At 49.5% G+C, this 144179-nt stretch overlaps 2 long non-coding RNA genes across 2 annotated transcripts; both read left to right on the plus strand.

The window, feature by feature from the left end:
- The first annotated feature begins 32826 nt into the window (after positions 1-32826).
- Positions 32827-118399, plus strand: LOC144486890 (uncharacterized). Its single transcript, XR_013496349.1, has 3 exons — positions 32827-32905; positions 93642-93705; positions 118229-118399. It is a non-coding gene; the product is annotated as an uncharacterized LOC144486890 (long non-coding RNA).
- A 3919-nt stretch (positions 118400-122318) lies between these two features.
- LOC144486891 (uncharacterized) lies at positions 122319-136220 on the plus strand. The gene is made up of 3 exons (XR_013496350.1): positions 122319-122528; positions 130482-130589; positions 134063-136220. It is a non-coding gene; the product is annotated as an uncharacterized LOC144486891 (long non-coding RNA).
- The last annotated feature ends 7959 nt before the right edge of the window (positions 136221-144179 follow it).

Genomic DNA, 144179 nt, shown 5'->3' on the forward strand with positions numbered 1-144179 from the left:
AGGATAAGGGAAAGCAAATTTAAGAGAACAAAGAACAATACAGCACAGGAACAGGCCCTTCGGCCCTCCAAGCCCGTGCCGCTCCCTGGTCCAAACTAGACCATTCTTTTTTATCCCTCCATTCCTACTCCATTCATGTGGCTGTCTAAATAAGTCTTAAACGTTCCCAGTGTGTCCGCCTCCACCACCTTGCCTGGCAGCGCATTCCAGGCCCCCACCACCCTCTGTGTAAAATATGTCCTTCTGATATCTGTGTTAAACCTCCCCCCCTTCACCTTGAACCTATGACCCCTCGTGAACGTCACCACCGACCTGGGAAAAAGCTTCCCACCGTTCACCCTAACTATGCCTTTCATAATTTTATACACTTCTCTTAAGTCTCCCCTCATCCTCCATCTTTCCAGGGTTGAGGAGAAACTACTTCTCCCAAAGGGTTGTGAATCTGTGGAATTCGCTCCCCCAAAGTGCGGTGGATGCTGGGACAGTGAGTAAATTGAAGGAGGAGTTAGACAGATTTTTAATGGGTTGAAGGGTTACGGGGAGAAGGCAGGAAAATGGGGATGAGGAGCATATCAGCCCTGATCGAATGGCAGAGCGGACTCGATGGACCGAATGGACTAATTCTGCTCCTATATCTTATGAATTTATGAAATGATTTATTATTGTCACATGTATTGGGATACAGTGAGAAGTATTGTTTTTTGCATGCTACACAGACAAAGCATACTGTTCATAGAGTACATAGGGGAGAAGGAAAGGGGAGGGTGCAGAATGTAGTGTTACAGTCGTAGCTAGGGTGTAGAGAAAAATCAAATTAATACAAGGTAAGGTCCATTCAAAAGTCTGACAGCAGCAGGGAAGAAGCTGTTCTTGAGTCGGTCGGTATGTGACCTCAGACTTTTGTATCTTTTTCCCGACGGAAGAAGGTGGAAGAGAGAATGTCCGGGGTGCGTGGGGTCCTTGGTTGTGCTGGCTGCTTTTCCGAGGCAGCAGGAAGTGTAGACGGAGTCAATGGATGGGAGGCTGGTTTGCGTGATGGACTGGGCTACGTTCATGACCTTTTGTAGTTCCTTGCGGTCTTGGGCAGAGCAGGAGCCCCAGACCAAGCTGTGATACAACCAGAAAGAATGCTTTCTATGGTGCATCTGTGAAATTGGTGAGAGTTTTAGTGGACATGCCAAATCTCCTTAGCCTCATGAGAAAGTAGAGGTGTTGGTGGGCTTTCTTACCTATAGCATTTGCGTGTCTGGAGACACACTATTATCATTCCACTTTGCCCATTTCCTTCAGTTAAAGCGGGAACAAAACTGTTCTTTCAAAGAACCATCAGAGGCCGAATGGCCTCTCTCTTCGCTGCGTTTCTATGGTTACAGTCATTGTGAATGTTGACAGAATTGCAGGGTTTCTCACATGTGACAAGAATAAATCAAATCAACAATCCCCGTAACCCCCACACATTTACCCTGCTAATCCCCCTGACACTAGGGGCAATTTAGCATGGCCAATCAAACTAAACCGCACATCTTTGGACTGTGGGAGGAAACCAGAGCACCCGGAGGAAACCCACGCAGACACGGGGAGAACGCGCAGACTCCACACAAACACCCGAGGCCGGAATCGAACCCGGGTCCCTGGCGCTGTGAGGCAGTGGTGCTAACCACTGTGCCACCGTGGTCTTTTATTGTTAGACATGAGTTTCTCCACTGTCACCAGGTAGGGATAGAGAAATGTTAAGGGATGACCTCCCCCCCCCCCACTCCTCTGAGGCTACTGCAGATGGAATAAATAATAAATAACGGTGACATTACATACATTATAATTAAATTATCACGGTGCAGTATTACCCATGTTTTATCCCTCTTGGTGCCCACTGGTTCGAAGGCATTGAGTATGCCAGTGGTTAACACATCCTCATCCCTCTCCAGGCCCCCCCCCCCCCGGGCACAGTGACAACAGGGAAAAAGGAATGGGTAGTCAGAGCTGTGATGTCCTAACCAGGTTAGGGGTTGTGGGTTTCACACCAGAAGAAAAGACTTGGCTTTGCACGCGTAGATTCAAAGTAACACGTAACAAGGTTTATTGAAGAGCTGCTCTCTGCTCCGCACAGGTGCAAAACTGAAAGCAAAACAGCAGCCTGCAAACACCCTAATGACATCGCCGTCAAATCATGTGATCAGCTCTTAAAGCAACCTGCAACCCTTTAAAATACATATAAAACAGGAGAATACTCCACCCCTCAGCACCCTGACAAGCCGTCCTAAATCTGTAACTTTCTGTTTAAGTACATTCTTACCGATTGGCTCAGTGGATGGCACTCATCTTCCTGAGTCAGAAGGTTGTGGGTTGAAGTCTCTGGAGTTCGGACTGAGGGAGGTAAGGGATTATCTAGGCATGATGGTGTCACCTTGACCAGCCTTTCCTGAACATTTGTGAATTTGTTTGATGTTTGTCACTTAAAATGCAGCAGATGCAGTGTGAAATGCAGTAGATGCAGTGTGAAATGCAGTAGATGCAGTGTGAAATGCAGTAGATGCAGTGTGAAATGCAGTAGGTGCAGTGTGAAATGCAGTAGATGCAGTGTGAAATGCAGTAGATGCAGTGTGAAATGCAGTAAATGCAGCGTGAAATGCAGTAGATGCAGTGTGAAATGCAGTAAATGCAGTGTGAGATGCAGTAGATGCAGTGTGAAATGCAGTAGATGCAGTGTGAAATGCAGCAGATGCAGTGTGAAATGCAGTAGATGCAGTGTGAAATGCAGTAGATGCAGTGTGAAATGCAGTAGGTGCAGTGTGAAATGCAGTGATTGCAGTGTGAAATGCAGTAGATGCAGTGTGAAATGCAGTAGATGCAGTGTGAAATGCAGTAAATGCAGTGTGAGATGCAGTAGAGGCAGTGTGAAATGCAGTAGATGCAGTGTGAAATGCAGTAGATGCAGTGTGAAATGCAGTAAATGCAGCGTGAAATGCAGTAGATGCAGTGTGAGATGCAGTAGATGCAGTGTGAAATGCAGTAGATGCAGTGTGAAATGCAGTAGATGCAGTGTGAAATGCAGTGTGAAATGCAGTAGATGCAGTGTGAAATGCAGTGATTGCAGTGTGAAATGCAGTAGATGCAGTGTGAAATGCAGTGATTGCAGTGTGAAATGCAGTGATTGCAGTGTGAAATGCAGCAGATGCAGTGTGAAATGCAGTAGATGCAGTGTGAAATGCAGTAGGTGCAGTGTGAAATGCAGTGATTGCAGTGTGAAATGCAGTAGATGCAGTGTGAAATGCAGTAGATGCAGTGTGAAATGCAGTGTGAAATGCAGTAGATGCAGTGTGAAATGCAGTGATTGCAGTGTGAAATGCAGTAGATGTAGTGTGAAATGCAGTGATTGCAGTGTGAAATGCAGTAGATGCAGTGTGAAATGCAGTACATGCAGTGTGAAATGCAGTAGATGCAGTGTGAAATGCAGTAGATGCAGTGTGAAATGCAGTAGATGCAGTGTGAAATGCAGTAGGTGCAGTGTGAAATGCAGTGATTGCAGTGTGAAATGCAGTAGATGCAGTGTGAAATGCAGTGATTGCAGTGTGAAATGCAGTAGATGCAGTGTGAAATGCAGTAGATGCAGTGTGAAATGCAGTAAATGCAGTGTGAAATGCAGTGATTGCAGTGTGAAATGCAGCAGATGCAGTGTGAAATGCAGTAGATGCAGTGTGAAATGCAGTAGGTGCAGTGTGAAATGCAGTGATTGCAGTGTGAAATGCAGTGATTGCAGTGTGAAATGCAGTAAATGCAGCGTGAAATGCAGTGATTGCAGTGTGAAATGCAGTAGATGCAGTGTGAAATGCAGTAGATGCAGTGTGAAATGCAGTAGGTGCAGTGTGAAATGCAGTGATTGCAGTGTGAAATGCAGTAGATGCAGTGTGAAATGCAGTAAATGCAGCGTGAAATGCAGTGATTGCAGTGTGAAATGCAGCAGATGCAGTGTGAAATGCAGCAGATGCAGTGTGAAATGCAGCAGGTGCAGTGTGAAATGCAGTGGATGCAGTGTGAAATGCAGCAGATGCAGTGTGAAAACACTCTACACGTGTGGTGTCAGCACAATTTCTTGGCTCCAATCGCATTTGAAACTGTTGGGGGCGCAATTCTCACAAAAGCATTTTAAATGCCGAATTTGTGTAGAAACTGGGGAAACCCTGCTGCCTTTTTCAGTGGGATTTTCAGAATGAATCTCCCACTCTCAGAGCAACGCAGAGACTGCCTCAGCGAGATTCACTCTGAAAATCAGTGGGTGTTGCCAAGTCCCGTTGGAGAGGCCGGCAGCATAGCGCTGAGCGAACCATTGCGCACGCGCCACTCTGTCAGAGCGGAGATCGGCACACGCGCAGTGGCCCCACACAGCCGGCTTCCTGATCGTTGGCCAGCACAGCAACCCCCCATTGCTGGCCTTGCGAACCCCCTCCCTCCCCGCCACGCCCCAATCGCTGGCCTCCCTTCCTCTGCCGCTGATCCCTATGCAGAGTGGCAGCAGGACCCCCCCCCCCCCCCTCACCACCACCACCCCTGCCGATTGCCCTCCCAGAGTCCCCGTCACCTATAGGCCCCAACCCCTTGGCACTGCCCAGTGGGCATTGGCATTTTGCCTATTGGGCAGTGCCAGGGGGGCCAGACTGGCACTGCCGAGCTGGCAATGCTCAGCGGGCATACTCCCGATCTCCTGGGGGGCCTCAATGGCCCCCCCCCTTCACTCCAGCGGGGTCAGGCCACCAGCTCCCAGCTGGTGGGGAGCTATACTAAACCCTGCTGGAGTGAAGCACTCCTGGCGGGGAGAGGGGAAGGGGGGCAGAGGTGGGGAGGAGAACGCAGCAGCCCCGGAGACTTCACTCCCGGCCCCGCTGGTTATATTAAAATCGCCATTTAAATATTTTCATCAGTTTTGCACCGATTTCGGTTGCGGAGCTGACAAAGTCAGAAATGTGGGGCTTGGAGACACGTGGAGGCCACGGGAATTTCACTAAACATCTTCCGCTTGAATCTCCCGGTCCATCGCGCTGCTCTTACAGTGGAGCAGGCTGGGAGAATCGCCCTCCCCCAATACTTCATTTTGGCTGCAAGATACAAACCATTTGAAATTTTGGCTAATAAATTGAGTATCTGCTTGCAAATTGATCTTGTCCCTTAACTATGACCTTGCCTGTTAACTGTGACCCTGTCTGTGAACTCTGACCCCATCTGTGAACTCTGACCCTGTCTGTTAACCGTGACGTTGTTTGTTAACTTGACCCTGTCTGTTAACCGTGACCCTGTCTGTTAACTCTGACCCAGTTAGTTAACTCTGACCCTGTCTATGAACTCTGACCCTGTCTGTGAACTCTGACCTTTTTTGTTAACTCAGACCCTGTCTGTGAACTCTGACCCTGGCTGTTCCACGGTCTCCTGTTGGAATGTTCGATCAGTGGTGTCTGATGTTGGCCAAGTCCCTGTTACAGCAAATCCAAAAGTAAAGACCTTCCGGGTGCTCCGGTTTCCTCCCACAGGAGGAATGTGCGGGTTAGGTGGATTGGCCAGGCTAAATTGCCCCTTAGTGTCAGGGGGATTAGCCGGGTAAATGAAGGTTACAGGATTAGGGCCTGGGTGGGATTGTGGTCGTAATGGACTCGATGGGCTGAATGGCCTCCTTCTGCAATGTTGGGATTCTATGATTTAATATAGACACACTCACACACACACTCAGACACTCACACACACTCATACACACACACACTCATACACACTCACACACTCACACTCATACACACTCACACTCAGACTCACACACACTCACACACACATACATACACACACACACACTCACAAACACTCACACACACATACACACACACACACACGCATACACACACACACACACACAGACACACACACTCACACATACTTCACACTCACACACTCACACACAGACACATACACACACTCACACAAACTCACAATCACACACACACTCACACACTCACTCACACATACACTCACACGGACACACACATACATATACACACACACACGCACAGACACACTCACACATGGACACACACACACTCACACACACCTCACTCACAGACACACACACATACACACAGTCCCCGCCCTGCACTGGCGTCACTGACAGTCTGAATGAGAATGGCAGTAATCTGAACTATACAAAGAGGCTGCAGGGCCTGAGGGAGGGATTTCCAGGGAAAACAAACACAAACAACAGGGGATCCGGAAGTGGGAGTGGATGCCACTATTGTGGGCAGTGAATGTGCTATCTTGGAGAAGTTCTGAAGTGTTGCCCGTGGCAACGCAGCATTGATTGAGTCAATATTGCACAGAGAGGAATTGCCAGCACAAACCTGCTGTGTGGGGAACTCACTTTGAGTCAGCCTTCTGTCAGTTCAGGGGGAGAGGGTCTGGGGCAGCGGATGGGAAACCTGCAGCCTGGGGGGGGCCGCAGCCTGGGGGGGGCCACATGCGGCCCACCTAGGTTCCGAGTGCGGCCCCCACGAGACATTGTGTTGACCGTTTCCCGCATGCGGGGTTGCCACATTCCGCTGATTCCTGTCCGTGTAGTTTTTTTTCCTACCGGTGTGACTGAAGCGATTCGCCCGTAAAGCGAGGGTGGGTGAAGCGAGGTGTGGGCTGATTGCTCACAACACTGACTGTGAGAGCCGAGCGCTCCCTCTGTGTCCAAAGCATCAAGATTCCTTCTGTTTTTACCGTTTAGAGTTGAAGAGAGTTCTATTAATATATAAATGATGAAGCATTGTCCACAACTCGTTATGAAATATTCAGCGTGTATTAAATGTATTTAATCTTATTCACGGGGTCACGGTTAGTGAACAAGCCCCATTTCTATCTTGCGGTCCACTGAGATGAAGGAGGGCCGCTCATTAGCCTAAGTTGCCCATCACTGCTCAAGATGGAGGGGCCTTCTGGGAGGTGATGGCCCAGTGGTATTATCACTAGACTCTTCATCCAGAAACTCAGTTAATGTTCTGGGGACCAGGGTTCGAATCCTGGAATTTGATGGGGGAATTTGAATTCATTAAAAAATAATCTGGATTTAAGAACTTACTGATGACCATGAAACCATTGTCAATTGTCGGAAAAAACCCATCTGGTTCACTAATGTCCTTTAGGGAAGAAAATCTGCCGTCCTTACCTGGTCTGGCCTACATGTGACTCCAGAGCCACAGCAATGTGGTTGATTCTCAACTGCCCTCAGGCAACTAGGGATGGGCAATAAATGCTGGCCCAGCCAGCGACGCCCATGTCCCACGAAGGAATAAATAAAACATACACACATGAATACAGACTATAGAGCGATGCAGAACACAGCGGCACAGTGGTTAGCACTGCTGCCTCACAGCGCCAGGGACCCGGGTTCAATTCCCAGCTTGGGTCACTGTCTGTGCAGGGTCTGCACATTCTCCCCGTGTCTGCGTGGGTTTCCTCCGGATGCTCCGGTTTCCTCCCTCCGAAAGATATAAGAACATAAGAAATAGGAGCAGGAGTAGGCCATCTAGCCCCTCAAGCCTGCTCCGCCATTCAATAAGATCATGGCTGATCTGATAGTGGGTTCAGTTCCACTTACCCACCCACTCCCCATAACCCTTAATTCCCTCAATGGTTAAAAATCTATCTATCTGTGACTTAAACACAGTTAACGAGGTAGCCTCTATTGCTTCATTGGGCAGAGAATTCCAAAGATTCACTACCCTCTGGGAGAAGAAGTTCCTCCTCGACTCTGTTCTAAATTGACTCCCCCGTATTTTGAGGCTATGCCCCCTAGTTCTTGTTTCCATTGTAAGTGGAAATAACCTCGCTGCTTCTACCCTGTCTAGTCCCTTCATTATCTTATATGTCTCTATAAGATCTCCCCTCAACCTTCTAAACTCCAATGAGTACAGGCCCAGTCTACTCAATCTCTCCTCATAAGCTAACCCCCTCATCTCCAGAATCAACCTGGTGAACCTTCTCTGTACCCCCTCCAAAGCTAATATATCCTTTCTTAAATAAGGAACCAAAATTGTACACAGTACTCTAGGTGCGGCCTCACCAGTACCCTGTACAGTTGCAGCAAGACCTCCCTGCTTTTATACTCCAGCCCCTTCGTGATAAAGGCCAACATTCCATTTGCCTTCTTGATCACCTGCTGCACCTGCAGACTGAGTTTTTGCGATTCATGCACAAGGACCCCCAGGTCCCTCTGCACAGTAGCATGTTGTAATTTTTCACCGTTTATAAATAATAGTCCATTTTACTATTATTCCTTCCACAGTGGATAACCTCACACTTACCAACGTTATACTCCATCTGCCAGATCCTTGCCCACTCACTTAGCCTATCCAAATCTCTCTGCAGACTCTCTGTGTCCTCCACGCAGTTTGCTTTCCCACTCATCTTTGTGACGTGCTGGTTAGGGTGCATTGGCCGTGCTAAATTCTCCCTCAGTGTACCCGAACAGGCGCCGGAGTGTGGCGACTAGGGGATTTTCACAGTAACTTCATTGCAGTGTTAATGTAAGCCTACTTGTGACTAATAAATAAACTTGAACTTGAATAAGTTAATCAATTTGGAGTCCATGAGTAGCAGGAACATGTGGTCAGTGGTGCTTCTACTGGTTAGACACTCCCTCAGTGGCCCCGTTGTTGCAGTTTAATGTTGGGGCTGTTAAATTGGTTGCTCCACTGGTCACGATCCCAGTCGACGTGACTACTGGACTATTCCCGGAGTGAAACCCGGGCTTGATAGACCCTAACCTCAGGGGTCAGTTACTGAACACATTCACAAGAGTCTGCCAGTGTACCTGGGACACAAAGGCCGGCAACTTTCCTGCCGTTCCCGCCAGCTGGATCTTCTGGTCCCACCGATGATGAACCCCCCCCTTCTCCTCCCCGCCCCCCCCCCCCCCCCCCCCCCCCCGCAACCCCTGCTGTGGTTCCCCCAACGTCAGAGAGTGTGCGAACATCAGGAAAACCCCGTTGACAGCGGCGGGACTGGAGGATCCCACCACCGGCCAATGGCAGGCCACTTCCACCGCTGCTAAACACGCCTGCTGACAGAAGTGGCCACAAATTGAAGGAGAACGAAGAACGGGACAGCGCTGGAACGGACCCTTCGGCCCACTAAACCTGCACTGACACATGATTCCTTTCTAAACTAAAGATCTTTCGCCTCTACGTGGTCCGTATCCCTCTATTCCCTGCATGTATCTGTCAAGATGCCTCTTAAACGTTGCTCATAAATCATAAATCATAGAAACCCTACAGTGCAGAAAGAGGCCATTCGGCCCATCGAGTCTGCACCGACCACAATCCCACCCAGGTCCTACCCCCATATCCCTACATATTTACCCGCTAATCCCTCTACCCTATGCATCCCAGGGCTCGAAGGGGCAATTTTGCTATTGTATCTGCTTCCACCACCACCTCTGGCAACGCATTTCCAGGCACCTCCCACCCTCTGTGTAAAGAACCTGCCTCTCACATCTCCTTTAAACTTTCCCCCTTTTACCTTAAACCCTATCTCTCCCAGTAATTAACATTTCCACCCTGGGGAAAAAGACTCTGAATAACCATTCTATCCGTGCCTCCCATCATCTTGGAAACTTCCATTAGGTCGCCCCCCTCAGCCTCCGACGTTCAAATGAAAACAAACCAAGTTTGTCCAATCTCACCTCGTAACTCGAACCCTCCAAACCAGGCACGCTGGCACAGTGGGTTAGCACTGCTGCCTCACAGCGCCAGGGACCCGGGTTCAATTCCCGGCTTGGGTCACTGTCTGTGCGGAGTCTGCACGTTCTCCCCGTGTCTGCATGGGTTTCCTCCGGGTGCTCCGGTTTCCTCCCACAGTCCAAAGATGTGCAGGTTAGGTGGATTGGCTGTGCTAAATTAACCCTAGTGTCGGGGGGTTAGCTAGGGTAAATGTGTGGGATTACGGGGATGGGACCTGGGTGGGATTGCGGTTGGTGCAGACTCGATGGGCCGAAAGGCCTCTTGCAACTCCATGTATTCACCCTGCTACTCCCTCGGGCAGTCAGGGCAATTTAGCATGGCCAGTCGGGTGGCACAGTGGTTGGCACTGCTGCCTCACAGCGCCAGGGGCCCGGATTTGATTCCTGGCTTGGGTCACTGTCTGTGCGGAGTCTGCACTTTCTCCCCGTGTCTGCGTGGGTTTCCTCCGGGTGCCCTGGTTTCCTCCCACAGTCCAAAAGACGTGCTGGTTAGGGTGCTAAATTCTCCCTCAGTGTATCAGACCAGGCGCCAGAGTGTGGCAACTAGGGGATTGTCACAGTGACTTCACTGCAGTGTTAATGTAAGCCGACTTGTGATGCTAATAAATAAACTTTAAACTTAAACATCCTGGTAAACCTTTTCTGTACCCTCTCCAAAGCCTCCACATCCTTCTAGTAGTGTGGTGACCGGAACTGTCCGCAATATTCCAAATGTGGCCTAATTAAAGTTCTACACAGCTGCAACATGACTTGTCCAAGACACGAGCAACATTTGGATCCTGGCAGCAGTGTGGGCACTAAGTGCCCTCGAAGGGCAAGGTGGCACAGTGGTTGGCACTGCTGCCTCACAGCGCCAGGGACCCAGGTTCGATTCCCGGCTTGGGTCACTGTCTGTGCGGAGTCTGCACGTTCTCCCCGTGCCTGTGTGGGTTTCCTCCGGGCACTCCGGTTTCCCCCTACAGATGTGCGGGTTAGGCGAATTGGCCATGCTAAATTGCCCCTTAGTGTCAGGGGGATTAGCAGGGTAAATATGAGGGGTTACGGGAATAGGGCCTGGATGGGATTGTGGTCGGTGCAGGCTCGATGGGTCGAATGGCCTCCTTCTGCACTGTAGGGATTCTAAGATTCTTTGAAAGCAGAGGCAAAGGACTTGCGAATTGGTCACTCGATGTTGTTTTTGGATGGGGAAAGGTACTCTGGAAATAAGCAGCAAACAGAACTGGGCAGTAAAAATTATTTTAACGCCAGCTGAGAATGGTTTGAAATGAAACTAGCCAATCTGGAATCGCATGAACTATTTTAGGCATAAATTCAGATGCTTCTCCACTTTGGGACTCGAGTCAAGAATTAATCAACTGAGTCCATCTCAGTCAAACCAGGTCCCCGGGGCGTTAGCCCAAAGGGTTGAGGAGGACAAGGGGGAATATCGGGAGGCTATTGACTTCCCAGCTCACCTCACCTGCATCCCCTCTGGAATGAAACCAAAGTGAATTGCGGCATGGTGGCTAAATGGTTAGCGCTGCTGCCTCACAGCACCAGGGACCCAGGTTCGATTCCAGGATTGGGTCACTGTCTGTGTAGAGTTTGCACATTCTCCCCGTGTTTCCTCCCACAGCCCAAAGATGTGCGGGTTAGGTGGATTGGCCATGTTAGGTTGCCCCTTAGTGTCCAAGGATGTGTAGATTAGTTGGATTGGCCATGTTAATTGCCCCTTAGTGTTCAAAGATGTGCAGGTTAGGTGAATTGGCCATGCTAGGTTGCCCCTTAGTGTCCAAGGATGTGTTGATTAGTTGGATTGGCCATGCTAAATTGCCCATTAGTGTCCAAAAATGTACAGGTTAGGTGGATTGGCCATGCTAAATTGCCCCTTAGTGTCCAAAGATGTATAGGTTAGGTGGATTGTCCATGCTAAATTGCCCCTTAGAGTCCAAAGATGTGCAGGTTATGTGGATAGGCCATGCTAAATTGCCCCTTAGTGTCCAAAGATGTGTAGGTTAGGTGGATTGGCCATGCTCAATTGCTCCTTCGTGTTCAAAGATGTGTAGGTTAGGTGGATTGGCCATGCTCAATTGCCCCTTAGAGTCCAAAGATGTGTAGGTTAGGTGGATTGGCCATGCTAAATTGTCCCACAGTCCAAAAATCCATAGAATCCTGACAGCGCGGAAGGAGGCCATTCAGCCCATCGAACCTGCACCGACAACAGCCCCACCCAGGCCCGATCCCCATTACCCCTCACATTTACCCTGCTAATCCCCCTGACACTAAAGGGCAATTTTAGCATGGCCAATCCACCTAACCTGCACATCTTCGGAGTGTGGGAGGAAACCGGAGCACCCGGAGGAAACCCATGCAGACACGGGGAGAATGTGCCGACTCCACACAGACAGACAGTGACCCAAGCCGGCAATCAAACCCGGGTCCCTGGCGCTGTGAGGCAGCAGTGCTAAACCACTGTGCTAAGTTCCCCCTCAGTGTACCCGAACAGGCACCAGGGGATTTTCACAGTAACTTCATTACAGTGTTAATGTAAGCTGACTTGTGTCACTAATAAATTAAAATATAATAAGATGGTTCTTAAGAGGGTGAGAGGCGGGGTTTTTTTTGCAGTAATATTGAGAGTGAGCTGCCCTGCTGAGTCGCGTCAGTGTGAGGTTGGGTGACGCAGGATGTTACTCACAGCCCTTTCAGCAGTTTGCAGGATAGTCACGCCAGCCCCCACCGCAGGATTCGGGGTAGGGCCCTGGCGGCAGCACCACACATAGCTGATAGAACCACGTGCTCTCGCTGGCGAGCAGGCGGTCCGATCACGCCACCGGACATCGAGCAGGATTCTGTTGATGTGGTTAAGTGTCGGTATGAATTGGCACCTTGCCCTGAGATACATTCGCGATTGAGATTAACCTCAGACACGCAGGGGAAAGCAGGAAGGCTTTTCAAAACCTCTACGCCCAACCCATCCTCTCCACCTGATGCTAAGAAGCCAGTATTAAAATACTGGAGCGCTGAGATAGAAACACAGAAGCAGGAGGAGGCCATTCAGCCCTTCGATCCTGCTCCCCCATTCATTTTGATCATGGCTGATCATCAGATTCAATAATCTGACTTCCCCCCCCGTATCATACAATCCCTACAGTGCAGAAGGAGGCCATTCAGCCCATCGAGTCTGCACCGACCACAATCCCACCCAGGCCCTATACCGTAACCCCACATATTTACCCCGCTAATTCCTCGAGCCTATGCATTCCAGGACACGAAGGGAAGATTTGCCATGCCCAATGCACCTAAACCGCACATCTTTGGACTGTGGGAGGAAACCGGAGCACCCGGAGGAAACCCACACAGACACGGGGAGAATGTGCAGACTCCGCACAGACAGTGACCCAAGCCGGGAATCGAACCCGGGTCCCTGGCACTGTGAGGCAGCAGTGCTAACCCACTGTGCCTCCCCTGAGCTATTCCTTGATTCCCCTGTTATATGTAACTTCATGTAGGGCGGCACGGTGGCACTGTGGTTAGCACTGCTGCCTCACAGGGACCCGGCTTGGGTCACTGTCTGTGTGGAGTTTGCCCGTGTCTGCGTGGGTTTCCTCCGGGTGCTCCGGTTTCCTCCCACAGTCCGAAAGACATACTGGTTAGGTGCATTGGCCGTGCTAAATTCTCCCTCAGTGTACCCGAACAGGCGCCGAAGTGTGGCAACTAGGGGATTTTCACAGTAACTTCAATGCGGTGTTAATATAAGCCTTACTTGTGACTAATAAATAAACTTTAACTTTAAACTTTTAAGAAAACATATTTGGCCTCAACTACTTTCTGTGGTTCCAAACATTCACCACCCTCTGGGTGAAGAAATTTCTCCTCACGTCAGTCCTAAAATGAAGGAAGCTCCTTCAATTCCTGCCCTGGTGACCACCCCCCACCCCATGGCAAGGTTGGGGAGAGCTGCGCAGATGGCACACTCATCTCGGACGCACAGGGATTGTTGAAGACACACACCGTGGCCGGAATTCTCCGACCTCACCCGCGGCTGGGGTTATCCAGCCCCGCTGCTGTGAATGGAGATTCGACTGAGCGTCTAATGAGACTCGAGAATTCCAGCCCAGATGAGGAAAGATTAAACTGATTTGATGTCGATGTTGATTTGATTTATTATTGTCACATGTATTAATGTACAGTGAAAAGTGTAGTTTCTTGCGCGCTGTACAGACAAAGCATACCGTTCATAGAGAAGGAAAGGGGAGGGTGCAGAATGTAGTGTTACAGTCATAGCTCGGGTGCAGAGAAAGATCAACTTAATGCGAGGTAGGTCCATTCAAAAGTCTGACAGCAGCAGGGAAGAAGCTGTTCTTGAGTCGGTTGGTACGTGACCTCAGACTTTTGTATCTTTTTCCCGACGGAAGAAGGTGGAAGAGAGAATGTCCGGGGTGCGTGGAGTCCTTGATTATACTGGCTGCTTTGCCGAGGCAGCGGGAAGTGTAGACAGAGTCAATGGATGGGAGGCTGGTTTGCGTGATGGGCTGGGCTACATTCACAACCCTTTGTAGTTTCTTGTAAGACCATAAAAACATAAGACATAGGAGCAGAATTAGGCCACTCGGCCCATCGAGTCTGCTCTGCCATTCAATCATGGCTGATATTTTTCTCATCCCCATTCTCCTGCCTTTTCCCCATAACCCCTGATCCCCTTATTAATCAAGAACCTATCTATCTCTGCCTTAAAGACACTCAATGACCCGGCCTCCACAGCCTTCTGCGGCAAAGAGTTCCACAGATTCACCACTCTCTGGCTGAAGAAATACTTCATCATCTCTGTTTTAAAGGATCGTTCTTTTAACCTGAGGTTGTGCCCTCTGGTTCTAGTGTGGTCTTGGGCAGAGCAGGAGCCATACCAAGCTTTGATACAACCAGAAAGAATGCTTTCTATGGTGCATCTATAAACTGGTTGGGTCTGTACTCATAGGAACATAGGAACTAGAAGCAGGAGGAGGCCATTCGGCCCTTCAGCCTGCTCCACCATTGATTATGGATCTTGGCTGATCATCAAATTCAATATCCTGATCCCCCTTCCCCCATATTCCCAGATCCCTTTAGCCCCATGAGCTAAATGGGAATATCCCTGGAGTTCAAAAGAATGAGCGGCGATATGTTTGGGACATAGACGATTCTTAGGGGCTGAATGGTCTGCTCCTGTTCCTATTTCTTCTGGTCTTATTCATCATGAGATGATGGTGATGGTGCTGTGGTATTGTACTACTAGTCCAGTGACCCAGAGAAATGCTCTGGGGACCCGGGTTCGAATCCCACCACAGGCTGATGGCGAAATGTGAATTCAATAAAAGTCTGGAATTAAATGGTGCCTGATTATTGTTAAAAAAATAAATCATATCTGGCTTGTTAGAATGTAGCAAGAGTTTTAACAACACCAGGTTAAAGTCCAACAGGTTTATTTGGTAGCAAATGCCATTCGCTTTCGGAACGCTGCTCCTTCGTGAGATGGAGTGGAAATCTGCTCTCAAACAGGGCACAGAGACACAAAATCAAGTTACAGAATACTGATTAGAATGTGAATCTCTACAGCCAACCAGGTCTTAAAGATACAGACAATGTGAGCGGAGGGAGCATTAAGCACAGGTTAAAGAGATGTGTATTGTCTCCAGACAGGACAGCCAGTGAGATTCTGCAAGTCCAGGGGGCAAGCTGTGGGGGTTACTGATAGTGTGACATAAATCCAACATCCCGGTTTAGGCCGTCCTCATGTGTGCGGAACTTGGCTATCAGTTTCTGCTCAGCGACTCTGCGCTGTCGTGTGTCGTGAAGGCCGCCTTGGAGAACGCTTACCTGAAGATCAGAGGCTGTTAGAATGTAACCAATGATAACATTGGATCTGCTGTAGTGTGACCAGTGGTAACATACTGGAAGGGTGAGCTGACCCAATAAACTATGTAACCAATGATGTGATGGTCAGCTGACTCAGTAGAAATAAGAAGCTGCTGGGGTTTGTGGGAGTTTGGAATGGCCCAGGGTGAGGCCTCGATTGTTGGAGTAACGAAGTTTCTTTATTAAACCTTTTTCTTCAATCTATAAATTGGAGTAAGTCTTCTTTTATTTTATTGCCTACAATTAAAGAGTTCCTTCTGTTGGATCAACGTAGGTCACTAATCTCCTATAGCAGGGAAATCTGCTGTCCTTACCTGGTCTGGCCAACCAGATCCACAGAGATGTGGTTCACTCTAAATCATAGAATCCCTACAGTGCAGAAAGAGGCCATTCAGCCCATCAGGTCTGCACTGACTTTCTGACAGAGCATCCTAACTAGGCACATCCCTCATATTTCTCCACTAACCCCCCCTAACCTGAACGTGTTTGGACACTAAGGGGTAATTTAGCACGGCCAATCCACCTAACCCACACATATTTGGGCTGTGGAAGGAAACTAGAGCATCCGGAGGAAACCCACGCAGACACGGGGAGAACGTGCAGACTCTGCACAGACAGTCACCCAAGGCTGGGATCGAATCCGGGTCCCTGGCGCTGTGAGGCAGCAGTGCTAACCACTGTGCCACCGTGCCACCACAAGTCGCTCAGTTCAAGGGCAGTTCAAGATGGGCAGTAAATGCTGGTCCATGTCCAATTAATATAATATAGATAGGTTATGTAAGTGGGCAAAATTTTAGCAGATTGAGTATCATATTATTTAAATGGAGAGAGATTGCAGAATGCTGTAGTGCAGAAGGATCTGGGTATCCTTGCACATGAATCACAAAAAGGTATCTTGCAGGGACAGCAGGCGAGGAAGGTAAGTTGGTCTTTATTTCAAGAAAGATGGAGTATAGGAGTAGTCATAGAACCCCTACAGTGCAGAAAGAGGCCATTCAGTCCATCAGGTCTGCATCAATTTTTGACAGAGCATCTTACCCAGGCCCACCTCCTTCGCCCCACAACCCCACACATTTACTCCGCGAATCCACCTAACCTGTACATCTTTGGATATTAAGGGGCAATTTAGCATGGCCAATCCCCCTAACCCACACATCTTTGGACACTAAGGGGCAATTTAGCATGGCCAATCCAACTAACCTACACATCTTTGGACACTAAAGGACAATTTAGCATGGCCAATCCACCTAACCTGTACATCTTTGGATATTAAGGGGCAATTTAGCATGGCCAATCCCCCTAATACACACATCTTTGGACACTAAGGGGCAATTTACCATGGCCAATCCACCTAACCTACACATCTTTGGACACTAAAGGGCAATTTAGCATGGCCAATCCACCTAACCTGCACATCTTTGGACAGTAAGGGGCAATTTAGCATGGCCAATCCACCTAACCTGCACATCTTTGGACACTAAAGGGCAATTTAGCATGGCCAATCCACCTAACCTGCTCATCTTTGGACACTAAAGGACAATTTAGCATGGCCAATCCACCTAACCTGCACATCTTTGGACACTAAGGGGCAATTTAGCATGGCCAATCCACCTAACCTACACATCTTTGGACACTAAGGGGCAATTTAGCATGGCCAATCCACCTAACTCACACATTTTTGGACACTAAGGGGCAACTTAGCATGGCCAATCCACCTAACATACACATCTTTCAGACTGTGGGAGGAAACCGGAGCACCCGGAGGAAACCCACACAGACACGGGGAGAATGTGCAGACTCCACACAGACAGTGACCCAAGCCGGGAATTAAACCCGGGTGCCTGGTGCTGTGAGGCAGCAGTGTTAACCACTGTGCCACCTTGCTGCCCACGGTATCCAAAGCGACCTTGTTGCGAGGCCAAGCTCCCGAGATGCTGTGGGAGTTTCCACAAGTGCAGGTGGCTGTGATTCATTGTCCAACATTCTAAACAGCTTTGGACGAGTGGCCAGTGTGGAAAACAAAATATCACAAAAACCTCATCACAGGACCCAGGAATGGGGTGCCATCCCAGCGATGGGTCCCAGGACAGGGGGGAGAGAGAGAGGAGGGACAGGGAGAGAGGTCCCAGAGACAGATAGAGAAAGAGAGAGAGAGGAGCAGGGAGAGAGAGAGAGGGGGCGGAGCAGGGAGAGAGAGAGAAAGAGAGGAGCAGGGAGAGAGGTCCCAGAGACAGAGAGAGAAAGAAAGAGAGAGGAGTGGGGAGAGAGAGACAGGGGAGCAGGGAGAGAGAGAGGGGACAGAGAGAGAGAGAGAGGAGCAGGGAGAGAGAGAGAGGGGGGAGCAGAGAGAGAGAGAGAGAGAGGAGCAGGGAGAGAGAGAGGGGACGGGGAGAGAAGTCCCAGACAGGGTGTCAAGTGGGGCAACCCAAGGATTGATCCCAGAGACAGAGAGAGAGAGGGAGAGAGCACAGGGGAAGGAGTCACTGGGCGAAGCAGATGACTGGTGTATGGACCACTGGTACATGGTGAAGAGAACAAAGTTGGAGACAGTAAAAGGGCTGCAGCTGACAGGCTCCGATAGTGAGATCCGGAAGGCTCCCTGGAATGTGAAAAGGCAGCGGAAGATCAGTGATTCTGTCCTACGGGCCGCTGGGACAAAGAGAAAGCCTTTGGATCACCGGATGGGGCTCAAAAGCTTAAGTTATGCCCGTGAGTTGGAGAGCAGACTGGCGAGACAAGATTGAAGTGTTCGGAGGCGAGTAATTGTCAAGGCAGCCGGATTGAGAACAGCTTCGAGAGTGAAAATCCCTGCTGCATCTTACACTGGATCCTGACGTCAGGGTGGGATTTGCTGAAAATCCATGGCATCCGGCTTGGTCACAATTGCCATTCGTGGTGCAGTGTGGTGCGTTCAACAACAGTTTGCCTGTAAATTCACGCGTGCCTTATGTTGATTCCAAAAAGTTAGCGTATCAGATAACTATTGTCAGTGGTTACGCTTTTCTGACTTTGTATGAAAACGTTTATTTTGTTTGTCCAGGAACCGTGGAATCTTCTAGATTTATCCACTTAACAAGTACCGGAGTTCTCAAACCTCATCTACTTTCAGCCTAAAGGTTACCTGGTTTCTAACCGGGTGACGCCAAAACTTTGGGGATCTGGAGCAGGATTATAACACTCAGTTATAAATGACCAAGCGACACTGAGACAGAGGAGCAGGGAGAGAGGTCCCAGAGACAGAGAGAGAGAGGGGAGAGAGAGGGTTTCCTCCCACAGTCTGAAAGATGTGCGGGTTAGGTGCATTGGCCGTGCTAAGTTGTCCCTTAGTGTCTTCTCTCAGGGAGCTAACAAAGCGAAGATATCTTCACCAAGGGCCAATGATCCAGGGGCAAGAGGGGAGAAGTTTAATGAGAAGGAAATGCTTTCAATTGGATAAAGGCAGGTGAAAGGGATAGAATCTTGCAGCAATGAAGGAAGCCATTCGGCCCATCGCTCCTATGCCAGTTCTTTGAGAGAGCTCCACTCCCCTGCTCTATCTGGTAGCCCTGAATGTTTTGGCTTCTTTTTCAAGCACTTGTCCAGTTCCCTTCTGGCTATTAGTTAGTGTTGAATCTGCTTCCAGCACCCTCTCAGGCAGCACCTTCCTGAATGTAAAGATATTTCTCCTCATCCTGCCTCTGCACCCCCTCGTTTCTGAGCCGCTGGACACCGCATTTATTCAACCAAAACGCTTCGTACGCCACGATTAAATCTCCCCCTAGCCTCCCCCACTCTAGAACCCCAGCATCTCGAGTGAGTCCGCATCACTGACAGATTGCGTGAGGATGAATCCAGATCGTTTCTCTGCTTGCTTCCCCTCAATGCTGAGACATTGACACGCTCAGGGGGGTGCAGGCCAGCATGAAGCTACTTTAGGAAGGTTTTGTGGGCAGTCACTTCCCTTCTCTCCACACTTGAATCACGCACCATACATACCAGATGCTGCAAGGATGGTGGGTGAGGAGGGATGTGAGGGGGGAGGAATGGGGGAGAGGGGGGGGGGGGGAGGGCGGGGAGGGGGGGGGAGTGGGGGGATGTGGGGTGGGGTGAGGGGGAATGTGTGTGTGTGTGTGAGAGTCCGTGTGTGCACGCGTGTGTGTGTGTGAGTGAGTGAGTGAGTGAGTGAGTGTGTGTGAGTGTGCGTGTGTGTTAGTGTGGGTGTGTGTGAGTGTGGGTGTGTGTGAGTGTGGGTGTGTGTGAGTGTGTGTGTGTGCGTGTGTGTGTGTGTGAGTGTATGAGTGTGTGTGTGTTAGTGTGGGTGTGTGTGAGTGTGGGTGTGTGTGAGTGTGTGTGTGTGGGTGTGTGTGAGTGTGTGTGTGTGTGTATGAGTGTGTGTGTGTAGTGTGAGTGTGTGTGTGTGTGAGTGTGGGTGTGTGTGAGTGTGTGAGTGTGTGTGTGTGAGTGTGTGTGTGCGTGTGGGGTGTGTGAGTGTGTGAGTGTGTGTGTGTGAGTGTGTGTGTGCGTGTGTGTGTGTGAGTGTGTGAGTGTGTGTGTGTGAGTGTGTGTGTGCGTGTGTGTGTGCGTGTGTGTTAGTGTGAGTGTGTGTGTGTGAGTGTATGAGTGTGTGTGTGTTAGTGTGAGTGTGTGTGTGTGTGGTGTGTGTGTGAGTGTGTGTGTGTGAGTGTGTGTGTGTGTGTGTGTGTGTGTGTGTGAGTGTGTGTGTGCGGTGTGTGTAGTGTGAGTGTGTGTGTGTGTGTGTGTGGTGTGTGTGAGTGTGTGAGTGTGTGTGTGTGAGTGTGTGTGTGCGTGTGTGGTGTGTGTGTGTGTGTGTGTGTGTGTGTGTGTGTGTGGTGCGTGTGTGTGTGTGTGAGTGTGTGTGTGTGTGTGTGTGTGAGTGTGTGTGTGCGTGTGTGTGTGCGTGTGTGTTAGTGTGAGTGTGTGTGTGAGTGTATGAGAGTGTGTGTGTGTTAGTGTGAGTGTGTGTGTGTGTGTGTGTGTTAGTGTGAGTGTGTGTGTGTGGAGTGTGTGTTGTGTTAGTGTGAGTGTGTGTGTGTGAGTGTGTGTGTGCGTGTGTGTTAGTGTGTGTGTGTGTGTGTGTGAGTGTGGGTGTGTGTGAGTGTGTGTGTGTTAGTGTGAGTGTGTGTGTGTGAGTGTGTGTGTGCGTGTGTGTTATGTGAGTGTGTGTGTGTGTGAGTGTGGGTGTGTGTGAGTGTGTGAGTGTGTGTGAGTGTGTGTTTGTGTGTGTGTGTGTTTGAGAGACAAGTTATCGATTACAAGCACCTTCTGAGTCGTGAGGCTGAAGGGCGATAGGTGTGTGGGGCGTGTGGGGGATGTGGCGGGTGTGGGGGGTGTGGAGGGTGAAGGGGGGTGAGGGTGGTGTGGGGGTTTGGGGGGTGTTTGGGGTCTGTGGGTGTGTGTGGGGGGCGAGGAGGGGTGGGGGGGAGTGAGGGGGGGTGTGTGGAGGTGGGAGGGGTGGGGGTTGTGGGGCCGGTGTGGGGGGGTGTGGCGGGTGTGGGAGTTGTGGGGAGGGTGGGGGAGTGTGGGGGAGTGTGGGGGTTGTAGGGGGGGTGTGGGGGAGTGTGGGGGTGGGCGGATTGTGGGGGGTTGTGGGGGCAGTGTGGGAGGTGTGAGGGTGTGTGCAGGAATGTCGGGTGGTGTGGGGGGTGTGGGGGGTTTGTGGGGGTGTGTGGGCAGTGTGTGGGGGGTGGGGGAATGTCAGGTGGTGCGGGTGGGTGTGGGGGGGTGTGTGGGAATTGTGGTACATTTAATCTAATCCACTAGGCAGAAAATCCGCAAAGTCGGATGAAACTCTGGTTTTTAAGACCGCTGGCCTGAATTTCACCGTCCTGCCCCACCGCAGGAATCAGAGTGGGCGAGGGGGGAGGGGGGTGTGGGGGGCGGGGGGGGGGGGGGGGGGGGGGGGCGAGGGGGGGGGCAGGAGGGGGGGTGGCGGGCAATCGGAAGCCCGTTGACCTCGGGCGGGATGTTACGGTTTCGGGACGAGCGGGGCTGGTAAATCCAGGCCCAGCGCTGTCTCACATCGACTTTAACAGTGAGTGAAGCTGGGTGGGGTGAGAAATCAGCCAGGTTCCCATCCTGTCCCCTGCCAATTGGGTACTTGGGTTTATAATTCCCCCCCCAAGGCCTCTCACTGAGAGACAGCTCAAAGCCGGAGCGTTTGTTAATCTAAGCCACGTGTTATCCAGTCAGAACAGATGGGTAACCTGTCCGAGAATTCACACCTGTCCCTGTGGGGGATCTTTCATCCCCATCGCTCCTTTGTGTGGGGCGGGGGATGGAAAGACTTGCATTTAAATAGCACCTTTCACCATCTCAGGGCGACCGAGAGCGCTTCACGGAGTATTTTTTGTAGCGTAGTCACCATTGTAATGCGGAAACAGAGCAGCCAGTTTTGTGCATAGCAGATCCCACAAAGCCATAAAAGACCATGGGGTGGGATTTTATTGACCCGCTCGTCCGTCCAAGGTCAACACGCTTTTCCACTGTCTGCCCCTCACCCGCTCCGATTCCCGTGATGGGCGGGATGGCAAAATTCCAGCCCAGATATTATAGCAGAAGGAGGCCATTCGGCCCATCGAGTCTGCATCGACCACAATCCCACCCAGGCCCCATCCCCACAACCCCCATGCATTTACCCTAGCCAGTCCCCCTGACACTAAGGGGCAATTTAGCACGGCCAATCCACACATCTTTGGAGTGTGGGAGGAAACCGGAGCACCCGGAGGAAACCCACGCCGACACGGGGAGAACGTGCAGACTCACACAGACAGTGACCCAAACCAGGAATCGAACCCAGGCCCCTGGCGCTGTGAGGCAGCAGTGCCAACCACTGTGCCACCCTGCCACCCATATGCTGCTTTTGTCAGATTGATTGAGGGGTTTATATTGGATGGGGAGGACGCCCCTCCCCTCCCCCAACCCCCCCGACTTCTTCGAAAGCACGTCAGGGAACCTTTTATCTCCACCTGACAGACCAGCTGTCTCATCCAAGGGGTGGCGCCTCTGACAGTACAGCACTCCCTCAGCACTCACAGTACAGGGGCTGTGTTTCCTGATGTGAGGCATGATGGGCCAAGTGGCCTCCTTCGGGTGCTCCACCGTTCTATAATTCTATGATATACGATGGACCGAATGGTCTCCTGTCTGCTCCCCTTTTGGGTCCCGGCGTCCATGGTGGCGGGGGGGGGGGGGGGGGGGGGGGGTGATAAGCCCCTGCCATACCGCGTGCGGGGCAGGCTTGTGGGAATGGCTGACCTTGTCCTTGTGTGTCTGTGTGATTCTCTGAGTGACAATAGCTTGATTGCTCTTACAGAGAGCATCATGGATTTGACGGGCTGAATGCCGCCTTCTGCTCTCAAACTATTCAATGATTCTGTGATAGTTCTTGCTGACTCATCCCCCCCCCCCCCACACACACACACACACACTCACACACACACACAGCCACTCACAGACACACACACACACTCACACACACCCACACAGACTCTCACACTCACACACACACACACAGCCACTCACAGACACACACACACACTCACACACACACTCACACACACACAGACTCTCACACACACACACACACACTCACACAGCCACTCACAGACACACACACAGACACACACACTCACACATACACTCACACACACACAGCCACTCACAGACACACACACACTCACTCACAAATACACTCACACTCACTCATACACTCACACAGACACACTCGCAGTCACACACTCACACACATACACTCACTCACTCACACACAGACACACTCGCAGTCACACACTCACACACTCACACTCATACACTCACTCACACAGACACAAACGCACTCACACAGACACACACTCAGACACACACACAGACACATACACACACACACACTCACACGCACACACACACAAACACACAGAGACACATACACACACACATACACACACACTCACACACACACACACGCACTCACACACACACACTCACACACACACTCACACACACATACACACACACACTCACACTCACACACACACACACTCACACACATACACTCACACACACGCACACACTCACACGCACTTACAGACACACACACACACACAGACACCCACACACAGACATACATATACACAAACACACACAGACACATACAGACACACACACACGTCCACAAATACACTCGCACAGACACACACAGACACAAACACTCACACACACACTCACACACACACTCACACACACTCTCACACAGACGGACACTCACACTCACACACACAGACACAATAATGTAGAAATCTTGTCTTGTTTCAGAGTTCAGACAGTCTCTGTGGTGAGGTTCGAGCAGTCAGCGAATTTCCAGTTTGCTCTCGATGGGGTTAATGGTTGAAACTGTGGAGTTTTTATTGTGGCTGGCCGTTGCCTCGGCAACATGTACACATTTTGGATGGCGGTGTGCTAACACTGGGACGTTGTCAATGCAACAGCCTTCAGTGAGGGGTGGGGCAGTAACTGAGCTGCCGTGGGATACCGTAATGTTTCATTGATAAAAAGCTGAGGCTGCTTGGGCGTCTTGTTCGGAAAGGCGCCATTCCCATTGCCGCCTTGTAAGAAATGGGAACATAAACTTTTACCGTCTGATTCCTTTCCCCAAAGGATTCCCCTCCCCCTCGCTCCCCCACACCCACCCCCCCCCCAATCCCCCCTCCCCCAACACGTAATGACATAGGGCAGTACTCTGGAACCAGTCTAATAGAAACATAGAAACTAGAAGCAGGAGGAGGCCATTCAGCCCTTCGAACTGCTCCGCCATTCACTATGATCATGGCTGATCATCGAATTCAATATCCTGATTCCCCCCTTCCACCCCATATCCCTCGATCCCTTTTGCCCCAAGAGCGATATCTAATTTCTTCTTGAAATCACACAATGTTTTGGCCTCAACAACACTCTGTGGGAGTGAATTCCACACAAGAATGATCCCTGGAATGAAGAGCTTGTTGTATGAGGAACGGTTGAGGACTCTGGGTCTGTACTCGTTGGAGTTTAGAAGGATGAGGGGGAACCTTATTGAAACTTACAGGATACTGCGAGGCCTGGATAGAGTGGACGTGGAGAGGATGTTTCCACTAGTAGGAAAAACTAGAACCAGAGGGCACAACCTCAGGCTAAACGGTTGATCCTTTAAAACAGAGATGAGGAGGAATTTCTTCAGCCAGAGAGTGGTGAATCTGTGGAACTCTTTGCCACAGAAGGCTGTGGAGGCCAGGTCATTGAGTATCCTTAAGGCAGAGATAGATAGGTTCTTCATTAATAAGGGGGTCAAGGGTTATGGGGAGAAGACCAGAGAATGGGGATGAGAAAAGTATCAGCCATGATTGAATGGCCGAAAAGACTCGATGGGCCGAGTGGCCTAATTCTGTTCCTATGTCTTATGATCTTACATTGGGTGGATTGGCCGTGCTAAAATTGCTGCTTAGTGTCAGGGAGACGAGCTAGGGTAAATGCATGGGGTTATGGGGATAGGGCCTGTGTGGGATTGTGGTCAGTGTAGATTCGATGGGCCGGATGGCCTCCTTCTGCACTGTAGGATTCTATGATTCTATGACATTCACCACCCTCTGGGTGAAGAAATTTCTCCTCACCTCAGTTCTAAAAGGTTTACCCCTTATCCTCAAACTATGACCCCTAGTTCTGGACTCCCCCACCATCGGGAACATTCTTACTGAATCTACCCTGTCTAACCCTGTTAGAATTTTATAAGTTTCTATGAGATCCCCTCTCATTCTTCTAAACACTAATGAATACATTCCTAACCGACTTAGTCTCTCCTCATATGACAGACCATCTTTTGCCAATATCCTCATAAGCCTTGATATCTTTCTTATCTAGAAACTATCTAAAGTACAGCATAAATCATTAGACGGACGCCTGAATGAAGACTTACTGCTTATCAGGGTAGGATATGAATTGGGTTGGGTACTTGGTAGTGGATTGACTTTCCGATTATGCCTCCTTCCCCCCACTCAAAAATCAGAAACCCCTCATCTATTAAAAAGAGATAGGGAACCTGGTGAGCTGGTGCGATGACAATAATCTCTCCCTCAATGTCAACAAAACGAAGGAGATAGTCATTGACTTCAGGAAGTGTAGTGGAGGACATGCCCCTGTCTACGTCAATGGGGATGAAGTGGAAATGGTCGAGAGCTTCAGGTATCTAGGTGTCTAGATCACCAACAACCTGTCCTGGTCCCTCCACGCCGGCGCTATAGTTAAGAAAGCCCACCAACACCGCTACTTTCTCAGGAGGCTAAGGAAATTTGGCATGTCAGCTCCAACTCTTACCAATTTTTATAGATGCGCCATAGAAAGCATCCTTTCTGGTTGTATCACAGCTTGGTCTGGGTTCCTGCTCTGCCCAAGACCGCAAGAAACTACAAAGGGTTGTGAACGTAGCCCAATCCATCACGCAAACCAGCCTCCCATCCATTGACTCTGTTTACACTTCCAATTGCCTCAGAAAAGCAGCCAGCATAATCAAGGACCCCACGCACCCCGGACATTCTCTCTTCCACCTTCTTCCATCAGGAAAAAGATACAAAAGTCTGAGGTCATGTACCAACCAGAAAGGATATTTTCTATGGTGCAGTTGGAAAGGTTGGTGAGAGTCGTAGCGGACATGCCGAATTTCCTTAGCCTCCTGAGAAAGTAGCGGCGTTGGTGGGCTTTCTTAACTATAGCACTGGGAATAGGTGGCTTAATCGGAGCTAATTTCCAATGGGTCAACACATCCATTGAACAGATTAATTTCACATCCCTGTGTTAATGAGATTTTTTAAACCTGGTAAATCGGAACCTCATTTGGCTACGTGACATTTTATCTACCATACAGGAAGTGAGTTTGCGTCATATTCTTGTATGATTTGGCTGATATTCTCTGTGGTTTTGTTGGATGTTATCTCAGTATTAACACAGGTCTGTGCGTTTGGCCACTAGAACTGTACTCGTCTCACACACTCACACACTCACACGCACACACTCACATACTCACACCCACTCACACACTCACACGCACACACTCACACACTCACACACACTCCCACACTTACACACACTCACACACTCACATGCACACACACACTCACACACTCACACACACTCCCACACTCACACACACTCACACACTCACATGCACACACACACACACACTCACACGCACACACTCACATGCACACACACACTCACACACTCACACACACTCCCACACTCACACACACTCACACACTCACATGCACACACACACTCACACACTCACACACACTCCCACACTCACACACACTCACACACTCACATGCACACACACACACACACTCACACGCACACACTCACATGCACACACTCACACACTCACACACACTCACACACTCACATGCACACACACACACTCACACACACACATACATACACATACACATATGTACACACACTCATACACTCACACACACACTCACACACACACACACGCTCACATACACATATGTACACACACTCATACACATACATACACACACACATACGCGCACATGCATGCACACACACGCACACACATGTGCACACACACATGTGCACATGCATGCACAAACATGCACACACATGAGCACACACACAGGCACACACGCACGCATACACGTCCACACACACATGCACTCATACACACACACACACACGTGCACACACACATGCACTCATACACACACACACACACACACGTGTGGACCTGCACATACAATGTTCAAACACTATGAGTGGGATTTTCCAGCCGCGCTTGCCCCAAGACTGGAAAATCCCACCTGAGGTCAACGGACCTTCACATGGTCCGTGCCCCGCCCGCTACGATTCCCGTGGCGCCTGGGCGGGAAAGTTCTGCCCTAAATCAGCAAATCACAAACTACAAGAAGAAGATGGCTCCCCCAAATCCTATTCTATTCTGGGGGAGGCGATGGCCTAGTGGTATTATCGCTAGGTTATCAATCCAGAAACTGAGCTAATGCTCTGGGGACCCGGGTTCGAATCCCGCCACGGCAGATGGTGAAATTTGAATTCAATAAAAATATCTGGAATTAAGAGTCTAATGAATGGATTGTCGGAAAAACTCATTTGGTTCACTGATGCCCCTTTAGGGAAGGAAATCTGCCGTCCTTACCCGGTCTGGCCTACGTGTGACTCCAAAGCCACAGCAATGTGGTTGACTCTTCAGTGTTTGTGCACAATGTGTCTTCCTGCACCGGCCACATCAAACACTTCATAGAATCCTTACAGTGCAAAAGAGGCCATTCAGCCCATCGAGTCTGCCCCAACTCTCTGACAAGTATTACCCAGGCACTCTCTCCCACTCTATCCTGTAAACCCACACATTTACCAAGCAAATCCCCCTAACCTATAGATCTTGGGACACTAAGGGGAAAGATAGCACAGTGGTTGGTACTGCTGCCTCATAGCACCAGGGACCCGGGTTTGATTTCAGCCTTGTGTCACTTTCTGTCTGCAGTTTGCACGTTCTCCCCGTGTCTGCATGGGTTTCCTCCGGGTGCTCCGGTTTCCTCCCACATTCCAAAGATGTGCGGGTTAGGTGGACTGGCCATGGTAAATTGCCCTTTATGGTCCAAAGGTGTGCAGGTTAGGTGAATTGGCCATGCTAAATTGCTCCTTAGTGTCCAAAGATGTGCAGGTTAGGTGGATTGGCCATGCTAAATTGTCCCTTAGAGTCCCAAGATATGCAGGTTAGGTGGATTGGCCGTGCTAAATTGTCTCTTTGTGTCCCACGATGTGTAGGTTAGGTGGATTGGCTATGCTAAATTGTCCCTTAGAGTCCCAAGATATGCAGGTTAGGTGGATTGGCCATGATAAATTGCTCCTTAGAGTCCCAGGATGTGCAGGTTAGGTGGATTGGCCATGCTAAATTGTCCCTTAGAGTCCCAAGATATGCAGGTTAGGTGGATTGGCCATGATAAATTGCTCCTTAGAGTCCCAGGATGTTCAGGTTAGGTGGATTGGCCATGCTAAATTGTCCCTTAGAGTCCCAAGATATGCAGGTTAGGTGGATTGGCTATGCTAAATTGCCCTTTCGAGTCCTAAGATGTGCAGGTTAGTTGGATTGGCCATGCTAAATTGCCCCTTAGAATCCCAAGATGTGCAGGTTAAGTGGATTGGCCATGCTAAATTATCCCTTAGTGTCCCAAAATGTGCAGGTTAGGTGGATTGGCCATGCTAATTTGATCCTTAGTGTTGCAAAATGTGTAGGTTAGGGAGATTAGTGGGGCAAGTATGTGGGGTTTCGGTGAAGGGGCCTGGGTAAGATGCTCTGTCGAAGAGTCGGTGCAGATGGTGGGCCGAATGGCCTCCTTCTGCACTGTAGGGATTGTATGATTCTATGAAGCCACCTAGGGACGATGAGGATAGGATCACCATTGATCGTGATGCCCTTCCTGGCCAAACAGCCCTGAAAGGCACGGGCAAGAAGGACGGATGCTTGTTTTGTGGAATTGAGTTTAGGGCCTTGGATCATTTGTCAACGCGAGGGATGTTGGGCAAACTACAAATGAAGGAATGTGCACTCACTGTGTGAATGATGCTTCTCTGCCCTTATGTAAATTATATGAGAAATAATTACATCATGGGTCAAATTAGGCAGCATTTCCACACACTGACAGGAGCTTACAACCCTTTGGAAACTAAGGGAGGACTTTTTTCTTTGCCAGAAGTGGACTAATTTAATCTCAGGCCTCAGACACAGACAGGGCGTGAAGTAGATTTATTTTCCCGAAAAATAAACTTCATTCCCGAAATTTGTACCAGGACATTGACACTTTTCAACTTTAAAAAATGACAGAAAGCACCATAAAATTCAACTCGTCCCCACACGGAGTACCTGCCACTCTGAGTTACCTCGGTCCAATTTATCCTCTGGCTAATGGGAATGGAGGCGGAGGGGTAGACTGGAACAATGGGTCTCAGGGTAGACCATTTAGGACTGACAAGAGGAAGAAAGGTCTTCATTCAGAGGGTGGTGAACCTGTGGAAGTCTCCACCACAGATGGCTGGGGAGGCCAGGTCACTGAACGTGCTTAAGAAGGGAATAGGTAGATTTAACCAGAGGCAAATAGAATCCCTATAGTGCAGAAAGAGGCCATCCGGCCCACTGAGTCTGCACTGACTCTCTGACAGAGCATCGCACTCAGGCCCTTCCTCCCTCCACCTTACCCCATAACCCCGCACATTTCCCATGGTCAATCTACCTAACCTGCACATCTTTGGCCACCAAGGAGCAATTTAGCATGGCCAATCCACGTAACCTGCACATCATTGGACACTAAGGGGCAATTTAGCATGGCCAATACACCTAACCTGCACATCTTTGGACACTAAGGGGCAATTTAGCATGGCCAATACACCTAACCTGCACATCTTTGGACACTAAGGGGCAATTTAGCATGGCCAATACACCTAACCTGCACATCATTGGACACTAAGGGGCAATTTAGCATGGCCAATACACCTAACCTGCACATCTTTGGACACTAAGGGGCAATTTAGCATGGCCAATACACCTAACCTGCACATCTTTGGACACTAAGGGGCAATTTAGCATGGCCAATACACCTAACCTGCACATCATTGGACACTAAGGGGCAATTTAGCATGGCCAATACACCTAACCTGCACATCTTTGGACACTAAGGGGCAATTTAGCATGGCCAATACACCTAACCTGCACATCTTTGGACACTAAGGGGCAATTTAGCATGGCCAATCCACCTAACCTGCACATCTTTGGACACTAAGGGGCAATTTAGCATGGCCAATCCACCTAACCCGCACATCTTTGGACACTAAGGGGCAATTTAGCATGGCCAATCCACCTAACCTGCTCATCTTTGGACACTAAGGGTGGAATTTTCCCATCCAGCTTGCCACAGGAATTGTAATGGGCGGGGGCAGACCATGCAAAGGTCCGTTGACCTCGGGAAGGATTTTCTGGCCTTGGGGCGAGTGCGGCTGCGAAACACTGGCCTAAGGCAAAATTCAGCATGGCCAATCCACCTCACCTGCACCTTTTTGGACTGTGGGAGGAAATCAGGGCATTCAGAGGAAACCCACGCAGACACGGGGAGAACGTGCAAACACCACACAGACACCAGAGGCTGGAATCGAACCCAGATCCCTGGTCCCTGATGCAGAATGTCGTGCTACAGTCATAATTAGGATGTAGAGAAAGATCAACTTAATGCGACGTACGTCCATTCAAAAGCCTGACAGCAGCAGGGAAGAAGCTGTTCTTGAGTCGGTTGGTACGTGACCTCAGACTTTTGTATCTTTTTCCTGACGGGAGAAGGTGGAAGAGAGAATGTCCGGGGTGCGTGGGGTCCTTGATTATGCTGGCTGCTTTTCCCAAGACAGTGGGAAGTGTAGACAGAGTCAATGGATGGGAGGCTGGTTTGTGTGATGGACTCGGCTACATTCACAACCTTTTGTAGTTCCTTGCGGTCTTGGGCAGAGCAGGAGCCCCAGACCAAGCTGTGATACAACCGGAAAGAAAGCTTTCTATGGTGCATCTGTAAAAGTTGGTGAGAGTCACAGTGGAATTTCCTTCTGAGAAAGTAGAGGCATTGGTGGGCTTTCTTAACTATAGAGCCTCTATATAATTCTCTTGATTGTGGCAAGTGTACATTCCCTGTCAGGCAAACAGCCTGAGAGGATGACTGAATATCTATTAAGACCATAAGACATAGGAACAGATATAGGCCACTCGGCCCATCGAGTCTGCTCTGCCATTCAATCATGGCTGATATTTTTCTCATCCCCATTCTCCTGCCTTTTCCCCATAACCCCTGATCCCCTTATTAATCAAGAACCTATCTATCTCTGTCTTAAAGACACTCAATGACCTCGGGAGTCTCCTTCCTATTGTTCCCAGAGACTATTTCCCCCAATGCTAACTGTTAAACTTTATGCACTTTGGGAGGAGGAATGGAGGCATAGACTATTTTCTAAATGGGGAAATGCTTAGGAAATCAGAAACACAAAGAGATTTGGGAGTCCTTGTTCAAGATTCTCTTAAGGTTAACGTGCAGGTTCAGTCGGCAGTTAGGAAGGCAAATGCAATGTTCGCATTCATATCGAGAGGACTAGCATACAAGAGCAGGGATGTACTTCTGAGGCTGTATAAGGCTCTGGTCAGACCTCATTTGGAGTATTGTGAGCAGTTTTGGGCCACATATCTAAGGAAGGATGTGCTGGCTTTGGAAAGGGTCCAGAGGAGGTTCACAAGAATGATCCTTGGAATGAAGTGCTTGTCGTATGAGGAACAGTTGAGGACTCTGGGTCTGTACTCGTTGGAGTTTAGAAGGATGAGGGGGGGGAATCTTAATTGAAACTTACAGGATACTGCGAGGCCTGGATAGAGTGGACGTGGAGAAGATGTTTCCACTAGTAGGAGAAACTAGAACCAGAGGGCACAACCTCAGGCTAAAGGGACGATCCTTTAAAACAGAGATAAAAGAACAAAGAAAATTACAGCACAGGAACAGGCCCTTCGGCCCTCCAAGCCTGCGCCGACCATGCTGCCCGACTTAATGAGGAGGAATTTCTTCAATCAGAGAGTGGTGAATCTGTGGGACTCTTTGCCGCAGAAGGCTGTGGAGGCCGGGTCATTGGGTGTCTTTAAGACAGGGATGGATAGGTTCTTGATTGATAAGGGGATCAGGGGTTATGGGGAAAAGGCAGGAGAATGGGGAAAAAAAATCAACCATGGCGGAGCAAACTCGATGGGCCGAGTGGCCTAATTCTGCTCCTATGTCTTATGGTCCCTTTTCCTCCTCTGTCACTCCTAGTTTCGCTCTTCTTATCCCCTGTGAAGTTAAAGTTTATTCATTGGTGTCACAAGTAAGGCTTACATTTAACACTGCAATGAAGTTACTGTGAAATTCCCCAGATTCGTTCTATTTACGTCTCTCTCATTAGAAGTCTGCGTGTGTGTGTGTGTGGGATCTGCGAGTTAGAGTTCGACTTATACACCGGATAATACAGTAATCTGAACTGTAGCCCAGCCCCCGCATGTGTCTGATCTGGTCCTATTGAAAACAGTGGGAGGTGACTCGCGTTTTAAAAGGGAATCTCTTTTAAGATTAGCAGAAGTTCGAATCTGGCTATATAAGGCTTACTTGTCCTGCAGTGTGGAGGTGGCTGGTGTGTGTGTGTGTCAGGAATGCGAGCACGGCAGGGGTAAGCAAGTTTGTTTCCGAAATGTTTGTGATTAAAAAAATTATCATATTCAGGTGGAATTACAGAAGTTAGCTCTGCAACTTTTGGAAGGGGAGAGACTTGGTTTGTGTTGGACAGAAGTTTGAACGCAAGTTAGAAGTTCCAATGCAAGTTAAGCACTGGTCTTGTGTGGGTGGGAGAGTGGGGCAGAGACTGCTAGACGTGGGTATCTGATGGGGTGGCACTGCCCCACCAGTGGAAACTTACCCCCCCCCCCCCCCCACTCCAGCCTTTCAAATGGGGAGGGGGGGGGGGGAGTAAAAATGGGGGGAACAGGACTTCCTACGATCTGAAGTGGCAAACGGGATAAGAGTATCTCTCTCCAAACGATCGAAAAAAATTGAAAGAGGGCGAAACTAGGAGTGACAGAGAAGGAGAAGGGGGTTTGAATGTTAGCATTGGAGTAAACAGTCTCTAAGAACAATTTGCTCTTCATAGGAAGGAGACTACCTAGTTTATTTTTAAATTGTTCCCTTTCTGGGTCAGAGAGGACCCAGTGTGGCTTTTCAGGGGCATTTTTGTTTTGACACAAAGCGTCCTTAAGTATGGACTTGAACTTGGGTGTTCCGGGCTGGTTAATTTCCCAGCGGCGACACGGATGGAAATTGGCAAGAGTCAGCAGCCTGTCTGGGCTTTAAAACCAGCAGACACACCAACCTGTAATTCGGGGGAGGTAAATTCTTCCTCATTGCCCTCATTAGTTAGTGTCTGGGTTCACCCAGCACTAACTAATCCCCAGTAAATCCTAGCTCACAAACTCCCTCCCACTGGGATCTGTCTTGCTGTCTCCTTGTTAACCAAATCCCAGCTGAATTTCTCGAATTCCTCCCTTCTCTCTGTTTGATCCCTTGAACTTGATGTCCAGGAGTTTCTTCAGTGAGTGGATGAAATGAAACCCACCTGTCTCTCTCTCTCTCTCTCTGTCTGTTTGCCAGTCTCTCTCTCTCACCCTCTTTCTCTCTATCCTATAACTCTCTGTCTGTCAGTCTCTCTCCCACCCTCTCTATCTGTCGCTCTCTTTCTCTCTCTCTCACCCTCTGTCTGCCTATCTCTCTCTCTCCCACCCTGTCTGCCTCTCTCTCTCTCCCACCCTGTCTGCCTCTCTCTCTCTCCCTGTCTGCCTGCCTCTCTCTCTCTCTCACCCTCTCCGCCTCTCTCTCACACCCTGTCTGCCTGTCTCTCTCTCTCTCTCACCCTCTCTGCTTCTCTCTCACATCTTGTCTGCCTGCCTCTCTCTCCCACCCTGTCTGCCTGTCTCCCTCTCTCTCACCTTCCCTGTCTTTTTCTCTCTCAACCTCTCTGCCTATCTGTCTCACTCTCTCCCACCCTCCCTGTCTCTCGCTCTCTCTTTCTCCCTCCCTCTCTCTCCCACCCTCCCTGTCTCTCGCTCTCTCTTTCTCCCTCCCTCTCTCTCCCACCCTCTTTGTCTGTTTCTGTTTCACTCTCTCTCTCTGGAGCTGATTTACCCTCAGTTTTGCTGCTATATTAGGACATTGCTACAAATGCGAGGAGCTACTTCAGAGAAGATTTCGCCCCTTCGGACTTTGATCTGTTATTTTCAGACCAGCTCTAGAGCAGAAAATCCCCAAGGAAAACTAACCCCCCTCCCTCCCCACCCCCCCCATCCACATCCCACATCACTGCCCCCCCCCCCCACTCCCCACCCCCATCCCCGCCCCCGCCCCCTTCCTAGAAGACCAATTTTGGACCTGGGCATCCTTGGAGGTTTGTTGTTGAAAATTCCAATGACTTTCCCAAAAGGGGGATTGGCTGTGTTTGGTGTCGATCGCATTCCAGGCTGCAATGCACATTCCTCAGTCGCCAGTCTGCCCTTCAGCCCGATGCTGTGATACTAGCCAGCTGGCCCCCTTGGCGGGCGGTGTCCCGGATAACAAATGATGGCCACGCGACTCAAAAGGAGCGAATGGGCTTTGCACCTTCTCCCGGGCGTCCCGACAGACACGGCGAACGTCATTTTTAAGGTGGGAGATGTGGGGGGGGGGGGGGGAGGGGGAGGACTTCTGCCTCTCCGGGGTGGTGTGAGGGGGTGGGGTGAGAGATTTTGGAACTGTCTCCCTCCCGGGGATCGAGCGCACCATTGAATATATTCAAGGCTGAGTGAGGTGATCGACAAAGGGAGTCGACAGTTGTGGGAGCGGCTGGGCAGGAAAATATGATTCGGGCCACTATCAAGTCAGTCATGACCTTATGGGAATGGCAGAGCAGGTTCGATGGGCCAATTGGCCCACTCTTGCGCCCAATTTGTGCGTTCCAAATCAGACTTAAAAGACCTGGTAGAGTTTTAAATGTCTCTCTCTCTCTCTCTCTGTCTGTCTCTCTGGGTTGTAACGTCACCCATCTCTGATAAGGATTGGAACGCAGTCCCCTGATCTCCAGAATAAAGGAGTGGCTTTGAAGAGTTGACCTTTCTGGGCAGAGTTTTGTCTGCCCTTGAGAAAACGTTCGAGGCAAGTTTTAAACAGGATTTTGGGAGTTTTGATTTGATTGATTATTGTCACATGTATTGGGAAAAGTATTGTTTCTTGGGCGCTATACAGACAAAACATACCATTCATAGAGTACATAGGGGAGAAGGATAGGAGAGGGTGCAGAATATAGTGTTACAGTCTGATTTTATTTATTGTTGTCACGTGTATTAGTATACAGTGAAAAGTATTGTTTCTTGCGCGCTATACAGACAAAGCATACCGTTCATAGAGAAGGAAAGGAGAGGTTGCAGAATGTGGTGTTGCAGTCATAGCTAGGGTGTAGAGAAAGATCAACTTAGTGTGAGATAGGTCCATTCAAAAGTCTGATGGCCGCAGGGAAGAAGCTGTTCTTGAGTCGGTTGGTACGTGACCTCAGACTTTTGCACCTTTTTCCCGACAGAAGAAGGTGGAAGAGAGAATGTCCGGGGTGTGTGGGGTCCGTAATTATGCTGGCTGCTTTTCCGAGGCAGCGGGAAGTGTAGCCAGAGTCAATGGATGGGAGGCTGGTTTGCGTGATGGACTGGGCTACCTTCACAACCTTTTGTAGTTCCTTGCGGTCTTGGGCAGAGCAGGAACCATACCAAGCTGTGATACAACCAGAAAGAATGCTTTCTATGGTGCATCTGTAAAAGTTGGTGAGAGTCGTAGCTGACATGCCAAATTTCCTTAGCCTCCTGAGAAAGTAGAGGCGTTGGTGGGGCTTTCTTAAGTATAGTGATGGTGTGGAGGGACCAGGACAGGTTGTTGGTGATCTGATCACCTAAAAAGCTGAAGCTCTCGACCATTTCTACTTCGTCCCCATTGATGGAGACAGGGGCGTGGAGAGTGAGAGGATATTGACAGGACAAGGGACAGTGTGACAGGCCTAATGGCCGCCTTCTGTGCTGTAAAGGTTCCATGGTTTTATGGAACCAACCTGCCCCCGGATTGCACTCACCAAGCTGCGGCAGAAGTTAGGCAACTTAAAACCACGGAGTGCCTGATTTCCTCTGGGTGAAATGTGTCATCGACGGGGCGGGTGAGAGCGACCCCAGTCCCCTGGGTCGGTGCTACTCAAGAAATGAGCATCCAAGTCAAGAATGGTCCACTGCTGATGTGGAAACTCGGGAAGAGTCCGGGGAATACGGGCTGATCTCAGCGGATATTACCACCACTCCTGCACCATCAGAGTGGCACCATGTAATCACATCGTCACAGCCTGCTTCAGGCCGAGCGTGAGTTACTCAGCGGGAAAAGGGGACAGAGAGAGAAAAAGAGAGAAGCAGTTGTTAAGCGGGTAAAGGGGGAGAGAGAGAGAGAAGCTGTTTTTAAGTGGGAAAAGGGAAGAGCGAGAGAGAAGCAGTCACTCAACGGGGGGAGAGAGAGAGAAAAACAGTTATTAAGTCGGAAAAGTAGGGGGGGAGGAAAGAGAGAGAGAAGCCATTTTTAAGGGGAAAAGGAGGGGGGAGAGAGAGAAGCAGTTATTGTGAGCGATAAAAGGAGAGGAAACAGTAAGACATGTTAAATGGAAGGGTAAGATTCGGAGAAAGAGAAGGGAGAATGAGTGAAAAGGAAAATAAATAGGGGTACAAAGGAAAAGAAATTTAAAAAGTATCAGAGATTCAAACAAGGGAGAGAGCCGGAGAAAGAGAGGAAGGATGAAATGGAGAGGGAAGTGAATGAGTAAATTAAGAAAGAGAGGAAAGATTTGGAGAGCCAGGAAAAAGATACAAAAGTCTGAGGTCACGTACCAACCGACTCAAGAACAGCTTCTTCCCTGCTGCCGTCAGACTTTTGAATGGACTTACCTGGCATTAAGTTGATCTTTCTCTACACCCTAGCTATGACTGTAACACTACATTCTGCACCCTCTCCTTTCCTTCTCCCCTGTGTACTCTATGAACGGTATGCTTTGTATAGCGCGCAAGAAACAATACTTTTCACTGTACACACGTGACAATAATAAATCAAATCTAAGAAAGAGAATTTTAAAATGGGGGGGAGGTGGGTGATTTTTTTTTGTAAATAGGAGCTGCGGGAAGAAAGAATAAGGTGAGAGAAAACGGATGCAAAATTAAAGAGAATTTCTGAAGTTAAATACAGCAGAAATTCTGCTGATGTGAAGTTTTCAGTTTATTTATTAGTAAGGCTTGCATCAACACTGCAATGAAGTTACTGCGAGAATCCCCTCGTCGCCACCTTGGGTTACACTGAGGGAGAATTTGAGCAATGCCGAATGCACCCTAACCGTGAGGAAACCGGAGCACCCGGAGGGAACCCACGCAGACACGGGGAGCACAGACAGTGACCCAAGCCGGGGGTCGAACCCGGCTCCCTCGCGCTGTGAGGCAGCAGCGCTAACCCACTGTGCCACCCACTAATGTAAGCGTTGATCTTAGCATCCAACCAGATTTAAAATGATCTTTTAAGTCCTGGCACATGAACAAGAGTCTGTGGGAGCTATAAGCACAATGTAATGTCGGTGATGTGTTTTATACTCCATTTCTGAGCGACAGCCAGCAAGGATTAAAGCTACTGAGCTCCCTCCATCCATCTAGTTTTCACAGAAATTCCGATGTCAAATAATTTGTAAATGTCTTTCAATTGACTTGTCTTTCGATTCTTGGGGAGGAGCGGAGTTGCAGTTTGGATAGACCCACTCCAAGACTCCCTTGTTAGGGGCGTGTTGCGTGTTGGTGTCTCTGGGTTCATGATGAATGCTCCTCCTTCTTCTATCTTTCCATCTCTCCAGCCAGCTCTCGGACGCTAGTGCCCGGGGTCAGATCCACTTGATAGGGTCAAGTGTGAGGACAGGGACACACAAACTGTTCCCCGACCCCCCACCCCAACCAAAAAAAAGGAAAAACAGCAGTCTTGTAATCTATTTGTAAAGAGGATGACTGGGCTTGACTGATCTCCACAACCCTCTGCAGTAAATTTACAGAAAAGGTCCGATGTTATTTGTAGTGAGGTCGCTCATAAACCTCATAGAAATCTGGGGTACCGAAGGAGGCCCTAGGGCCCGATGCCTCGTTCTAGCCAGAAAATAAACTATCCAACCTAATCCCACTTTTGTGTCTCAGTCTGTAGTCTTTTAGGATGCAGAGTCAAATATTTTTCATTGCAATGCCGCTATAAGAAAGTTTATTTATTAGAGTCACAAATAGGCTTACATTAACACTGCAATGAAGTTACTGTGAAAATCCCCTAATCTGAAATTATTGGTGTTGCGCAGTTATGATTCAGGGTACAGTTAGTGACAGTACGCCCACAGTGGTTAACACTGCTGCCTCACAGCACCAGGGACCCGGGTTCGATTCCGGCCTCGGGTGACTGTCTGTCTATGTGGAGTTTGCACATTCTCCCAGTGTCTGCGTGGGTTTCCTCCGGCTGCTCCGGTTTCCTCCCGCAGTCCAAAGATGTTCAGGTTAGGCAGATTGGCCGTGCTAAATTGTCCCTTAGTTTCCCAAGATAAATAAAGTAAAGTTTATTTATTAGTCACAAGTAAAGCTTACATTAACACTGCAATGAAGTTACTGTGAAATTTCCTTAGTCACCACGCTCCGGCACCTGTTTGGACCAATGCACCTAACCAGCATTTCTTTAAGACTGTGGGAGGAAACCGGAGAACCTGGAGGAAACCCACGCAGACACGGGGAGAATGTGCAAACTCCACACACAGTGACTCAAGCCGGGAATTGAACCCTGGTCTCTGTGAGGCAGCAGCACTAACCACTGTGCCATAGGTTAGGTGAATTAGCCTTGTTAAGTTGTCCCTTAAGTGTCCAAAGATGTATGGGTTTGGTGAATTGGCCATGATAAATATGTGGGGTTACAGGGATAGGGTGGGGTGGTGGGTCTGGATATGATGCTCTGTCAGAGAGTCAGTGCAGGCTCGATGGGCCAAATGGCCTCCTTCTGCATTGTATGAGCTTCTATTTTTATCCGTGAATATCCGACTTTATTTAGAATATGGAATATGCAAAAAACCATAAATCCTGGAATGGAACGAGTCCGGAATGCAAATATTAAAATTTGACTAAATTGAAAGAACGAATTATGGTGAAACTGGACTTTTGCAAATTACGATTATTAAGATAATGATTTATGGAGAGGGGGGCAGAGATGGTAAATGATTAATGCAGGAGGTTGTGTTTAAGGTTAATTGGTTAATCCTCGATTTTAATCGTTGAAACAGAACAGAAAGAGGGTGGCACAGTGGTTAGCACTGCTGCCTCACAGCGCCAAGGACTCAGGTTCCATTCCCAGCTTGGGTCACTGTCTGTGCGGAGTCTGCACATTCTCCCCGTGTCTGCGTGGGTTTCCTCCGGGTGCTCCGGTTTCCTCCCACATTGCGAAAGACGTGCTGGTTCGGGTGCACTGGCCGTGCTAAATTGTCCCTCAGTGTTACCCGAACAGGCGCCGGAGTGTGGCGACCAGGGGATTTTCCCAGTAACTTCATTGCGGTGTTAATGTAAGCTTACTTGTGACACTAATAAAAAAATAATCTTTATTATAAATAATAAAGATGGTTCAAGAATGTTGTTTTAAAAAAGAAATTTAATTGGGAATGAAAAATTCCTTTTAGTAATCTTCAGATCGTAACATTAAATAATTTTTTCAGTGGAGGCCAATTTTACACAATTTGTGTTAAATTGTTTGCAGTCATGCACCCACTTTCCCTGAGCCCTCAACAGCACGAGACTTGTTAGGAAGAGTCAGCCAGAGCTAGGGTTTCCTCCGGGTGCTCTGGTTTCTTCCCACAGCCCAAAGATGTACAGGTTAGATGGATTGGCCATGCTAAATTGTCCCTTAGTGTCCAAAGATGTGCAGGTTATGTGGATTGGCCATGCTAAATTGTCCCTCAGTGTCCAAAGATGTGCAGGTTAGGTGGATTGGCCATGCTAAATTGTCCCTTAGTGTCCAAAGATGTGCAGGTTATGTGGATTGGCCATGCTAAATTGTCCCTCAGTGTCCAAAGATGTGCAGGTTAGGTGGATTGGCCATGCTAAATTGTCCCTTAGTGTCCAAAGATGTGCAGGTTAGGTGGATTGGCCATGCTAAATTGTCCCTTAGTGTCCAAAGATGTGCAGGTTAGGTGTATTGGCCATGCTAAATTGTCCCTTAGTGTCCAAAGATGTGCAGGTTAGGTGGATTGGCCATGTTAAATTGCCCCTTTAGTGTCAGGTGGATTAGCAGGGTAAATATATGGAGTTACGGGGATAGGGCCTGGGTAGGATTGTTGTCAGTACAGACTCGATGGGCCGAATTCTGCACTGTAGGATTCTATAATTCTAGTGTGGTGTCGAGACAGGGAAAAGGAAGCCAGCCACATAATTCAGAATTAGTCTGTTTGAACGCTTTAGAAAGCTGGGGACAACATTACGACGCAAGGGATCACGAGATTTCAAGGCGAGATTGTTACATAAATATCTCCCTTTGCAAGGGCTGCGACTAAAATTGTACTATTGCTTTGGCCTCGTGGTCGGTTGGCTTACGTGCGGGCGAATTCTGTCGCTGAGTAATCCTCTCGTTTATAAAGCCCACAGAGAAATAAGACCTTTCACTTTATCTATCCGTATTCCCTCCACCCCTTTTGCTCTCTGATTACGATGACTTATTTGTTTCTTCCTTGCTAAGTCTGTCGGTGTGTGATTCACCAATGCGCGCAGTGTCAGAACAATCCCAAAAGTGGGCCAGCGAATCGGCCTTGATCGCCTGCCCTCCTGAGGGCAGATTCCTCCGGCCTCGTGTGATGTCTCATGACCCTCTCGAGGTCCGGGCAGAGACCCCCCCCCCCCCCCCCCCCCCCTGCCCCCCATGGTCAGTCGCTGGCGGTGTGTTCTTTTTGCCTGCGAGGGAATGTTAAAAGGTTCAAGACGGTTTGCAAAGTTGGCAGAAGCCCTGTCGGAGAGAAGCCCTGGCTTTGGTAGGAAGGGTGCGATGTCCTTGGGCATGGACGCAAAAACCTGGCGTAATTTTTGGATTGACACTGCTAATGTTTAAAAAATCGACAACAGAAATCTGGTTTAATTTTTGGATTGACGTTGTTAATTTTTAAAAAATCGACAAAAATTAAACCAGATTTCTGTGGTGGATTTTTAAAAAATTAACAATCTCAATCCAAAAATTAAGACAGATTTCTGTTGGATTGAAATTGTTAAATTTTTAAAAATCCACAACAGAAATCTGGCTTAGTTTTTGGATTAATGTTGTTAATTTTAAAACAATCGACAACCAAGGAAAGTTGAGAATAGTGGGCAAGCTTTTTGAATTCCACTCTTGACGCTTGTAAAAAGGTTACAACTGTCGAGTTTCAAAATGGTGGCCGAAGCAGTGAAGATTTCCCCACCTATGGGAGACTGGAGATGATAACTGATGTCCTATGGCTCTGCACTCCTCTCAAATTGTGTGGGGTTTAGCATCGGTGCATTGGGAATCTTGCCTTTGTGATGAGAAGGCTTGACTCTTCCAGGAGTAATGATGCTTTCATATTCCACCCCCTCCCCCCTTCAATATTTGCATAGCCTGCAGTGTTTGACTTGTGATAAATAAAAATGACAGCCATTTTGGGAATCTGCATTCCTAGGTCATAGAATCCCTACAGTTCAGGAGGAGGCCATTTGGCCCATCGAGTCTGCACCAACCACAATCCCACCCAGGTCCTATCCCTGTAACCCCATGCATTTACCCTAGCTAATCCCCCTGACACTAAGGGGCAATTTAGCACGGCCAATCCACCTAACCCGCACATCTTTCGGACTGTGGGAGGAAACTGGAGCACCCAGAGGAAACCCACGCAGACACGGGGAGAATGTGCAAACTCCACACAGACAGTGACCCGTGGCCGGAATTGAACCGGGGCCCCTGGCGCTGTGAGGCAGTCGTGCTAACCACTGTGCCACCGTGCCACCCACCCCACACAAGGCATTCAGTGAATTTGTTAGTTCCCTTATCTAGTTATTACCTGGTATTTACAGCACAAGAGCAGGCCATTTGGCCCAGCTCTATCAATGCTGGTTCCACAGTGACCTCTCCCGCCCCACACCATCTCGCTCTATCACCCCTTAGAATATTATTCTTCCCGCAGGTGTCTATCAAGGTTTCCCCTTGAATGCGTATGTTATGCACTCTTTTATTGCAGCAGGTTTCACGTTCTAACCACTCCAGACTCTTCTGAATTCCTTCCTTATTGATTTTATTTATTGCTAAATCAGGCCACCATTTGGCCTGGGTTTGGAAAATCCTAAAAACTGTCCTGGCTTGAGACAATTCACCTCTTTAACCTGTGCTTAACCTTCTCTCCACTCACACTATCTGTACCTAAAAGACTTGACGACCTGTAAAAGACTTGCATTCCAAAAATTATCTTGCAAGTGTGTCTGTCTATATATGCCGTGTTTGTGAACCCAACTCCCCACTCACTTGATGAAGGAGCAGCACTCCGAAAGTTCGTGATACCAAATAAACCAGTTGGACTTTAACCTGGTGTTGTCAGACTTTTTAGCGGGGTAAATACATGGGGTTACGGGGATAATATCTGGGTACGATTCGGCGCCCCCTTCTGTACTGTAGGGATTCTAAGATACAGTCAGATGAGGTGATGGAAGAAGTTTTTGGGACAGCACAGTGGTTAGCACTGCTGCCTCACAGCGCCAGGGACCCGGGCTCGATTTCCGGATTGGGTCACTGTCTGTGTGGAGTTTGCACATTCTCCCCGTGTCTGGTGGGTTTCCTCCGCGTGCTCCGGTTTCCTCCCACAGTCCAAAGCATTCTTTCCGGATGTATCGGAGCTTGGTATGGGCTCCTGCTCTGCCCAAGACCACAAGAAACTAAAGGGTCGTGAACGTAGCCCAGTACATCACACAAACCAGCCTCCCATCCATTGACTCCGTCTACACTTCCCGCTGCCTCGGAAAAGCAGCTGGCATAACCAACACCGGCATCTCCACATCATGACTCATTATTGTCACATGGATCAGTGAAAAGTATTGTTTCTTGCGCACTATACAGACAAAGCATACCGTACATAGAGTACCTAGGGGAAAAGGAAAGGAGAGGGTGCAGCATGTAGTGTTACCATAAGACCATAAGACATAGGAGCGGAAGTAAGGCCATTCGGCCCATCGAGTCCACTCCACCATTCAATCATGGTTGATTTCAACTCCATTTACCCGCTCTCTCCCCATAGCCCTTAATTCCTCGAGAAATCAAGAATTTATCAATTTCTGTCTTGAAGACGCTCAACGTCTCGGCCTCCACAGCCCTCTGTGGCAATGAATTCCACAGACCCACCACTCTCTGGCTGAAGAAATTTCTCCTCATCTCTGTTCTAAAGTGACTCCCTTTTATTCTAAGGCTGTGCCCCCGCGTCCTAGTCTCCCCTGTTAATGGAAACAACTTCCCTACGTCCATCCTATCTAAGCCGTTCATTATCTTGTAAGTTTCTATCAGATCTCCCCTCAACCTCCTAAACTCCAATGAATATAATCCCACGATCCTCAGACGTTCATCGTATGTCAGGCCTACCATTCCTGGGATCATCCGTGTGAATCTCCGCTGGACCCGCTCCAGTGCTAGTATGTCCTTCCTGAGGTGTGGGGCCCAAAATTGCTCACAGTACTCCAAATGGGGCCTAACCAGTGCTTTATAAAGCCTCAGAAGTACATCCCTGCTTTTGTATTCCAAGCCTCTTGAGATAAATGACAACATTACATTTGCTTTCTTAATTACGGACTCAACCTGCAAGTTTACCTTTAGAGAATCCTGGACTAGGACTCCCAAGTCCCTTTGCACTTTAGCATTATGAATTTTGTCACCGTTTAGAAAATAGTCCATGCCTCTATTCTTTTTTCCAAAGTGTACGACCTCGCACTTGCCCACGTTGAATTTCATCAGCCACTTCTTGGACCACTCTCCTAAACTGTCTAAATCTTTCTGCAGCCTCCCCACCTCCTCAATACTACCTGCCCCTCCACCTATCTTTGTATCATCGGCAAACTTGGCCAGAATGCTCCCAGTCCCGTCATCTAGATCGTTAATATATAAAGAGAACAGCTGTGGCCCCAACACTGAACCCTGCGGGACACCACTTGTCACCGGTTGCCATTCTGAGAAAGAACCTTTTATCCCAACTCTCTGCCTTCTGTCTGACAGCCAATCGTCAATCCATGTTAGTACCTTGCCTCGAATACCATGGGCCCTTATTTTACTCAGCAGTCTCCCGTGAGGCACCTTGTCAAAGGCCTTTTGGAAGTCAAGATAGATAACATCCATTGGCTCTCCTTGGTCTAACCTATTTGTTATCTCTTCAAAGAACTCTAACAGGTTTGTCAGGCACGACCTCCCCTTACTAAATCCATGCTGACTTGTCTTAATCCGACCCTGCACTTCCAAGAATTTAGAAATCTCATCCTTAACGATGGATTCTAGAATTTTGCCAACAACTGAGGTTAGGCTAATTGGCCTATAATTTTCCATCTTTTTTCTTGTTCCCTTCTTGAACAGTGGGGTTACAACAGCGATTTTCCAATCCTCTGGGACTTTCCCTGACTCCAGTGACTTTTGAAAGATCATAACTAACGCCTCCACTATTTCTTCAGCTATCTCCTTTAGAACTCTAGGATGTAGCCCATCTGGGCCCGGAGATTTATCAATTTTCAGACCTTTTAGTTTCTCTAGCACTTTCTCCTTTGTGATGGCAACCATATTCAACTCTGCCCCCTGACTTTCCTGAATTGTTGGGATATTACTCATGTCTTCTACTGTGAAGACTGACGCAAAGTACTTATTAAGTTCCTCAGCTATTTCCTTGTCTCCCATCACTAGATTACCAGCGTCATTTTGGAGCGGCCCAATGTCTACTTTTGCCTCCCATTTGTTTTTAATGTATTTAAAGAAACTTTTACTATCATTCCTAATGTTACTGGCTAGCCTACCTTCATATTTGATCCTCTCCTTCCTTATTTCTCTCTTTGTTATCCTCTGTTTGTTTTTATAGCCTTCCCAATCTTCTGACTTCCCACTACTCTTTGCCACATTATAGGCTCTCTCTTTTGCCTTGATGCATTCCCTGACTTCCTTTGTCAGCCATGGCTGCCTAATCCCCCCTCTGATAACCTTTCTTTTGTTTGGGATGAACCTCTGCACTGTGTCCTCAATTACTCCCAGAAACTCCTGCCATTGCTGTTCTACTGTCTTTCCCATTAGGCTCTGCTTCCAGTCGATTTTTGTCAGTTCCTCCCTCATGCGCCTGTAATTACCTTTATTTAACTGTAGAACTTTCACATCTGATTCTGCCTTCCTTCTTTCAAATTGCAGACTGAATTCTACCATATTATGATCACTGCTTCCTAAGTGTTCCCTTACTTTAAGATCTTTTATCACGTCTGGCTCATTACATAACACTAAGTCCAGAATAGCCTGTTCCCTCGTGGGCTCCATCACAAGCTGTTCCAAAAAGCCATCCTGTAAACATTCAATGAATTCCCTTTCTTTGGGTCCACTGGCAACATTATTTACCCAGTCCACCTGCATATTGAAATCCCCCATGATCACTGTGACCTTGCCTTTCTGACATGCCCTTTCTATTTCGTGGTGCATTTTGTGCCCCTGGTCCTGACCACTGTCAGGAGGCCTGTACATAACTCCCATTATGGTTTTTTTGCCTTTGTGGTTCCTCAACTCTACCCACACAGACTCCACATCGTCTGACCCTATGTCGTTTAGTGCTATTGATTTAATTTCATTTCTAATTAACAAGGCAACCCCGCCCCCTCTACCCACCCCTCTGTCTTTTCGATAGGTTGTGAATCCCTGGATGTTTAACTGCCAGTCCTGAACCCCCTGCAACCACGTCTCTGTGATGCCTACCACATCATACCTGCCAGTCACAATCTGGGCCACAAGCTCATCTATCTTGTTCCGGACACTGCGGGCATTTAAATATAGCACCTTTAATTCCCTATTGACCGTCCCTTTTTGTTTTCGTAGTGTGGTGGACCTTGGTCTACTGAGCCTTTCCAGACACTGTGTCATATTTTGTGAGATGGGGACTATCGTAACCTCTCCTGAGTGCTGTCTTTTCGTGATTTTTTGTAATCCTAAGCAGCTACGCTTCCCACTGATTCCTTCACCTCTTGGTTCCCTGACTTTCCCTTCCCCCCCAATCTCTAGTTTAAAGTCCTATTGACCACCCCATTTACTCTCTTCGCCAGAACACTGATCCCAGCTCGGTCCAGGTGGAGACCATCCCAACGGTATAGGTCCCCCCTGCCCCAAAACTGATGCCAGTGTCCCATGAAAAAGAACCCTTCTTTCCCACACCACTCTTTCAGCCACGTGTTAACTTCCCTTATTCTTGCCTCCCTATGCCAATTTGCACGTGGCTCGGGCAGTAATCCTATCTAGGGTACAATCATAGCTAGGGTGTAGAGAAAGATCAGCTATACGGTAGATCCATTCAAAAGTCTGACAGCAGCAGGGAAGAAGCTGTTCTCGAGTCGGTTGGTACGTGACCTCAGACTTTTGCATGTTTTTCCTGATGGAAGAAGGAGGAAGAGAGAATGTCCGGGGTGCGTGGGGTCCTTAATTATGCTGGCTGCTTTTCCCGATGCAGCGGGAAGTGTAGATGGAGTCAATGGATGGGAGGCCAGTTTGTTGATGTACTGGGCTATGTTCACGACCCTTTAGTTTCTTGTGGTCTTGGTCAGAGCAGGAGCCATACCAAGCTGTGATACATCCGGAAAGAATGCTTTCTATAGTGCATCTGTCTTACTGGATTTATTAGTGACTATTCCATATTTATTCAGCACTATTTTATACCTACAGCTCCTAGTTTTGGATTCCCCCCAACACATGTTTTCTGCATAAAGTCTATGGAACATCTTCATAGTTTTACCCCCCAGAGGCAAGTTATTCAGCCCATGCGACAAGCCTCTTCACATCCCTCCTATCAACATGATCTATTCTTTACTCCCTCTACCTAGTTTCCCTTGATTGCACCTGTACCATTCCCCTCAATTCTTTGTGGGTCGCAGAGTGGCATGGTGGTTAGCACTGCTGCCTCACAGTGCTGGGGACCCCGGGTTCAATTCCAGTCTCAGGTGACTGTCTGTGCGGAGTCTGCACATTCTCCCCGTGTCTGCGTGGGTTTCCTCCGGGTGCTCCGGTTTCCTCCGAAAGACATGCCGGTTATGTGCGTTGGCCGTGCTAAATTCTCCCTCAGTGTTCCCCGAACAGGCGCCAGAGTGTGGCGACTAGGGGATTTTCACAGTAACTTTTTTAAAAGTTTATTTATTAGTCAGAAATAAGGTTTACATTAACACTGCAATGAAGTTACTGTGAAATTCCCCGAGTCGCCACACTTTGGCGCCTGTTCGAGTCAATGCACCCTAACCAGCACGTCTTTCAGAATGTGGGAGAAACCGGAGCACTCGGAGGAAACCCACGCAGACACGGGGAGAACGTGCAAATTCCACACAGACAGTGACCCGAGCTCGGGATCGAACCTGGGTCCCTGGCGCTGTGAGGCAGCAGTGCCAACCCACTGTGCCACCGCGCCGCCTGTATCTTGGCTGTCCTATTATCTCCGTCACAGCAGAGACTATGGACAAGGCGGCCTCCTCGCTGCTTGTTTCCCGCCAGCTGGAGGTGGCATGTTGTTTGCTAGCGGTGGGATTCTGTGGCCCCACCGCTGTTAATGGTGGGTGGCACAGTGGTTAGCGCTGCCGCCTCACAGCGCCAGGGACCCGGGTTCCATTCCCGGCTCGGGTCACTGTCTGTCGGAGTCTGCACGTTCTCCCCGTACCTGCGTGGGTTTCCTCCCACAGTCCGAAAGATGTGCTGGTTAGGTGCATTGGCCATGCCAAATGGCGACTAGGGGGTTTTCACAGTAACTTCATTGCAATGTCAATGTCAGCCGACTTGTTAAACTAATAAATTAACTTTAATTCCCAGTTAAGTCACCCCATGCCAGTGGGAAACTCGCGGGTGGGTTGGGGGTGCGCTGCCGGCGGGACTGGAGAATCCTGCCAGTGTAAACGGTCGGAGAATTCCAGCCTATACTTTAAACATCATTTATTGGTTGGGCTGTATCTTTTGAGAATTTCGGAGATTTGCAAACAGCGCTACCGAAATGGGGATTCCTGCGTCAGGTTATAAAAAATAGGGGCAGAATTAGGCCAGTCTTTTAAAGTTTATTTATCAGTGTCACAAGTAGGCTTACATTAACACTGCAATGAAGTGAAAATTCCCTAGTCGCCACACTCCGGCGCCTGTTTGGGTACACTGTGGGAGAATTTAGCATGGCCAATGCACCTAACCAGCACGTCTTTGGACATTACGGGGCAATTTAGCATGGCCAATCCACCTAACCTACACACCTCTGCCCCCCTCAATTGGCGAATGTAAGTTGCCAATGCCCATTCTTGCAGTTGGAAACCGTCACAGGCCCTCTGGAGGACTCAAGCTCCTGTGGCGTCCCAGCAAGGATTAAACTGCGTGTGGTGATTGGCCCTTTAAAAGGGCAACCCCACCCCCCCCCATGGGTTGGGTCTGGACGAAACTGTCTAAATAAAAAAGCCCTTTACTAAACGGCCCCGTTCTGGTATTGTCCTTGCCCTTATAGACAACCGTGCCATAAACAAAGGGTAATGAACTTCGATATCCCTGGGCCAGGTATCAAGTTACGTTTACTCCTTAAACAATCCAGACTGAACTCCATAGTTCCTATCATAAAGATAAGAATCTATGGATGCAATTGCGGGGAGTGGGAAGATGATTTAGCAGAATATGCTCCCTTCCTCTCCCATCCCGTCCCCACCCCCCCTCCCCAGTCTCTGATGGTGCAGTCTCTCCGAAACTCGGAACATAACATACAGATCCATATCTAACTGAGACTCGCTTGAACTACATTGAACCAGTTGCATAAATAGATAAAGTCACCATAGTCCCAGATGACCATAAGCCGCTCTCTCTTCTGAGCGGGGAAAACTGACTGGCGGTGATTTAAACTGAGGGTCACCGTATCGCAGGTGGGGGGGGGCAAGGTTGCAAAGGCGGGGCCTTCATGTATAACCTTGTACAGGAAGTGACATAAATACTGTGGCCACAAGAGCGGGTCAGTATCTGGGATTCCTGCGGCGAGTGACTCCCCTCCTGATTCCCCCAAAGCCTGTCCGCCATCTATCTACAAGGCACAAGTCAGGAGTGTGATAGCATACTCCGCACTCTCCTGGATGCATGCAGCTCCCAACAACACTCAAGAAGCTCAACACCATCCAGGACAAAGCAGCCCACTTGATTGCTACCCCCTTCCGCAAACGTTCAAACCCTCCACCACCAACGCACAGCGTGTGTACCATCTACAAGCAGGAACTCACCAAGGCTCCTTCAACTACACCTTCCAAACCTGCCACCTCTACCATCTCAGAGGACAAGGGCAGCAGACACATGGGAACACCACCACCTGGAGGTTCCCCTCCGAGTCACTCACCATCCTGACTTGGAAATATATCGCCGTTCACTGCCGCTGGGTTAAAATCCTGGCACGGCGTCCCTAACAGCACTGCGGGTGTACCTACACAACAGGGACCTCAGTGATTCGAGAAGATGGCTGACCCACCCCCTTCTCAAGGGCAATTAATGTTGGTCTTGCTAGTGTCTCTCAAATCCCATAAAGGAATAAAAGCCTGCAGTAACACAGCACTCCCCTGGTACACAAGAAGTAGAAGCAGGAGGAGGCCACAAGGCCTCAAGCCTGTCCCACCATTCAATATGATCATGGCTGATCTATGCCGGCCTCAACTTCTTTTGTGTGCCCTTTCCCCCTTGGCCCTCTATTCCTCAATCTATTAAATATTTATCCACCTCCACTGTAAATACTTCCAATGATCCAGCCTCCACCACCCTTTGGGGCAGAGAATTTCAGAGATTTACCACCCACTGCGAGAAAAAATTTCTACGCACCTCAGTTTTAAATGACCGGCTCTTTATCTGGTAGCTGTGTCCCCTTCTCTGAGACTCGCCCACGAGTGAAAACACCTCACCATCTACCCTTGGCAAGCCGGCATAAGATGTTTCTCACAACTTCAACCCAGATAAATGCGTCGTGGTCCATTTTGGTAGGTCAAATGGGATGAAGGAGTACAATATGAAGGGAAAGACTCTTAGTACGGTAGAGGATCAGAAGGACCTTAGGGTCCAGGTCCATAGGACTCTAAAATCGGCCCCGCAGGTGGAGGAGGTGGTTAAGAAGGCATATGGTGTGCTGGCCTTTATCAATCGAGGGATTGAGTTTAGGAGTCCGGGGATAATGATGCAGCTGTATAAGACCCTCGTCAGACCCCACTTGGAGTACTGTGCTCAGTTCTGGTCGCCTCACTATAGGAAGGATGTGGAAAAGATTGAAAGGGTGCAGAGGAGATTTACAAGGATGTTGCCTGGATTGAGTGGCATGCCTTATGAGGATAGGCTGAGGGAGCTCGGTCTTTTCTCCTTGGAGAGACGAAGGATGAGAGGAGACCTAATAGAGGTGTATAAGATGTTGAGAGGCATAGATCGGGTGGACTCTCAGAGGCTTTTTCCCAGGGTGGCAATGTCTGCTACGAGAGGACACAGGTTTAAGGTGCTGGGGGGTAGGTACAGGGGAGATGTTAGGGATAAGTTTTTCACACAGTGGGTGGTGGGCGAGTGGAATCGGCTGCCGTCAGGGGTGGTGGAGGCGAACTCAATAGGGTCTTTTAAGAGTCTCCTGGATGAATACATGGAGCTTAATAGGATGGAGGGTTATAGGTAGGCCTAGAAGGTAGGGATGTGTTCGGCACAACTTGTGGGCCGAAGGGCCTGTTTGTGCTGTAGTTTTTCTATGTCAGCGCTCTCTGCCACCGGGCCGGGGTGGTGGGGAGGTCACCGTCAACCGGACCGGAAGATCGTGCCAGTGGGAACGGCTGGAGAAATCACCCAACAACTTCCCTCTGGGTTAGAGAATTCCAAAGATTCACATCCCACTAGAAATCTTTCCTCAGTTCAGCCCCAGAGAGTTCTACAATCTCCAGCCCAGGACAAAAAAAAACAGCCTCGCAGAATCCACCCTGTTAAACTATTGAAGAAGTTGTAGTGTTTTAAACGAGAACGCCTCGTCAGAAACCCCAGAGAACAGAAGCCCCTTTCGCGCTCAATCCTTCCAATTTACTCTCTCAATTTGCGACATCGAACGCCTCGTGCCACTCCGCGAGGAGAGATAAAAATGGTTCGCTCTTCCAATGTCCGGGCCAACATTTGTCCCTCAACCAACATCAGCAGAAGCAGCTCAACTGTCTGGGCACCTCACTGATTTGATTCATTATTGTCACATGTATCAGTATACAGTATTGTTATACATACAAAGCATACCGTTCATAGAGAAGGGAAGGAGAGAGTGCAGAATGTAGTGTTACAGCCTGAATTAGAGCATTGTTAGAGAGTTTAAAAGAGTTAGAATGAAGTTCTAGGAGCATAGAACAAGAGTGAAAGATAGCATTAGAAGGTATGCTGGGCGCAGCTTGCAAGAAGTCACTTCGCCCTGGCGCCAACTTGGGAAACTGCCCTAGCTGGGAACAAACCCCGACACACAGTTACAGTAACCAAGGAGAGGTTTGAGGCTCTTCCAAGGGAGATACCAGGACATTACACAAACTGAGGCATTTCCTGTAAAAACCCAAAGTAGATGCAAAAGCATCTTCATACCGATTCTAAAGTCTGACATATTTCCACTGCTGGGAAAGGAAGCTCACCGTCCCTTTTCACATCTGGCACAAAGAACCTTCAAAACATTCCTGATTTACTGTGTGTGTGCTTTTTTAAAAAGTTTATTTATTAGTGTCACAAGTAAGCTTCACTGCAATGAAGTTGCACGGGTGGGCGGCATAGTGGTCGGCACTGCTGCCTCACAGGGACCCGGGTTCGATTCCCGGCTCGGGTCACTCTCTGTGTGGCGTCTGCACGTTCTCCCCGTGTCTGCGTGGGTTTCCTCCGGGTGCTCCGGTTTCCCCCCACAATCTGAAAGACGTGCTGGTTAGGGTGCGTTGGCCGTGCTAAATTCTCCCTCAGTGTTACCCGAACAGGAGTGTGGCGACTAGGGGATTTCACAATAACTTCATTGCAGTGTTAATGTAAGCCTTACTCGTGACACTAATAAATAAACTTAAGGTAGTGATGACAAGTGGGCAAACACTTTACATATCATGGGATAATGTCGGGCATGTTTTGAAGTTTATTTTAGTTTGTCGTGGCTGCTCTATTCGGCGAACTGCTTTGAAATTAAAATGAGGATTTCAGAATGTCAGACTGAAGAAAGGATTAGTGTGAACCATTGGCACTGAGCAGTATTATTTCTGCTAATTACCCATAAGTGCAAGATTATCCCCCTTCATTTGGCATTCATCTATATATGGAGATTTGACCAAAGCCTCATCGCAGTCGGCACTGACTTACAATTAGATTGGCCCTTCGAGTTAAACACTTAACAATGGATGGCAGAAATCTCGGTTAATGTCCTTTGGAACACAGTGGAGGAAAGGAAATAAATTATTGTGATTAAAATGGAATGAGCAAATATTGTGAAAGCTTTGTGATATCTGAGCTGTTCTTAGTCCAAAGATGTGCGGGTTAGGTTGATTGGCCATGCTAAAAATTGTCCTTAGTGTCCTGAGATGCGTAGGTTAGAGGGATTAGTGGGTAAATATGTAGGGATATGGGGGTAGGGCCTGGGTGGGATTGTGGTCGGTGCAGACTCGATGGGCCGAATGGCCTCTTTCTGTACTGTAGGGATTCTATGATTCTATGAATTGTCAACTGCGATTGGACTTCTTCCTGGAGGAACCATAGAATCCTTACAGTGTAGAAGGAGGCCATTTGGCCCATCAAGTCAGCACCGCCTCATATCCAGGCTTGCCCCATAACCCCACATATTTACCCTGCTAATCCTCCTAACCTGCGCATCGTTGAACACTAAGGGGCAATTTAGCATGGCCAATCCCCCTCACCTGCACATTCTTGGGTCACTAAGGGGCAATTTAGCATGGCCAATCCATCTAACTTGCACATCTTTGGACTCTAAGGGGCAATTTAGCATGGCCAATCCACCTAACCTGCACATCTTTGGGTGTGGGAGGAAACAGGAGCACCCGGAGAAAACCCACGCAGACACGGGGAAGAATGTGCAAACTCCACGAAGACTGTCACCTGAGGCTGGAATCGAACCTGGGTCCCTGGCGCTGTGAGGCAGCAGTGCTAACCACTGTGCCAAGGTTTCATCAGAATTTTTGACTTCCTGACTTTTTAACCTCTGACGGGTTATGGGTGTCGTTGGCAAGACCAGCATTTGGTGTCCATCCCTAATGGCCCTTGAACTGAGCATCTTGCTCGGTCGGCCATTTTGGAGGGCAGTTAAGAGTCAACCACATCCAGAGATGTATATAGGCCAGATCAGGTAAGGACAGCAGACTTCCTTCCTAAAAGGGCATTGGCAGATAGATGAGGTTTTTTTACACTTTTTTTACTAGCTTTCAATTCCATATTTTATCAATTGAATTTAAATTCCATCAGCTGCCGTGGTGGGATTTGAATCCCTGTTCCCCGTTAATCTAGGCCTCTGTAATTCTAATCCAGTGATGTTTTACCACTACACCGCTGTCTCCCTGGCTTTCAACTTTTCTCTTCAAAAAGCATGACTTTCTCCTGGGAAAAGAACACCTGGCCCCACCCCCGACACACACAGAAATTTTACCTGTAGACTGTTTCCTCTTGTGGTTGACTTGTAGGCAGGCCCGTGAAGTGAAGCGGCCATTTTCTGGCAAGCAGAGTTGACATCAGTGGGCGGCAAGAATCAACCTGCCCTCGGCACATTCTGTTCACCCACTCTGAGGATGATGATGTGTCTCGACAGGTCAACAAGGCAGAGAAAATCAAACACAGTCGCAAACAGAGGGAAGGTTGAACAGGTTAGATAGACCAACACCCGTCAAAGTTTGAGGAGAATGAGAGATGATCTCATTGAACCCTATTAAGATCCTGAGGGGATAAAGGTGCGGAGGGAATGTCTCCTTCCCCATCCCCTGAGGAATTTGATTTATTGGATGGTGCGGTGGTCAGCACTGCTGCCTCACAGCGCCAGGGACCCCGGGTTCGATTCCCGGCTTGGGTCACTGTCTGTGTGGAGTTTGTATGTTCTCCCCCGTGTCTGCGTGGGTTTCCTCTGGGTGCTCCGGTTTCCTCCCACAGTGCAAAGGTGTGCAGGTTAGGTTGGCCATGCTAAATTACCCCTTAGTATCCAAGATGCACAGGTTAGGTGAATTGGCCATGCTAAATTGCCCCTTGGTGTCCCAGGGTGTGTATGTTAGAGGGATTAGAAGGGTAAGTATGTGGGATTTTAGGGATAGGGTCTAGTGGGATTGTTGTTGGTGCAGACGTGATGGACCGAATGGCCTCCTTCTGCACTGTGGGGATTCTATGATTCGATGATTTCTCTGATTATTGTCACATGTATGAAATACAGCGAAAAGTCTTGTTTCTTGCATGCTAAACAAAGTTCATAGAGTACATGGGGAGAAGGATAGGAGTACAGAATATAATGCTGCAGCTTAATTTGAGTTATTATTGTCACATGTATTGGGTTACAGTGAAAAGTATTGTTTCTTGCGTGCTATACAGACAAAACATACCGTTCATAAAGTACATCGGGGAGAAGGATTGGAGAAGGTGCAGAATGTAGCGTTACAGTCATAGCTAGGGTGTAGAGAAAGATCAACTTAATGCGAGGTAGGGCCATTCAAAAGTCTGACAGCAGCAGGGAAGAAGCTGTTCTTGAGTCAGTTGGTACGTGACCTCAAACTGGAGACTGGAGTTAACAAAATGTTTGGACTGTATTTTGATTTGATTTGATTTGATGTATTAGTTTACAGTGAAAAGTATTATTTCTTGCAAGCTGTACAGACAAAGCATACCGTTCATAGAGAAGGGAGGGAGACGGTGCAGAGTGTAATGTTACAGCTCGGGTGTAGAGAAAGATCAACTTAACGCGAGGTAGGTCCATTCAAAGGTCTGATGGCAGCAGGGAAGAAGCTGTTCTTGAGTTGGTTGGTACGTGACTTTAGTATCTTTTTTCCTGACGGAAGAAGGTGGAAGAGAGACACTAAGGGGCAATTTAGCATGGCCAATCCCCCTAACCTGCACATCTTTGGGTCACTAAGAGGCAATTTAGCATGGCCAATCCCCCTAACCTGCACATCTTTGGGTCACTGAGAGGCAATTTAGCATGGCCAATCCATCTAACCTGCACTTCTTTGGACTGTGGGAGGAAACCCGGAGGAAACCCACACAGTCACGGGGGAGAATGCACAAACTCCACAAAGACTGTCACCTGAGGCTGGAATCGAACCTGTGTCTCTGGCGCTGTGAGGCAGCAGTGCTAACCACTGTGCCAAGGTTTCATCAGAATTTTTGACTTCCTGACTTTCTAACCGTTATTATTTCATGGGAGGCTGGTTTGCATGACGGACTGTGGGATCCTGGGAGGCTGGTTTGCATGACGGATTGTGGGATCTTGCTGTGCGCAAATGAGCTGCTGCTTTTCCTACATTAGAGCAATGACTGTGGCTCAAAAGCCAGTTGCTGACCACCAGGCACATCACTGACATTGTGACAGGCAATAAGACCATTCTTTCAATCACCCAAAGCAACAGCTGTGAGTTGTTATCTGACTGTGTGAGAGAGAGAATGGCTTAGATTAAGACAGTGTGGATTGGGCCAACATTCTGCCCTGCGGTTCAGCGCCAGTATTCTGCCCCCTGCTGCACGGAGCCAGAACAGCGTGAGGGCTGGATCCATGTAGTGGCGAGGTCTAAGGCGCATCGCCCAAGACCTGGGCAAAGGATCTCTCGCCGACGGTGCCACAATAAGACAGACAGAAGTAGTGGTTTACCAAAAGGAAGAACGCAAAATAAATAACTGTATTTACACCCGCTCATCCTGACTGGAATGAGAGAGTTTAAAGTATCTTAGCACCAAGTAAATAGTCAAAATCCTGTGGTGATTTGTCACAAGAACTTTTGTCATGCTGTGTGAGGAGATTTATACTGAAATAAATAAATATTGCCACCTAGAATCATAAAATCGCCACAGTGCAGAAGGAGGCCATTTGGCCCATCGAGTCTGCACCAACCACAATCCCAACCAGGCCCTATCCCCACAACTCCATCTATGTACCCTGCTAACCCCCTTGACACTAAGGGGCAATTTAGCATAGCCAATCAACCTAACCCGCACATCTTTGGACTGTGGAAGGAAACCGGAGCACTCGGAGGATACCCACACAGACACGGGGAGAACGTGCAAACTTCACACAGACAGTGACCCAAGGCCGGAATCGAACCTGGGGCCCTGGCACTGTGAGGCAGCAGTGCTAACCACCGTGCCGTCCAACGTGGATTATGTTGCCCAACTCCATGTTGCAATCCAACAAGGATTGGCCTTTGACAAAACACCTGACTGACTGTGAAAGAGTTGGACAAAGATGTGCGGGTTAGGTTGATTGGCCGTGCTAAATTTCCCCTAGTGTCAGGGGGATTAGCAGGGTAAATATGTGGTGTTATGGGAATAGGGCCTGGGTGGGATTGTGGTTGGTGCAGGCCCGATGGGCTGAATGGCCTCCTTCTGTATGTACGGATTCTATGATTCTATAAAGAGAAGCACAAATGACTCGTTGGAGTTGGTGAGAACTCATCATTAACGGTCAGAGCAAGACGTTAACCGCACCTCTCCGTCGCTGTCTTGGAGCAGGGGTAATCTTTCCATACTGTCCCTTGGTTGGAGTGAAAAGTTAGCCTTTTCTCACAGGAATAGCGGAGTCTTTCCAGAGAGGAGGAGAGGGTATCGACTCCAACCTGAGGAGGAATGGAAGGGAGGCCCTCTCTCCAAGGCTGCTATGGACTGGAGAATAACTTTGAGGGTCTTACAACCCCAGGTGGACCTTCCCAGATGAGATTAAGCCAATTAGAAGGGGTCCTAATGGCTTAATGTCCTTTTTTAAGGGACATTGGGTGTTGTTTTGTGCACACGTCAGCCCCAGACGCTCCTGATCTACAAGCACCTGGTGGGGAAGGAGGAGGATGAACTTGGGCCTCGCCTAACTCGACAGATCCAGACATCGGGCGACAGGGGGTCATCCGACCCGACAGTCTGCCCCTCTAATGCTCGGTATCCCTAGAGAGGGACCATGCAGACTCCACGGGCATCATCGAGGCCTTCCATACTTGCTGGGCATCGCAGAGGACCCGGATGTGTTATCGACCCCTTTAGTTTAAACTTTGTTTATTCGTGTCACAAGTACACTTACATTAACACTGCAATGAAGTCACTGTGAAAATCCCCTTGTCGCCACACTCCAGCGCCTGTTCAGGTACACTGAGGGAGAATTTAGCTAATTTTGCCCCTTAGTGTCCAAAGATGTGTAGGTTAGGTGGATTGGCCATGCTAAATTGCCCCTCAGTATCCAAAGATGTGCAGGTTAGGTGGATTGGCCATGCTAAATTGCCCCTCAGTATCCAAAGATGTGCAGGTTAGGTGGATTGGCCATGCTAAATTGCCCTTTCGTGTCCAAAGATGTGCGGGTTAGGTGGATTGGCCATGCTAAATTGCCCCTTAGTGTCCAAAGATATGCAGGTTAGGTGGATTGGTCATGCTAAATTGCCCCTTAATATCCAAAGATGTGCCGGTTAGATGGATTGGCCATGCTAAATTGCCCCTTCGTGTCCAAAGATGTGCGGGTTAGGTGGATTGGCCATGCTAAATTGCCCTTTCGTGTCCAAAGATGTGCAGGTTAGGTGGATTGGCCATGCTAAATTGCCCCTCAGTATCCAAAGATGTGCAGGTTAGGTGGATTAGCCATGCTAAATTGCCCCTTCGTGTCCAAAGATGTGTAGGTTTGATGGATTGGCCATGCTAAATTGCCCTTTCGGGTCCAAAGATGTGCAGGTTAGGTGGATTGGTCATGCTAAATTGCCCCTTAATATCCAAAGATGTGCAGGTTAGGTGGATTGGCCATGCTAAATTGCCCATAATATCCAAAGATGTGCAGGTTAGGTGGATTGGCCATGCTAAATTGCCCATAATATCCAAAGATGTGCAGGTTAGGTTAACCTTAACCCTAAATTTCTAAATTGGTATCAGGGGGATTAGCAGTACAAATAGTAGGGTTATGGAGATAGGGGTTGGGTGGGATTGTTGTCGGTGCAGGCTCGATGGGCCGAATGGCCTCCTTCTGCACCGTAGGGATTCTATGATTGTTCCCCTAATGGGAGCTGAGTTAGTTTCCTCTTTCTTTCCCCCCGCCCCCCCGAGCAACTTCCCGTTGGAAAAATCTGGGAATGTGAACTAGCTGCTTTGTTGCACTTGTTTCATTTCCTTTCCAGAGAGTTTGTTTTTAAGTTTATTTGTACGCTTTTAGAAAAGGTCTGCACACAAAGTGAGCGTCCCGCCAACTTGTCACCAAATTTCCATTCTGCGTCTCCAACAAAAGCCTCTGGCTGGTCCTCTGTGACTGGAAACGTGGCTGGTATATAGTCTGCTTCTTTACTATCAGGGAGAGTGCAGTATTTTCCCAGATGTTGCACAGCTCATGGAAGTCCCTTTGCCAATGATTAGAGAGAGAGAGAGAGCGTTTCCCTGTAACAGTTCATATTGTACTCGAAGAATCTCTAACCTGCGGCCCCCGAGGCCAGATTATCACGTCCGCGCCGTGCATTACGGTTACACTTTCTTGCCTGATGTGGGTGTTCGAAACGTGCGAGTTAGGAGCTCACTTAGTAGGCCACTCGGCCCTTCAATGGGGGCTTGGTCAGCCTTGCCGAAGGCTGTTTTGCCGGCTGTGCGAATGTTGACCTCGAGGAGTCTTTTTACCAAATGGTGCATTTACGTGGCGCCTTTTGCCGCTGTGGGAAGCGCTTCACGGTCAACGAACCACTCCTTCCCTAGCGTCATCTTTTATAACCGAGAGAGAGAGAAGCCTCCAGCAGCCTGTGCACAGCAAGCTCCCACAAGCCTAAGACTTGACCAGATACACTTCTGCTTGAGTCGGTTATGGCAGCAGGGAATCGGGCTTGCCCTGTCCATGGTTTGTTTAAGTTTATTCATTAGTGTCACAAGTAGGCTTGGTAGCCCCATTTCCACCATCACAACAGAGACTATACTTTATTCGCTCATTGGAAGGCATTTTTTGAGATGTTCAGAGATTTGCAAACAACGCTATCAAAATGGGGATTCCTACTTCAGGCATAAGATATAGGGGCAGAATTAGGCCAATCTTTTAAAGATTATTTATTCATGTCACAAGTAGGCTTACATTAACACTGCAATGAAGTTACTGTGAAAATCCCCTAGTCGCCACACTCCGGCGCCTGTTCGGGTAACACTGAGGGAGAATTTAGCACGGCTAATGTACCCTAACCAGCACGTCTTTCGGATTGTGGGAGGAAACCGGAGCACCCGGAGGAAACCCACGCAGACATGGGGAGAACGTGCATACTCCGCACAGACAGTGACCCAAGCCGGGAATCGAACCTGGGACCCTGGCACTGAGGCAGCAGTGCCAACCACTGTGCCTCTCAGGCATCCAGATTTCTGGCAAGGCTGCCCTCCCCGGGATAGGTTCTTGATCCGGATTTCTGCCCAGCGACTGCTGCGGGAAGGGGGGGGGGGGCGGGTGTGAGAGACACCCCTGCCTCCAAAGCGTGCCATGGCTAAATAGCGCACTGTCTAGACGTGGCGTGGACCTCGAGGTGGGTTCCGAGCATCTTTGGCAACATATCACTTGAGTCAGTATGGTGTCAAGGAAGGAGTCTATCTTTGAAATGAACAACCGTTGCAAAGGATGGCCGGGGATCCTAACTGTCCGAAGCTTACGCGTGCAAGACATTGAGACACATGCATACGCCACACAGTCCCAAACAGAAATTACCCATGTGTCCTGTGGGACAAGACTCGAGGCACGGTCCAGAGTGCCAACTCGGGTTGAACGCTGCCTTTCCCCAGTGCTCACCCCTCATGTCCAGGTATTGAGACACCAGACTGAGTACAAGAAGGGATTGATCCAATATCTTCTGCTCACTGCCTGTGGTTTGCTTTGATCATTTTAACTTTACTCAGAAGGCTGGTTGAACTTTGGAACTCGCACCTGCAAATAGCAAATTGATCCACGATCAATTGTTAATTTGAAAACGGAGTTTGTTTCTATTTTTTTTTCATGTCCGCCAAAGGTATGTGGACAGAGGCCAGTAAATGGAGTTAGGCCTCAGATCAGCCACTATCTCATTGAGTGAGTGGCGGACAGGATCGAGGGCCTCCTCCTGTTTCCCAGACATCGCTCCCATTTCAAATATTTGCCCGGCCACAGAGGTTGATCTTGAAATATTTAAAAGATGACTTCTCAAGTCTGATTACAAACGGCACTGTCTGAGAGGATTCCGGAACATTCCACTGACGAGTGGCACCACAGAGATTGCAGTTTGAGAGAAGAGGGTAGGAGACCGGAAAGAGAACAGCAATTTATTTTCCCCACGTGAAACTTGAGTTATAGAATCCCTACAGTGCAGAAGGAGGCCATTCGGCCCATCGAGTCTGCACCAACCACAATCCCACCCAGGCCCTATCTCCATAACCCCATGCATTTACCCTAGCTAGTCCCCCTGACACTAAAGGGGCATGGCCAATCCACCTAACCCGCACATCTTTGGACACTAAGGGGCACTTTAGCATGGCCAATCCACCTAACTTGCACATCTTTGGCGTGTGGGAGGAAACCGGAGCAGTCGGAGGAAACCCACGCAGACACGTGGAGAATGTTCAAACTCCACACAGACAGTGACCTGAGGTTGGAATTGAACCCGGGTCCCTGGCGCTGTGAGACAGTAGTGCTAACCACTGTGCCACCCCATGGGTTGGTCATGGTGCCTTGTAAAAAGAAATACCTACCCAATAATTGTGTCACATCACAGATGCCAGCATTAAGGAGCTTGGCATTCTGAAAGAAATCTTAACCCATCTCCTCCCTAAGTTACCACAACACCAGATTAAGTGGCGAGATACAATTGTACAAGATAGCAAGAGGCTTTTTCAAAGGACATTAAGGTTTACCAGGGGTATAGTTGCTATGTTACCAAACTGGTGATCCAGAGGCCTAAACTATTTCTGGAGATCACATTCCCTTTGAGTTCTGAATTTTCACAGTAACTTCATTGCAGTGTCAATGTAAGCCTACTAATAATTAAACTTTAAAACTTTAAAATTTAAAAAAATTAAAAACTGATGATTTGATCTGATTTATTATTGTTTTTTGCACGCTATACAAAGCATACCGTTCATAGAGTGCATAGGGGAGAAGGAAAAGAGCGGGTGCAGAATTTTGTGTTACAGTCATAGCTAGGGTGTAGAGGAAGATTAACTTAATGCGAGGTAGGTCCATTCAAAAGTCTGGCAGCAGCAGGGAAGAAGCTGTTCTTGAGTTGGTTGGTACGCGACCTCAGACTTTTGTATCTTTTTCCCAACGGAAGAAGGTGGAAGAGAGAATGTCTGGGGTGCGTGGGATCCTTAATTATGCTGGCTGCTTTCCCGAGGCAGCGGGAAGTGTAGACAGAGTCAGTGGATGGGAGGCTGGTTTGCGTGATGGATTGGGCTACATTCACGACCTTTTGTAGATTCTTGCATGTCTTGGGCAGAGCAGGAGCCCATACCAAGCTGTGATACAACCAGAAAGAATGCTTTCTATGCTGCATCTGTAAAAATTGGTGAGAGTCATAGTGGACATGCCAAATTTCCTTATCCTTCTGATTAGGTCGAGGCGTTGATGCTAAAAGTGAAGCTGTGTTGTTTAAGCCCTGACATTATGTTGTTTAAAACAAGGCAAACTATTCACCATAGGTCCCTTCTTTAGGGGAGGAAACCTGCCTCGCTTACCCAGTCAGGCCTACAGGCATCTCCAGTCCCTTGCTGGCCTTGCCAGCGACACCCACATCCTGGGGATGAAAAATATATTTATGTGGAAAAAATGCGCATTCCTTACACTTCCTGTTTCTCACACAAGCTACGCAGGAGAAATGACTGTACAAGCCAACACGTCCAATGAATGGAGACTGACTAAACAGTCGGTGTAGAGATTCAGATCTCTGCTGTGACCATGGGGATTGGAGCCTACAGCCTTCTTCCTTCTGCAGGACACTTCCGGCTGGTCTATCTTATTGGCCGGGCCTCCTGCAAGTCTCCTGTCTGTTTCTGGTGACAGGAACATGGGGATCACCAATAGTCAGGAACACCTGAGGTGATCCATGAAGGCCCCGCCTTCTCAACCTTGCCCCTCGCCTGTGGTGTGGTGGCCCTCAGGTTAAATCGCCACCAGTCAGCTCCCCCCTGCCCACCCCCCTCAAAGGGGAGAGAAGCCTATAGTCATCTGAGACTAGGGTGACTACTTTGTAATGGGGAACATTCAATGGCGGCACCATAGTGGATTCTGTAGGCCAGAAGACATCATGGAGTTACCATTGCGTAGAATCCCTACAGTGCAGAAGGAGGCCATTTGGCCTATTGAGTCTGCATCGACTTTCTGAAGGAGTATTTTACCCAGGCCCAGCTCCAGCCCTATCCTCATAACCCCACATATTTTACCCAGATAATCCACCTAACCTGCACACCTTTGGAGTGTGGGAGGAAGCCCTCAATCTACATCAACAATAATCCCACCCAGGCCCTATCCCTGTAACTCCATGTATTTACCCTGCTAGTCCCCCCGACAGAGCAATTTAGCATGGCCAATAGGGTGGCACAGTGGGTTAGCTCTGCTGCCTCACAGCGCCAGGGACTGGGTTTGATTCCCGGCTTGGGTCACTGTCTGTGCAGAATCTGCATGTTCTCCCCGTATCTGCATGGGTTTCCTCCGGGTGCTCCGGTTTCCTCCCTTCAGTCCGAAAGACGTGCTGGTTAGGGTGCATTGGCCGTGCTAAATTCTCCCTCGGCGTACCCGAACAGGCGCCGGAGTGTGGCGACCAGGGGATTTTCACAGTAACTTCATTGCAGTGTTAATGTAAGCCTGCATGTGACACTAATAAATAAACTTGAGAAGGAACTGGACCTGTGACTGTGTGGTGGAGGGCCCAGTTTCTCTCTCAGCCCACCATAACGAGTTTTGGCTTGTGCCTTTGCAAGTATTTCCATTAGCAATCTCTGTGGAGAGAGAGAGAGAGACTCTCCCCCACTCTCCACAGAATCTATGCTGTGGAGATGCCGGCGTTGGACTGGGGTGGACACAATAAGAAGTCTCACAACACCAGGTTAAAGTCCATCAGGTTTATTTGGGATCACGAGCTTTTGGGGCGCTGCTCCCTTATCAAGTGAGTCCAAATAAACCTGTTCGACTTTAACCTGGTGTTGTGAGACTTCTTTTGATTTGATTTATTTTTGTCACATGTATTAACATACAGTGAAAAGTATTATTCCTTGCGCGCCATACAGACAAAGCATACCGTTCATAGAGAAGGAAAGGAGAGAGTGCAGAATGTAGTGTTACAGTCATAGCTAGGGTGTAGAGAAAGATCAACTTAATGCAAGGTAAGTCCATTCAAAAGTCTGACGGCAGCAGGGAAGAAGCTGTTCTTGAGTCGGTTGGTACGCGACCTCAGACTTTTGTATCTTTTTCCCTGACGGAAGAAGGTGGGAGAGAGAATGTCCGGAGTGCGTGGGGGTCCTTAATTATGCCGGCTGCTTTGCCAAGGCAGCGGGAAGTGTTGACAGAGTCAATGGATGGTTTGTGTCTTCTTACTGGGCCCCCAGATTTGTCAGACCCGCTGAGATTTTCCAGCATCTTTCTGTTTTTGTTTCCGATTCCAGTATCCGCAGTATTTTGCCTTTATCTTTCCACGAACAATATTGCAGGGTCCCGCTTCCAAAGCTTAACCGTACCACTCACCATCTTTTAAACGTCGTTTTTGCAGATGTTGTTTAATAGGAACCACATGTGCTAAAAGAGGATGTTTAGATCTGGGAAGGTTAACTGTGTAGATGACAGTATTTCTAAACATAGAATTTTTTTTTCACATTAATTTATTGAGGCCTGTGTGCGGGGCAGCCAAGAATAACACGCGTGGCTATTTTCGGCCCAGGCACGCGGTGGGGGCTGCACACATGGCCTTGGGCCTATTCACTTGGCACCTATGCCTGATTGGGGGTCAAGGGTCAGGCAAGGCCCACCTGTTAGTCATGTGCTGCCGAATGTACCTTCAACCCCTTCCCCACAAAAAAAAACCTCTCAGCAAAACCTCCCCGGATTAGGAATGTGGTTGAGGTTCCATTGAGTCCATCACAGATGTATGGCTTTTGCGCGATGATCTGTGAGGAACAACCACCGAGCGAGTAGTGAGACGTGTAGGGGGCAGGTGGGTGTTGTGGCGATGGCCTAGTGGTATTATCGCCAGTCTATTAATCCAGAAACTCAGCTAATGTTCTGGGGACCCGGGTTCGAATCCTGCCCCCGGTGGAATTTGAATTCAGGTAAAAAAATACCTGGAATTAAGAATCTGCTGATGACCATTGTCGGATAAACCCCTCTGGTTCCCTAATCATAGAATCCTACAGTGCAGAAGGAGGCCATCAAGTGTGCCCCAACCACAATCCCACCCAGGCCCTAGCCCTATTGCCCCATAATCCCATGTATTTACCATAGCTAATCCCCCTGACACTAAGGGGCAATTTTAACACGGCCAATCCACCTAACCCGCGCACTTTCGGACTGTGGGAGGAAACCGGAGCGCCCGGAGGAAACCCACGCAGACACGGGGGAGAACGTGCGAACTCCACACAGACAGTGACCCAAGCTGGGAATCGAACCCGGGTCCCTGGCGCTGTGAGGCAGCAGTGCTAACCCACTGTGCCGCCCCTAATGTCCCTTTTAGGGAAGGATATCTGCCGTCCTTACCCGGTCTGGCCTACATGTGACTCCAGAGCCACAGCAATGTGGTTGACTTTCAACTGCCCTCAGGCAACTAGGGATGGGCAATAAATGCTGGGCCCAGCCAGCGACGCCCATGTCCCATGAATGAATTAAAAAAAAAACCCTGCTGTAGGGAAGAATCTGCAATGGTTTGGACATTGTCCAGAACCATCACCTTTTGGCTGTTTGGGGGGCTGGTTACGCAGTTTTGTCTTGCCGTGACTCACATTCTGACCGACCCTGGACGGTAGAGCAAAGGGGAGACAGATAGCCAGAGGCCTGATGGTTGTGGAGATAGTGGCAGCCATTAAAAATAGTTGATAGATGGTCTTTAAGGTGATGGTCATTAACCAGTGAGTAATAGATGGACATTCAAAGAGATAGTCAGTGAGATAGCTATTTAAAAAGATCGATATTAATTAAGAGGTTATAGATAATCATTAAGCTAAATGTATAGATGGTCAGATGAATGGAAATAATTAACAGGCAAGTGAGTATAGAAAGATAGGTAGCAGGGCAGATGAAGAAGATGGTGGCACAGTGGTTAGCACTGCTGCCTCACGGCGCCAAGGACCCGGGTTCAATTCCAGCCGTGGGTCACTGCCTGTGTGGTGTCTACACATTCTCCCCGTGTCTGCGTGGGTTTCCTTCGGGTGCTCTGGTTCCCTCCCACAGTCCAAGGATGTGCAGGTGAGGTGGATTAGCCATGGTAAAGTACCCCTTCGTGTCCAAAGATGTGCAGGTGAGGTGGATTAGCCATGGTAAAGTACCCCTTCGTGTCCAAAGATGTGCAGGTGAGGTGGATTAGCCATGGAACATGTGTGCGGTTAAAAGAATGGGACGGGAGTGTAGGCCCGGGTAAGAAGCTCTGTCAGGGAGTTGGTGCAGAATCGATGGGCCAAATGGCCTCCTTCTGCACTGTAGGGATTCTACGAACTATGTTAAATGGTTACTAACATAAAAGCAAAATACCGTGGATGCTGGAATCTGAAATCAAAACAGAAAATGTTGGAAAGACTCAGCGGTATCTGTGGAGAGAGAAACCAAGTTAACGTTGAGAGTCCAATATGACTCCTCCTCAGAACTCCGTCAGTTGTTTCTTGTTTCTCTGATTTGAGGCTTTCTCAGGCCTGTTAGGCGTGTCTCCCAAGTGTTGTGGTCCTTCGATCTAGCCTTCTCGCCCGCCTTCACATCCAGAACCTTCCTCTTTAAGATCCTGGTGATCAAGGCTGCCAATTCTGCCCACATTGAGGGCATGGCCAGTGCTCGCTCCCTCGACTCTGCTGACGGACAGCGCGGTGGGCCTTGTTAATTAACATTCGCACCTGATGCAGGCCGCTGGCAGCTGCCCAGGGGTCAAAATGGCATCCGGCCTACATGTTTAGGCTCAAGGTTTGAGAGGCCAGTGCATTCTTTTCCTTTGCCCAAAAAAACAGGCCAAATACAACCCTAATCAATGAACATAGACTCAAGTTGGGACTAAAAACTGGGACTTAAGAGTCATGGAGGTTTACAGCATGGAAACAGGCCCTTCAGCCCTACTTGGCCATGCTGTCTTTTTAGCCACTAAGCTAGTCCCAATTGCCCACATTTGGCCCATATCCCTCTATACCCATGTAACTGTCTAAATGGTTTTTAAAAGACAAAATTGTACTCGCCTCTACTACTACCTCTGGCAGCTCGTTCCAGACACTCACCACCCTCTGTGTGAAACAATTGCCCCTCTGGACTGTTTTGTATCTCTCCCCTCTCACCTTAAACCTACGCCCTCTAGTTTTAGATTCCCCTACTTTGGGGAAAGATGTTGACTATCTAGCTGATCTACGCCCCTCATTATTTTATAGACCTCTATAAAATCACCCCTAAGCCTCCTACGCTCCAGGGAAAAAAGTCCCAGTCTATCCAGCCTCTCCTTATAACTCAAACCATCAAGTCCCGGTAGCATCCTAGTAAATCTTTTCAGCACTCTTTCTAGTTTAATAATATCCTTTCTATAATAGGGTGACCAGACACAATATTCCAAGTGTGGCCTTACCAATGTCTTGTACAACTTCAACAAGACGTCCCAACTCCTGTATGGCCGTATATTCTATACATGTGCTGAATGTGGAATGGGCAGTTGTACACACTGTCCGGTTGAGTACAGGAGAGGGCAGGACCGCTGTATCTGCGGCAATGAACTTGAAGCTGGAAGCTCTCGTGACTCTGGTGACACACTTCATCATAAACAGCAAACCTTTCAATACTTACTAGACTAAACTTGAGCAGATATTTATAACCTGACCTCGTTGACCCTGCCAGACTTCACTTCCCATCGACTTTAGTTTTAACGTGACTCTCATCGTGCGTGACATCTAGAGCCAGGGAAAACATTTTGGGTTGAGGCCAAAGAGATACTTGTGCCCTCGAGATACCGGATCTGATTTGGTTTCATGAGGAACTTTGCATCAAATTCAAATTGGTGTTGACAACTTACGAATGCATTCGCAGTGCGCCCATCGTGGTCAGCTGACTGCGAGCAAAATGAGATGATGTCATCAACTTTGCAACACAGTCGCAAGAGGAGACCATTCAGCCCCTCCAACCTGTTCTAGCATTTCCAGAAGGCCCCGGTTGATCTAGATGTCAACCTTCCTCTTATCGCTGTCCATCTTGAAAGCTTCATTGGGACCGAGCACCCATTACCCTACGATTAAATACCCTCATTAGAATCCCTACAGTGCAGAGGGAGACCATTCAGCCCATCAAGCCTGCACTGACAACAATCCCACCTATCCCTGTAAACACCCCTCCCCCCCACCCCACCAGTATTTACCCTGCTAATCCCCTGACACTAAGGGGCAATTTAGCCTGGCCAATCCACCCAACCCGCACATCTTCGGACTGTGTGAGGAAACCGGAGTGCCCGGACGAAACCCACACAGACACGGGGAGAACGTGCAAACTCCACACAGACAGCGACCCAAGCCGGGAATCGAATCCTGGTCCCTGGCACTGTGAAGGGAGCAGTGCTAACCACCGTGCCACCTATATTACTGTGTTTCAGGAAGCAGGGATGTGAAAGATAGAACTGGAGCCAATCTTTTACAATTTTTGTCAGCATCGGTTGACAAGAGTTACGACCCTGTATATCCTCCTCCAATAAACCATTTCAGTCTTCTCCTACTTATTGGAGTGCGGCTGAAATCTTCCGGCCATTCCTGACCTTCCGGGCCTGCTGACAGCGACTCCTGGCCCCGGAGTGTGCAAACAACGGGGAAACTCCTTGATCGCGGTGGGACTGGAAAATCCTCGCTGCAGGGCTTCCGTCACCGCCATGAAACACACCACTGGGAGGGAATTCAATATCATCGAATAGAATATCGTAGAATCCTACAATGCAGAAGGAGGCCATTCGGCCCATCGAGTCTGCACCAACCACAATCATTCCCTATTCCCACAACCCCATGCATATACCCTACCTAGTCCCCCTGACACTGAGGGGAAATTTAGCATGGCCAATCCTCTTAACCCACACATCTTTGGACTGTGGGAGGAAACTGGAGCGCCCGGAGGAAACCCACGCCGACACGGGGAGAACATGCAGACTCCGCACAGACAGTGACCCAAGTTGGGAATCGAACCCGGGTCCCTGACGCTGTGAGGCAGCGGTGCTAACCACTGGGCCACCGTGCCGCCCCTTGCAATGAAGTTACTGTGAAAATCCCACACTCCGGCACCTGTTCGGGTACAGAGGGAGAACTTAGCACAGCCAATCCACCTAACGTGCATGTCTATTGGACTGTGGGGGGAAACCGGAGCACCTGGAGGAAACCCATGCAGACACGGGGAGAACATGCAGACTCCGCACAGTGACCCAAGCCGGGAATCGAACCCGGGTCCCTGACGCTGTGAGGCAGTGGTGCTAACTGCTGCGCCGCCCCGGTAGTACCATCTGTGACCTTTCTGTGCCTTTTTAAGAAATGTATTTTTTTGAGTCCGAACTGGCGAAGCAGACAGCCAACTCCTTCTAAAAACCTTCCCGACCACTTCACAAACTGGCTGGCAAGATCTTGCTCCTTCGTGAACCACCAGGAGGTTTGGACTCTCCCCAAACAAAAGACGCAACCAGAATTGTTGTGGTGGGGGTGTGGGGAAAACACAGTGTGGATATAAAAATTAGAGGAATTGTTTTGTCTGGTTGTCTCAATGACATTCCCAAACCCTTTCATTTACTTGAATGACGCTGTGGCCTGTCATTGCCTGTTTCCCATGCTTTGGGAAACAGCTTCAAAAAGCGTTCTATTATAGGAACATAGAGTGCGCACTGTAGTTATGTGAATGTCTGAGGCTACTTCCTGTACTGTCTGAATGAACGTACCCTCAGACTGTGCCCCTGAAGGCCACACTCTGGTGTCCCAGGACGTAAACACGAATTTGGACTTGCCCCATCCGATTGGGCTCCCTTCCGATAGAGGCGCAATGACTTCAATCAGGCCATTGAGGTTGGCCTATTGGAGTGTGAACTCCCTGATTAATGGGCCGATCAGGGAGTCTTTGCCTTGTACTTAACTGGGCGTGTCAGTTCCTCTGGCACCCCCGGAGATAGACCGCTAACTACTAGCACTCTGTGTTACTGCTGTTAGAGTTTGTAAATAAAGGGATTTTGGTGTAGGGACTTCTGTCTCCAAAAACTTATTACAAGAGGTCTACAAAATGATGAGAGGCACAGACAGGGTGGATAGTCGGAGGCTTTTCCCCAGGGTGGAAGTGTCAATTACGCGGGGACACAGGTTCAAGGTGAGAGGGGGAAAGTTTAAGGGAGATGCGCGGGGGAAGTTTTTCACACAGAGAGTGGTGGGTGCCTGGAACGCGCTGCCAGAGGAGGTGGTGGAAACAGGCACATTAGCAACATTTAAGAGGCATCTGGATGGGTCCACGAATAGGGAGGGGAGAGAGGGATACGGACCGAGTAAAGGCAGAAGGTTTTTTTTTAGTTTAGTTAGGGCATCATGATCGGCACGGGCTTGGAGGGCCGAAGGGCCTGTTCCTGTGCTGTACTTTTCTTTGTTCTTAGGCCATTCAGCCCTTCGATCCTGCTCCGCCATTCATTTTGATCATAGGCTGATCATCCAGTTCAATATCCTGCCTCCCCCCCCCCTCCTCCCCGCCACCCCCTTGCATCAAGACTTTCACAACGGAAGGATAATTGGCAAGGAAAGGGTTAGTTAACCCTTCACGGAGATAAAATTGTGCAAAGCTTGTAATATAAAACCCCATTTGTTTGAATGCATTTACAATTATTGCCGCCCAAAGCATTTTCCCAGCCCCACAACCCTGCAGGTAAGTTAGACAATCCCCCTCTCCATTTGAGACCATTGTTTGATTGGAATATAGATGGGTTGCAAAGCTGATATTCCCCCCTCCAGTCCCACATTGGCTTTCTAGTCATGTAAGGTAAAGGTTTTTTTGATTTGTCACATGTATTAACATACAGTGAAAAGTATTGTTTCTTGCGCGCTATACAGACAAAATATACCGTTCATAGAGAAGGAAAGGAGAGGGTGCAGAATGTAGTGTTACAGTCTTTGATTTGATTTATTATTGTCATGTATTGGAATAGTGAAAAGTATTGTTTCTTGCGCGCTGTACAGCCAAAGCATACCGTTCATAGAGAAGGAAAGGAGAGGGTGCAGAATGCAGTGTTACAGTCTTTGATTTGATTTATTATTGTCATGTGTATTGAAATAGTGAAAAGTATTGTTTTTTGCGTGCTGTACAGCCAAAGCATACCGTTCATAGAGAACAGAGGGGAGAAGGAAAGGAGGGAGTGCAGAATATAGTGTTACAGTCGTAGCTAGGGTGTAGAGAAAGATCAACTTAATATATGATTGGACCATTCAAAAGTCTGACGGCAGCAGGGGAAGAAGCTGTTCTTGAGTCGGTTGGTACGTGACCTCAGACTTTTGTACCTTTTCCCCGACGGAAGAAGGTGGAAGAGAGAATGTCCGGAGTGCGTGGGGTCCTTGATTATGCTGGCTGCTTTTCCGAGGCAGCGGGAAGTGTAGACGGAGTCAATGGATGGGTGGCTGGTTTGCGTGACGGATTGGGCTCCATTCATGGCCTTTTGTAGTTCCTTGCGGTCTTGGGCAGAGCAGGAACCATACCAAGCTGTGATACATCCGGAAAGGATGCTTTCTATGGTGCATCTGTAAAAATTGGTGAGAGTCGTAGCGGACATGCTAAATTTCCTTAGCCTCTTGAGGAAGTAAAATCACCACAGTTCCAGATGACCATAGACTGCTCCCCCCATTGAGCAGCGGGGGGGGGGGGGTGACTGGCGGTGATTTAACCTGAGGGTCACCACACCTCGGTGAGAGGCAAGGTTGAGATGGCGGGGCATTCGTGAATAACCTCAGCCGGTACGGGAATTGAATCCACGCTGTTGGCATCGCCCTGTATCACTAACCAGCCGTCCAGCCAACTGAGCTAAACCAACACCCTTAGTCAGGTGAAACACTTGTCTGAAAGCGTAACATTTATCCTCGTCTGGAATGGCTCATCCGGACACACTGGATATGCTCTGCAGTGAGAAAAGAGGGAATTGAAGGATGGGAGAAAGCTTTCATTTATATAGCTCCTGTCCTGTCCCCCAGAGGTCTGCCAGCAATCAACAGCCACCGGACCTTTCTGAGGTTCAGTCACTAAGGCCGGCATTCCGCAAAGTCTTGTAGACAACAACTGGATGAACGATGGTTAATCTGTTGTGAATGTACTACCGGTCTCTGCCTGGGCACGCATGCAAGATCTCCGCTGGAGAACTGCCAACGATTGGCACTCCCTCGGTGCTGCCCAGGAGACGAGAAAGGGAAAATACCTATTTTGTTCTCAGATGACTAAGGAAATTTGGCATGTCAGCTATGACTCTCACCAACCTTTACAAGATGCACCATAGAAAAGCATTCTTTCTAGTTGTATCATAGTTTGGTCTGGCTCCTGCTCTGCCCAAGACCGCAAGAAACTACAAAAGGTCGTGAATGTAGCCCAATCCATCACGCAAACCAGCCTCCCATCCATTGACTCTGTCTACACTTCCCACTGCCTCGGCAAAGCAACCAGCATAATTAAGGACCCCACGCACCCCGGACATTCTCTCTTCCACCTTCTTCCGTCGGGGAAAAGATATAAAAGTTTGAGGTTACATACTAACCAACTCAAGAACAGCTTCTTCCCTGCTGCCATCAGACTTTTGAATGGACCTACCTCACATTAAGTTGATCTTTCTCTACACCCTAGCTATGACTGTAACACTACATTCTGCACTCTCTCATTTTCTTCTCTATGAACGGTATGCTTTGTCTGTATAGCGCGCAAGAAGCAATACACTGTATACTAATACATGTGACAATAATAAACCAAGTCAAGCTTCCGAGTGTTTAATTCTCCACGGACAATGTTGGTTTTAAGAGAGTTTTGTACCAGGTCATTTTGTCAGTGAGTACTCAATGAATGAGCAATCGAGGTGAGGAGGGTATGAATTCACACGTTGGCTCATTTCGCCGTCCGTGATGGGGGCGGTTTCCGTTTTTTGCAGAAAGCTATCTTTTATTTCCCCCGGCTAAATGTGGAGATTTCTCAAAGGTGTCGATGAGGTATACATCAGGTGCAACAGCCTCTTCTGAGTGAAGTAATTGGTTGGGCTTTTTAACTTCTTTGACTGAATATATTTTTCCAGGAAACAGTCATTTGAAAGACGGGAGGTTTTCTATCAGTTTGGGTTTCTATTTATTTAGGTGGAGTTGCGATAACCCCAGCAAATGTGTCTTTTGAAGCTTCCATATCTGAGTGAGTGGCGTTCATTTGCCAGAGAGTTGGGGCCCATTACAGCAAAGAACGGGACCATTCCCATGTCCGTAGGGAAACCTAGTTAGTCCCAATTTCTGCTTCCTTCTTGTATTCGTGCAAGATTTACTGACGTTGAGTGTCCATCCAGATCTCAATTCATTCATCATCTCTGCTCCCACTCCCTAACAAAGCCCACCAATGCCTCTACTTTCTCAGGAGGTGAAGGAAATTCAACATGTCCACTACATGTCAGCAATTTTTACAGATGCACCATAGCAAGCATTCTTTCTGGTTGTATCACAGCTTGGTATGGCTCCTGCTCTGCCCAAGACCGTAAGAAACTACAGAGGGTCGTGAACGAAGTCCAGTCCATCACTCAAACCAGCCACCCATCCATTGACAATGGGAGATGTACGAGGCAGATTTTCTTTACACAGAGGGTGGTGGGTGCCTGGAATTCGCTGCCGGGGGAAGTAGTGGAAGCGGATACGGTAGTGGCTTTTAAGGGGGCGTCTTGACAAATGTATGAATAAGATGGGAATAGAGGGATATGGTCCCCGGAAGGGTAGGGGGTTTTAGTTCAAGTCGGGCAGCATGGTCGGTGCAGGCTTGGAGGGCCGAAGGGCCTGTTCCTGTGCTGTAATTTTCTTTGTCCTGGACTCCGACTACACTTCCCGCTGCCTCAGGAACACAACCAGCATTTATCAAAGACCGCGTCCAACCCGGACATACTGGCCCGGACTCTACCGTTGTCCCGTTGGGCGGGAATTTCCGAGCGTGGCCGTAAACTCCCGCCCACTCTCTTCCACTTTCTTCCATCAGGAAAAAGGTACAAAAGTCTGAGGTCACGTACCAACCGACTCAAGAACAGCTTCTTCCCTGCTGCCGTCAGACTTTTGAATGGATCTACCACATATTAAGCTAAACTTTCTCTGCACCCGAACTATGACTGTAACACTACATTCTGCACTCTCTCCTTTCCTTCTCCCCTATCTACTCTATGAATGGTATGCTTTGTCTGTATCGCGCGCAAGAATCAATACTTTTCACTGGATCCCAATATATGTGACAATAATAAATCAGATCTCAGAGATAGCCCAGTCACTAACGCTCGCTGTGTAAAGAGAACATCCCACCCCCTCCCCCAAAAACCCCTGCATCTCTTGCCCAAAGGCATCCCCTAGTCCTTGTTCCATCAGCCAATGGGTCCATCCTTTCTTTGTCTAAACCGCAAGGAACTACAAAAGGTCGTGAACGTAGCCCAGTCCATCACGCAAACCAGCCTCCCATCCATTGACTCTATCTACACTTCCCACTGCCTCGGAAAAACAGCCAGCATAATTAAGGACCCCACGCACCCCGGACATTCTCTCTTTCACCTTCTTCCGTCGGGAAAAAGATACAAAAGTCTGAGGTCACGTACCAACCGACTCGAGAACAGCTTCTTCCCTGCTGCCATCAGACTTTTGAATGGACCTACCTCACATTAAGTTGGTCTTTCTCTACACCCTAGCTATGACTGAAACACTACATTCTGCACTCTCTCCTTTCCTTCTCTATGAACGGTATGCTTTGTCTGTATAGCGCGCGAGAAACAATACTTTTCACTGTATACTAATACATGTGGCAATAATAAATCAAATCAACTAAACCTGTCAGAATTGCGTACACCCCTATCGAATCTCCCCTCGGTCTCCACTGCTCCAAGGAGAACGAGCGCAACCTCTCCAACGTGAATCTAGTCACTAACGTCCCCTCATCCCACTGTGATGCTGCCCTTTGAGTTCTTTATGTTTTACATTGGGATGGGTGTGGGAGTTGGGTGGGATGAAGGGAAGAGCTAGTGGGGATGCACGGTGGCACAGTGGTTAGCACTGCTGCCTCATAGTGCCAGGGGACCCAGGTTTGATTCCGGCCTTGGATCACTGTCTGTGTGGAGTTTGCACATTCTCCCCGTGTCTGCGTTCTCCCACAGTGTGCGGTTTAGTTTGATTGGCCATACTAAATTGTCCCTTGTTTCGGGGGGATTAGCAAGGTGGGGTTACGGGGATAGGGTGGGATTGTTATCGGTGCAACCTCAATGGGCCGAATGGCCTCCTTCGGCACTGTAGGGATTCTATGAGGGGAATTGCTTCATGGCCTCCATGAGTGACCTACCTCATGAACAACAAAATCCAAAGCCTGGTTATATCTTCCTCGCCTCAGTGAGCGCTGAACTCGATGACTTATCAAATGGCCACAACGATTTGCATTGATATAGAATCCTCAATGGACTACAACTTTGCTTGATAGGAGGATTGTTGAACAACATCTGGACGGTGCCCAATGGCTCGTTCCAAACAGTTTATGGAAAGCAGAGAGAAGTGGAGGAGCAAGGAATTTTAGATGTACAGAAACTGGGGGATGGAGACCAGAGAGGAAAGTTTGAACCTCCCAGAAGGTTCTAGAACAACAGGAGGAGGATACAGAGATCAGGTCCAGAGGCCGCAGAGCCAGAGACGCTTGCAAGAGGGGCCATGAATATATAAGTTTAGAGAGACATCAAGCACCACAAAGTTAACACAAAGTGTCAGTGAGTTGTGACTGGAACCATTAAATCAAGCCCGCCCGAGCTATAGGGGAATGATTTGGCATGGCGATTGCGTGCAATGGGATAGAACGTTAAAGCGTCACATAGTAACCTGGTTACCCCGGCAACGTGGTAAAGAAAAAATGTTTTCTTAGTGTCAGTGAGGATTTGACCGGTTCTTGGGCCAGTTTCTACATTCACGCTCCTCCAGCTTCGCGCTTTTTATTTCAGACATGAGTAGGATTTTCCAACAGAAAGCTTGGCTTTTTTTTTCCAGTAGGTGGTTTCCTTTCAGGGAAATCAAGAAAGAAGAAAACAAGGTCTTCATTGATGACTTTAGTCATGATACACTCCTGTGGTTTACACAGCAATGCGGTTACATTTCAAGCCAAGTTGTTTATATGGTTGCCTTTCGATCAGACGAGGTTTCCTACCCGAGTCATCCAGGGAGTGAGGAAGGCCATTGCAGCCTTCTTAGTTGCCTGCTCTCACCCACGCCTGCCACCACCCCCCCCCCCCCTCTCTCTTGTCCTTGCACGCTCTCTTTTTCTCTCTCTCTCTCGCCCTCGCCCCCCTCTCTCTCCCTCTCTCTCACCCTTGTTCCCCCTCACCCTCCCTCTTGCCCTCACCCCCTACTCCCCTCGCCCCCTTCCGCTCTCTCTCACCCTCACCCCCTCTCTCTCCCTCACCCTCATTCCCCTCCCTCCCTCTCCCCCTCCCTCTCTCTCTCTTGCCCTTGCCCCCCCCCTTGCCCTCCCCTTGCCTCTTCCTCTCTCTCTCGCCCTCACGCCCTCTCTCTCTCTCCTCCTCGCGCTCTCTTTCTCTCTCTCTCTCGCCCCCTCTCTCTCTCGCCCTCATTCCCCCTCGCACATTCTCTCTTGCCCTCGTTCTCCCTCGCTCTCTCTCTCGCCCCCTTTCTCTCTCTCATCCTCGTGCTCTCTCTCTCTCTTCCTTGCTCCCTCCCCCCCTCTCTCTCTCTCGCCCCTTTCCTCTCTCTCTTTCTCTCGCTCTCTCTTGCCCCTCCCCCCCCTCTCTCTCTCTCCCCTCGCTCTCTCTCTCTCTCACCCCCTTTCTCTCTCTCATCCTCGTGCTCTCTCTCTCTCTTCCTTGCTCCCTCCCCCTCTCTCGCCCCTTTCCTCTCTCTCTTTCTCTCGCTCTCTCTTGCCCCTCCCCCCTCTCTCTCTCTCTGCCCCCCCCCTCTCTCTCTCTCCCCTCTCTCTCTCTCTCTCTCTTTCGCCCCCTCTCTCTCCCTCCCTCTCTCTCACCCTCTCCTAACAATCAACCGGGATTGAAATTGGAGTTAGAAGCAGAAACCATGTGCGGTCTGATATATTGCATTGAATTCACGGGACAGAAACAGCCCATTCTGTCCGACTGGTTTGCCCCGAGCCACCCTGATACTATCCCTTTCTACTCCACTAGACGTAGGGAGTAGCATTAGACCATTCGGCCCATCGAATCTGCTCCGCCATTCAATGAGATCATGACTGATCTGATGTGATAATCCTCAACTCCACTTTCCCGCCTTATCCCACGATTCCCTTACTGATTAATTCCTTCCTCCCTTGCGTCTATCTCGCTTCCCTGAAAATGCACCCACGGTGATTAACCCTCGTTCCACATCTCTGGGCAAAAACTCTCCCGGATTCCCTCTGAGGAGGCTGAATCCCTGGCAGGATAGTGAACCCAACACCCCTCTCCCCTCCCCACCGGCCTGACGTGTCTAGTTCCACCCTCACAAGATGTGTTGAAGTTTGACTTTGTCTCCTACTCCAACCCCTCCTTTCCGAGAAGATTATTCACTGTGTAAACGCTTCCACCTCCTCCTCCGGTCTTCCTGTCCTCCCACAGCCCGCTTCAGAAGAGAGAAGCCAAAGCTCGCTGGGTAATCATTAAATTGTTAGCCGTTTTTGATCTGGTTTCCTCAGCTGTGAGAGGCCCCAGTGATCTTTGGGCTTCCCCCCCCCCTTCACTGCGCCGCCCACACAACATACCCTCTTCCCTCTTTAACGTATTTTCTCCAAAGGTGGTCCGGCTGTGTGTCCTGTTCGGAAATAACTCAGCATTTTTGATCAACCACGGGGTAACTGCGGTGACGGGAAGCCTAGGCTGGTGAGTGGGCCGCTTGAGTGGCCCTCCTTCATCTCAGTTGGCCGCAAGATTGAAATGGGGCTTGTTCACTAACCGCAACCCCATGAATAAGATTAAATACATTTCATACACGCCAAATATTTCATAACGAGTTGTGGAAGATGGATTAATAGAGCTATCATCAACTTCAAATGGTAAAAGCAAAAATATTTACACTTTCCTTACCTCAATCCTGGCCACCGCAGTTGTGGGTGGTGCAGTGGTTGGCACTGTTACCTCACGGCGCCAGGGACCCAGGTTCGATTCCCAGCTTGGGTCACTGTCTGTGAGGTGGCACAGTGGTTAGCACTGTTACCTCACGGCGCCAGGGACCCGGGTTCGATTCCCGGCTTGGGTCACTGTCTGTGTGGAGTTTGCATGTATTTGATTTATTATTGTCACGTGTACTGGGATACAGTGGAAAGTATTGTTTCTTGTGCGCTATACAGACAAAGCATACCATTCATAGAGTACATAGGGGAGAAGGAAAGGAGAGGATGCAGAATGCAGCGTTGCAGTCGTAGGGTGTAGAGAAAGATCAGCTTAATATGAGGTAGGTCCATTCAAAAGCAGCAAGGAAGAAGCTGTTCTTGAGTCGGTTGGTACGTGACCTCAGAGTTTTGTATCTTTTTCCCGACGGAAGAAGGTGGAAGAGAGAATGTCCGGGGGTGTGTGGGGTCCTTGATTATGCTGGCTGCTTTTCCAAGGCAGCGGTAAGTGTAGACAGAGTCAATGGATGGGAGGCTGGTTTGTGTGATGGATTGGGCTTCATTCACGACCCTTTGTAGTTTCTTGGGCAGAGCAGGAGCCATACCAAGCTGTGATACAACCAGAAAGAATGCTTTCTATGGTGCATCTGTAAAAGTTGGTGAGAGTCGTAGCTGACATGCCAAATTTCCTTAGCCTCCTGAGAAAGTAGCGGCGCTGGCCATGCTCAAGTGTCCAAAGACGTGTAGGTTAGGGGGATTGGCCATGGTGAATGTGCAGGGTTACAGAGATAGGGTGGGGCAGAGGGCCTGGGTAAGGCACTCTGTCAAAGAGTCGGTGCAGACCCGATGGGCTGAATGGCCTCTTCTGCACTGGAAGGATTCCATGAAAAGTTGAGGACGTCCCCACAAAATAAAAAGATCAAAACATGGGACAGGATACAAAATACCAGGGAATGATTCAGAAACAGGATTGGGCCATTCAGCCCTTCAAGTATGCTCCTGTCATTCTATATGACCATGGCTGATAGAGCAGGAAAATGGGACAATCTGCCTATCTCTGGATGTTTTTTAATGCACAGTCTAATTCCTTCATTTTGAGCCATTTGAGTTTTCCATTCACACTTTGATTGGATAGAATGGGCAACATTATGGGTGCAGGACATTCGGCCCAACTGGTCTCGGCCGGTCTTGAGTAGGAATCTCCTCCCCGTGCCCACCATTCCGAAATGACCTTTGACCCCTTGCTTGGAGTGGTGCGACAGTGCGTTGCAAACCTTTTGATGAAGGGACAAGATGACAACCATCTACCTCCCACTCCATCAAGTCCAAATTGAAGAAACGGGGAAGTGTAATATTGGTGGCTCAAGTCCAAAGGTTTGACTCCCTTGGTCAACGACACCCCACAAGACTAAAATCTGTTTGTGTGCCCAGTTATCTTCCTTGCAAACGCATCTGTGATTGTTCCAGGTCTCCACATTTCAATCAGAGGAAGAAAATGCCCTCTATTTACCGCACTGCCATCCTGCTGATTGTTATGCACGTTGGAGGCGTGGCCCCTTTCAGGGAACGGGTCAGGTGACCCTGGGCGTGGGGCAATCAGCACGGGGTTTCGCCCCAAGAGGGCGAGTTGAAGTTTGGGGGTGTGGAGCGAGTAAGACCTGCAGTAAATACCCACCTTCCCCCGACTAAGGAAATTTGAAGTGTCTGTTACGACTCTCACCAACTTTTACAGATGCACCATAGGAAGCATTCTTTCCGGTTGTATCACAGCTTGGTATGGGCTCCTGCTCTGCCCAAGACCGCAAGGAACTACAAAAGGTCATGAATGTAGTCCAATCCATCACGCAAACCAGCCTCCCGTCCATCGACTCTGTCTACACTTCCCGCTGTCTCATAAAAGCAGCCAGCATAATCAAGGACCCCACGCACCCCGGACATTCTCTCTTCCACCTTCTTCCATCGGGAAAACGATACAAAAGTCTGAGGTCACTTACCAACCGACTCAAGAATAGATTCTTCCCTGCTGCCATCAGACTTTTGAATGGACCTACCTCGCACTAAGTTGATCTTTCTCTACACCCTAGCTATGACTGTAACACTACATTCTGCACTCTCTCCTTTCCTTCGCCCCTATGTACTCCATGAACGGTATGCTTTGTCTGTATATAGCGCGCAAGAAACAATACTTTTCACTGCGTCCCAATACATGTGACAATAATAAATCAAACCAAAACATCTGGCTGTGGTGTGAGTTCTCGGGGATACGCCCCAGTGGTAGAGAATGGAACACAGATGATGAGATGCTCCCTTCCACTTCGCAAGGCCCGACTGCAAGCCTACTCGTAGCCCCGGGAGTGCAGGGAAAAGGACTCTTAAATGAGAGCACAGCAATGAACAGTCGGAGTCGCCCATCTTTTAATCTCTCACTTCAGGCCAAAACAAAAATTTTATTTTCTCCTTTTCCCCTGTCCCGCTATCCATCAAGCGTCAGATGGTTTTTTCTGAGATTGTGGGTCAACTTGCTACAAAGTAAATTCTATAATAGGGTCTTTTAAGAGACTCCTGGATGAGTACATGGGACTTAATAGGATGGAGGGTTATAGGTAGGCCTAGAAGGCAGGGATATGTTTGGCACAACTTGTGGGGCCGAAGGGCCTGTTTTGTGCTGTAGTTTTTCTATGTTTCTATTCTATGTTTCTAAAGTGAGGCTGTCAGACGCAAGAATGTGTTGCAGCTGCCAAACCATTAGTCTGAACAATAATGTCATAAATTACATTCTTGTTATTTACCGTGGTAAGAATCTCAAATTTCCTTTTTAAGGATGTTGACTTCTATTGTGTTGTCTTCAGGGTCTGCTCCCCAAACTCTGATATGCTGCCCTGTTTTAGGGTGTTAATTTTCATTTGATTTGATTTATTATTGTCATCTGTATTGGGATACAGTGAAAGTGTTGTTTCTTGCGCGCTATACAAAGCATACTGCTCATAGGGGAGAGGGAAAGGAGAGGGTGCAGAATGTAGTGTCATAGCCAGGGTGTAGAGAAAGGTCAGCTTAATATAAGGTAGGACCATTCAAAAGTCTGATGACAGCACAGTAGGGTGGCACAGTGGTTACCACTGCTGCCTCACAGCGCCAGGGATCCAGGTTCAATTCCAGCCTCGGGTCACTGTCTGAGTGGAGTTTGCACGCCCTCCCCGTGTCTGCGCAGGTTTCCACCGGGATGCTCCGGCTTCCTCCCACACTCCAAAGATGTGCGGGTTAGGTGGATTGGCCGTGCTAAATTGACCCTTAGTGTCAGGGGGATTTGGAAGTTAAATATGTGGGGTTACGGGGATAGGACTTCGATGGGCTGAATGGTCTCCTTCTGCACTGTAGGGATTCTGAGATGGCCAATCGATAAAGGAAAAAGATTTGTTGTTTGCTTTTGCTATAAGTTTTTAGTTTTATTTATGCGCGTCACAAGTCGGCTTACATTAACACTGCGATGAAGTTACTGTGAAAATCCCCTAGTCGCCACACTCCTGTTCGGGTACACTGAGGGAGAATTTAGCACGGCCAATGCTACCCTAACCAGCACGTCTTGCTCGTGTGGGAGGAAACCGGAGGAAACCCACGCAGACACGGGGGGAGAACGTGCAAACTCCACACAGATGTTGACCCGAGGCGGGAATGGAACCCGGGTCCCTGGCGCTGTGAGGCAGCAGTGCTAACCCACTGTGCCACCGTGCTGGCAGGCATTTAATAAATGTATGAAAATGGTGAACATTGCTCTGAGAATGAGAGTGGGGTTGAGGGAGTTAACCTGTGGGATTGATTGCACCTTGCCAAACCAGTCGGGTTGAGTCAGGTCTGGTTACTCCGTCAGATCCCACACGAGCGCAGCACGCTATCACAGAACACATGACTAGAGAACAGGAATGAAGTGGAAATGAAAAATTTCCTTTTTAAGCAAATTAGCAACAGGTTGAGAGCGCCGATTGTTCTGTACCGTTCATCAACATTGCAAGCAAAAGCATAGCCTAATAAGTATTTGAGCTGAATTCTCTTCACTGCCTGCGCAAGCTGCCCTGTCTCCTGATCGCGGTTGTGGATGGCATTGGGCAGACGGGTGTGATTCATGGTATGCCCATTTCCCCAGAGCTGTGGTGGCCGCCTGGTGAGATTGGTAACTTTGCATTCAGATAGCACCTTTCCCTTCCGGGTTTAGGGTGCGTCAAAGCGCTTCACGACCAATGGAATACTTTTGGGAGTGTGAACACGGCTGTAATCTAGGAAGCTCAGCGGGCAATCTGCGCACAGCAAGATCCCACAAACAGGAACGTGATAACGAGTGGGTGATGTGATTTTTCTTTTTTGCTCTATGAATCCATAGAATCCCTGCAGTGCAGAAGGAGGCCATTTGGCCCATCGTGTCTGCACCGAACACAATCCCACCCAGGTCCGAACCCCCACAACCCCATGTATTTACCCTGGCTAGTCCCCCTGACACCAACGGGCAATTTAGCACGGCCAATCCACCTAACCAGCACGTCTTTCAGACTGTGGGAGGAAACCAGAGCACCCGGAGGAAACCCACGCAGACACGGGGGGAACGTGCAAACTCCGCACAGACAGTGACTCAAGCCAGGAATCGAACCCAGGTCCCTGGCGCTGTGAGGCAGTAGTGCTAACCACTGTGCTACCGTGCTGCCCATGTTCTATGATGTTAGGTAAGGGGTAAGCATTGACCATGACATCAGGGAGGACACCTGGGTCCCTCACAGTGCCAGGGACCCAGGTTCGATTCCGGCCTTGGGTGACTGTGTGGAGTTTGCACGTTCTCCCCGTGTCTGCGTGGGTTTCCTCCGGGTGCTCCGGATTCCTTCCGCACTCTAAAGATGTGCAGGTTAGGCGAATTGGCCATGCTAAGTTTGCCCTTGATGTCCTAACTAACAGCAAAGGAAATTACAGCACAGGAACATGCCCTTCGGCCCTCCAAGCCTGCACCGACCATGCTGCCCGACTGAACTAAAACCCCCTACCCTTCCACGGACCATATCCCTCTATTCCCGTCCTATTCATGTATTTGTCAAGATGCCCCTTAAAAGTCACTAACGTATCTGCTTCCACTACCTCCCCCAGCAGCGAGTATCAGGCACCCACCACTCTCTGTGTAAAAAAACTTGCCTCGTACATCTCCTTTAAACCTTGCCTCTCGCACCTTAAACCTATGCCCCCGAATAATTGACTCTTCAACCCTGGGAAAAAGCTTCTGACTACTCTTCTGTAGGGCGGCATGGTGGCACAGTGGTCAGCACTGCTCCCTCACAGTGCCAGGGACCCAGGTTCGATTCCGGCCTTGGGTGACTGTGTGGAGTTTGCACGTTCTCCCCGTGTCTGTGTGGGTTTCCTCCGGGTGCTCCGGATTCCTTCCGCACTCTAAAGATGTGCAGGTTAGGCGAATTGGCCATGCTAAGTTTGCCCTTGATGTCCAAAGATGTATAGGTAGGTGGATTGGCCATGCTAAATTGCCCATTAGTGTCCAAAGATGTGCAGGTTAGGGGGATTGGCCATGCTAAGTTTGTCCTTGGTGTCCAAAGGTTTTTAGGTAAGGGGGATTGGCCATGCTAAACTGCCCCTTAGTGTCCAAAGATGTGCAGGTAAGGGGGATTGGCCATGCTAAATTGCCCCTTAGTGTCCAAAGATGTGTAGGTTAGGTGGATTAGCCATGCTAAATTGCCCCTTAGTGTCCAAAGCTGTGTAGGTTAGATGGATTAGTGCGGGCTTGCAGGGATAAGGCGGGGTGTGAGCCTGGGTAAGATGCTCTGTCAGAGAGTTGATGCAGACTCAATGGGCCAAATGGCCTCCTTCTGCACTGTAGGGATTCTATGAAAATTAGACCGCAAATCGACATTGCTTTTTAGCCAAATGTTTGAACGTGGTTGAAGCGAAAATTTTACAGTTCAGGTTTTTAATAATTGTTTGTCTGTAACTAAATGGAAAGCAGGTCAAACAGGCAGAGTGAGCGGTGGGGTCAGAATGGAGAGAAACTAATGGGTGGAGCCCCTTTGCAATTGTTGTGTGGAGTTGGAAAGAGTTGACTGTTACACTTACTGGTCCCACTTGTTGCTCCTCTCCCTCCAAGGATCAGCGGGAGGGGTAATCACTTCTCGAAAACATCGAGAGCCACAGATAATGCCGACAGCTATTTGATTTGGGATGTGAGCTCAGGGATGGGGGGGAACCCGGGTTCAAAACCAACAAGGTTCAAAGGAGACTGGAGATCAGAGGAATTGGATTCCTCCCACAGACTGAGCCAAAGCAGCTGCAGCCACATCAGTTAGTCCTGCGATCATGGCCTCGTTGCGAATAAAGACCTCCCAGATGCGCCTGTTCCATCGCCACGTTTCTGCTGCCCCCAAAGACCATCTTCAACTCTCTCGATTTCATCTCAACAGAACGCTGCCCTAGATTCGGAGTGGCCAATCATCTGACCCTTCCAGAACATTCTCTCCCCTCAAAGCTCGTCCCTCTAGCACATTCTCAGTCTCTCTCCCACCCATCCAAGTCCTTTGCTCCAGAACATTCACTCTCTCACACCTGCTCTCTCCCCCGCCCCCCACCTCCCATCCAGGCCCTTCCATCCAGAACAATCACTCTCTCGCGCCCACTCTGTCTCCCCTCCCATCCCATCCAGGCCTTCATTCTCGAACATTCGCTCTCTCGCACTCGCTCTCTCGCCCCTCCCATTCAAGTCCTTCGCTCTAGAACAATTGCTCTCTCGCGCTTGCTCTCTCGCCTTCCATCCAGGCCCTTCCATCTAGAACATTCGCTCTCTCGCGCTTGCTCTCTCCCCTCCCATCCAAGTCCTTCGCTCTTGAACATTCTCTCTCTCTCCCTCACCGTCTCTCTCTCTCTCCCCCCCCCGTCTCTCTCTCTCTCCCCCCCCCGTCTCTCTCTCTCTCTGTCTCGCCCCCCCTTCTCTCTCTCTCCCCCCCCCTTCTCTCTCTCTCTCTCTCTCTCCCCCCGTCTCTCTCTCTCTCTCTCTCCCCCGTCTCTCTCTCTCCCCTCCTGTCTCTCTCTGTCTCTCTCTCTCCCTGTCTCTCTCTCTCTCTGTCTCTCTCCCCCTGCCTCTCTCTCTCCCCCCCTCCGTCTCTCTCTCTCTCCGCCCCCGTCTCTCTCTCTCTCCGCCCCAGTCTCTCTCTCTCTCTCCCCCGTCTCTCTCTCTCTCTCCCCCCGCCCCCCCGTCTCTCTCTCTCTCCCCCATCTCTCTCTCTCTCTCTCCCCCCCCCCGTCTCTCTCCCCCATCTCTCTCTCTCTCTCTCTCCCCCCCCGTCTCTCTCCCCCTCTGTCTCTCTCTCTCTCCCCCTCTGTCTCTCTCTGCCCCCTTGTCTCTCTCTCTCTGTCTCTGTCTGTAAGTCTGCCTCTGTCTCTGTATGTGTGTCTCTCTCTCTCTCTCTCCCTGTCTCTGTCTGTAAGTCTGCCTCTGTGTGTGTGTCTCTCTCTCTGTGGCAGTGTTATGGAACACAGTCACACACTATGCCACCACAGCAAGGTTTAAGTGTTATAGAAATGATAGGAGGTGCCTTAATTCAGAAGACCATCTGTGTATGTTGTCCAATGTGGCGGCGGGAGGGAGATTATAAGCATTTTGATGGGAAACTACCTGCAAGCTCAAAGGATGAGAGATTGAATGAAAACCGCGTGCGCACAGTAAACCTGCTGAATTGTATTAGCCGAGAGTTTCGTTTTGTTTTTTGCTTAGATCAGGAATTCAGGACCATCTGTGGAAGGAGGATGTGTAAGTTTACAGCTGAGTCGAGCACTAGACCATAACGTGGATGTTTTCTCTAATCCGATGGAAAATTCATAGCTGCAAATTCCCATCCGAGTGTCAATGCAGCGAGCGGTTGGCACTCCCTTTTTAAGGGAAACTCTTTGACAGTGAGATGCTGAAAAGAGGCGTCATTATAGCAAAATTGTTTTGGCAAACTTGCTTGTCTGTTCTGAGGTCAATATCCCCCCCCCCTTCCCCCACCTCCTCACCGTACCGATTAACCACATCCCTTAGGAATACATATAGTTATCCAACCCGTTTCTATCACCTGCTCCTGTGCCCTTCCATGGCAACTTATTTCTCAATTACAGTTCGAAAACGACAACCCCATCTAACAAATTAATCCTGGCTCCCACCCACCCCGCCTCCGAGCGGAACCCATTGCGCTAACTAAACATAAGATGTGCGGCTTAGGTTGATTGGCCATGCTAAAATTGCCCTTAGTGTCCTGAGATGCGTAGGTTAGAGGGATTAGTGGGTAAATATGTGGGGATATGGGGATAGGGCCTGGGTGGGATTGTGCTCGGTGCAGACTCGATGGGCCGAATGGCCTCTTTCTGTGCTGTAGGGATTCTATGATTCCTATGATAACAATTCGCCAAAATCCATTTATTACCTTTGTAATCTTTGGCACAGTGGTTGGCATCTGCTGCCTCACAGCACCAGGGACCTGGGTTCGATTCCCGGCTTGGGTCACTGTCTGTGTGGAGTTCGCACATTCTCTCCCGTGTCTGCGTGGGTTTCCTCCGGGTGCTCCGGTTTCCTCCCACAGTCCGAAAGATCATAGAATCCCTACGGTGCAGAAGAAGGTCATTCGGCCCATCGCGCTTGCACCGACCACAATCCCACCCAGGCCCTATTCCTGTCGCCCCACATATTTAGAATCATAGAATCCCTGCAGTACAGCAGGAGGCCATTTGGTCCTTCGAGTCTGTACTGAACACAATCCCACCCAGGCACTATTCCCGCAATCCCAAACATTTACCCTGCTAATTTCCCTGACACTACGGTCAATTTAGCATAGCCAATCAATCTAACCCGCACATCTTTGGACTGTGGGAGGAAACCGGAGCACCCGGAGGAAACCCACGCAGACACGGTGAGAACATGCAAACTCCACACAGACAGTGACCCTGCTAATTTACCCTGCTAATCCCCCTAACACTCGGGTCAATTTAGCATGGCCAATCCACCTAACCCGCAAGTCTAACCGCAAGAAACTACAAAGGGTCATGAATGTAGCCCAGTCCATCACGCAAACCAGACTCCCATCCATTGACTCTGTCTACACTTCCCGCTGTCTCGGAAAAGTAGCCAGCATCATTAAGGACCCCACGCACCCCGGACACACTCTCTTCCACCTTCTTCCGTTGGGAAAAAGATACAAAGGTCTGAGGACACGTTACAACTGACTCAAGAACAGCTTCTTCTCTGCTGCTGTCAGATAAGGACCTACCTTATATTAAGCTTTCTCCACACCCTAGTGTCAGAATGTAACCGGTGACAATTTTGTATTGGATGTAATCTGGCCAATGGGAACAAGTTGTAAAGGTCAGTTGACCCAGTAAAACATGGAGCCAATTACAGAGTGATGTAATAGTCAGCTGCCTCACTATAAATAAGGAACTATGTAGAATTGTGGGGAGCTTGGAGTGGCCCAGGGCAAGGCCCCAAATTTGGAGTAATGATGTTTATTTGTTAAACCCTTTCTTTGATTATAAGTTGGTGTAAGTTTTGTTGTATTTTCATTAGCTGCATTTTGAAGAGTTCTTTCTGAAGAAGCACCTAGCTATGATTATAACACTATATTCTGCGCCCTCTCCTTCCCTTCTCTATGAACGGTATGCTTTGTCTGTATAGCAGCACACTGCTATAGTGTGCTGCTATACAGACAAAGCATACCGTTCAGAGAGAAGGGAAGGAGAGAGCGCAGAATATAGTGTTACAATCATAGCTAGGGTGTTTCTTCAGAAAGAACTAGTATAGCGCGCAAGAAACAATACTTTTCACTGCATCCCAATACATGTGACAATAATAAATAGTCTGGCTTCTGTAGAATACCTGGGACACTTGAGAACACTTGAAAGGATTGCTGTCACAGTTGGGACAATGTTGTATTCAGAAGAATCTAGGCAAGTTGTGGCAAATGCTGTGTTGAAAGAGGCCTCCAAACTGGGATCTGTAGCAGCTACCAAAGAGCGCAGCCCTTTGAAACATGGGCCTATGAGTTGACCACATAATAACGGGTTCCCCACGTACTGCGTCTTGTGAGATATCGGTGGCTGTAATGAAATTCCATTAAATATCGGATGTTTCCACTTCCGATTGTTGGGATAAGCATTTGCGAAGATGATGAGGGCACCTCAAAGAGGCGGAGGTTCGGTTTACTATCATAGTGTGTTTGTCGTTTTGAGGGAATGGGATGGTGGGCAGATATGGTCAAACCGGCTATTTTTATCGAATGAATCAGCTGCGCAAATACCAGCGGTTCACTGGTTGTATCCGTCCCGACTTCTGTCGGCACGAGACTCCGGCCCCTTTTTTAATGTCTGGACGTTTGTCGATCGGAAAGCTTCCCTTTCCCCAGCTCCTGTCCCGGAGACGTCGAAGGGTGAGGTTCCATTCTGCCCAAACAGCCACTGGTGGGTCAACAGATACTTCCACCAATTGGGGAATTGTGGGGAGTTGGGGGGGGGGGGAGTGGGGGGGGGGAAAGTGTGTCATGGCCATGCCCCATTCACCAAAACCCACTCGCTATTTCCAACAGGTTCATAGAATCACGGAATCCCTATAGTGCAGAAAGAGGCCATTCAGCCCATCGAGTCTGCATTGACAACAATCCCACCCAGGCCCTATCCCTGTCACCCCACGAATTTGCTCTGTTAATCCACATGACCCTAAGGGGCAATTTAGCATGGCCAATCCACCTAATTGGCACATCTTTGGACACTAAGGGACAATTTAGCATGGCCAATCCACCTAACCTGCACATCTTTGGACACTAAGGGACAATTTAGCATGGCCAATCCACCTAACCTGCAATCTTTGGACACTAAATGGCAAGTTAGCATGGCCAATCCACCTAATCGGCACATCTTTGGACACTAAGGGGCAATTTAGCATAGCCAATCCACCTAATCGGCACATCTTTGGACACTAAGGGACAATTTAGCATGGCCAATCCACCTAACCTGCAATCTTTGGACACTAAATGGCAAGTTAGCATGGCCAATCCACCTAATCGGCACATCTTTGGACATTAAGGGGCAATTTAGCATGGCCAATCCACCTAACCTCCACATCTTTGGACATTAAGGGGCAATTTAGCATGGCCAATCCACCTAACCTGCAATCTTTGGACACTAAATGGCAAGTTAGCATGGCCAATCCACCTAATCGGCACATCTTTGGACATTAAGGGGCAATTTAGCATGGCCAATCCACCTAACCTCCACATCTTTGGACATTAAGGGGCAATTTAGCATGGCCAATCCACCTAACCTTCACATCTTTGGACATTAAGGGGCAATTTAGCATGGCCAATCCGCCTAACCTGCACATCTTTGGACCGTGGGAGGAAACCCATGCAGACACGGGGAGGGTCACCCAAGGCTGGAATTGAACCCGGGTCCCTGGCACTGTGAGGTAGCAGTGCCAAACACTGTGCCACCATCTAAGATAGTCGTGGGGTGCCCATTGACTCCTCTGTTAGTGCATCCCTACCCCCAACACAGGATGAGTTGGAAACCAATTGCATCTTCCTAAATTTTCCACACTAATAAATAAGCTTAATAAACATTGTTTGTGGGAGCTTACTCTGCGCAAATTGGCTGCAGAGTTCTCTACATTACAATGGAGAAGAAATGTGTTGGTTGCAAAGGACTCTGAAGCACCTTGAGGTTGTAAAAGTCATGGAGAGGGATGGAAATCTTCTGGTCTGAGTGATTAAAAAAAGATCAGCGATGCCTGTATTCACCAGGATCCCAATAGAGGGACTTACGCAGCTATTTATTAGACCTGTCTCTCTCTCTGTAGGATGGCTGTCATATATTCCTGTCCGCCAACGCTTCCCATCACTTGCATTCCAGGAACCACTGACCCGACCTTTCAGTGGGCAGTGTACGACTGGAGGACAGACGGTTGTGTGAGGACAAATTTCTGGCCAATGTGTATTGTGGTTGGCTGTACCACCAAAACCACAACTGTAAGCCCCAGTTGCAGCTGTTGTGGTAACAAGCAAATAAATCCCCAAACATTCAGCTCTTTGAGCCTTCTCTACTCCAAGACCAATTGTTATTGGATGTTTAGTATAGTTTATTTATTATTGTCACTAGTAGGCTTACATTAACTCTGCAATGAAGTTACTGTGAAAATCCCCTAGTCGCCACACTCCGGCGCCTGTTCGGGTTCACTGAGGGAGAATTTAGCACGGCCAATGCACCCTAACCAGCACGTCTTTCGGACTGTGGGAGGAAAGCGGAGCATACAGAAGAAACCCAGGCAGGAGAACGTGCGAACTCCACACAGTCAGTGACCCAAGCCGGGAATCGAACCCGGGTCTCTGGCGCTGTGAGGCAGCAGTGCTAACCACTGTGCCACGCATGTCTTATCAAGAGTCTAAGAGAAGGGTTAAGAGGGCAATGCCCATAGGAGCTAACCAGCACGTCTTTCGGACTGTGGGAGGAAACCGGAGCACCCGGAGGAAACCCACGCAGACACGGGGGAAAACGTGCAGACTCCGCCCAGACGATGACCCAAGCCGGGAATCGAACCCGGGTCCCTGGCGCTGCGAGGCAGCAGTGCTAACCCACTGTGCCACCCATGTCTTATCAAGAGTCTTGGAGAGGGTTTAAGAGGGCAATGCTCATGGCAGCTGACTGAGGGATGGGGTGGGGGGCTGGGGAAGCGGGAGGGCATGTAGAGAGACGGTGCAGTGGTGTTAAATAGAACGTTTCAATAGATGGAGTTGTTTTCATATACAATAATGTAGTTTTCTGTCAGTGAATACATTAATTGGAGACAATCACTTTCTTTTAATCCCAGTTTTCTGTGTGGTCACAAGATATCATAAGACAGGATTTTCATGATTTGGGGTTTTACGCAGTTGTTTTTGTTGCTAAACTGTAATTATTTGCTATTTCTCATAACAGAGATCCATAAATACCCAGGCGCAAACTTAAGAAGTCTTAAAATAAGCAAATATTTGTGCAATCTATAACTGGTGGTGTTGCAGCTTTGCAACCCCTGTGATGGCCTGGTGGTATTGCTAGACTATTAATTGTCAGAAATAAGTATCGTTTCTTGCGCACAAAGCATACCGTTCATAGAGTACATAGTGTAGATGGAAAGGAGAGGGTGCAGAATGTAGTGTTAGGGCTAGGGTGTAGAGAAAGTGCAACTTAATGCGAGGTAGGTCCATTCAAAAGTCTGATGGCAGCAGGGAAGAAGCTGTTCTTGAGTCCGTTGCTATGTGTCCTCAGACTATTTCCCGACGGAAGAAGGTGGAAGAGAGTATGTCCAGGATGCATGGGGTCTTTGATTATGCCGGCTGCTTTCCAGAAGGATGGGCAATAAATGCTGGCCCAGTGAAGCCCACATCCCGTGTATTAATTTAAAAAACAGCCACGGGCCAACCCTTGACCTAGACCTGGGCACTCTTCAATCAGACCCTTGCTGGAAAGTGTGTCTCTCTTTATCTCATGCTTTGTTCTATGTCAGTGTTGGCAGAGTTGAGAGCTACTCTTTCTCCCGGTCTCCAGGTTTACAGGTTCCACTCCAGAGTACAAAATCCAGTGCCAGGATTTTCCAGTTCCCGCAGAAATCCCAGCCCCAAGGCCCTAGGCTGCCTGTCAAATTTTCTGTCCCGCCCGTGACCATTCCTGCCGTGGGAGGGAACTGGAAAATCCTGGCCCAAGGCCAGCACTCCAGTGCAGCACTGAGGGAGTGCCTCCCTGTCGGAGATGCCATCTTCCCAATGTGACATTAGACCGAGGTCCCTGTCGGGTGGATATAAAAGATTCCCTGTTTTGGAGTGAGGGTGGGGGGGGGGCGTGGGGGGGGGGAAGCACACTGCTGCCTCACAGCACCAGGGACCCGGGTTCGATTCCCGGCTAGGGTTCACTGTCTGTCTGTGCGGAGTCTGCACATTCTCCCCGTGTCTGCCTGGGTTTCCTCCGGAAGCTCCGGTTTCCTCCCACACTCCAAAGATGTGCCGGTTAGGTGGATTGGCCATGATAAATTCTCCCTCGAACAGGTGCCAGAGTGTACCCGAACAGGCGCCGGAGTGTGGCGATTAGGGGATTAGGGTAACTTCATTGCAGTGTTGATGTAAACCTACTTGTGACTAATAAATAAACTTATAAAACATATCAACTTCATAAAAGCAGATTATCTAGGTTGTTAACCGTATTGCTGTTGTTGGGATCTTGCTGTGCACAAATTGGTTGCCCCAATTCCTACAGGGAGTGATTGCACGCCCAAATGTATTTGTTGGCTATGAAATGCTTTGGGACATCCTGAGGTGGTGTAAGGTGCTATATAAATGCAAGTTCTTTTCTATCTTGATCATATTCGGAAAGGTTGACAAGGTTAAGTTGGATCCACCAGAGTTTCATCGAGGTGACTTGATTGAAATCTGTTAGATCCCGAGGGGTTATTAACAGGGTGGGTGTGGGAGAATCTAGAACCAGGGGGGGTCACTGTTCAAAAAGAAGGGGTCGCCCATTTAAAATGGAGGTGAAGAGGAATATTTTCTCAGAGGGTGGTGAGTCTCTGGAACTCTCTTCCTCCAAAAGGCAATGAGAGCAGAGTCTTTGAATATTTTTAAGGCGCAGCTAGATAGATTCTTGATTAATGAGGGGGTGAAAGGTTATCGGGGGTCTGCAGGAATGTAGGGTTGTGGTTACAATCAGATCAGCCATGATCCTATTGCACGGTGGCACAGTGGTTAGCACTGCTGCCTCACAGCGTCAGGGACCCGGGTTCGATTCCCGGCTTGGGTCACTGTCTGTGCGGAGTCTGCATGTTCTCCCCGTGTCTGCGTGGCTTTCTCCTGGGTGCTCCGGTTTCCTTCCACAGTCCGAAAGACGTGCTGGTTATCTCCCATGGGCATTACCCTCTTAAACCCACTCCTAGACTCTCGACAAGGCATGGGCGGCACGGTGACACAGTGGTTGGCACTGCTGCCTCACAGCGTCAGGGACCCGGGTTCGATTCCCGGCTTGGGTCACTGTCTGTGTGTGGAGTCTGCACGTTCTCCCCGTGTCTGCGTGGGTTTCCTCCGGGTGCTCCGGTTTCCTCCCACAGTCTGAAAGACATGCCGGTTAGGGTGCTAAATTCTCCCTCAGTGTAACCCGAACAGGCGCCGGAGTGTGGCGACCGGGGGATTTTCACAGTCACTTCATTGCAGTGTTAACGTAAGCCTACTTGTGACACTGATAAATAGGAGCGGGCTTAGGAGGGGGTCGAGTGGCCTACTCTGTACTTTGAAATGTTGCAGTAGTCAACATTGCCGGCCCATTGTTGCTGTGAGAGGAATGTGACGGTAGGTGGGTCAAATGGTGCTTAGGAAGTACTGGGAGGGATGGGGCTATCTAACAGTGGCGTGAGCTGATTGTGTAATAGACCAGCCAAGAGCTGTCATGTGATGGTGACTCACTTTCCTCTCCCACACAGATGAAAGCCCAGTGCCAACCAGAAGACAGGAGCTTTGTACAGATCAGCGATACCCTCAGACTGGGTAAGTGAAGTTTGTGATTGTTGCATTGGATGGCACAGGCTGGGGTATTAACCACTTCCTCCAAGCCCCAGTTGATGTTCTGCAGATGTTTCGCTCAAATTCCTCTTTAACAGTTGAAAAGTTGACTTATTAAATCTGTTTTTCCTCTTATTCATTGTGGGCGTCGCTGGCCAGGCCAGCATTTATTGCCCATCCCTAATTGCCCCGAGAGCAGGCGGTGGTTTGAAAAGCTGCAGTCCCCGTGGTGTAGGTACACCCACGGTGCTGTTAGGATAGGAGTTCCAGGATTTTGACCCAGCCACAGTGAAGGAACGGCCGATATATTTCCAAGTCAGGATGGTGAGCGGCTTGGAGGGGAATTTACATGTGGTGGTGTTTCCATTGTATCGGTTGCCGCTTGTCCTTCTCGGTGATAGAAGGTGGCGGGTTTGGAGGGAGCTGTCGAAGGAGCCTTGGTGAGTTGCTGTGGCGCATCTTGTAGATGGCTGCCACCGTGCGTCGGAGGTGGAGGGAGTGAATGTTGAAAGCAAACAATGAATAAAGAGTGAAGTGTATCTGTTGTGCCCCTGAGGGAAGCAGGGATGATGGTGGTTGCTTGGGGACATGTACGACAAGGGGGATAGCTAGGGGATTTTCACAGTAACTTCATTGCGCTGTTAATGTAAGCTAAATTGCGACACTAATTAATAAGCAAATGATTATACAATTATAAAGCAAGGATAAACAGTCAAGATCGCAAACTCAAAACGTCAACTCTGTTTCTGTGAATCATAGAAACCCTACAGTGCAGAAGGAGGCCATTCGGCCCATCGAGTCTGCACCGACCACAATCCCACCCAGGCCCTATCCCCACATATTTACCCGCTAATCCCTCTAACATACGCATCCCAGGACTCTAAGGGGCAATTTTTAAACCTGGCCAATCAACCTAACCCGCGCATCTTTGGACTGTGGGAGGAAACCGGAGCACCCGGAGGAAACCCACGCAGACACGAGGAGAATGTGCAAACTCCACACAGACAGTGACCCGAGCCGGGAATCGAACCTGGGACCCTGGAGCTGTGAAGCAGCAGTGCTAACCACTGTGCTACCGTGCCGCCCTGTGTCCGCAGTCGGATCTGCTGAGTATCTCCAGCATTTTCTGTGTTTATTTCAGATTTCCAGAACTTTCTGTTGTACAGAAACACTAATGCTTGCATATCATAGGAATTCCTATATTCAATGAAGCAACATATGATTCACGAATAGACTGTGATGCTATGCGCTGGGTATCGGGAAATGGATACCTGTCCAGCTGTGGAATATGTCTGATGCTCTATTCTGCCCCCAGCAATTTAGTGCAGCTCCATTTCCTGATCGAACACACCTACCTCAGGCGCGTGACACTTGACCTGTTGCCAGATGCAATGTATTCTCTCAAGGGCGGCATGGTGGCACAGTGGTTAGCACTGCTGCCTCATGGTGCCAGGGACTCAGGTTTGATTCCGGCCTCGGGTCACTGTCTGTGCGGAGTCTGCACGTTGTCCCCGTGTCTGCATGGGTTTCCTCCGGGTGCTCCGGTTTCCCATGTGCAGGTTAGGCGGATTGGTCATGCTAAATTGCCCCTTAGTGTCCACGATATGTAGGTTAGGTGGATTGGCCATGCTAATTTACCCCTTAGGGTCCAAAGATGCGCAGGTTATGTGGATTGGCCATGCTAAATTGTCCCTTATTGTCCAAAGATGCGTAGGTTAGGTGGATTGGCCATGCTAAATTGTCCCTTAGTGTCCAAAGATGTGCAGGTTAGGTGGATTGGCCATGCTAAATTGCCCCTTGGTGTCCAAAGATGTGTAGGTTAGGTGGATTGGCCATGCTAAATTGCCCCTTAGCGTCCAAAGGTGTGCAGATTAGGTGGATTGACCATGCTAAATTGTCCCTTAGTGTCCAAAGATGTGCAGGTTAGGTGGATTGGCCATGCTAAATTGTCCCTTAGTGTCCAAAGATGTGCAGGTTAGGTGGATTGGCCATGCTAAATTGCCCTTTGGTGTCCAAAGATGTGTAGGTTAGGTGGATTGGCCATGCTAAATTGCCCCTTAGCGTCCAAAGGTGTGCAGATTAGGTGGATTGACCATGCTAAATTGCCCCTTGGTGTCCAAAGATGTGTAGGTTAGGTGGATTGGCCATGCTAAATTGCCCCTTAGTGTCCAAAGATGTGTAGGTTAGGTGGATTGGTCATGCTAAATTGTCCCTTAGTTTATTTTATTTATTTGTCACAAATAGACTTACATTCACACTGTAATGAAGTTACTGTGAAAATCCCCCAGTCGCCACAGTCCAGTACCTGTTCGGGTACACTGAAGTAGAATTTAGCATGGACAATGCACCCTAACCAGCATGTCTTTGGAGTGTGGGAGGAAACCGGAGCATCTGGAGGAAACTCACACAGACACGGGGAGAATGTGCAACTCCGCACAGACATTGACTCAAGCCGGGCATCAAACCTGGGTCCCTGGCACTGTGAGGCAGCAGTGCTAACCACTGTGCCACCGTGCCGCCCGTGTCCAAAGATGCATAGGTTGGGTGGATTGGCCATAGCAAATGCGTTAGGTCATGGCGATAAGGTGAAGGGGACTGCCAGTAACTTTGGGCATTAACAGAGATGGTGGGTGAGGGGTTGGAGTTATCCAGCGTACCTGCTTGTGGATACTTGGGCACAGACATGGGCATCAGGTGATGGGGAAAATCAAGTCCTGGCTCTGGTTTGTGGCACTCTCTTGCTCGCTTCCCACGCAAAGAAATACCCACGGGGCACATAGTGACGCAGAGATAACGCGGGAATACAATCGGCAAAATCTCAACCCTTTCCAATTGAAACATCGCCAATACTGTGGTAAATGGAGTCTCACACAGAAACTTGGCAGAATGCTTGCTAACTGGCAGAGTTTTACTTTAAACTTAGTTGGAGGGGTTGGGGAGTGGAAGAGGGGGAGAATAGGTTGTGTGAGCAACTGATTGGGCAACAGAGCCAGCACTTAACAGCAAAGTGAAAAGGGGGAGTTTCTTCAGCCAGAGGGTGGTGAATCTGTGGAACTCATTACCAGAGGGCAGTGGAGGCCAGGTCATTGAGTGTCTTTAAGACAGAGATAGATTCTTGATCAATAAGGGGATCAAGAGTTATGGGGAGAAGGCAGGTGAATGGGGATGAGAATGGCGCAACAGACTCGATGGGCCGAATGGCCTGATTCTGCTCCTATATCTTATGGGAAGCAAGACTTCAGAGTTGGGGGAAAATCCAGATTGAAAATGCAGACATTTGGGTGGGGGATTGTGAGCTGGAATGTCATGCATTCCGACCTCAGTGTTGAATAGATTGACAAAGAATAGGTCGGTGAAGGCCAACAATTGGTGCCAATAGAATGCAGCTGTCTTATACTGCGGGTACCCCCGCCACAGCTTGGCACTGCCAAGGCCAGCCAAGGTGTCACACAAATGGTAACCCAGACTGATGAGTATGGGGTTGTCCGACAGGCCAAGGTTTTATCAAATGCATCGCAATTCGGATTGGTAGATTGAGGTGCCAGGTGACCAGATAAACCATTCTCCTCCTCAAGGCCAGGTTGTTGAGTTGGGTTGACAATTTCCCTGAGGCACAATTCTCTCATTGCTGCAAAAAGATCCATTTTACACCAAATAGATATATAAAATACTGAAAGGGATTGATAAACGTAGATCAAATATCTCCGCTTATGAGGCAACCTAGGACAACAGGTCACAGGTATAGGCTGAGAGGCGGTAGATTTCAAACTGAGATGGTCCTCAGAGAAACATATAAAATCCTGATGGGACTGGGCAGGCTCGATGGGGGGAAGAGTTTAAAGTTTATTTATTAGTGTCACAAGTAGGCTTACATTAACACTGCAATGAAGTTACTGTGAAAATCCCCCTAGTTGCCACACTCCGGCGCCTGTTCGGGTACACTGAGGGAGAATTTAGCACGGCCAATCCACCTAACCAGCACGTCTTTTGGACTGTGGGAGGAAACCGGAGCAGCCGAAGGAAACCCACGCAGACACGGGGAGAACGTGCAGAGTCCAGCCAGACAGTGACCCAAGATGGGAATCGAACCCAGGTCCCTGGCGCTGTGAGGCAGCAGTGCTAACCACTGTGCCACCCCAGGAATGTTCCCGATGTTGCGGAAGTGCAGAACTAGGGGTCAGAGTCTGAGAATAAGGGTAGACATGATATGGAGATGCCGGCGTTGGACTGGGGTGGGCACAGTAAGAAGTCTCACAACACCAGGTTAAAGTCCAACAGGTTTATTTGGAATCACGAGTTTCAGAGCGCTGCCCCTGCATCCGCTCACCTGATGAAGGAGCGGCGCTCTGAAAGCTCGTGATTCCAAATAAACCTGTTGGACTTTAACCTGGTGTTGCAAGACTTCTTACTAAGAATAAGCGGCAAGTCATTCAGGAGTGAGATGAGGAAGAACTTCTTCACTCAAAGAATTGTGAACTTGTGGAACTCTCTACCACAGAAAGCTGTTGGGGCCAGTTCGTTAGATGTATTCAAGAAAGAGTTGGACATGACCCTTGCGGCTAAAGGGGTATGGAGAGAAAGTGGGAGTGGAATACGGAAAACGCGTGATCAACCATGATCATATTGAATGGGGGTGCAGGCTCAGAGGGCCGAATGGCCTACTCCTGCACCTATTTTCTATGTTTCTATAAGATGAGGAGGAACTACTTCTCGCAGAGGGTGGTGAATTTGTGGAACTCGCTGCCCCATAGCGCGGTGGAGTCTGAATCATTGAATGGTTTCAAGAGGGAGACAGATATATTTCTAATAACGAACAGGTTAAAGGGATGTGGGGATCAGGTGGGGAGGTGGATTTGAGACCAGGGAGAGATCAGCCATGATCTGATTGAATGGCGGAGCAGGCTCGAAGGGCTGAATGGCCTCCTTCTGCTCCTAATCCCCATGTTCCAAGTCCAGCAAGTTGGTGTCAGACCAAGTTGCATTCACCTATTGTCCCGGTGCTCGCTGGCCTATGCTGACTTCTGGTGCTGCCACACCTCGGAGTTTAGCATTTTCATCTCTGTATCCAGTCTGCCCCCCCCCCCCCCCCCCCCACGCAAGTCCCTCCCTATCTCTGTAACCTCCTCCAGCCCCACAGTCCATGGTTCTTGGTCCTTCTCCACTTCTGGCCTCTTGCACAACCTCGACTCCCATCGCTCCATGTCATGCCTTCAGCTGCCAAGACCCCAAACTCTGGAATTCCCTCCCTTAACCTTTCTGCCTCTCTCTACCCAACTCCCCTTCTAAGATGGACTTAACGAGTGAAAGTGTGGTTTGTGAGGGGGGGAAGGGAAGGAGCTTCTGCAGATTTAAGAGTCTGGTTTAAGGGAATGTGCATTCGATTGAAGAAGCCTGTGTATGTATCTCCCCCTGTGTTTGGGCCTTCGTGTTATCTGAATGAGTGCAAATCAAATCTATCAGAAAACACAACCAAAATATGGTGATATTTAGAAGCATTTTATCGCAATCTTCAATCAAAAGACTGCAGGAGACAGTGAAGTAAGTCAAACCCTTTAAAAAGAGCACTACAGTTCACCTCTTAGGGGAGGCAATGGCCTAGTGATATTATTGCTAGACTATTAATCCAGAAACTCAGCTAATGTTCTGGGGAACTGGGTTCGAATCCCGGCACGGCAGATGGTGGAATTTGAATTCAACAAAAAATATCTGGAATTAAGAATCTACTGATGACCACAAAACCATTGTCGATTGTCAGAAAAACCCATCTGGTTCACGGTGGCACAATGGTTAGCACTGCTGCCTCACAGCGCCAGGGACCTCAATTCCCGGCTTGGGTCACTGTCCGTGTGGAGTTTGCACCTTCCTCCCCGTGCCTGTGTGGGTTTCCTCCCACAATCTGAAAGACGTGCTGATTGGGTGCATTGACCCAAACAGGCGCCGGAGTGTGGCGACTAGAGGAATTTCGCAGTAACTTCATTGCAGTGTTAATGTAAACCTTATTTGCGACTAATAATTAAACTTAATGTCCTTTAGAATTGAATTCTATGAAGTAAATTTAATAAACTTAATGTCCTTTAGGGAAGGAAATCTGCTGTCATTACCCAGTCTGGCCTACATGTGACTCCAGAGCAACATGGTTGACTCTTAACCTCCCTGCAAGGGCAACTAGGGCTGGGCAATGCATGTCCCATGAATGAATTAACTTTAAAAAATCAATCTCCCTCTCTTTAAAGATGCTCTTTGATCACAATTTTGGTCGCCTGCCATCCTTGCGTGGCTCATTGTCAAACTTTGTTGGACATAATTGCCGGAATTTTACCAGCACTCCCGCCCCGATTCCGGGGGCGGGCGAGGCTCGGAGGACGGCATTCTCCGTTGGCCTCGGGTGGGATCGTACGCGCCTCGGGCGGACATGCCGGTAAAATTCCGCCCAACATCTCGGGACACTCTTGTGTTAAAGCGACTTGAGTTGAATTCAAATCCTTGCTGTTATCGAGAGGACTTATGGGATGAAAGTAATTGTGAGTTAGTGCCTGTCATCAGGTAAACATCGCGGTTTGGCCAGACACAGCAAACATTACTATTTATCACTGTTGGCAGTGCTGTTTGATAGTTTTTCTTTTCTGTGGGATTCGATATTAATGGAAAATATGTTGGTCGGGACCAATGTCTTGTCCAAGCCTCCCTGAACTATTAAAAGTATGACCATTCATTCATTGGCTTTCCGCTGTAGCCAAATGCATTCCTTCCTTTTCTGTTGGCAACGTTTTTTGCCTCATGTCATTAAGGACAGCTTTCCCAAGCTCGCAAAGGCTGAGTGAGGCCATTCCTCCCCTTTTTCCGAAGCTGTACATTGCCGCCACCACTTTCTGATGCGTGTAGCCCAGGCTGTTGGGTGAATCACTCTGGAAATTGGAGTTTTAAATGTTTTGGAGAAGGGCAGAGCGATCAGTGGGGCACTTGGCATTTTGTAAGGCCATCATTCAAGATAACACGTGTGCTCCGGTCTGTTACGTGTTGGATTGCGCGTAGTGTGTTACAAAGAAGATAACGAACAGACCAAAGTTTGGTGTATAATGCGAAATGGTGGACAGGGGGGCACAGTGATTGGGGCAGCATGGTGGCACAGTGGTTAACACTGCTGCCTCACAGTGCCAGGAATCCGGAGTCGATTCCTGCCTCAGGTCACTGTCTGCGCAGAGTTTGCACATTCTCCCTGTGCCTGTGTGGGTTTCCTCCGGGTGCTCCGGTTTCCTCCCACACTCCAAAGATGTGCAGGTTAGGTGGATTGGTCATGCTAAATTGCCCCTTACTGTCCCAAAATGTGTATGTTAGGTGGATTAACCATGCTAAATTTCCCCTTAGTGTCCAAAGATGTGCAGGTTAGGTGGATTGGCCATGCTAAATTGCTCCTTAGTGTCCCAAGATGTGCAGGTTAGGTGGATTGGCCATGCTGAATTGCCCCTTAGTGTCCAAAGATGTGCAGATTAGGTGGATTGGCCATGCTAAATTGCCCCTTAGTGTCCAAAGATGTGTAGGTTAGGTGGATTGGCCATGCTGAATTGCCCCTTAGTGTCCAAAGATGTGTAGGTTAGGTGGATTGGCCATGCTAAATTGCCCCTTAGTGTCCAAAGATGTGTAGGTTAGGTGGATTGGCCTTGCTAAATTGCCCCTCAGTGTCCAAAGATGTGCAGGTTCGGGGGATTAGCAGGGTAAATACTTGAGGTTACGGGGAACAGGTCTGGGTGGGATTGCCCCTTGGTATCAGGGGGATGATGTGCAGTTACAAGGATGGGGCCTGGGTGCGATTGTTGTCAGTGCAGATTCGATGGGCCGAATGGCCTCCATCTGCACTGTAGGGATTCTATGATTCTATGAATTGTGCTCCAGTCAATATCATTTACAAACAAGGAACAGGAAAGGCCATTCGGCCCCTCAAGCCTACTCTACCAAGACCATGGCTGATCTGAAGGTAACCTTGCATCCTGTCTACCTCCCAATAACCTATCACCCCCCTACTTGCTTACCCAGAATCTATCCTTCAAAACATTCAAAGTTTCTGCTTCCGCCGCCTTGTCAGGAAGAGAGTTCCAAAGACTCGTGACCCTCAGAGAAAATGTTTGCTCATCGAGCCTGGCCCGGCCATTCAGTAAGATCATGGATGATCTGATTGTGGTCTCAAGTCCACTGTGAAAATTCCCTAATCGCCACACACCGGCGCCTGTTTGGGTTACACTGAGGGAGACTTTAGCACGGCCAATGAACCCTAACCAGCACGTCTTTCGGACTGTGGGAGGAAACCGGAGCACCCGGAGGAAACCCACACAGACACGGGGAGAACGTGAAAACTCCACACAGACAGTGACCCAAACCGGGAATCGAACCCGGGTCCCTGGCGCTATGAGGCAAGATTGCCGTTGGACGTGCCTCCGCCACAATTTCGGTCAGAACGCATTCCGATCACAACATCTCTTGGCGTGTAAAAATAAATTTCCCTCATTTCCCCCCCCCTCTCCCCCCACGCCCCCTCGCTTCAGTTGTTCCCGCTGTATGCAAAGGAAGTGATCAAGGGCCCAGGTTCTGCTGGTAGTTGGAGACAGAAGGACTGCTTGCGGATCATGTCGAGGCTACCCGGTGCCTGAACCTCCCTAAGGAGCCCTCCCCTCAAGCCAAATTGATTGGGTTGATATATCAAAGAGGATAATTATGAGGAAGCCACATGAGACTTTTCGATCTACTTGCTTTCGAGTTTGACTTTTAAGTCCACGAACCTCGATCTGAACCCTCATACTTCGAAGATAATTGCTCCACTATTATTCCTTCTTAACGGTCGAATTCTTGAAACCTCCGGAAATCTGCCTCCCAACGAACGATCCTTATCTTTCCATTCCTTCCCGCCCCGCCACCCACCCCATCTGTTTAGTGCTACTTTTCGACCTGGTGCCGTGTTCCTGGCTCTCCGAATTGGCTTTCCACTTTTCTCTGCCAGATCTGCGCTGGTCGGGTCAAATGGCCAGTCTCTGGGCCACGTACCCCAGGTGCTACATGAGGTTTTGGCCCGATGTGCCTGCTTTCTTGCTTCTTGAGCAGTCCGGATAACCATAGGATCTCTACAGTGCAGAAGGAGGCCATTTGGCCCATCAAGTCTTCACTGACTCACTCAGCAGAGCATCTTACCCAGGCCCAACCCCCCCTCAGCCCTATCCCTGTAACCCTGCACATTTATTCATGCGCTAATCCACCTAGGGATAATGGGATATGGGGAACAGGTGGGGAGGTGGATTTGAGACCAGGGAGAGATCAGCCATGATCTGATTGAATGGCGGAGCAGGCTCGAAGGGTTGAATTGCCCACTTCTGCTCCTAATTCCTATGTCCCTATGTTCCTACCCTATGCGTCTTGGGATACTAAGAGGCAATTTAGCATGGCCATCCACCTAACCTACACATCCTGGGACACTAAGGGGCAGTTTAGCATGGCCAATCCACCTAACCTGCACATCTTTGGACTGTTGTGGATTGGCCATGCTAAATTGCCTCTTAGTGTCCAAAGATGTGCGGGTTAGGTGGATTGGCCATGCTAAATTGCCCCTTAGCGTCCAAGGATGTGCAGGTTAGGTGGATTGGCCGTGCTAAATTGCCTCTTAGTGTCCAAGGATGTGCAGGTTAGGTGGATTGGCCATGCTCAATTGCCCCTTCGTGTCAAGGGGATTAGCAGGGTAAATACGTGGAGTTACGGAGATAGGGCCTGGGTGGGACTGTTGTTGGTGCAGGCTCGATGGGCCGAATAGCCTCTTTCCGTTGGGATTCGATGATTCTAACTGAAGGACTGAGGCCTTCGTTGGAGCACATTGGGGCCAATTTTGGAGGAAAGTAGAGTTCCCAAGGGTTGAAGTAGGTTTCAGAGCTGCGGGAGTCGGGGAGGTGTGAGGCTGTGTCGGGGTTGGAGGGTGAGAATTTTGGAGATCCAATATCAGTGTGGATCAGTAATCAGGGTGCGGGTGGTATGGCATGAAGGGTGGTGGGTATTGGAGAAGAGATGGCAGCATTCTGGTTGGCAGCTGAAGATAATGAGAGGTGGGGAGAGTATGGAAATAGTCCAACCAAGGGGTACCCTGGACGTTTGGTCCTCTTAGCAGGCTGAGGGGTGTGAGAGCCAACAGTAGGGTCCCCTGGTCTGGGATCAGAGCACAGAACGATCCCAGTACTTTCCTGATGTCCGCAGTGCCTGTTGGACAGAGCCAGTACCTCGAATTGTCAAGTTTGAAAGGTCAACAGTTCAAATGAAAGAAGTCACAAGATTGTGGCCAGTGTTTCCTCTGTGGGTGGGGGTGTGCGTGTGTATTTTTCTTCCCCCCTTGGTTGACTTTGGTGCGTCACCTTGGAGGAAGCCACATCCAGGAGACCAATAAATCACAGCACCATCACCGGGAGTGGGGGGTGGTGTGGTGGGGGGGCCTGTGTCAGCTCCGTCAGGGGTTAGGCATCTCAGTCTTTCCCTGTTGCCTGTCTGAGGAAGAGGAAGTGGGTGTCTGGACAAGACGTGTCAAAAGAATGCTTTGACAGCAAGTCTTGTGCTCCCAGCGAGAGAGAACGAACGGGCATTTCTGGAGAGGCGGTGGCTGAATCTGCGCCAGTCGAACAGTTTAATCGGGTGATCAATGTTTGTGAATGCGCTCTCCTGACCACCTCCCCTCCCCTTCCCCCCGACCACCTCCCCTCCCCTTCCCCCCGACCACCTCCCCTCCCCTTCCCCCCCAACCATCTCCCCTCCCCTTCCCCCCGACCACCTCCCCTCCCCTTCCCCCCCAACCACCTCCCCTCCCCTTACCCTCCAACCACCTCACCTCCCCTTCCCCCCCAACCACCTCCCCTCCCCTTCCCCCCGACCACCTCCTCTCCCCTTCCCCCCGACCACCTCCCCTCCCCTTACCCTCCAACCACCTCCCCTCCCCTTCCCCCCGACAACCTCCCCTCCCCTTCCCCCCGACCACCTCCCCTCCCCTTCCCCCCGACAACCTCCCCTCCCCTTCCCCCCGACCACCTCCCCTTCCCCCGACCACCTCCCCTTCCCCCCGACCACCTCCTCTCCCCTTCCCCCCCAACCACCTCCCCTCCCCTTCCCCCCGACCACCTCCCCTCCCCTTACCCTCCAACCACCTCACCTCCCCTTCCCCCCAACCACCTCCCCTCCCCTTCCCCCCGACCACCTCCCCTCCCCTTACCCTCCAACCACCTCCCCTCCCCTTCCCCCCGACCACCTCCCCTCCCCTTCCCCCCGACCACCTCCCCTCCCCTCCCCCCCCGACCACCTCCCCTCCCCTCCCCCCCCGACCAACTCACCTCCCCTTCCCCCCCGACCACCTCCCCTCCCCTTTCCCCCCCGACCACCTCCCCTCCCCTTACCCCCCCGACCACCTCCCCTCCCCTTCCCCCCGCCCACCTCCCCTCCCCTTACCCCCCCGACCACCTCCCCTCCCCTTCCCCCTGCCCACCTCCCCTCCCCTTCCCCCCCCGACCACCTCCCCTCCCCTTCCCCCCGCCCACCTCCCCTCCCCTTACCCCCCCAACCACCTCCCCTCCCCTTCCCCCCGACCACCTCCCCTCCCCTTCCCCCCGACCACCTCCCCTCCCCTTACCCCCCCGACCACCTCCCCTCCCCTTACCCCCCCGACCACCTCCCCTCCCCTTCCCCCCCGCCCACCTCCCCTCCCCTTACCCCCCCAACCACCTCCCCTCCCCTTCCCCCCAACCACCTCCCCTCCCCTTCCCCCCGACCACCTCCCCTCCCCTTCCCCCCCAACCACCTCCCCTCCCCTTCCCCCCGACCACCTCCCCTCCCCTTCCCCCCGACAACCTCCCCTCCCTTTACCCCCCGACCACCTCCCCTCCCCTTCCCCCCCCCCCCCCGCCCCGCCCCCGGTAACCACCTCATTGCAAAAGGATCGCATTGACAAGAATGTTCAGGAACAAACATTCACAAACTACCCTGCCCTCACTATCCTCTCTGCCAAAATAAGGAGGAAAATTGCAGGAGTTTAAAAATAAACTGTGAATTTAAAAAGTAGATTGAAACAATAGCAATTCCTTACCTCTTAAGGTGTCTCTCGCTCTCCCTCTCTCTCTCTGTCTCCCTCTTGCACTCTCTGTCTCTCTCTCTCACTCTCTCTTTCTCTCTCTCTCTCTTTCACTCTCTCTTTCTCTCTCTCTCTTTCTCTTTTTCTGTCTCTCTCTCTCACACTCTCTCTCTCTGTCTCCCCCCTCCCTCTCTGTCTCCCCCCTCTCTCTCTGTCTCCCCCCTCTCTCTCTGTCTCCCCCCTCTCTCTCCGTCTCCCCCTTTCTCTCTATCTCCCCCTCTCTCTCTGTCTCCCCCTCTCTCCCTGTCTCCCCCCTCTCTCCCTGTCTCCCCCCTCTCTGTCTCCCCGCTCTCTCTCTCTGTCTCCCCGCTCTCTCTCTCTGTCTCCCCGCTCTCTCTCTGTCTCCCCGCTCTCTCTCTGTCTCCCCGCTCTCTCTCTGTCTCCCCGCTCTCTCTCTGTCTCCCCGCTCTCTCTCTGTCTCCCCGCTCTCTCTCTGTCTCCCCCGCTCTCTCTCTGTCTCCCCCCCTCTCTCTCTGTCTCCCCGCTCTCTCTCTGTCTCCCCGCTCTCTCTCTGTCTCCCCGCTCTCTCTCTGTCTCCCCCGCTCTCTCTCTGTCTCCCCCCCTCTCTCTCTGTCTCCCCCCTCTCTCTCTGTCTCCCCCCTCTCTCTCTGTCTCCCCCCTCTCTCTCTGTCTCCCCCCTCTCTCCCTGTCTCCCCCCTCTCTCCCTGTCTCCCCCCTCTCTCTCTCTGTCTCCCCCCTCTCTCCCTGTCTCCCCCCTCTCTGTCTCCCCGCTCTCTCTGTCTCCCCGCTCTCTCTCTGTCTCCCCGCTCTCTCTCTGTCTCCCCCCTCTCTCTCTGTTTCCCCCCTCTCTCTCTGTCTCCCTCCTCTCTCTCTGTCTCCCCCCTCTCTCTCTGTCTCCCCCCTCTCTCTCTGTCTCCCCCCTCTCTCTCTGTCTCCCCCACTTCTCTCTCTGTCTCCCCCACTTCTCTCTCTGTCTCCCCCCCTTCTCTCTCTGTCTCCCCCCTCTCTCTCTGTCTCCCCCCTCTCTCTCTGTCTTCCCTCTTCTCTCTCTGTCTCCCCCACTTCTCTCTCTGTCTCCCCCACTTCTCTCTCTGTCTCCCCCCCTTCTCTCTCTGTCTCCCCCCCTTCTCTCTGTCTCCCCCCTTTCTCTCTGTCTCCCCCCTTCTCTCTCTGTCTCCCCCCTCTCTCTCTGTCTCCCCCCTCTCTCTCTGTCTCCCCCCTCTCTCTCTGTCTCCCCCCTCTCTCTCTGTTTCCCCCCTCTCTCTCTGTCTCCCCCCTCTCTCTCTGTCTCCCCCCTCTCTCTGTCCCCCCCTCTCTCTGTCTCCCCCCTCTCTCTCTGTCCCCCCCTCTCTCTCTGTCTCCCCCCTCTCTCTCTTTGTCCCCCCTCTCTCTCTGTCTCCCCTCTTCTCTCTCTGTCTCCCCCCTTCTCTCTCTGTCTCCCCCCTTCTCTCTCTGTCTCCCCCCCTTCTCTCTCTGTCTCCCCCCCTTCTCTCTCTGTCTCCCCCCTTCTCTCTCTGTCTCCCCCCTTCTCTCTCTGTCTCCCCCCCTTCTCTCTCTGTCTCCCCCCATCTCTCTCTGTCTCCCCCATCTCTCTCTGTCTCCCCCCCCCTTCTCTCTCTGTCTCCCCCCATCTCTCTCTGTCTCCCCCCCTTCTCTCTCTGTCTCCCCCCCTTCTCTCTCTGTCTCCCCCCCCTTCTCTCTCTGTCTCCCCCCACCTCTCTCTGTCTCCCCCATTTCTCTCTCTGTCTCCCCCCCCTTCTCTCTCTGTCTCCCCCCTTCTCTCTCTGTCTCCCCCATTTCTCTCTCTGTCTCCCCCCCTTCTCTCTCTGTCTCCCCCCCTTCTCTCTCTGTCTCCCCCCCCTTCTCTCTCTGTCTCCCCCCTTCTCTCTCTGTCTCCCCCCTTCTCTCTCTGTCTCCCCCATTTCTCTCTCTGTCTCTTTCCCCCATCTTTCTCTCTCTCAACACCCGATCAGAGTCACAATCCACGTTTACCAGCTCCTTCGACTAGGACCTCCAGCTTGAGGGAATTAGATTCTGATGAATACAGAGGGGGGGGTGTGGTTGGGGGGAATGGGGGGTGGTTGGGGGGGGGCGGGGGTGGGGGGGACGGTTTATAGTCCCGTTAAAGTGCATCTATTTTATGACCTTTCTTCATACAACACTGGTGCAGCTGAGGAATGTTACAGCCAGTGGTTAAACCTCACCATGCACTTTGTCTCACGCTGGAGACGTCCTGAGGAAGCCAAATGAAAAGACAATAAGTGAGCCATTCGCAGGTGTTTTTTTAGATAAACTCTCTCACGCCACCATCACCGAGGAGTCTGCGCAGTGGGTTAGCACTGCCGCCTCCCGGTGCTAGGGACCCGGGTTCGATTCCCGGCCTTGGGTCACTGTCTGTGTGGAGTTTGCACGTTCTCCCCGTGTCTGCGTGGGTTTCCTGAGGGTGCCCCGGTTTCCTCCCACAGTCCAAAAATGTGCGGGTTAAAGTAAAGTTTATTTATTAGTCACAAGTAAGGCTTACATTAACACTGCAATGAAGCGACTGTGAAAATCACCGAGTCGCCTGTTCGGGTACACTGAGGGAGAATTTAGCACGGCCAATGCACCCTAACCGGGCACGTCTTTCGGACTGTGGGAGGAAATCCACGCAGACATGGGGAGAACGTGCAGACTCCGCACAGACAGTGACCCACGCCAGGAATCGAACGCAGGTCCCTGGCGCTGTGAGGCAGCAGTGCTAACCACTTGTCCCACCGTACCACACTAGGTTAGGTGGATTGGCCAAGCTAAATTGCCCCTTAGTGTCAGGGGGATTAGCAGGGTAAATACATAGGGTTATGGGGATAGGGCCGAGTGGGGATTGTTGTTGGTGCAGGCTCGATGGGCTGAATTGCCTCCTGCATTGTAGGGATTCTATGATTTACTGGATTAGTTAATGTAACTCCACTTATTGGCAATCTAAACCTTCTCTTAAGTGTGACCATTTTGCAAAGCACAATATCGTAAGAGGGCTTCAAATTATCATCTGCTTTTGATAAGCGCTGTAGCTAAGGTGGTGGCGCAATGGTATTGCCACTGGGCTAGTAATCCAGAGCCCAGGATAATCTCTGGGGGTATGGGTTCGAATCCCGCCACGGCAGATGGTGGAATTTGAATTCAATAAAAAATATCTGGGATTAAGAATCTACTGAATACCATGAAACCATTGTTGGAAAAACCCATCTGGTTCACTAATGTCCTTTAGGGAAGGAAATCTGCCATCCTTACCTGGTCTGGCCTACATGTGACTCCAGAGCCACAGCAATGTGGTTGACTCTCAACTGCCCTCGGGCAACTAGGGATGGGCAATAAATGCTGGCCCAGACAGAGATGCCCACATCCCACAAATAAATTTTTTAAAAATACACTTATCCATGGAAATGTTTGGGAGGCTAAGGGGATAGAACAGGGGAGTGATACAATGGTCCGAATGGCCTCCTTTACCGTAGGACTTCTTTTAATCCAGTTTTGGGAATTTGGGCAGGTTTTTTTTTGGTCATTCCTAATTGCCAGATGCACCATAGAAAGCATCCTTTCTGGTTGTATCACAGCTTGGTATGGGCTCCTGCTCTGCCCAAGACCGCAAAAAACTACAAAAGGTCGTGAATGAAGCCCAATCCTTCACTCAAACCAGCCTCCCATCTCTGTCTACACTTCCCGCTGCCTCGACAAAGCAGCCAGCATAATTAAGGACCCCACGCACCCCAGACATTCTCTCTTCCACCTTCTTCCATCGGGAAAAAGATACAAAAGTCTGAGATCACGTACCAGCCGACTCAAGAACAGCTTCTTCCCTGCTGCCATCAGACTTTTGAATGGACCTACCTCACATTAAGTTGATCTTTCTCTACACCCTAGCTATGACTGTAACACTACATTCTGCACTCTCTTCTTTCCTTCTCTATGAACGGTATGCTTTGGCTGTATAGCGCGCAAGAAACAACACTTTTCATTGTACACTAATGCATGTGACAATAATAAATCAAATCAAAAAGTGATCCGCCATTTCAACCACTGCAGTCCATCTGGTTCTGTTGGGAAGGGAGTTCCAAAGTTTTGATCCCTTCTCAAGAACAGCTTCTTCCCTGCTGCCGTCAGACTTTTGGATGGACCTACCTCGCATTAAGTTGATCTTTCTCTGCACCCCAGCTATGACTGTAACACTACATTCTGCACTCTCTCCTTTCCTTCTCTATGAACGGTATGCTTTGTCCGTTTCACGCGCAAGAAACAATACTTTTCACTCTGTCCCACTACAGGTGACGGGAAAAGATACAAAAGTCTGAGGTCACGCACCAACCGACTCAAAAACAGCTTCTTCCCTGCTGCCGTCAGACTTTTGGATGGACCTACCTCGCGTTAAGTTGAACTTTCTCTACACCCTAGCTATGACTGTAACACTACACTCTGCACTCTCCTGTTCCTTCTCTATGAACGGTATGTTCCAAAACTGCTGCAAAGTGTAGATGAGCTGAATGGCCTGATTGTGCACTGTGGGGGTTCTGTGAGTGCGTCCTGTAGCTTGCGCCCACACTGTTGCCAGTGCATGCTGGTGGTGGAGGGACGTTTAAGGAGGGGATTGGAAAGAAACGTCATGATAACGATCAGGCTCACTTTGTGTAAACTCCATGCGTTGTAGGTGCTGGGTGGGAGGAATCACATCTGGCACTCCCATTTGATTCAGTGCAGCGCTCCTGCAGAGTATACTACCGGCCCACCCACACATCAGCTTTCAGATCTGGTGAGGCAGTTGCCACTCATCTGTGTCTGGCATCCCGGGAGTCTCTGGGAGCTATAAAACTGGCAGCGTTAGTGACCTCCGTCGCCCACACAAACAGGGCACAGCTGGCAAGCAGATTCTGTCAACAGGAATGGTTAAGGCCTCCGCAGTGTATATTACCAAGGTAGCATGAACACGCGATTTATGCAAAGGCTATAATCTCACTGCGTGCCTCGAATGCCGGTTACGAAAGGATCGCAGTTCTGAACCCACAATGAGGTAAACTGTGCGTACAGCGATGTATTTTTATCCCGTCCTTGCATACTTCCCTTTCTGTCCCTCCCAAGGGCGGCACATCCTGTGGCGATGTACGCTTCTCGAACTATATCCGTCACCCAGGCTTGGGCATGCAGGGCACCATTTCAACAGTCGCAGAGGGTGCCAATCTGGGGAGTATTATGAAGTTGGGGGATGACGGTGATAGACTTCGAGAGGATACAGACAGGCTGACGGAATGGCCAGATGGGAGGCAGCCGCAGTTTAATGCAGAGAAAGTGTGAAGTGATTCATTTTGGTCGGAAGAAGAAGGAAATCAGATAAAGGGTACAGTTCTGAATTGGACGCAGGAGGCAGAGGACGGCAGGGTGGCACAGTGGTTAGCACTGCCGCCTCACCACGCCAGGGACCCAGGTTCGATTCCCGGCTTGGGTCACTGTTGGAGTGGGGTTTGCACATTCTCCCCCGTGTCTGCGTGGGTTTCCTCCGGGTGCTCCGGTTTCCTCCCACAGTCCAAAGATGTGTGGGTTAGGTGGATTGACCATGATAAATTGCCCCTTAGTGTCAGGAGGACTAGCTAGAGTAAATACATGGGGTTGTGGGGATAGGGTCTGGGGGGGATCGTGGTCAGTGCAGACTTGATGGGCCAAATGGCCTCCTTCTGCACTGTAGGATTCTATGAAGTCATTAAAAATGGAAGGGCAGGATGAGAAAGCTGTAAATAAGGCTTTCAAAATCCTGGGCTTCAGGGAAAAAGAGTTTAAAAAAAGGTCAGTAAATTATATTAAAATTGTATAAAACGCTGCTTTAGCTTTGACTACTTCGTGGATGGCACGGTGGCACAGTGCTTAGCACTGCTGTCTCATAGCGCCGGGGACCTGGGTTCAATTCCGGCCTCAGGTCACTGTCTGTGTGGAGTCTGCGCGTTCTCCCTGTGTCTGCATGGGTTTCCTCCGGGTCCAAAGATGTGCAGGTTAGGTGGATTGGCCATGCTAAATTGTCCCTTAGTGTCCAAAGATAGAAGCAGGAGGAGGCCATTCGGCCTTCGAGCCTGCTCCGCCATTCATTATGATCACGGTTGATCATCGAATTCAATATCATGATTCACCCCAGGTCCCTTCAGCCCCAAGAGCTATACCTAATTTACTTTTGAAATCAGACAACATTTTGGCCTCAACTACATTCTGTGGTGAGTGAATTCCACACATTCACCACCTTCTGGGTGAAGAAATATGCAAACATATTGTAGTCATTGTAAAGGTAAAGTCACCATAGTCCCAGATGACCATAGACTGTGACTGGTGGTGTTTTAACCTGATGGTCACCACACCTTGGGCGAGGGGGCCTTCATGAATAACCTCAGCCGGTATGGGAATTGAACCTGCGCTGTTGGCATTGCTCTGCATCACGAACCAGCCGTCCAGCCAACCGAGCTAAACCAATCCCCAGAGAGGCAGTGCTTCTAAAGGTGCAGTTCTTCATTGATACGGTACCAAGTGCCAACTAGATTATCCGCCCGTCCCTGAAGTAAGACTTGAACCCAAGGAATGCCAACTCCGAAATCACTGTTGAATGTAAGCGGCAGGATCCCGAATGAGACAGGGCGGAGAGTTTATTGACAGAGTTTAGTGAAATCTTGCACCCTCAATGTCAACTTGCTGCAGCTGCTACAGAGGGAAATAATATCTGCAGCCTCAGGAATCCTACGGCGCTTACGTAGGCCTTGCTTGTTCCTGCTTGCGGTGTGAGAAAGCCAGATAAAAAACATCAGGAGAGGAACGACAAATCGCTGAATATAGAGGAAAGAGAGTTTTCAGTCATTCTTCTTCCCGGCGAGTTGCAGGATCTGCTCACTGCTGGGTTCCACACTGCTACACGTCCAACTAGAAAAGGTCTGCCTCATGTGAGAAGCTCAGAGGAGTGCCCTGACTGTGCCACCATGACTGTGCCACCATGACTGTGCCACTGTGAGTTCATCCAGTGCCCTGCATGCCCTCGCTCCTCTCTGAATGGGATTGTAAATCGGGCCTCCAGCTGTGGCTGGCTGGACAGTTTCCTCAGCTCTTTGAGTCCGAGGTACGTGGGTTCAAATTCCCACTCCACAAAGATGTCCGCACAGTAGCGAGGGAGTTCATAAGATACAGGAGCAGAATTAGGCCATTCAGCCCATCGAGTCCGCTCCGCCATTCGATCATGGCTGATATGCTCCTCATCCCCATTTTCCTGCCTTCGCCCCATAACCCTTCAACCCATTCCCAATTAAAACTCAAACTCCTCCTTAAATTTACCCACTGTCCCAGCACCCACCACACTTTGGGGGAGCGAATTCCACAGATTCACAACCCTTTGGGAGAAGTAGTTTCCCCTCAACTCTGTGGCACAGTGGTTAGCACTGCTGCCTCACAGCGCCAGGGATCCAGGTTCAATTCCCGGCTTGGGTCACTGTCTGTGTGGAGTTTGCACGTTCTCCTTGTGTCTGCGTGGGTTTCCTCCAGGTGCTCCGGTTTCCTCCCACAGTCCGAAAGACATGCTGGGTTAGATGCATTGGCCGTGCTAAATTCTCCCTCAGTGTTACCCGAACAGGTGGAGTGTGGCGACTGGGGGATTTTCACAGTAACCTCATTGCAGTGTTAATGTAAGCATACTTGTGACACTAGTAAATAAACTTAAACTGAAATAAATGTGCACAAAATGGCTGCCACATTGATGACTTCAAAAGCTTTTTGGGATGCCCTTGAACTTTAGTGGTATTTATTGTTGGCGTGGGTACAATGGGCCGAATGGCCTTTTGTACGCTGTGTGACTATAGGCCCGGGGATTTCCCACCGCGCTCACCTCAAGGCTGGGCCTGCCCAATGCCAACAGACCTTTGCATGGTTCCTTTCCCCCCATCCCTCCCGCCCGCTACGATTCCCTTGGCGGGCGGGGTTGGAAAATTCCGCCCTGTGACTCATTTCCCATCTGCACAGCGAATCCAGTGGAAATTGGGAAAGGCTTTAGGAAGTGAGTCAAACGATCTTGGATACATTTCCGTACAGCATTGCAAATGGGAATAAGATCCTGCAGCACGCATGAGATGTGGAGCAAAATGTACGTAAGGGAACTTTGGAGATGTAAATACATCCGCAGTGACGCAAACGCTTCTGAATTCAAACATTCCTTGATCTGTTTGTGCTACCAAACATGATTAAATTCAGACTTGTTCAGTGTCCTTCTCATATTTCTTGTTTAACACTCAGTGCAGAGAATCTGCAGGCATGCCTTTTGGCACATGTTTTTGAGATCAGGATCATAGAATCCCTACAGTGCAGAAGGAGGCCATTCAGCCCATCGAGCCTGAACCGAACCACAATCCCACCCAGGGCCTATCCCTGTGAACCGACCTATTTACCCTGCTAATCTGCCTCACACTAAGGGGCAATTTAGCATGGCCAATGCACGTAACCCGCATATCTTTGGACACTTGAGGGGCAATTTAGCATGGCCAATCCACCTAACCTACACATCTTTGGACACTAAGGGGCAATTTAGCATGGCCAATCCACCTAACCTACACATCTTTGGACACTATAGGGCAATTTAGCATGGCCAATCCACCTTACCTGCACATCTTTAAAATACTACAGGGCAATTTAGCATGGCCAATCCACCTAACCTGCACATCTTTGGATGCTAAGGGGCAATTTAGCATGGCCAATCCACCTAACCTACACATCTTTGGACATTAAGGGGCAATTTAGCATGGCCAATCCACCTAACCTACACATCTTTGGACAATAAGGGGCAATTTAGCATGGCCAATCCACCTAACCTGCACATCTTTGGACACTAAGGGGCAATTTAGCACGGCCAATCCACCTAACCTGCACATCTTTGGACACTAAGGGGCAATTTAGCACGGCCAATCCACCTAACCAGTACTTCTCTCGGACTGTTGGAGGAAAGCAGAGCATCCGGCGGAAACCCACGCAGACACGGGGAGAATGTGCAAACACCACACAGTCAGTAACCCAAGGCCAGAATTGATCCCTGGCACTGTGCCTCCCTGCCACCCATGTGGATTTTGTTAGGTGGTGAACTTCAAAGGAAGCAGACTCCTCAAAGGGAATTAACTTGGTTAAGTAGAACGGGAGCTTGTTACATTCTCCTGTATGGAGGGGTAGGTTGCACTGTTAATTAGGTTTCACTATGAATTCACTATTAACCGCCAATGACAGGAGTGAATGATGTATTGTATATTGCTTTGTCTTTGGTTCTTTGATAGGATGCGGACCTCCCTGGACCTCCATTTGTTGCCCATCCCTAGTTACCCTTGAGGGGATATTTAAGAATCAACCACATTGCTGTGGCTCTGGAGTCACATGTCTAAAAAATATCTGGAATTAAGAATCTACTGATGACCATGAAACCATTGCCGGAAAAACCCATCTGGTTCACTAATGTCCTTTGGGGAAGGAAATCTGCCGTCCTTACCCGGTCTGGCCTACATGTGACTCCAGAGCCACAGCAATGTGGTTGACTCTCAACTGCCCTCAGGCAACTAAGGATGGGCAATAAATGCTGGCCCAGCCAGCGACACCCATGTTCCATGAATGAATATCAAAAAATTAGAAGAAAATTCCGCCCAGGCCCCTCCTCCCCATCATGGCTCCGAACCTTCAGATCCAGAATTCCCTCCTACAAACTTCCCACCTCCTCCCTGCTTTAAGACGAACCTTAAAACCGGTCGCTTTGACCAGGTTTTCGATGACCTGGCCTAAATGTCACCTAACCTTAACGTCTTTCGGACTGTGGGAGGAAACCGGAGCACCCGGAGGAAACCCACGCAGACACGGGGGAGAAACCAGTCACCCAAGCCGGGAATCGAACCCAGGTCCCTGGCACTGTGAGACAGCAGTGCTAATCACTGTGCCAGATAGGAGTAGGAAGAGGCCATTCGGCCCTTCGAGCCAGCTCCGCCATTCATCACGGCTTGGCTCTGATTGCGCACACTCCCCTGCGAGGTGCCTCGGGGGTGGTTTTGCCACGTTAAAAGGTGCCACGTGAACTCGAGGTGCTGCCGCCGGGCACCAAGTCCTTCCGAAGCGGGGTGAAACTTTCCGAGCGACGGGATGGGCAGGCGAGGAGGACCTGCAGCTCCTGCGTGTGAAGATCACGCATCCACCCTCCCAATCTCACCTCCTGCAGCCTGGTCTGCTTTAGCGCTCGGAGCCGCTACAGCCCCGCTGGAAAGGGTTCAAAAAATGGACTTTCCAACTCCATGTCAGAATTAAACTTCACTACCACAGGGAGTAGTTGATGCCAAAACATTGCATGTATTCACAAGGCGGATGGATATAGCACTTGGGGTGAATGGGATCAAAGGTTATTGGGAGAAAGCAGGATTAGGCTATTGAGTTGGACGATCAGCCATGATCGTGATGAATGGTGGAGCAGGCTCGAAGGGCTGAATGGCCTCCTCCTGCTCCTATCTGGCACAGTGGGTTAGCACTGCTGCCTCACAACACCAGGGACCCAGGTTCGATTCCCAGCTTGGGTCACTGTCTGTGCGGAGTCTGCACGTTCTCCCCGTGTCTGCGTGGGTTTCCTCCCACACTCCGAAAGACGTGCTGGTTAGGGTGCATTGGTCATGATAAATTCTCCCTCGGTGTCCCCGAACAGGAGTGTGGCGACTAGGGGATTTTCACAGTAACTTCACTGCCGTGTTAATGTAAGCCTACTTGTGACACTAATAAACTTTTTAACTGGGCGGCTCTTTTAAAGAGGGAGATGGGCTGAATGGCCTCTTCCTGTGCTGGCCGTTAGAGATTCCCTATGGAATGGGACAAATGTTTACAGGAAAACCGTTACGGCCTGTACAAAATCAAGAGCTGCATTTATATAGCACCTTTCATGCCCTCAGGAGGTCCCAAAGTGCTTTGCAACCACAGCACTTTTGAAGTGAAGTCCCTGTTTTAGTAAGGAAAATGTGACAGCTAGTTTGTGCACAGCAAGCTCCCACCAACAGCCACGAGACAATGAACGAATAATTTTTTGCTGTGGTGTCGATTGAGGGATAGATACAGGTCAGGGAGAACTCCAAAAGGTTCAGGATAGCAGTGGGGTGAGTTGCGAGTGCAATCCCACGCTATCGCGTTTGTACACTCAGTGAAACCTTATCTGGCACCCAGCCGCGATCCCGGGTTAATCATTGACTTTATCAGGCGGAAGGTATGTGTCGGGGGAGGCGGTTGCAGAGGCTGGAATGTTCTTCAAGGAGCAGGATATCTCCGCAGGGAGGCAAAGGTCAGGCGGTTAACAAATTTGTGTCGGCAGAGGGGTGAGGTCCACAGTTCAGAGCATCGAGGCTGAAACAATAAATGACAGGAAGACTCAGGAGAGTAAGGGCATGGCTTTCTCCGCGTGTCTGCATGGGTTTCCTCCGGGTGCTCCGGTTTCCTCCCACAGTCCGAAAGACGTGCTGGTTAGGTGCATTGGCCGCGCTAAATTCTCCCGCAGTGTAAACACATTTTGGGGAGCGGAAGGGCGGCACAGTGGTTAACACTGCTGCCTCACAGCGCCAGGGATCCCGGTTCGATTCCTGGCCTCGGGTCACTGTCTGTGCGGAGTCTGCACCTTCTTCCCGTGTCTGCGTGGGTTTCCTCCGGGTGCTCCAGTTTCCTCCGAAAGACATGCCGGTTAGATGCATTGGCTGTGCTAAATTCTCCCTCAGTGTTACCCGAACAGGCGCCGGAGTGTGGCGGCTAGGGGATTTTCACAGTAACTTCATTGCAGTGTTAATGTAAGCCTACTTGTGGTAGTAATTAAAAATAAAAGTATCAAACCCCCAGGAATCAAACCCGGGTCCCTGGCGCTGTGAGGCAGCAGTGCTAACCACTGTGCCACCGTGGGTAACACTGAGGGAGAATTTAGCACGGCCAATGCACCTAACCAGCACGTCTTTTGAATTGTGGGAGGAAACCCACGCAGACACGGGGAGAACGTGCAAACTCCGCACAGACAGTGACCCAAGGCCGGGAATCGAACCCGGGTCCCTGGCGCTGTGAGGCAGCAGTGCTAACCACTGTGCCACCGTGCCGCCCAGTTTCCTGTCCTGGGAGGGAATCCAGGGCACTTCAGGGGGGCTGACATCTCCTAGTCCTGAGAGAAGGAAGAAGGTTTTTAAAAAAAGATGAGGGTTGTAACGATGAGAAGGCAGATAAGCACTGAATTGCAAACGGACCCAGCAGGCGAGGGGTTAATGATAAGAGACCGCAAGTGGGTTACAACAGAGAGTTGCTGGTGTGTGGTTTTTCTCAATCCATCTGCAGACAGTCAAAGGTGCAAAAACCGTTTGAAGAGCATCTTTCTGACGGATGTCTTTGTCATTCTTCCAGTGAATTGAGGCCGTGGTTTCAGGGCGGGACGACCGGTAATTCCAGGAAACATCCTCTTCTCTTCAGACTAACCTCAGTGCCAGGGCTTTGAAGATGAGCCGCGACTATCGTGCCACAGATAAACGAGGCTTCACCCAAGGGCGATGGAGAGATCGCGGCGAGCGCCCGCTTTCCCACAACTCTCCTGATGATGCCCAGAATGCAATCCCAGACTGAGTTCCCCAAAGGTAGGCCTGTTTCGGATGATATTTTCTATCGAGCAGCCATTTTGGAAGTACTTCGCTCGGCATCTCTCTGACAATATGGCGGACTGGATATTCTGGGGGCCGTCCGCAGACCCTGTGGAACCAGCCGTAGGTCACACATCCCATGTTCCGAGGAGGGGGGCAGTCATCGTTTGGGTTACAGTGACCAACTACCAGGGTCTCCCATGGACCCCTCGATGGCAGCCGCTCCAAGCTGAAGCAAACTAAAGCAAATTCTTCCCTCCCATAGGAGTCATATTTTATCTTTGTCCTTTCTTGAGACATGGGTGCGGCTGGTAAGGCTCAGTATTGTTGCCCATCCCTAATTGCCCTTAATTGAGTGCCCTACCCGGCCATTTCAGTGGGCGGTTAAGAGTCGACCACATTGCTGTGGCTCTAGATTCACATGTAGGTCAGACCAGGTAAGGATGGCAGATTTCCTTCCCGAAAAGACATTAGAATCTTAATTGATTTGATTTGATTTATTATTGTCACATGTATCAGTATACAGTGGAAAGTATTGTTTCCTGCGCACTGTACAGACAAAGCATACCGTTCATAGAGAAGGAAAGGAGAGAGTGCAGAATGTAGTGTTACAGTCATAGCTAGGATGTAGAGAAAGATCAACTTAACGCGAGGAAGGTCCATTCAAAAGTCTGATGACAGCAGCAGGGAAGAAGCTGTTCTTGAGTCGGTTGGTACGTGACCTCAGACTTTTGTATCTTTTTCCCGACGGAAGAAGGTGGAAGACAGAATGTTCGGGATGCGTGGGGTGCTTGATTATGCTGGCTGCTTTTCCGAGGCAGCAGCAAGTGTAGACGGAGTCATTGGATGGGAGGCTGGTTTGCGTGATGGATTGGGCTACATTCACGACCTTTTGTAGTTTCTTGCGGTCTTGGGCAGAGCAGGCGCCATACCCAGCTGTGATACAACCAGAAAGAATGATTTCTATGGTGCATCTGTAAAAGTTAGTGAGAGTTGTAGCTGACATGCCAAATTTCCTTAGTCTTCTGAGAAAGTAGAGGTGTTGGTGGGCTTTCTTAACTATAGTGTCGGCATGGGGGGACCAGGACAGGTTGTTGGTGATCTAGACACCTAAATTCCGTCCCTAAAGGGGCATTAGTGAACCAGGTGGACAATGGAGGACCTGGGGCAGGGAATTCTTGATGTCCTGACCAATATTTATCCCTCAATCAGCATTACAAAATCTGATGATCTTGGTCATTACCACATTGCAGCTTGTGGGAACTTGCTGTGCAAAAAGTGGCCACCACATCATCTTACTTTCAAAGCGTCAGCATTGTTGTAACTCATTGGCTGTGAGGTGGTTTGGAAAGCCCAGTGGATACATTATCAAAGCAAGTTTTTCTTCTTTTGAGTCTCTGGGATTAAATTCCCCTGCCTTAAAGGGCCTATTACGAGAGGGGCTGAGATTTAAGGTGATAGGTCAAAGGATTAGAAGGGTCACGAGGAAAACATTTTCACCCAGAGGGTGGTTGGTGTCTGGAAATTCACTGGTTGAGGTTGGACTGGTCAACTCATTGGAAAGGTTCTGCAACTAAAGTGCTGGAGCCTGAGCGGTGAATGTTTAAGTGCAGGAAAATATAAGCGGCTAGTATCTGTTTTTTGGAAGGCACTGACACGATAGGCTGAATGGCCTCTTTCAGCACCGTAGCTCTTATAGAATCCCTCCAGTGCAGAATTAGGCCATTCGGCCCATCGAGGCTGCGCCAACCCTCCGATGGAGCATTTTACCCACCCTATCACCGTAACCCCACACATTTATCCCGCTAATCCCCCCTGACCTGCATATCTTGGGACCCTAAGGGGCAATTTAGCATGGCCAATCCACCTAACCCGCACAGCTTTGGACACTAAGGAGCAATTTAGCATGGCCAATCCACTTAACCTGCACATCTTTAGACACTAAGGAGCAATTTAGCATGGCCAATCCACCTAACCTGCACATCTTTGGACACTAAGGGGCAATTTAGCATGGCCAATCCACCTAATCTACACATCTTTAGACAGTAAGGGGTAATTTAGCATGGCCAATGCACCTAACCTACACATCTTTGGACACTTAGGGGCAATTTAACATAGCCAATCCACCTAATCTACACATCTTTGGACACTAAGGGGCAATTTCGCATGACCAATCCATCTAACCTACACGTCTTTGGAAACTAAGGGGCAATTTAGCATGGCCAATCCACCTAACCTACACATCTTTGGACACTTCGGGGCAATTTAGCATGACCAATCCATCTAACCTACACGTCTTTGGACACTAAGGGGCAATTTAGCATGACCAATCCACCTAACCTGCACATCTTTGGACACTAAGGGGCAATTTAGCATGACCAATCCACCTAATCTGCACATCTTTGGACTGTGGGAGGAAACCGGGGCACCCGGAGGAAAACCCATGCAGACACGGGAAGAATGTGCAAACTCCACACAGTCACCCAAGGCTGGAATTGAACCCGTGTCCCTCATGCTGTGAGGCAGCGGTGCTAACCACTGTGCTACCAATCTAATTGCACTGCTCAGATATGTGTAAATTCTAGGGATCTGAGGGGAACATTGCTACTTGCACCATTTTAATTTGCCAGGGGTTACTTACATGTTAAAATGGCCGACATGCAATGTGTCTGTTTAGACTCAGTCAGTCGCACTCTGACCTGCGCAACCTCCCAGTAGAAGTCAAGCATCTAATTTGGAATGAAGTTCCAGGCATTCTGAGTTGAAGATGCAGTCTTCCAGGTGGGATTTTAAACTGTACCTGTCCAGACAGCCATTGGAGACCTCCCCAGGCACTATTCAAAGAAGAACAGGGAGTTTCTTTCGACAATATTCCAATCTCACCCTAAAGCATTTTTTTAAAAAAGTTATTCAACTCAAATATTCTTGTTGTGTTAAAAACAAAATGACAGACAGCAGCAATCGAAAGGAAGGCTTGCATTTATATAGTGCCTTTCATGACCTTGGGACATCCCAAACATGTCTCATAGCCAAGAGTGTACTTTTGTGAAGTGTACTCAATGTACGCACAAAAAACTCCCATAAGCGGCACGGTGGCACAGTGGTTAGCACTGATGCCTTGCAGCGCCAGGGACCCAGGTTCAATTCCAGCCTCGGGTCACTGTCTTTGCACATTCTCCCCATGTCTAAGTGGGTTTTCTCCGGGTGCTCTGGTTTCCTCTCACAATCCAAAAAAAGAGTAGGTTAGGTGGATTGGCCGTGCTAAGTTGTCCCTTAGTGTCCAAAGATGTGCAGGTTAGGTGGATTGGCCATGCTAAATTGTCCCTTAGTGTCCAAAGATGTGCAGGTTAGGTGGGTTGACCATGCTAAATTGTCCCTTAGTGTCCAAAGATGTGCACATTAGGTGGGTTGACCAGACTAAATGTCGGGGGATTAGCAGGGTAAATATTTGGGGTTCCGGGAATAGGGCCTGGGTGGGGCCGTAGTCGGTGCAGACTCGATGGGCCAAAAGGCCTCCTTCTGCACTGTAGGGATTCCATGACCCTTAGTGGGGAATTTTCCTGTTCTGCCAGCCACGGGAATCGTAGTGGGGTGGGGTGCGTGCGCAAAGGTCTGTTGACCTTGGGCGGGATTTTCCAGTCTTGGGGTGAGCCTAGCTAGAAACCCCCCCCCCCCCCCCCTCCCCCAACCCTTACTGTCATGGGAATGAGCAGGGTAAATGTATAGGGTTATGGAGATAGGGCCTGGGTGGAATTGTTGTCAATGCAGACTCGATGGGCTGAATGGCCACATTCTGCACTGTAGGGATTCTATGATTCTATGCTCCGGTTTCCTCCCACAGTCCGAAAGACGTGCTGGTTCAGTGACTTGGCCATGCTAAATATCGGGTGAAGTCCCAAATTGGAGTCGACCTTGAGGACAGTCCAGTCTCGCCACAGAGGAGTGGCCTTGTGGCCTGGTTATTGAGGACAGCCAGTGTCCGAGAAACTGTGTCAACACTTCCAGGAGGAACCTTGGGAAGGAAGAACAAGTTGAAGGAACCCAGATGCGGGTAAGCGAATTTTCTCAAGGTTGATTCAAAGCCGCAGTTTAAATCGATTTAACTCACTGCTTCACTCTTTGGAATTCTATTTCAAAAACACCCATTTTATTCAAACAGTTCCAGTGTTGAAATCGGTTGCAACTGTTAGGTTTGGGGTTTAGATTGTTGGGGAAAGAGTAGGACAAGAGGGAGCTGTTTGGATGGCTCCTGGAGTGGGTCAGCACATGGATGAGGGGCCGAATGGTCACCTCCACTCTTATCGTCCGATTCTTTGTTTCTGGGGCTCGTGCTGACTGCGTCTCCATTCACCAACTTGTTAACCAGAGGACGGAACAACTGGGGGAAGACGGAGGAACTGTGGGTGGGGGGGGGGGGAGGGCGGTCGTGTCGCGTGTCCATCGCCTGGGATTCCACTGTTGCTGAAGGGGATTCATGGTGATGTGATTTTTGACTAAACGCAGAATCACATTGCCAGGGATTACCAGTTGGTGACAGGTCCTACATCGCTAACCCGAAAACCCAACATTGCTGCTCTCAGCGGGCGTGGGGGGGTGTGGTTCATTCCTTGGAGAAAGGGCGATAAGAATCAGGGATTTAATTTTGAGGAACGGTTTTGTCTCGAGTTGTTGTACGGATGTTCTGTTTCAGACCACGAGCCTTCACCTTGTGCGGGAGGGAGGTTTCAATAGGATGGAATGGGAATGGTTCTTTCCAATGGGCAGGAAACTCATTAGCCAGGGGGCCACAGGTTTGAGATCACTGGCAAATCATTTAGCCACAAATGTTGTTGTAACCTTGGCGTCCCCGGTGCATCAGTCGCTGAAAGTAAGCACGCAGGTACGGTAGGCAGTCAGGTAGGCAAGTGGTATGTTGGCCTTCATAGCGAGAGGATTTGCATATAGGCATAGGGGTGTTTTGCTGCAATTGTACAGGGCGATGGTGAGGCCACACCTGGAGTATTGTGTGCAGTTTTGGTGTCCTTATCTGAGGGAGGATGTCCTTGCAAAAGAGGGAGTGCAGCGAAGGTTTACCAGGCTGATTCCCGGGATGACAGGTCTCTCGTATGAGAATGGACTAAGCTGGTTAGGATTATATTCACTGGAGTTTAGAAGAGTGAGAGGGGATCGCATAGAAACTTATAAAATTCTAACACGGTTAGACAGGGTAGATTCAGAAAGAATGTTCCCGATGGTGGGGGAGTCCAGAACTAGGGGGTCATAGTTTGAGGATAAGGGATAAACCTTTTAGGACTGAAGTGAGGAGAAATTTCTTCACCCAGAGGGTGGAGAATGTGTGGAATTCACTCCCACAGAAAGTAGTTGAAGCCAAAATGTTGTGTGATTTCTAGAAGAAATTAGATATAGCTCTTGGGGCTGAAGGGATCAAGGGATATGGGGGGAAGGGGGGGGATCAGGATATTGAACTCGATGATCAGCCGTGATCAAAATGAACGGCGGAGGAGGCTCAAATGGCCTACTCCTGCTTCTATATTTCTATGTTTCTATGTAATGACCTCAATGAGGCCTGTGATGTACCAAGTGCTCATCCAGGTACTTTTTAAAGGATGTGAGGCCTCCACCACCCTCCCAGGCAGCGCATTCCAGACCGTCACCACCCTCTGGGTAAAAATGTTTTTCCTCACATCCCCCCCTAAACCTCCTGCCCCTCACCTTGAACCTATGTCCCCTCGTGACTGACCCTTCAACTAAGGGGGAAAGCTGCTCCTTATCCGTTCTGTCCACGCCCCTCATAATCTTGTACACCTCAAACCAGGTCACTCCTCAGTCTTTGCTCCAACAAAAACATTCCAAGCCTACCCAACCTCTCTTCATAACTTAAATGTTCCATCCCAGGCAGCATCCTGGTGAATCTCCTCTGCACCCCCTCCAGTGCAATCACATCCTTCCTATAATGTGGCGACCAGAACTGCACACAGTGCTCCAGCTGTGGCCTCACCAAAGTTCTATCCAACTCCAACATGACTTCCCTGCTTTTGTAATCTATGCTTCGATTGATAAAGGCAAGTGTCCCATATGCCTTTTTCACCACCCTATTTACCTGCCTTTCCGCCTTCAGAGCTCTGTGGACCAACTCGCCAAGGTCTCCTTGTTCCACAAAACGTCCTAGTGTCTTACCATTCATAGAATAATTCCTTGTCAAATTAATCCTTCCAAAGTGTATCACCTCACACTTTTCAGGGTTAAATTCCATCTGCCACTTATCTGCCCATTTGACCATTCCATGTATATCTTCTTGTAGCCCAAGACACTCCGCCTCTCTGTTAACCATCCAGCCAATCTTTGTGTCATCCGCAAACTCACTAATCCTACCCCCCCCACATAGTTATTGATGTCATTTATATAAATGATGAATAACGGGGCCTAACACCCTGTGGTAAGCCACTGGACACTGGCTTCCAGCAACTAAAGCAGCCATTTGTCATCACCCTCTGTCTCCTACAACTGAGCCAATTTTGAATCCACTTTATCAAATCCCTCTGTATCCCATCCCTTCTTTATAAGTTTCCCATGTGGGTCCTTGTCGAAGGCTTTGCTGAAATCCACATAAACTACATCAACTGCACTACCCTCATCTGCACACCTGGTCACCTCCTCAAAAAATTCAATCAAATTTGTTAGGCATGACCTCCCCCCGACAAAGTCATGCTGACTATCTCTGATCAGACTTTGCCTCTCCAAGTGGAGATAGATTCTCTCCTTCAGAAGTTTCTCTGATAGTTTCCCTACCACTGACGTGAGATTCACCGGTCTGGAGTTCCCTGATTTATCTCTACGATCCTTCTTAAATAGCGGAACCACATTAGCTGCTCTCCAGTTGTCTGGCACCTCCCCCCGTGGCAAGGGAGGAATTGAGAATTTGGGTCAGAGCCCCTGCAATCTCCTCCCTCGCCTCCCAAAGCAGCCTAGGGCACTGCTGCCTCACAGCGCCAGGGACCCGAGTTCCATTCCCGGCTTGGGTCACTGCCTGTGCGGAGTCTGCATGTTCTCCCCATGTCTGTGTGGGTTTCCTCTGGATGCTCCAGTTTCCTCCCACAGTCCGAAAGACGTGCTGGTTAGGGTGCATTGGCCCGTGCACCAGGATGATAGGGAGTGGGATAGCTTGATCTTGGTTTCAGATAAAGCTCGGCACAACATCGTGGGCTGAAGGGCCTGTTCTGTGCTGTACTGTTCTATGTTCTATGTAAATTCTCCCTCAGTGTGCCCGAACAGGACTGTGGCGACTAGGGGATTTTCACAGTAACTTCATTGCAGAGTTAATGTAATCCTACTTCTGACACTAATAAATAAATTTTCAAAATTCCAGCGCAACTTTCAAAAGGTAATTAAGCCTCAACTTAGAAAGGAACTGTGTGATATATGTATGTTGGGGGTGCCCCTTTAAGAGGGCAGGTCAGGTGACCCCTGGAGGATTAGCTCAGTTCTGCACCTACCGCCGAAGGAACCACGAGGTAGGCTTGGTAACTTGAACGCTGGGAGCTCTTTATTGTAGGTGTGGACTGTCCTACAGTCAGGTCTTAGACTGCACACCCGGGTCCCACACTAGGAGGAGCCAGGGGTCATCTAACCCACGCTCTTAAAGGGGTAGTACGCACCCCAAACCCCCAACGTACATATATCACAGGAACCCATTTGACAGGCCAATGGGGGAAGAGCAGGGGAAGCGAGCCTCATTGGCTAGCGCTTCTCAAGAGCCAGCATAGTTGGATGGGCCACATGGCCTCCTCCAGCGGGCGGTCAGGTTTCTGTGTTTCTCAGACTGAACGGTTGAATGAATTTGAGAGATTGTCATTGTATTCAGAAAGTTAGGAAGAGGCAGTTTAACATCATCGCCAAACCCAGTCCTGGGCATGGGGCAGAGCAGGAAGAATCCATTACTTATTTGCCATCAGTGCCACAAGTCAGCTTACATTAACACTGCAGTGAAGTTACTGTGAAAATCCCCCAGTCGCCACACTCCTGTTTGGGTACACTGAGGGAGAATTTAGCACGGCCAATGCACCCTAACCAGTACGTCTTTTTATCTGTGGGAGGAAACCGGAGCAAGGAAACCCACGCAGACACGGGGAGAACGTGCAAACTCCGCGCAGACAGTGACCCAAGCCGGGAATCGAACCCGGGTCCCTGGCGCTGTGAGGCAGTAGTGCTAACCACTGTGCCACCGTGGCACCCATGGTTCAGGCCATTGGTTGGCCACTGATGAGCACTGGTCAGAAAGCTGAGTGATTATTGTGGCCGGGTTCCCACGGGAGTTCAAGACAGTGGGGACTTTGCCACTGTTGGGAATGTGCTTAGAAGTTTCCAGATGACCCGGTTCAAGCCAGGTCAAGCTTCAGTGGAACGACGGGCCGAATGTTTCCCTGATGGTGCTGGACGCTGAGTGGCCGGGCTGAGATCCTCGATCCCCATTCCACCCCGAGTTCCCTATCCCAGCCACTGCCAAGGGGAGTCGAGCTGAGGTCAGCCAGTCCCCGGGGGAAGGGAAGCTTTCGGGGGAATTCCCCAGGGAGAAGCCCTGGTGCAAACCTGTTGGGGCTGGACATGGTGAAAAGGGAAGGTGAGAAACTGGAGAGGGAGGGGGAGGGGGGGTAGTGGAGGGGGGGGGGGGGGGGGTGAAGGGGGAGTGGGGGTGGAGTGGGGGAGTGCAGGGGGGGAAGGAGGATGACATATTTGACACAACATGAGAATCTCACAGCGGGAATATTAAGAAAGAAATTCTTGAGTGAGAAAATGTCACTGTTGTAAATGGTTCCTCAGGGATGGACCAAACATCTCTCTCTAACCAGGAAGAACAGAGAGATTGTCGTGGTAACGCATTGGCCTGCTCTCTCTCTCTCCCTCTCTCTCCTCTCTCTCTCTCTCCCTCTCCTCTCTCTCTCTCTCTCTCTCCCTCTCCTCTCTCTCCTCTTTCTCTCTCTCTCTCTCCCTCTCCTCTTTCTCTCTCTCTCTCTCTCTCCCTCTCTCTCCTCTCTCTCTCTCTCTCTCTCTCCCCACCCCTCTCTCTCCTCTTTCTCTCTCTCTTTCTCTCCCTCTCTCTTTCTCTCCCTCTCCTCTCTCTCTCTCTCTACCCTCTCCTCTGTCTCTCTCTCTCTCTCTCTCTCCCCACCCCTCTCTCTCTCGCTCTCGCTCTCTCTCTCTCCCTCTCCTCTCTCTCTTTCTCTCTCTCTCTTTCTCTCTCTACCCTCTCCTCTGTCTCTCTCTCTCTCTCTCTCTCTCCCCACCCCTCTCTCTCTCCCTCTCGCGCTCTCTCTCTCCCTCTCCCCTCTCTCTTTCTCTCTCCCTCTCCTCTCTCTCTTTCTCCTCTCTCTCTCTCTACCCTCTCCTCTGTCTCTCTCTCTCTCTCCCTCTCCTCTCTCTTTCTCCTCTCTCTCTCTATCTCTCTATACCCTCTCCTCTGTCTCTCTCTCTCTCTCTCTCCCCACCCCTCTCTCTCTCTCTCTCTCGCGCTCTCTCTCTCCCTCTCCTCTCTCTCTTTCTCCTCTCTCTCTCTCTCTCCCTCTCTCTCCTCTCTCTTTCTCTCTCCCTCTCCTCTCTCTCTTTCTCCTCTCTCTCTCAACCCTCTCCTCTGTCTCTCTCTCTCTCTCTCTCCCCCCACCCCTCTCTCTCTCGCTCTCTCTCTTGCTCCAGCCAGCACGCTGTGGTACAGGGCTTAGCTAACTTGTGAACAGAGTTGTAACTGTCTCCTTGTTCACAGTGGCTAAGTTCCGCACCTCACGGGCAAACATCGACGCAGCGAGGGAGAGACTTGCTCTCGAGCCACCGTTGGTGGGCTTCCGACTCCGCTAGTTTGCTCACTGAATGGCGACCGGGTGATTTCTGCTCTTGGCCAGAGGAGGGTGTGAAGAGGGAACAAGAGATTGCAGAAAACTGGACAAAACAGATTAAATGGATCTTCAGTAGGAAGCGATGTTTTGTGGTTTGTTCTGGGGGACCCGGGTTCGAATCCCGCCGCGGCAGAGGGTGGAATTTGAATTCAATTAAAAATATCTGGAATTAAGAATCTACTGATGTCCATTGTCGATTGTCGGGAAAACCCATCTGATTCACGAACGTCCTTCAGGGAAGGAAATCTGCCGTCCTTACCCGGTCTGGCCTACATGTGACTCCAGACCCACAGCAATGTGGTTGGCTCTCAACTGGAGGCAGCACGGTGGCACAGTGGTTAGCACTGCTGCCTCGCAGCGCCAGGGACCCGGGTTCGATTCCCGGCTTGGATCACTCTCTGAGTGGAGTTTGCACATTGTCCCTTTGTCTGCGTGGGTTTCCTCCCACATGCCAAAGATGTGTGGGTTAGGTTGATTGGCCATGCTAAATTGACCCTAGTGTCAGGGGGATTAGCAGGGTAAATATGTGGGGTTATGGGAATGGTGGTCTGTGCAGGCTCGATGGGCTGAATGGCCTCCTTCTGCACTGTAGGGATTCCATGCCCTCTGAAATAGCCTGGCACGGCACTCAGTTCAAGGGCAACTCAGAATAGGGATGGGCAATAAATGCTGGCCCATCCAGTGATGCCCATGTCCCATGAAAGAATTTTTTAAAAAACCTCTACGATTGTCAACTGTGACTAAATGTGTTCCTGAAGGTTCTACCACATGACTTGCTCCCACACTCCAGCCATTAGTCAGCCTTGTGACATACGGCCTTCCAATTGGAAAGCAGAATGATTCATTATCCAATTGGATGTTGCTTGGCTGTTAGTCAAACAGCCTATCTTTTCCCCCATCTTTAACATTTCTATGTCTATTAAAGAGGAAAGTTCAAAGAAAATGACAAAAAAAAGATATTTTTTTAACATCCCTGTGATTTTTCTCCAGAGTCGCACACAGCAGTATCCCAGAGATTCAGCTCCAGTTCATGGAGACTCCAGGCCAATCCTAGAGGGGTTGGCAAACCCCAGCATCCTCTGTAGGCCGACACTCACTTGGCTTCCCTTTGCTCTGTCAGCACTGCCCCAAGGCGTGTACTAGAGGCAGACTCAATCCCTGTCCAAAGGGAATTGGATAGTTAACTGGAGCAAGGAACACTTGCAGGGCAAGGAAGACCGGGGAGTGTGACGAGGTGAGCCTTTCTGGCACACAGACCACACGGATGCAAAAGGCTGAATGGCCTCTTTCTGTTGTGTTATCATTCCGAGGATGCAGGATTCCGCTGCGTGAAGATTGACCAATGAAACATACCATTGCAGTTTGGATCTTAAGAGAGTCACATAATCCATTGAATCCTTACAGTGCAGGAACAAGACATTTGGCCCATCAAGTCTGCACTGACTCTCTGAAAAAGCATCCTACCCAGGCCCTCCCTCTACCCTAACCCCATAACCCTGTGCATTTAGCATGGCCAATCCACCTAACCTACATATCTTTGGACACTAAGGGACAATTTAGCATAGCCAAACCACCTAACCTATGCATCCTTGGACACTAAGGGGCAATTTAGCATGGCCAATCCCCCTACCCTACACATCTTTGGACACTAAGGGGCAATTTACCACAGCCAATCCACCTAACCTACATATCTTTGGACACTAAGGGACAATTTAGCATGGCCAAACCACCTAACCTATGCATCCTTGGACACTAAGGGGCAATTTAGCATGACCAATCCACCTAACCCGCACATCTTTGGACACTAAGGGGCAATTTAGCACAGCCAATCCACCTAACCTACACATCTTTGGATACTAAGGGGCAATCAAGCATGACCAATCCACCTAACCTGCACATCTTTGGACTGTGGGAGGAAACCACAGCACCCGGAGGAAACCCATGCAGACACGGGGAGAACGTGCAGACTCCACTCAGACAGTGACCCAAGGCCAGAATTGAACCCGGGTCCCTGGCGCTGTGAGGCAGCAGTGCTAACCACTGTGCCACCGTGCCGCCCATTTAACAACAATAGTGATAAGATTGAACCTTTGGATAACCTTTCTCTCCTTTCATTCCCGCAGATGGACAACCCCTCAGGTTTCCACAGTAAATGCAGTGAACACTGTGGCTAACAGCTACACCACAGCAAGCAAGTTCCAGCTTTGGGTCTTAGTCTCTGCTAAGCTGATCTTAGATAGGGAATAGGTAAGGATGTCAAAGCCTACCGACCAGGGAGAAGAGGATGAGAGTTCCTGTCCTTCATTTATCCAATGATTCACCCCCTCAGCACCATGCCTGAAGAGTGTACGCATGTGTTTCGGATGTTGGCACACCCCCCTCAATTTGGAAGGTCCCAGCGTGACCTTGTGACATTGGATCACTCATGACGGTTGTGCCCACTTGTGCCATGCCCGTATCCCGACAAGAACCAGTGACCTTTTAGGACCCCTACAGTGCAGAAGGAGGCCATTTGGCCCATCGAGTCTGCACCGACCACCATCCCACCCAGGCCCTATCCCTGTAACCCCGCATATTTACCCCACTAATCCCGCTCACCTATCCATCCCAGGACACTAAGGGGCAATTTAGCATGGTCAATGCACCCTAACCCGCACATCTTTGGACTGTGGGAGGAAACTGGAGCACCCGGAGGAAACCCACGCAGACATGGGGACCATAAGACCATAAGACATAGGAGCAGAATTAGGCCACTCGGCCCATCGAGTCTGCTCCGCCATTCAATCATGGCTTATATTTTTCTCATCCCCATTTTCCCCATAACCCTTGATCCCCTTATTAATCAAGAACCTATCTATCTCTGGAGAACGTGCAGGCAGTGAACCAAGCCGGGAATCAAACCCGTGTCGCTGGAGGGAGGGGGGAGGAGGAGGGACATTGCCAACCAAGTCAGGAAGGGAGACGTTAGCCAGAACTTTCCAGCCATTCACACCGGCGGTATCTTCCAGTCCCGCTGACGGTGTGGCCCCACCGTGGGTTTCCCAGCGGCGAAGGGTGCGTTCAACACTAAACCCTGTCGATAACGAAGGGATCTTCAGTCCCACCGCCAGCCAATGGCGCGCCACCATCAAGTCTACTCTGCCATTTAATCCTGGCTGATTTGTTTTTCAACCCCATTCCTCTCGCATTTTCCCCGTAACCTTTGATCGCCTCACCAATCAAGAACCTATCAATCTCTGTCTTAAATACTCAATGACCCGGCCTCCTCTGTGGCAATGAATTCCACAGATTCCCCACCCTCTGACTGAAGAAAGTCCTCTTCATCTCGGTTCTAAAGGGTCGTCCCTTTACTCTGAGGCTGTGCCCTCGAATCCCAGCCTCTCCAACTAATGGAAACATCTTCCCCACGTCCACTCCATCCAGGCCTTTTCAGTATTCATTGAAACTTACAGAACTGTAGCACAGTGGGTTAGCACTGCTGCCTCACAGCGCCAGGGACCCGGGTTCGATTCCCAGCTTGAGTCACTGTTTGCACGTTCTCCCCGTGTCTGCGTGGGTTTCCTCTGGTTTCCTCCCACAGTCTGAAAGACGTGCTGGTTCGATGGATTGGCCACGCCAAATTCTCCCTCAGTGTACCCGAACAGGTGCCGGAGTGTGGCGACTAGGTGGATTTTCAAAGTAACTTCATTGCAGTGTTAATGGAAGTCCACTTGTGACTAATAAACAAACTTTTTTTTTCAACTGAAAGCATGATGTCCATTATATTGCTTCAGTAACAATTAGAGGACACCAGTTACAGACGACATGGCGCCGACAAAATCCTGCAGAGAAACATATGATTAAAATACATTTCTTAAAGGCACAGTACCCTCACGAAGGTCAGGAAAGGGGGCTGAATGATTTCAAGAGAAGAATGGCAATGTTTCCATCCTTTCATTTCCGAGATGTTCTTTTATTCAGGTTCCACGTTTTCATCCATGGTTACTTCATTTGATGGATTCCGACTGTGGCTATTCTCCGAGAACGAGTTGGACTCTACCTCCCGTGCCTACTGAACTGATTAGCAGTTGATACCACACACACTGGCTCAGTTCAGCAGGAACAGGAGTTCAGCGCCATTTTCAACCGGGAACCACTTCATACCGCAAGCGCCGGACGCCGCCGCAATGAGTTGGTCGCCACCGACGATACCACGTGATGATGTCCAGTCCCATTCGTGAGAATTAGGTTTGATCGAGGGAGCCAAGCGTTATTCTCCTCGCTGCCGAGGGCGTTAAGGAGGGGGAGATTTGATCGAGGTGTTCGGAAAGGAGGAGGGGTCTTGGTCGAGCCAAACCGCAGTTTCCACTGGCAAGGACTGATTTAAGATCATCGGCAAAAAAAGGGACCAGAGTGGGGGAGGGGAGGAGAATTTATTTTGCGCAGGGAGATAGTTGTAGAGGTTTACAGCATGGAAACAGGCCCTTCAGCCCAACTTGTCCATGCCGCCCAATTTTTAAAGCCCGAAGCTAGTCCTAATTGCCCGCATTTGGCCCATAAACGAATGGTCTAGTTGGACCAATGAGCGGCACAGGCTTGGAGGGCCGAAGGGCCTGTTTCCTGTGCTGTACTGTTCTTTGTTCTTTGTTCTTTATCCCTCTGTACCCATCTTACCCATGTAACTGTCTAAATAGAGTCACAGAGGTTTACAGCATGGAAACAGGCCCTTCGGCCCAACTTGTCCATGCCGCCCTTTTTTTTAAAACCCCTAAACTAATCCCAATTGCCCGCATCTGGCCCATATCCCTCTATACCCATCGTACCCATGTAACTGTCTAAATGCTTTTTAAAAGATAAAATTGTACCCGCCTCTACTACACCCTCTGGCAGCTCATTCCAGACACTCACCACCCTCTGTGTGAAAAAATTGCCCCTCTGGACACTTTTGCATCTCTCCCCTCTCACCTTAAAACAGCTGGAATGGTTGGTCAGTGGAAGCAGATTCAACCATAATTTTATCATTGGATAAAGGCAGGAAAAAACTGCGCAGACCTATTTGGGAATGAGTGGATGACAGGGACTAATTGGACGTCTCATTGGAATAGTTAGAACCAGTATGATCGGGCGGCCCGCTGGCATAGTGGTTAGCCCTGCTGGCTCACAGCGCCAGGGACCCAGATTCAATTCCAGCCTTGGGTGTCCCTGTCTGGGTGGAGTTTGCACGTTCTCCCCGTGTCTGCATGGGTTTCCTCCGGGTGCTCCGGTTTCCTCCCACACTCCAAAGATGTGCAGGTTAGATGGATTGACCATGCTAAATTGCCCCTTAGTGTCCAAAGATGTGTAGATTAGGTGGATTGGCCATGCTAAATTGCCCCTTAGTGTCCAGAGATGCGCAGGTTAGGTGGATTGGCCATGCTAAATTGCCCCTTAGTGTCCAGAGATGCGCAGGTTAGGTGGATTGGCCATGCTAAATTGCCTGTTGGTGTCCAAGGATGTGCAGGTTAGGTGGATTGGCCATGCTAAATTGCCTGTTGGTGTCCAAGGATGTGCAGGTTAGGTGGATTGGCGGGGTAAGCACGTAGGGTTGCAGGGGTGAGCCTGGGTGGGAAGCCCTATTGGAGAGTGGGTGTGGATGTGATGGGCCGGATTGCATGATTCTACACGATGGTTTTGGTGGGACACTGCTTGTGTCGTTTGTGCTGTTCTGATAGTACCACAGCGACCGTGGTGTTTTTCCACAGATTTTAGTTCCACGCTGGGGCACGCACCCGGGGTAATGGGTTAGAGCTACTATTTCCTGTTCATCTGCGGATCACTTGAGATGAAAGATCACGCGACGGTCCTGCCACAAACGCTTTCACTCAGCAGTGCACGGAATAACATTGGAATAGATGGGAAAGAATGGCTTCTGATGAGGTAACGTCCAGGTCCCAGCGTCAGCCTCCTGTTGGTCTTCGCGTTCAGCTGGTTTCTCCTCTGTTTCTGAGCTCCACAATATCATCTCGCCGTGTTATGCTTTTGAGACAGAGGTTGATAGATTCTTGCCAGGCAAGGGAATCAAAAGTTATCTTGGGTTAGTTGGCAGTGTGAAACGCAGAACACACATTGAGTTAAGGGTGGCACAGTGGCACAGTGGTTAGCACTGTTGCCTCACAGCTCCAGGGACCCGGGTTCGATTCCCAGCTTGGGTCACTGTCTGTACGGAGTCTGCACATTCTCCCCGTGTCTGCGTGGGTTTCCTCTGGGTGCTCCAGCTTCCTCCCACATCCAAAGATGTGCAGGTTAGGTGGATTGGCCATGCTAAATTGCCCCTTAGTGTCCCAAGATGGGCAGATTAGGTAGATTGGCCATGCTCAATTGCCCCTTAGTGTCCCAAAATGGGCAGATTAGGTGGATTGGCCATGGTAGATTGACCCTTAAGGGGGAACTTTCCCATCCCGCCTGCCACGGTAATCATAACCGGTGGGGAGAGCGGATGATACAAAGATTCGTTGACCTCAGGTGGGGCTTTCTAGTTGTTTGGAGAGCGTGACCGGAAAATCCTGGCATTAGTGTCCAAAGATGTGTAGGTTAGGTGGATTGGCCATGCTAAATTGTCCCTTAGTGTCCAAAGATGTGCGGGTTAGGTGGATTGGCCATGCTAAATTGTCCCTTAGTATCCAAAGGTGTGCGGGTTAGGTGAGTTGGCCATGGGAAATTGCCCCTTAGTGCCCCAAGATGTATGGGTTAGATGGATTGGCCATGCTAAATTGCCTCTTAGAGTCCAAAGATGAGTAGATTAGGTGGATTGGCCATGCTAAATTGTCCCTTAGTGCCCAAAGATGTGCGGGTTAGGTGGATTGCCTATGCTAAATGTGCGGGGTTACAGGGATAGGGCTGGGAAGAGGGCCTGGGTAAGATGCTCTGTCAGAGAGTCCGTGCAGACTCAATGGGCCGAATGGCCTCTTCTGCACAGTAGGCATTCTATGATATGATCAGCCGTGATCTTATTGAAGGGGCGGAGCAAGCCTGAGGGGCCGAATGGCCTATTTCCGCTCCTATTTTGTGTATTTGTATGTTGTAACCGTGACAGGAACATTGCTTAACAAAAGAGACCTTGTAGTTGCTCGCTCTCTGGTGGGAGATGGTTTGGTTGCGTGATATCACGCGAGTGGTGGAGATGAAGGTTCTGGAATGTTCTCTCTCGTGACCTCATCACGCATTAGTGACTTGCATTTTGGAAGGTCCCGGGAGGAACCCTCTTGGGGGGGGGGGGAACCGCCAGCAGTCCTCCGACCACACTTTGGGAAGTGCTGGAGTAAGAAGGTCTTTAAGATAACTAAAATGACCAAGTTTCCATTGGCTCACCCACCATATCACCCTCTTCATCAGGGCAGCCAATGTTTGCTCTCCTTACTCTTCATTCGCTCCTTTATGTGAAGAACTTTACGATAACTGTCTTCAGTTTGTCTTTGCCCTGTTTGAGTTTATCATTCCTGGGACATGGGCGTCGCTGGCCGGGCCAGCATTTATTACCCATCTCTAGTTGCCCTTGGAGGGCAGTTGAGAGTCAACCACATTGCTGTGGCTCTGGAGTCACATGTAGGCCAGACTGGGTAAGGATGGCAGATTTCCTTCCCTAAAGGGGCATCAGTGAACCAGATGGGTTTTTCCAACAATCGACAATAGTTTCATGGTCATCAGTAGATTCTTAATTCCAGATTTTCTTTATTGAATTCAAATTCTACCATCTGCTGTGGTGGGATTCGAACCCCGATCCCCAGAGCATTAGCTGAGTATCTGGATTAATAGTCCAGATAATATCACGAGGCCCTCGCCTCCCCTAAGAGGTGAATTGTAGTGCTCTGTTTAAATGGTTTGACTTACTTCACTGTCTTTTGATTGAAGATTGCAATAAAATGTTGTAAAAATCACCTTGATTTTGGTTGTGTTTTCTGATAGATTTGATTTGCACTCATTCAGATAACACGAAGGCCCAAACTCAGGGGGAGATACACACACAGGCTTCTTCAATCGAATGCACATTCCCTTAAACCAGACTCTTAAATCTGCAGAAGCTCCTTCTCTCCTTCTCTCCATCTCTTTCTCTCTCTCTCTCTTCCCCCCCCCGCTTTCATTCGTTTAGTTTATTCACTGCACACCGTTAATTCCTAATGTGCCCGACCAACTTAGTTAATTTTTAGTTTACCTTATTTATTACTGTCACAAGTAGGCTTACATTAACACCACAATGAAGTTACTGTACAGTTGCCACACTCCGGCGCCTGTTCGGGTACACTGAGGGAGAATTTAGCATGAACAATGCAGCTAATCAGCACGTCTTTCAGACTGTGGGAGGAAACCGGAGCACCCGGAGGAAACCCACGCCGACACGGGGAGAACGTGCAGACTCCACACAGACAGTGGCCCAAGCCGGGAATTGAACCCGGGTCCCTGGCGCTGTGAGGCAGCAGTGCTAACCACTGTGCCACCATGCCTCTTAGCTTAGTATCCCATCTCCCTTTTAACCTGTAAACAATATCCTAGAGATATCTGGTGGCACAGTGGTTAGCGCTGCTGCCTCACAGTGCCAGGGACCCGGGTTTGATTCCCGGCTTGGGTCACTGTCTGTGTGGAGTTTGCACATTCTCCCCATGTCTGCGTGGGTTTCCTCCGGGTGCTCCGGTTTCCTCCTACAGTCCAGAGATGTGCAAGTTAGGTGGATTGGCCGTCCTAAATTGCCCCTTAGTGTCAGGGGGACTAGCTAGGGTAAATACGTGGGGTTATGGGGATAGGGACTGGGTGGGATTGTGATCAGTGCAGACTCGATGGGCTGAATGGCCTCCTTCTGCACTGGCCTATGATTCCATATCTTTAACTGGACCATGACTTATAGCTCCCATGTGCCTTGTGTGGTAAATATGGGTTTTCTGTAGGATGTATGTAGTCACACGGTAGTAGACTCGGAGAGAACACAACGATTTACGGAGGAATTTGACAACTAAGAGGCTGAGACAGGGGGACTTTGGGATTTAACGAGGGGGTGGAGTGGAGTGTGAGAGTTACGTATACTTGGGTGACGCATCATAGGTTACCCAGTCCTCCTGAAACTTGGGATGGCCTCACAACAACAACTTGCATTTATGTAACGCAAGTAAGGTGCACAATCAGGCAGGAATTGACACCAATCCACATAGCTGGATAGGAGGTCACATCAAAGGTCAAAGTGGTAGACTTTGAGAAGCATCAAAAAGGAGGAGGGAAAGCTAGTGAGGTATGAGAAGGGAGTTTTCGTGCTTGGAGCCTAGATAATTGAAAGCACCCCTCCCCCACACCTCCACCGCCCCCCCACCCCCCCACCCCCACAATGGCTAAACGCTGAAAATCAGAATTAGAGGAACAAAGCTTGTTTAAAATCAGGGAGGAATTTCTCAGGCCTCCACAAGCACAAACCTCCCATCTCCAGAAGTAAAGATTGCTAATGATCGAGCGGGAGATTCGGGGGGAGGGGCGGGGGGGTGGGGGAAGGGGGGAGGGGGGTGCGGGGGAGGCGGTGGTGTGGATGGGAGGGTGGAGCAGGACCTTGGCACATACAAGCATCAACAAACCCTCGAATTTTAATTTATTGAACAAGGTGGCTGCCCCACCCATCTCCATAACGACCGTCATTGGGTTCCAAAAGGAATTCTTTATCCAAGATATCCACTTATATAAAAATGTTCCACATTTACATCGGTGATAGTAAGAAGTCTCACAAAACCAGGTTAAAGTCCAACAGGTTTATTTGGGATCACGAGCTTTCGGAGCGCTGCTCCTTCTTGCACTCACCTGATGAAGAAGCAGCGCTCCGAAAGCTCGTGACTCCAAATAAACCTGTTGGACTTTAACCTGGTGTTGTGAGACTTCTTACTGTGCCCACCCCAGTCCAACGTCGGCATCTCCACATCATTACATCAGTGACGGGCAACCTAGGCTAGTGAGTGAGCAGCATGAGTGGCCCTCCTTCTCAGTTGGCCGCAAGATTGAAATGGGGCTTGTTCACTCACCGTGACCCCATGAATAAGATTAAATACATTTAACACGCTGAATATTTCATAATGAGTTGTAGAAAATACTTCATCATTTATATATTAATAGAGCTCTCATCAACTTCAAAGGGAAAAACAAAAGAAATATTGACGCTTTGGACACAGAGGGAGCACGGTTAGAGAGGGAGGACTGCTCTCACAGTTTATTTATTAGTCATAAGTAAGGCTTACATTAACACTGCAATGAAGTTACTGTGAAATTCCCCTAGTCACCTGTTCCGGTCAATGCACCTAACCCACACGTCTTTCAGACTGTGGGAGGAAACCAGAGAACCCGGAGGAAACCCACACAGACACGGGGAGAACGTACAAACTCCACGTGGACAGTGACCCAAGCTGGGAATCGAACCCGGGTCCCTGGCGCTGTGAAGCAGCAGTGCTAACCACTGGGCTACCATGCCACACAACCAATGTTGTGAGCAATTAGCACGCACCTCACTTCACTCGCCCTTGCTCTACGTGCAAATCGCTTCAGTCACACCGGTAGGAAAAAAACTACATGGAAGGGAATCAGCGGAATGTGGCAACCCTGTGCGCAGGAAACGGTCAACACAATGTCTCGTGGGGGCTGCTGTCAGAACTCAGATGGGCCCATGTGAACCCCCCCCCAGGTTGCCCACCACTGGTTTAGACGTTTTGTCTATCTCACAAGCAATGGGGTTGAGTCGCAAACTGCTCACATGGACAATTTCGAATGGGCAACAAATATTGGCATTGAGATTACGCACATTGTTGAAATATGGGTTCTTCAGGTGTTTCAGTGCGGAGACCTGTATGTTTGAACATGTAACATTTAGCCCTAAACTATTTACAGATTCTACAGTGTTGCTACCATGCGGGTAGGCTGCTGTAGAATTTCATTTGATTTATTATTGTCACATGTATTAGTATACAGTGAAAAGTATCATAGAATCACAGAAACCCTACAGTACAGAAATAGGCCATTCGGCCCATCGAGTCTGCACCGACCACGATCCCACCCAGGCCCTACCCCCAATATCCCTACATATTTTACCCACTAATCCCTCTAATCCATGCATCGCAGGACACTAAGGGGCAATTTTAGCATGACCAATCAACCTAACCCGCACATCTTTGGACTGTGGGAGGAAACCGGAGCAACCAGAGGAAACCCACGCAGACACGAGGAGAATGTGCAAACTCCACACAGACAGTGGCCCAAGCCGGGAATCGAACCCAGGTCCCTGGAGCTGTGAAGCAGCAGTGCTAACCACTGTGCTACCGTGCTGCCCACTGCTTGGTATGGCTCCTGCTCTTTCCAAGACCGTATTGTTTCTTGTGCGCTATACAGACAAAACATACCATTCATAGTAGGGGAGAAGGAAAGGAGAGAGTGCAGAATGTAGTGTTACAGTCATAGCTAGGGTGTAGAGAAAGATCGACTTAATATAAGGTAGGTCCATTCAAAAGTTTGACGGCAGCAGGGAAGAAGCTGTTCTTGAGTCGGTTGGTACGCGACCTCAGACTTTTGTATCTTTTTCCCGACGGAAGAAGGTGGAAGAGAGAATGTCCGTGGTGCGTGGGGTCCTTGATTATACTGGCTGCTTTGCCGAGGCAGCAGGAAGTGTAGACAGAGTCAATGAATGGGAGGCTGATTTGTGTGATGGACTGGGCTTCGTTCACGACCCTTTGTAGTTTCTTACGGTCTTGGACAGAGCAGGAGCTGATGGAGTGGATATCTGCTCTCAAACAGGGTGTCTCTGTGCCCTGTTTGAGAGCAGATTTCCACTCCATCTGACGAAGGAGCAGCGCTCCGAAAGCTAATGGCATTTGCTACCAAATAAACCTGTTGGACTTTAACCTGGTGTTGTTAAAACTCTTGCTGTGTTTACCCCAGTCCAACGCCGGCATCTCCACATCGTGGAAGGACCAGGACAGGTTGTTGGTGATCTGGACGCCTAGAGATCTGAAGCTTTCTTTCTGAGTCTATTACCATGTGACTACATACATCATACGGTGGCAATCCCCAGTCCCACACCACGTTAACCCTTGCTTCGCCGGACACCTTCACATGACAATGGCATGCACACAATGCCACAACAAACACATCCCACGAAAGAACAAAAAAAAGCACAAAATTCTCCAGGTGGGCTTTCTGCTGACCCCAATTTCACGCTGGATTGGGCCAGGCCTTGACCAGCCTGCTTGCTCTTGCCCCGGTCGAGTCCCTCCAGCGAGCCAACTTTTGACTACTTAAAGGCCGCGCCATGCCCAACTTTAATTTTTGGGGATGATATGGGAGGGAGCGGGCGAATATAAAGCGGGTTCAGTCCTCAGGTGGGAAGGATGTGAGGAAGCGCCTTCAACAGGGGCTCCATTTTAACTTCAAATGCTCCGCCTCCCCCTCCCTTAAGGCCTGGTGACCACAGGAGATCCTCTCTCCCCACCCACCCCTCCTCTCCCAACCACCTCCCCTCCACCCCCCCCCCCCCCCCCCCCCCCCCCACCGGCCTCTCCACCAACACCCAAATCCATCTCCATCCAGGAGTAGATCCCGAACTTCCGTCCAAGCTTGGAGGTTGACTTTTGGAGGTCGCAGGTTACTTTGACACTGAGGGGAAGTGGATGACGCTGTCAATGCCGGTTGCTTTCTGGGTGTGGCGATGTTCTGCTGTGTGAGCTCGCAGGGTTAAACTGTGTGACTGGTGAAAAACTATACCTTTCTTTGCTTTTTCACAGAATCTGATGAATGTTGGCAGGTTGGACGTCGCGTGATAAATCTGGCAGCTGTCTGAAAGGAATCGATGTATTTCTTGTCAGGTTAATTGAACGTGTTGGAGAAACCTCCTCTGCCTTGGGCTGTTCTTTCTCTTTAGCTTTGCTCCAGAAAGCACCTGAAGAAAACAGCAGTCCTCCCTCTCTAATCGTTAATCACAGCGACACACAAGATAAAAAACAATTACATCACTTGTACTGGCGTGAGAAGTCATTTTTCATCTCTATCTCTCTATCTTTATCTCTTTCCATCTCTCATGTGTCTCTGTCTCTCTTTCTCTCTTTGTCTCTCACTATCTCTCTGTCTCTCTTTCCATCTCTCTGTCTCTCTTTCTCTTTCTATCTCTCTCCCTGTCTCGCTATCTCTCTTTCCATCTCTGTCTCGCTCACACCACCTCTCTATCACTCTCCATCTCTCTATATATTTCTCTATCTCATCTCTCTCTCTATCTTTCTGTCTCCCTCCATCTCTCTCTCGCTCTACCTCTCTCTCCATCCCTCTATATATCTCTCGATATCCATCTCTGTCTCTCTATCTCTCTCTCTCTCTATCTCTCCAACTCCCTCCATCTCTCTCTCCCTCTCTCTCTATCTCTCTCTCCATCTCTCTATCTATCTATGTCCATCTCTTTCTCTATATATCTCTCTTCATCTGTCGCTCCATCTTTCTCTCTCTCTATCTTTATCTCTTTCCATCTCTCTCTTTCTCTCTCTCACTATCTATCTCTTTCTCTCTATCTTTTTCCATCTTTGTCTCTATCTCTCTTTCTATCTCTCTCTCTCTGTCTCTCTATCTCTCTCTCTATCTCACACCATCTCTCCATCACTCTGCCTCTCTCCATCTCTCTATATCTCTCTATCTATCTCCATCTCTCTCTCCAACTCTCTCTCTCTCTCTGTCTCCCTCCATCTATCTCTCTCTCCATCTATATCTTTGTCTCTATATCTCTCTCTCTATCTCTCCAACTCCCTCCATTTCTCCATCTCTCTATCTATAACCATCTCTTTCTCTATATATCTCTCTGTTCATCTCTCTCTCTTCATTGCTCTATCTATCTCTTTCCAACTTCCTCCATTTCTCTCTCTTTACCTCTCTCTTTCTCTCTCCATCTCTCTCTCTCTCTCCATCTCTCTCTTTCCATTTCTCTATCTCTGTCTCTCCATTTCTCTTCATCTCTCTACCTGTCTCTCCATCTCTCTGCCTCTCTCTCTCCATCTCTCTATCTCTCTCTCTCCATCCCTTGCGCTCTCTCTCCATTTAAGCTGTTGGGTAAACTCAGCAATCCTGGCAGCTTCTGTTGAGAGAGAAACAGAGCAAATGTTCAATGTCTATGACCTTTTGTCGTAACTGGAGAAGATAGGGATAGTATTGAGCCATTCCAGTGGCCAGGGGAAGCGGTTTGTAACTGGAGGTGGAGAATCATTCATTCCGTTTCTTGCCACAGATTTTTCCTGACCGGCTGAACATTCCCTCTTTTTACTTCACTTTTCCAGCATCCACTCTTTTTTCCTGTATTTTGCAGTCTCACACAACATTGGCCATTCGGCCCGACTGCAACCCAAGCCCCTCGGTTCACCTTGCTTCATCTCATCAACATGTTCCTTCCTCACATTCCATTCTCGCTCATGTCTTTACTGCATATCTTTTTAAAGTTTTTTATTATTGCCGCAAGTAGGCTGACATTAACTCTGCAATGAAGTTACTGTGAAAATCCCCTAGTCCCCACACTCCTGTTCAGGGACACTGAGGGAGAATTTAGCATGGCCAATGCGCCCTAACCAGCACGTCTTTCGGACTGTGGGAGGAAACCGGAGGAAACTCACGCAGACACTGGGAGAACGTGCAGACTCCGCACAGACAGTGACCCAAGCCGGGAATCGAACACGCGTCTCTGGCGCTGTGAAGCAGCAGTGCTAACCACAGTGCTACTGTGCCGCCCTAACTAAACTAAAAAACCTTCTGCCCTTCCTCAGTCCCTCATCCCTCTATTCCCTCCCTATTCATGGACCCATTCAGATGCCTCTTAAATGTTGCTGATGTGTCCGCTTCCACCACCTCCTCTGGCAGCGCGTTCCAGGCACCCACCACTCTCTGCGTGAAAAACTTCCCCCGCACATCTCCCATAAACTTCTCCCCTCTCACCTTGAACCTGTGCCCCCCCGTGTAATTGACACTTCCATCCTGGGGAAAAAGCCTCTGACTATCCACCCTGTCTATGCCTCTCACAATTATGTAGACCTCGATCAGGTCTCCCCTCAGCCTCTGTCTTTCCAGTAGAAACAATCTTAGTTTATCCAACCTGTCCTCACAGTCAACACCCTCGAGACCAGGTGACATCCTGGTGAACCACATTGCTGTGGATCTGGAGTCACATGTCGGCCACGCCAGGTAAGGATGGCAGATTTCCTTCCCTGAAGGACATTAGTGAACCAGATGGGTTTTACAACAACCGTTTCATGATCATTCAACTTTTAATTCCAGACTTTTATCAGATGCGGCACAGTGGCACAGTAGTTAGCACTGCTGCCTCACAGTGCCAGGGATCCAGGTTCAATTCCGACCTTGTCTGTGTGGAGTCTGCACGTTCTCCCCGTGTCTGCGTGGGTTTCCTCCAGGTGCTCCGGTTTCCTCCCACAATCCAAAGATGTGAGAGTTAGGTTGGTTGGCCATGCTAAATTGCCCCTTAGTGTCAGGGGGATTAGCAGGGTAAATATGTAGAGTTATGGGGATAGGGCCTGGGTGGGATTGTGGTCAGTGCAGACTCGATGGGCTGAATGGCCTCCTTCTGCACTGTACGAAATCTATGATTCTATAAATTCCGTGGTGGGATTCGAACCCGGGTCCCCGTAGCATTACCCGGGGTCTCAGGATTACTAGTCTGGTGACAATACCACTTGCGCCACTGCCTCAGTGTGGTGGTGGGAATAGGGTGGTGATGCCTCCTCACCACTGGCACTCACCCCGCAGACCCCCATCCTCAAGTTGATAGGCTACTGACTCTTGGTACACATGTAGGATGAGTGATCACCAACACAAGGCCATCGACTACCAGCT

Source organism: Mustelus asterias, unplaced genomic scaffold (assembly GCF_964213995.1).
Source record: "Mustelus asterias unplaced genomic scaffold, sMusAst1.hap1.1 HAP1_SCAFFOLD_505, whole genome shotgun sequence".
Classification (NCBI taxonomy): domain Eukaryota; kingdom Metazoa; phylum Chordata; class Chondrichthyes; order Carcharhiniformes; family Triakidae; genus Mustelus; species Mustelus asterias.